The sequence below is a fragment of the Gymnoscopelus microlampas genome (assembly GCF_963454915.1).
Source record: "Gymnoscopelus microlampas genome assembly, chromosome: 14".
NCBI lineage: Eukaryota > Metazoa > Chordata > Actinopteri > Myctophiformes > Myctophidae > Gymnoscopelus > Gymnoscopelus microlampas.
This window is the reverse complement of record NC_139951.1, coordinates 17,783,913-17,906,846: the sequence shown is the minus strand read 5'-3', so window position 1 is coordinate 17,906,846 and position 122,934 is coordinate 17,783,913. Positions and strand designations below refer to the sequence as shown.

At 41.6% G+C, this 122,934-nt stretch overlaps 11 protein-coding genes across 13 annotated transcripts; 5 read left to right on the top strand and 6 right to left on the bottom strand.

The window, feature by feature from the left end:
- Positions 1-7,342: 7,342 nt before the first annotated feature.
- Positions 7,343-11,553, top strand: cabp5a (calcium binding protein 5a; the record flags this gene model as incomplete). The annotated part of the gene is made up of 6 exons (XM_084078214.1): positions 7,343-7,390; positions 7,968-7,998; positions 8,821-8,964; positions 9,157-9,266; positions 10,722-10,869; positions 11,528-11,553. 6 exons carry the CDS (start codon positions 7,343-7,345, stop codon positions 11,551-11,553), a joined length of 507 nt encoding a protein of 168 aa, XP_083934340.1.
- Positions 11,554-16,096: 4,543 nt separating this feature from the next.
- On the top strand, positions 16,097-21,037 carry nif3l1 (NIF3 NGG1 interacting factor 3-like 1). Of its 2 annotated transcripts, none has more exons than XM_084078456.1 (7): positions 16,097-16,205; positions 17,492-17,850; positions 18,067-18,223; positions 18,312-18,435; positions 18,991-19,129; positions 19,521-19,604; positions 19,755-21,037. In XM_084078456.1, the coding sequence occupies exons 2-7, from the start codon at positions 17,496-17,498 to the stop codon at positions 19,937-19,939; spliced, it is 1,044 nt and encodes a 347-aa protein (XP_083934582.1). In that variant the 5' UTR covers positions 16,097-16,205; positions 17,492-17,495; the 3' UTR covers positions 19,940-21,037. The 2 variants fall into 2 exon arrangements, with proteins under 2 accessions (XP_083934582.1, XP_083934581.1); XM_084078455.1 differs by having other exon boundaries at positions 16,143-16,205; positions 17,243-17,850.
- A 3,151-nt stretch (positions 21,038-24,188) lies between these two features.
- tbx6 (T-box transcription factor 6) lies at positions 24,189-28,576 on the top strand (the record flags this gene model as incomplete). The annotated part of the gene is made up of 8 exons (XM_084078213.1): positions 24,189-24,258; positions 24,929-25,139; positions 25,529-25,796; positions 25,956-26,099; positions 26,218-26,288; positions 26,405-26,463; positions 26,730-27,012; positions 27,229-28,576. 8 exons carry the CDS (start codon positions 24,189-24,191, stop codon positions 28,574-28,576), a joined length of 2,454 nt encoding a protein of 817 aa, XP_083934339.1.
- Positions 28,577-31,280: 2,704 nt separating this feature from the next.
- On the top strand, positions 31,281-37,075 carry prodh2 (proline dehydrogenase 2; the record flags this gene model as incomplete). Its single annotated transcript, XM_084077469.1, has 10 exons — positions 31,281-31,547; positions 32,409-32,599; positions 33,465-33,591; positions 34,823-34,894; positions 35,023-35,103; positions 35,247-35,390; positions 35,586-35,752; positions 36,288-36,398; positions 36,676-36,764; positions 36,894-37,075. The coding sequence occupies 10 exons, from the start codon at positions 31,281-31,283 to the stop codon at positions 37,073-37,075; spliced, it is 1,431 nt and encodes a 476-aa protein (XP_083933595.1).
- Positions 37,076-39,609: 2,534 nt separating this feature from the next.
- eif3c (eukaryotic translation initiation factor 3, subunit C) lies at positions 39,610-54,788 on the bottom strand. Its single transcript, XM_084077468.1, has 25 exons — positions 54,650-54,788; positions 52,373-52,490; positions 52,229-52,294; positions 51,798-51,987; positions 51,262-51,387; positions 50,819-50,870; positions 50,301-50,419; positions 50,063-50,187; positions 49,109-49,256; positions 47,765-47,868; positions 47,208-47,349; positions 46,659-46,784; positions 46,460-46,553; positions 46,114-46,301; positions 45,157-45,381; positions 44,672-44,863; positions 44,299-44,470; positions 43,662-43,821; positions 43,065-43,130; positions 42,143-42,230; positions 41,787-41,952; positions 41,463-41,522; positions 40,898-40,942; positions 40,583-40,624; positions 39,610-40,152 (listed from the first exon to the last, which is right to left on the bottom strand). The coding sequence occupies exons 2-25, from the start codon at positions 52,468-52,470 to the stop codon at positions 39,986-39,988; spliced, it is 2,961 nt and encodes a 986-aa protein (XP_083933594.1). The 5' UTR covers positions 52,471-52,490; positions 54,650-54,788; the 3' UTR covers positions 39,610-39,985.
- Positions 54,789-65,235: 10,447 nt separating this feature from the next.
- LOC311060943 (uncharacterized protein) lies at positions 65,236-77,532 on the bottom strand. 2 transcript variants are annotated; one of them, XM_084079351.1, is made up of 8 exons: positions 68,472-77,532; positions 68,171-68,369; positions 67,820-67,896; positions 67,474-67,722; positions 67,175-67,373; positions 66,978-67,054; positions 66,786-66,880; positions 65,240-66,668 (listed from the first exon to the last, which is right to left on the bottom strand). In XM_084079351.1, the coding sequence occupies exons 1-8, from the start codon at positions 77,439-77,441 to the stop codon at positions 66,608-66,610; spliced, it is 9,927 nt and encodes a 3,308-aa protein (XP_083935477.1). In that variant the 5' UTR covers positions 77,442-77,532; the 3' UTR covers positions 65,240-66,607. The 2 variants fall into 2 exon arrangements, with proteins under 2 accessions (XP_083935478.1, XP_083935477.1); XM_084079352.1 differs by lacking the exons at positions 67,175-67,373; positions 67,474-67,722; positions 67,820-67,896 and having other exon boundaries at positions 65,236-66,668.
- A 6-nt stretch (positions 77,533-77,538) lies between these two features.
- LOC311060088 (uncharacterized protein) lies at positions 77,539-82,055 on the bottom strand (the record flags this gene model as incomplete). The annotated part of the gene is made up of 3 exons (XM_084078212.1): positions 81,750-82,055; positions 77,600-81,236; positions 77,539-77,549 (listed from the first exon to the last, which is right to left on the bottom strand). Exons 1-3 carry the CDS (start codon positions 81,816-81,818, stop codon positions 77,539-77,541), a joined length of 3,717 nt encoding a protein of 1,238 aa, XP_083934338.1. The 5' UTR covers positions 81,819-82,055.
- Positions 82,056-83,322: 1,267 nt separating this feature from the next.
- Positions 83,323-97,941, bottom strand: LOC311060087 (uncharacterized protein; the record flags this gene model as incomplete). Its single annotated transcript, XM_084078211.1, has 14 exons — positions 83,323-83,879; positions 85,149-85,430; positions 85,719-85,991; positions 86,501-86,848; positions 88,442-88,696; positions 88,851-88,901; positions 89,303-89,533; positions 90,287-90,448; positions 91,840-91,950; positions 92,753-93,058; positions 93,653-93,946; positions 94,263-94,574; positions 97,433-97,546; positions 97,938-97,941. The coding sequence occupies 14 exons, from the start codon at positions 97,939-97,941 to the stop codon at positions 83,848-83,850; spliced, it is 2,775 nt and encodes a 924-aa protein (XP_083934337.1). The 3' UTR covers positions 83,323-83,847.
- A 3,046-nt stretch (positions 97,942-100,987) lies between these two features.
- Positions 100,988-108,631, top strand: LOC311060334 (chymotrypsin-like protease CTRL-1). Its single transcript, XM_084078476.1, has 6 exons — positions 100,988-101,054; positions 102,046-102,060; positions 102,697-102,871; positions 103,269-103,537; positions 104,744-104,895; positions 106,777-108,631. The coding sequence occupies exons 1-6, from the start codon at positions 101,000-101,002 to the stop codon at positions 107,077-107,079; spliced, it is 969 nt and encodes a 322-aa protein (XP_083934602.1). The 5' UTR covers positions 100,988-100,999; the 3' UTR covers positions 107,080-108,631.
- A 1,950-nt stretch (positions 108,632-110,581) lies between these two features.
- On the bottom strand, positions 110,582-112,099 carry LOC311060086 (inosine-5'-monophosphate dehydrogenase 1b-like; the record flags this gene model as incomplete). Its single annotated transcript, XM_084078210.1, has 1 exon — positions 110,582-112,099. One exon carries the CDS (start codon positions 112,097-112,099, stop codon positions 110,582-110,584), a length of 1,518 nt encoding a protein of 505 aa, XP_083934336.1.
- A 3,249-nt stretch (positions 112,100-115,348) lies between these two features.
- Positions 115,349-120,287, bottom strand: aldoab (aldolase a, fructose-bisphosphate, b). Its single transcript, XM_084077528.1, has 7 exons — positions 120,189-120,287; positions 118,347-118,465; positions 117,805-118,071; positions 117,473-117,633; positions 116,706-116,964; positions 116,125-116,324; positions 115,349-115,822 (listed from the first exon to the last, which is right to left on the bottom strand). Exons 2-7 carry the CDS (start codon positions 118,456-118,458, stop codon positions 115,730-115,732), a joined length of 1,092 nt encoding a protein of 363 aa, XP_083933654.1. The 5' UTR covers positions 118,459-118,465; positions 120,189-120,287; the 3' UTR covers positions 115,349-115,729.
- Positions 120,288-122,934: the final 2,647 nt, after the last annotated feature.

Sequence of the window (122,934 nt, the reverse complement as noted above, 5' to 3'; positions counted from 1 at the left end):
ACACACACACACACACACACACACACACACAGCTTAATCAGGAAGTGTAATTATTATGTAATCATCACTGAGAGATAAGGGTTCTGCTGATATGTTTTCATCATTGTAGAGTCTTTGCAAAGGAAATATTCGCACTTGCCTCAGATGCAGTATCAAAGGACCATACATGAAGAAAAATCCCACACCCTGCTCTCATCAAGTTTATTCAAACACTGGGCAAGAGCAGTGTGTGGGATCCTTCTTCATTTATGGTCATCTTTGACCATTACAAGTATTAAAAGTATATATAACAGCATCAGCATTGCAATTTGAAATAATTCATTTTGACCAATTTTACAATATAATAATAGATTCTGTTAAAAGTCTACCAAGAACACTGAGTGACAGCATACCAGGAAAATGATCAACATGAAATGTCATATCCATATCCATATCCACACACACACACACACACACACACACACACACACACACACACACACACACACACACACACACACACACACACACACACACACACACACACACACACACACACACACACACACACACACACACACACACACACACACACACTGGGGACTCCATGTGTGTGATCATGTGACCAAGTCGCTTCTTTTGGGCTTGGTTCCGTAGTAGACCTGGCCGCTTGTTTCTCTCACAAAATCTGGCAACAACATCAATGACCTTTCATGTTCCATGACAAGATGTCTGTGCATCATCATTGACTGATACTATATGCACAAACGTTATCTCATACACACAAGCACACACACACACACACACACACACACACACACACACACACACACACACACACACACACACACACACACACACACACACACACACACACACACACACACACACACACACACACACACACACACAAACACACATATGGCTGCTTGCCCTTGCCTTTGCTCTTATAATCCATTCAGTATAATCTCTGTTGTGCAATGCTAGCCGCAAAACTATAAAAATACACACACTTATGTAAATACACTGAAAAGATGACATAACTCTAGACTAGATACCGCTACATTTAATTTTCTGTTTTCATTGACTTAGTCCAGATGTCAATATAATGCACAACCAAATTCCATGGTTTCCACAGAAGGTTACTTGGCCTTTCTTTCCCTGTCCATTTCTTTCAGTGATTAAATCATAGCCTGGGACAAAGGATGATTAAAATATTTTTCTTCCCTTTAAGAAGTGGTATCCTTCATAATGTTATTATTTGAGTTTGGGTCCCAACACATTTTAAAAACAAATACAAAATAATCTTAATAAACCAGCACTGCTGCTACATAGATTTTGGAGTGTAACCATTGACCCAAATGGACCTGATTTTGATGCTATATTAACTCATTTTGCTGGGGACCCCCTCGAACCCCCGAAAGACCCCTGGGGGTCCACAGACCCCACTGTGAGAACCACTGCTGTAAAACAACAACCCAAATCTGAACTCAGGAAGTAGAGTGGCCCAGTTCGCTCCTCTTGGCTTTGTGTCAAAGTGTCCTTGAGCAAGACACAGAAGAACCCCTAACTGCTCCTGATTGGTGCCTTGCATGGTTGCCTGGTTTAATATGGGTGAATGTAACACACATAAAGACTTCTATAACTATTTGCACACATGTGAAATGGGGCCACATCCTTTCATCTTTTTTCATAGCTCCCTCATCCACTCCCATGCCTCCACTCTCCCACATTCATTTATAATTTTTCTCCCTTCGGGCTGTCCCAATTAACATTCACATTCTCTTCCTCCAACCCTCAAATACTCCATTTTCAATATAAGGCAGTGGTGGGAAATAACTAAGTACATTTAAAATTTACGCTGATCCCTAATACTATTAGTTATAACTTTTTGTTTTGGGTAGTTCTTGAGACTTGCAATCAATGGCAGGGAGGAGACACTGGGGTTCACACTGGCCCTGAGGAAGTCTAGGCGAGTAGTACATCCCATCACAATTACCAACCTCGACAACACAGATGACATTGCCCTAGTCTCAGATACAGCAGAGAAAGGAAGAGAACTACTACTGGTAGTAGAAATAGAGTGCAGGAAGAACGGTCTCAAGCGCAACTTAAGTATTGGCATTTAACACGGAGGACAAAAACATTGTCACTGCCGATGGGACGGTGCTCGAGGTAGTCGAGGACCTCAAATATCTCAGGGCCTGCTGCTTCAACGGAACAGTATCTGATGGTCCGGAGGGCACTTGCCTGGAATGCCATGCATGGTATGAGGAGAGTGTGGAAATTTGACATGGAAGAAGGCCTTGGATGGCGTATACACGATTCAGGGGTCCTGAGTTGGTGTTGGCTAGTCCACACTTTTGCATCGCAAGTACTTCTAATCCACTACATCTCAGAGGAAAATATTGTACTTTTTACTTCAATATAATTATTTGACAGCTTTAGGTACTAGTTACTTTGCATATTTAGATAGGTAGGGTAAGTGATTTTCTCTGGTTAAAATAAGTGTTAAATAGCTCTATATTGTGATAGTACTCAATCATTGCTATAGAGTGTTTGTTCAGTAACAGGAGTCTCCATGTCTCTCCAGCGCTTTATTAAACAGAAAATGCATTTTCAAGTCAGGATACCACTTTTCTACAATCAGGATGGAGAACTCAGTCAGGAACTCAGGATGCAGATTAAACAAGTGAAATTGGAAGTGATGACACAAATAAATTAGCAGACAGGATTGTAACTGGAACACTATAAAATGAAGCTGATAAATGGGTACTCTCTCCTGATTGGCTGACATTTTGTCACCTACCTGAACATGTGTTTTCTGTTTATTAAAGATCTAGAGAGACAGGGAGACCCCTGTTACTGGACAAACACTCTATAGCAATGATTACTATCAGAATATAGAGCTTTAACCTTTTAATAAAAAACGTTTTGTTTTAACCAAATAAATAAATATCACTTGATGATGAATTATTATAGGTTAAGCTGCACAGCAGCACGAAAAGTTATACAAATCAGCCCCACCTTTACTAGCTGCAGCCTGCAACATTAAAAGAGTAGTTCACCCAAAAAAAGTGACTTATTTATTTTCTATCAATTACACACCCCATGAAGCCTTGAATTCATGGAGATTTTTTGTCGCATTCCTAAGCCAATAATTTGTTAATCATCTCCAACTTGTCCAATGTACTGTACTGCAGCTAGGGTTCTTACAAGAACTATAACAAATTACCACATTTCCCCTGTTCTTTACTTACTCGTGGCATTCTGAATTGGTTTCAATTGTATTGTTTGTTTTTAAATCACTTAAACAGCCTTGCATCTGCTTACATACCTGACCTTCTGACCCCTGACAACCCTTCCTGTAATCTTAGATCTGCAGACAAGCTGTTACTCTTGGTCCCCTGGGACAAGGCTTGTAACTGAAGGAAATAGGGCATTTGCCATAAAGGCCCCATCCATACTTGTGGAAGAAACTTCCACTGGAAGGCTACCTCAGTGTCTACTTTATAACTCTTTTAAAACATTTGATAAAATGGCTTTTAACTAGAGGAATGGACTAGACTAGACTACGCTTTTATTCCTCTTTTTTGCTTTATTGTCCCTTCTTTGTTCGTATTTCTTAATTGAACTGCATTTCCCCCCACCCTTTTTACTTTTTTGCTGCTACGTGCTTACTTGTACTATACAAATAAAGTTTACTCAAACACAATTTGGAATACAGGACTTTTACTTGTATTTCTATATAGTAATATAAGATATTGAATACTTTGTCCACCACTGCCAAAAGGAAAGTCTTGTTCTTTTTCTATCTCAGCCATCTCTCCACCCAATCACCTTCATATGTAGCAATCTAACACATTGCTTTTACCCTCTAGTCAACATCCTTTTATGACATGGAGCTTACATAATGCTTTCCCCAGTGGAATCACCAAAAAATGTTTAATGAAAATTGTTATAAATTCCTGATGTTGGCGCAAAGCCCCTAGGGGATTATACGATTTATGCAAACAGATTTTTGATCAATTTACATAACAGGGAGACTGGCAGAGGTGAAAGGGTCAAACGGGAAGGAAATATTCTATCCGAACCTTGGTCTGATACGCTTTAGCTTAGCCAGTTAACACAAAACCTATAGTTATTATACCATGGTTTTAAGAAGGAAAGACTGACCGCATGAACCCTAATCCCGGCAAATTTCAGAGCAGAATTAATCCTTTATGTCAGCAAATGTCATAAATACCCATAGATTAGTTAACTGTAATTGGTCACGGTCTGCCTACATCTGATTCTTTTTAATTGTCATTTGCATGAAAGAAATGGGCAGATAATCCAAATGGGCTTCTAATAAGAAGGTCTTTCAATGTCAACTATAGCTTTCTGTGATTCAAATAAACTGGTTGTAAGATGTCCTTCATCTGGGATGTCTGGTAAAACAAATACAGTAAAAAGAAAAAGAAAAAACAACTACCGTAACAGTATACAATTCTGTACAATCACATTATAGAAAATATTACATTTGTATAAACCAGGTCAGTCAGGTCCTATATCTTTAGTTAATGGTGATGATACAATTATGGAGAATATAGGAGAGAATATTATTTTCTTCAAAATTCTATTCGCAGCCTGACACCCACGTTATGTGACATACAGTAAAGTATGTCATTATGGCCTATGGGTAGAATAAAAAAGTGAATTAATAAATGAATTAATGATTAAATCACTGACTAACTAATTTAAAGAATATTTTAAATTACTCAGTTTTATTTAAGGATGATAATTGTCCGGTAAAGTAATATTTTCAGCTTCTGACCTAGGCTATCTGTTAACTTCTAATCCCTTCTTTATTATTGTTTACACTGACTGCAATCTGGGATCCCAAGTCAAATAAAAAGGAAAAACAGTGCCCTGAATCTGTTCTTGAGAGATTACACTGACTGTGATGCTTGACTGTTGGAGTAACATATTATAATATTTACATCTGTATGCTGCTGAATAGACTAATCCTATCCTATAATGTTCTTTCCAGATGTGGTCTAAACATAAACAAATGCATTTATATTCAGTGCTCAATTGTGATGTAACTTATAAACAGGGAAATGTCAAACAAATGATTTGTTTGAAAGTTCAGGAGCCAGAATGAGTAGGAGGCGGAGCGCTTTTACACTGTATTGTGTTTTGCACTGTATCATATTGAATATAGATATACTGTAGATAAAGAAATTGCAGTGTGTTGTTTGACCACATGGCACTATGTTCACATGACTACATTAACAACTTTCAAACAGGCGTCCCCATTTTGGGCATGTTATTCGTTTTCTAAATCTTTCAACAGTTTGCTAAATCTTTCAAGAAAAATTCAAAATGGCAAAAATAGCCTACATGCTGTCACAGATTTCTTAGTTTTGGCTTAAAATTAAAGTGCATTGTATAGGATGTGATTAAAGTTTAGCTATTTTAATACAGAACAGAGAAAAGGTAATTGATTGTGCAGATCAGTTTAAAAAATAGGCTTATCAAATTGACCTGAAAATTGGAACACAAAACAAGCTTAAACGTAACGCATTTTTTGACAATCATTTGGATTTTAGAACATTTCAAAACCATCATAATTTATCCCCCCCAAAAATGCAAACATTTAAAGGCCAGCTTTCAATGTCAGTTAAAAAAGGCTTAGGGTTTAAGTCTAATTGTGCAGATCTGACCTGAAAGCCACAGAGCAGAAAAGTTAATAAAAAACAAAGTAAACAAGCAATTCTACCCTCCAAACTGTAAGTTGATATCTGTAAGTATTCCGTTCATTTTCCTAGCAGGGGTATCATGTAGCTTAAAACGAACCCCAAGCGCTCTCCCATTAAATCATGCATGACCTGCCCTCCTCCAGTCCCAGGGATAACTCCTCCCTCCAGCAGCATACAACTCCACACACAGCCACACCTCGCTCCATTCATTCAGCATCCCTGCATCCCAACAGGTCGGCCAGGCTGGCTCGCTGCACACACACAGGCAGGGCTGTCCTGTAGGAGGCTTGACAACTGATACGGAGCAAGAAGAGGACTTCCTCCTGTGTTCTACGGACAAAACCACTGGCTGTAGGACCATCACCATCTACTTTAAAGTTGTGTTTATACATGAATGCCGATACATTGCCGGGAAATAAATTAAGATAGATTTTAAGCCTTTTGCAGCTGAAATTCTAAACAGAGAGGACGGTGAGTGGAATACTTTTATTTCTATTGTGTCTTGAAACTTTGGGAAAAATGTATCATTCATTTTCATATTTATCTAACGTGATATCATGTCATGACAGATTCAGATTCATTTTATTTGTCATAATCCGTGTGTATTTGCATCCAATAAATCAATTTAAAAAATCCCCAAGCTATACAATCAAGTACCATTAAAACTAAATAGAAGCACTGTGTGTAAAAGGTATAAGTTTTATTTTTGGTTACAACAAAACTTTTTTTGTTGTTGTTTGTTTTTGTTAAAAAGTTTATGCTTTATATTCTGATAGAAACCATTGTTATAGAGTGTTTGTTCAATAACAGAGGCCACCCCATCTCTCCAGCTTTTAAAAAAACTGAAAATAAATTTCCAGGTGGGTTGCCAATTTCAGCCAGTCCGGAGAGAGTACCCATTTATCAGCTTCAATTTTATAGTGTTCCTGTATCCATTTTGTCTGCTCGCTTCTTTGTGTCATCACTTCCAATTTCACTGTTTATCCAGTCTCCCGTGTGAGGTTTCTCTCCTGATTGGATAAAATTGGTATCCTGACCTGAAAATGCATTTTCTGTTTACTAAAGAGCTGGAGTGACAGGGTCTGAAAAAACACTCTATAGCAACAATTGCTATCAGAATATAGTTATTTAACACTTAACAAAACAAAAATCACTATCCTGCACCTTTACAACATAGATAGTGCAAGGTCAATGTATTTTTATATATATGAGATATATGCCAGTGAAGTAGATTTGGTATCCTTTACATTTTACGTTTGTTTTATGTTGTTTTATGCTTGTTGCCTTTCATGATTATTCGTAATAATTGCATACAACACACACACACCCACCCTCTCTCTCTCTCTCTCTCTCTCTCTCTCTCTCTCTCTCTCTCTCTCTCTCTCTCTCTCTCTCTCTCTCTCTCTCTCTCTCTCTCCCTCTCTCTCTCTCTCTCTCTCTTCCCCCCCCCCCCTCTCTCTTTCTCTACTCAAGCTCATTCTCTTAATCCTGGCTCTCTGGCACCAGGGAACACTAGACAACTCTGTACGCACAGTCAAATCTGCAGTGTTAATTTAACTCTGTGGAAAGTGTATCTTTTCATTCATAACTTACAATTATTATTATGACCTTGTACAGGTATGAGCTTCGGAGCAGCATGCATTTTCCTGCGAGGAGGAAAGAATTCTGTAAGTATAGAAGATTAATTGCCAGTTTTTTATGTGAGGGAACTTGTATAGTACTTGTACTTGTATTTGTAACAGATGCATAACAGGACAAAAGCCAGAGGTAAAGCTTATCATTTTCCATGATAGCAATATTGGCACAGTTGAAGAGATAATGACAAAGGAGCATCCCGGGCAATCTGCTACGAACGTTTTTAAGTTAAGGTAAATGCACGCGTGTCACAGAACAGTATGCATCTTCCAAAAAATAAATGAAATAAAACAAATACATCTGCTAGTCAGTATTGTTGGGCGTGCTTTTCAGGTTCTCCACAGTTGAACAGCTCCATACAAAACATGGGTGTTATCTGCCCCGGATGCAAGAAGGTGCTGTTTAATCTCTTCACAACAATGGCATTTCATCTTAAATGAAATGAAAAGTGTACAAAAGTACACTATGTGCAGTGTGGTGTATGCTAGATGTGTAGCTAGCCTTTTAGGTATGGAGCATTTTGAATTTGCTATAACAGCACCACTCTTGCCAACAGCTGTTTTGCTTTTAACTAAATGTAAATTGGCCAAATGTTTTTCTTGTTTGCAGCAGAGAGAATTGGCCGAAGAAGAGATTGAGGGTAAATAGAACAACTATTCTCATTGTTTCCTCTTATTGTGAAGTTATTGTACATACAATGTTAAAGAGTTCAAGTACCTTCCATCTTTATATTGTGTTAGATATACACCTATTATACCTATTATATGATTTGTCCATTAATCGTGATCAATTGCTTTACATCTTTACATCAATTCTTAGTTAGATTTCAAGATTAACATTGCACTTAGGGAAACGCACCAATAACCACGTGAACCCTAGCATCCCTTTCCTGGAGCAAACATTCAGCATAAATAGTTGATCTACAACGCAACATGTGTGCTTGTAGACCGGCAGTTTTCGGTGAAGAGATTTGGTGTAGAGGAGGAAAAAAAGGAGAAGGCCTGGTACAGACCCCTTGGGGATTTGGGTAAATAGGGTATAACACTTAAACCCTATATACCCGAATCTCCCAGGGGTCTACGTGGTTAATTGATGTGTTATATTAACAAACCACTTAAACTTTAAGTGGTTAATGCATATTAACATGTTAATTTGCTAGAAGATGCTACAGCATAAATAGTTGATCTACAACGCAACATGTGTGCTTGTAGACCGGCAGTTTTCGGTGAAGAGATTTGGTGTAGAGGAGGAAAAAAAGGAGAAGGCCTGGTACAGACCCCTTGGGGATTTGGGTAAATAGGGTATAACACTTAAACCCTATATACCCGAATCTCCCAGGGGTCTACGTGGTTAATTGATGTGTTATATTAACAAACCACTTAAACTTTAAGTGGTTAATGCATATTAACATGTTAATTTGCTAGAAGATGCTATGTGACCTTTTTCTTTGTTGTAATTGCAGAACTAAGGGAGGCGTTCAATGAGTTTGACAAGGACAAAGATGGGTTGATCTCCTGTAAGGACCTGGGTAACCTGATGAGGACCATGGGATACATGCCCACGGAGATGGAGTTAATTGAATTGAGCCAAAACATCAACATGAACCGTGAGTGGTAATTTATATGACATTGTTCGGCCGACGGTGTCGTTTGCCCATAAAAGCTGATTTTGAATCAGTTCTTGTCGTACTGCGGACAATACATTTGTCTTAACGAGTACACACTGACCGATCATGATATACAGTATATGGCTGTTTTCATGCACTGTGTCGTTCCTGACGGTCTCACCTTCTCTCCAGTTGGTGGCATGGTCGACTTTGAGGACTTCGTAGAGCTGATGACCCCCAAACTCCTGGCAGAAACTGCGGGAATGATTGGCATGAAAGAGCTGAAAGATGCATTCAAAGAGGTGAGATAGAAATACCCATCATTAACAAAAACAAAAGTTTTATAGTATTCACATATATTTTTGTATGTAGGCGACATCTACATTTGGTGTAAATGTATCCATTTGTAACTCTGAGAGTTACGGGTCCATTTGCTACTCAGTTTGTACATATTAACATGAACTACATGTAGAAAGGTGCGCTCCTTGGAGCGCAGATCTCCGCCAGGCAAACGGTATGGAGTAGAAAAAGTGTTTGACGGTCATTGTCACATGAGATTCTCCACAGTTGAACAGTTCATTACAAAACATGGTTGTAATCAGCCCTGCGTTATTTAGAGGTCCCTCAATGTGTGATTCAAATTCGGGGTAGATCGGGCACTGTATTCATGATTTGTAGCATTTCTTGCAAAACAGGCCCCTCCGACAAGTTTTGGAAGCAAATTGTAGCCAATCTGAATGAATATGAAAAATATGACTAATAAATCTTGATCACATGACTCCAAAGATAATTTTTACAGATTTGTGTGAGCTTTGGACAAAATCTATAGGAGTAGTAGCAAAAAGTTATTTTTGAATTGCTAAATGCTAAATGGCGGAAAATGTTGTCAGAAGGAAATGGGCGTGAGTGACGTGATGATATATATATGGGAACATGTTTTTTGATCATACAGCCTACGGTTAGAAAGGTGAAGCGGCCTGTTAGAGCGTCACCATGAGGCCGATTTGAAAAAGTCTGGGGTGGAGGTTCTTACTTGGCCTACTGGGAGTGTGCATGCAAAGTTGCTCTCCAATCGGCACAGTGGTGCCCGATATTATCTGTACACAGACAAACAGACAGATAGACACACATACACACACACACAGTTTACAGTTTACAGTTTAGGTATTTAGCAGACGCTCTTAATCCAGAGCGATTTACAGAAAGCAAGGACACAAGATAATACATCATAATACATCAATAAAACATCAAATGCATAGAAATAGTAATCTAAGAATAAAGTAATACATTAGTAAACCAATAATCTAATAATAACTAATACATACATAAACCAAAATCATCAGTCTACATTGAAACTATACACACACTATAGGATGCCAGGTCAACAATGACATGGCATCTGTCTACATAACATGCTATCTAAGTTACATTTTAGCCGTTGCATAATCCTGCAAGGTCGTCAAGGTGCGCACGCACGCACGCACGCACGCACGCACGCACGCACGCACGCACGCACGCACGCACGCACGCACGCACGCACGCACGCACACACACACACACACACACACACACACACACACACACACACACACACACACACACACACACACACACACACACACACACACACACACACACACACACACACACACATACAGGACAGGGGCAAAAACAATGTCCCACCCTCGGCCGTTCCGGCCTGGCGGAGATAGTAATCAAATAATTGTGTTTGACATGAAACTGTTCCCCCTGGTTAGTTTGACGTAGATGGAGACGGAGCGATCACAACAGAAGAGCTCCGGTCAGCCATGATTAAGCTGCTGGGAAAACAAGTTAACCCACAAGAGATTGACGCCATAGTAAAAGAAGCAGACAACGATGGTGATGGCACTGTAGATTTTGAAGGTAAGTATTCTAACTGTTTAACAAACAAATGTAAATAACTGTATACAAGCAGGGTTTGATTTGCTGGGGGGGCTCGTGGGGATAGGATTTTATGGTTGTTGGGGATATGTTTTATCCCTGCTTCTGGGCAGACTGAATTAAATACATGCATTTCTTTTGGGAAATGTAGACTGTCTGATAAGTTTGATATAGATGTTGACCAGGGTCCACACACTCAGCAAGAAATGACAAAATGGTGAAGGGAGTACACCATTTTAGCACAGTAAAATCCTCAGTGTTAATTTATCAATTTGTCACTCAGAGAGTGTACAAATGTAATCAAATTCCAAATGGAGTTAGTACTTGTATAGTCTTTACTCCTCGCATGAGAACTGATTAAGAACTCACTTGCTAAGATGGCTGGTAATGTGTGGACATTATCAACGTTGTCATTCACGTTCTTGACAACTTGTGGTCACTTGAAGACTGGTCGTTCCTTGCAGGGACTCTCTGTATCTCTGTGTCCACTGGCCAATAATGTCATACTTATACCCAGTCTCACCCAACCTCACTCAAGTATATTCCACACGCTTGCGTGCGAGATATATAAAGGATACAAAGTATTACAACATCATATGATCAACTTGTTTATACTGTTCTTTTCCTCGATTCTCTACAGAGTTTGTCAAAATGATGTCCGTCTGAGCCAAGGAAGATTTCACATCAGAAAATAATACTTCTGCTGACAATGTCCCTGTCACTCAAATGGCTACAGAGACAGACACACATGGACAAACACATGTAATATAATGGACACTCAAAACATATCAGTTCACAAGTATATCAACAACTATGAAAAGACTGACAATATTGTTCTCCGCTGCCCCTCTTTCTTTTTCTTTTTGTGAAATGTAGAAAGTTTTTAAACAAATTAAACATTTTGTTTCATTATATGATTTGTAAGTTTGGATAATGGGACATTTTGAAATGTATTTATTCCTTGATGAATGTATTTATTCTTCATTAAATGATTCTAGTAAAACTCTGTTGTTATTATAACTGGAGAAAAATTACTACAAACACAAATGAGTCTGCATAATTTGGCATAACGTCTAGGATGAAAATCAATCAAATCAATGATTTATGAATGGAACAAAACTCTGATAATAGACATTTTCTTAAATCTGTATTTCCTTGAAAAAAGCAAAGTCAAATTCAAGAAAACAAGGAGTTTTCGTTAAACAGATGGGCAGAGTAGATAGGTCAGGAAAATCTGCCAGAAAGGTTTGAATCCTACTCATCTGGAATTAGAAATAGGATTTCGTGGCTAGGTGGAGCGGAAGGAATTACTGAAAATGTAATCAAAGTCCTATAAACTACAACATACAAACGCTTTCATCCCAACACAACAAACAAAAAATAACAAAAAACAATATAAATATATGCAGCAAATTCTGCAATATATTTTCATATTGATATAGTTTGCATAATAAATCTGCAATTAAGCCGTAGGATCTTTACTGATTACACTGTGCCATTTGAATGAAGGATTGAACAACAATTTGACCTAATGGAAGACAGTAACATTAAAAGCAAATCTGTCACCAAAAATGGATGTGGGACAGTGATTTAACAGAACAGCTCTCAGCTCTCATCAGCTCTCATCTGAAAAACGTTGACGTCATGTAGAAACACAAGATTAAGAGCTGTTTAATGCATTTATAAATGAGATAAAATTCCATCCCCTCTGCAACAAAAACTAGGACTACCTCTGGGAGAAATAAGTTGGTACCCCTTTCTGAATTTAGCATCTATTTTGGGGTGTCTAAGTCTAAACACCATGGGAATATGTTAACTATTTGTACAAGGAGCTTTTAATAATAAAAAAAAGTCTCTCCTCATTTTGTTTCACACTCCAACAACAACACTAGACATACCACTTAAACAGTATTCAATTTCACATGAAACTACTTCACAAATTGTACCCAGAACAAAATCAGTGTGGGTTACTTAAAACACTTCAGTGACACAAAATTGTGTGAGATGTTGAATAATAGTACTGTACCCACAATTAAATCAAATATTATTGAGCTTATCGTGAATTCACATTGAATACAGCCTTCACTGTCATCATTGTTTACCCTCATTGACAACAGGATCAAAGCAAATACACTGGAAATGAAACGACAAATATCTGAGAGTGACATAACATGTATTCTGCAGAGGTCACAGTCCTGGCCAGACAATCATTCAGTACTCCATGACAAAAAGTAGCAAGTATTTAAAATTGACAGACAGCTGGGACACCAAGGCTTATAGTACCAATTTCCAAACATGAACCCAACCATTCCCTCTACAAACCGCTGAGCAGACCCAATAACTCAGTGCACATCTGTCAGACTGGCACACTATGGCTTGGATACAGCTGTTGCAAAGTGCACAGATGTAGTCAATACAACACCACATTTGAGCATTATGTAACACATTTTATTGGTCTTTTTCCATACACAAAATATCTATATTGTTTGTCTTCTGGCCAATTAAAAAAGCAGGAGGAATGAGTGAGAGGGACATAGCAACAAAAAGAGAGATTTTACATTTTCTCTCTGCTTCTATTACACTCCTGTCAATAAAAGGACAAACAGTTATGTGCCAGGAAAACAATAATTCTTTAAAGAAACAGTGTGTGTGCGCATGTGTATGTATGTGGTTACAGGTATGTGGACAACAGATTTATTCACTCAAAGAGCTCACAGTGAAATTCTTAGTGTTCATTTAACTCTGAGGGTGTACTAATGTGGGTCCGTTTGGTTACATGTGTACGCTCTCTGAGTTACACATTTATAAACTCACACCGAGAATTTTAGAGATAAAGGAGACATTTAAATGATGTAATGCTCTGGCATGACCTTAGACACGAATCAGCCCTGATCCTTCTAATGTCCGGTGCATGCTTACTGTTCATTAATCCAAAATAATCTCTCTCTCTCTCTCTCTCTCTCTCTCAATCCCATTGCAGCCACAGTGCAAAGCAGCTCATTGCATCAGCAATGCACTTTCGGGTGACTGTGGTATTAACAGTTTGATCTCATCGTATGCATATTCAACGCCCTGGCCTCTCCCTCTCGTTGTGCCTGCGTCCGGACCGGATTTCCTTGAAGTCTTCCTATTGTATTAAAGAGAAAATCCCTGCTAATCCTTCTGGGAAGAGAACCTATCTACCTATATCTGGTGCCTGTTGCATACAGTAGGACCATCTCAGAGCTCCTTAACCTTTCTGTCGTTTCCTGTTCATCTCAACTCAGCTCAAAGTTATTTTACACCCGTATAGGGCCATCCTCACCAAAAATGATAACTATTAAGATACATTAACTGTAATGATAATGATGTGAGCATCCACACTTATGAACATAATGTTACGTAAACAACAATATTGAACATGATACCCTGTATATTCTGATGGATTTTGATTGGATGTCAGTTCTATCGTTCATCAAATTGCTCTGAAAGTAATCCCAAAGATATCGTTTATCAATGTCGTTGCGGTGTGGATTCCGCCATCCACTTAAATTAGAACGATTTTTTTATTTGAGCTTTCGTTCTATCAGACCTTCACCAGAGCATCAAATACTGTGCACACAGCTGATAAAGTGACCCCACCCGGGAAACTTTTGTTAAAATCAATGACCCGACCCTGACCCCTGCCTGGTTGACTGATCCAACCCGGTTGACCCAGCCACCAAAACCTGCGATAATTGCATCAGAAGGTGAACCCCGACCTGCGGGTCAACCCGCACATCACTAACATGCAGGGAATCCAAATAGGAAGGTAAATGCACTAAAAGGTCCATAGATTTAGGTAGGCTACCCACTATCATGTTCTTACGTAGTCTACTCATACATTGCCTTCGTTGGAAGACATTTTTATTCCGTTTAAGGTTGAGAACACAATTAGATCATGAGAAATAAAGGCAACCTACAGTAGGGACGGATTAAGCCCCTGGGCCAGTTATTTTTTTCCCAACCCTGACCCCACACCACCCAGGCCAGAACGAGCAATTGGGTGGGCACGCAAAAACACTACTCGAGTTGTAAGGCATGTGTGGATCAAGACTTGTACACATTTTATGATATTCAGAATGTAAAGTCTATAACTTACAGTATTTACATATGTATTTGCATGTAAAAAACAAACAAAAGAGAGAATAAATAAAACATTTTTCAAAATACTTGCCAGGTCTGTTAGTCAGACGTAGTCCTGTTAGTATAGATGGTTATATACTGTACTGTAGGAGGGGACTTGTACTCATGTACACTTGCACAAGCAAGAGAAAGTAGAATACAATCTTCCAAAGATAATGATAATATACGATACAAAGAAAATAACAAATCAACAGAGAACAGTTGTGGCAGATGTTCTGAGCCTCAGATCCGGACAGGAGACATTTTACATTAACAGAAAAAGAACAACAACAACAATCTGTAGCTGCTTGTACTCATACTTACTTTTAGCTAAATTGTTGATGGGTCTCATAGGCTACAGGGCCCCCAAGGGCCCCTCACTGACCGCATTGGCCCAGTTCATAATCCACCCATGGCTGACATGAGTACAAGTTCCCACAGTTAAGAGTGTCTTCTTCATTTACTCTCCGAGTAGATTGAGTTACAGACAGTTGTTGTTGTGTAGAGGCTGCATACATTGACATACATTGAGCAAGCAGCTCGACGTAATGACTGACTGACTGTCTGATGCCCTACTCTGTTCCCTGGCACTGCCAGGGAACAGAGTAGGGCATCAGACAGTCAGATCTGCCAGGCTGGCAGATCTGACTAGGATGCATGATCCTAATTCATTTATGTGTTCAACTTTTGTCATCATGATTACTTACCTGCAACTTGCAGGCTAACAGCATTTTTACATAGAATGCCAGCAATGCACCATCAATTTGGTAAATCTGAAGGAAAATAGAAAATTATCTCAGCTTTGAGTTGCAAAGCGAGCTCGATAAGTGCAATTCAGTTTGGACATACACAAGAAGTAATTAAACATAATTGAGATAGGCAGTGCAAACATTGTATGAAATAGTTAGGACTTGTAAAAGTACTGATTTTACTTAAGTACAGTACTTGAGTATATGTACTTTACACCACTGGAAATAAATTAATTTAAATAAAACATTTAAAATGTACGTCCCAAATATCCTCTATGCAAATGTAGAATCAAATGCGTGACGTGAGAATCGGAACCCGGAAGTGTGTCGCAGTGTTGTGTCGTCCCCAGCACAACGTGCACTCACTGCTTCATTCACACTGACTGAGACATTCATTTAATAACGTTAAGTCCTTGAAAGTAAAAGGTATGGTGACATATAGTAACTCTATGACGTTGCTGTGTAATAGAAACAGTATATATATGACTGTGTAATGTTTTGCATGCATGCATATAGCGTTAGCATGTAGCTCTGTCTGCAGCATAGCTCAGCTGTCCGCCTGTTACATTGACAGCACAGCTGCTTGTTGATATTGGTGGTAAAAGTACTCAGATGTTTTACTTAAATAAAATTATCAATACTGCAATGTATGTAGAAATACTCCGGAATTCAAAATTGACTTGAGTAAAAGGACAAAAGTATTGGCGTCAAAATATACTTAAGTACTAAAAGTAAAAGTACTCATGCACAAGTTTCCTAATGTATAAACAGCCTTTGAAAATAGCAGATCTACAAGCTCTTTGTGAGCTTGTAGATCGGCTATTTTCAAATAGCCATGCTGAAGTGGTTAATGTATGTTTTACAAAGTAACTAGTAACTTAACGTTTTCAAATAATTGTAGTGGAGTAAAAGTACAAATTTGCGCCTCTGAGATGTAGTGGAGTAGAAGTAAAAGTAAAATTTTGAAATACTCCTATAAAGTAAAAATACCTCATAATTGTACTTAAGTAAATGTACTTACTTTACACCACTGATTTTGACAGCACAGCTGCTTGACAGTAGTCGTGTATCCGACACAGTTATGACCAAATTGAGAAGTTCATATAAGTTACACAAATGATTCTAAAAGACTAAAGATAGCACATGGTCAAAATATATATTATTAAACTGATTGTAAAATATATAATTATCACCTAGGCAACCGATGTTGGAGAAATGTATGTTGAGTGTGTGTGGATGAGAGGTTTGTTATGGTTTTTTGAGGTCAGTGGTGCCAGTTCAGAGTAATTGAGAGCAATTATCAAGGAGTTGTGTGTCAACCACACTCATTAGTAATGAGTGTGCTTGTCATCTGAGGTCTTGTTAACTTAAGTGAACTCCCCATGAGTACTCTCCCATCCTTTAGTTTAAATAACTTGGTTATCTCTTAACTCATTCTGAAATGTTTGCTTTTGTGTGCGCAGGTTTACACAAATGTTGACTGGATGTAAAAATATCTCCTGGAGATTTTTGTCATTGATTCCTAGAAGAGTTTGTAACAGAAGAAATTTGGCATCTGGTTCTCGATCTCCTTGCTCTCTCTCGGCTACTTCTCTAACTCCCACTCACGGCTGCTTCAGAATCAGGAGTCAACATATTTCTGTTGCTCTCCGTCCTTCTCTTCACCTCGCTTCTCTCACTCGCTCCCTATCTCATTCTGCTCATCTTACCAGCACAATGGACCTTAAGGAAGTTCTTCAGGTGCTCGAGCAGCTTGCTCCCCTGTCACTGGCCGAGTCGTGGGACAATGTCGGCCTATTGGTGGAGCCGAGCAAAGCTCGCCCTATCAAAACCATCCTGCTGACCAATGATCTCACAGAGTCTGTCATGGAGGAGGCAGAGACCATGGGCTGTGACCTCATCATCTCATATCACCCTCCGTTGTTCCAGTCAATCAAGCGGTTGGTTCAGAAAAACTGGAAGCAGCGATTGGCTATCCGTGCTGTGGAGGCGGGCATGGCGGTCTTCTCCCCTCACACTTCGTGGGACAGCGTTAAAGGGGGGGTGAATGACTGGCTTGTCGGGGGACTCGGTAAGAGGTCACCTTCAAGTGGAAAATGTGTCATGCATGCCAACAGTATGTGCATATTTAATGAAGCTAGTACAGACTAATCACCTTTGACACCTGACACTGGCTCAAGTAGTTTGTACAAGTGCCTTCCATCTGATCCTCTGTATCTATTTTTCCATCACTGGTGTCTCTCTTTCTTTCTCATTGTTTCTCTCTCTGTGTTTCTTTATCTCTCAGGTAGTGGCCAGGTGTCAGTGCTGAGTCAAGCCTTTTGTAGTGCCCCACAGAGTCACAAGCTGGAATTCACTCTGAGGAGTGCAGTGGAACTGAATACTATCACTGAAGAACTAAAGGCTGTTGACAGTGGAACCGTGATACAGCATTCATTAACAAGGTGTGTGTTTGCACTTCAAACTTCATCAGGTTTTGATAATTTTTTGGGTGTTGGCGAATAGTATTTCATGTCTTCCATTCAACCCTAGTTCAGACAGCAGCAGTGTCCATGTCCGTGCTACATGCTGTGACTCAGCATTGACTCCCAGTGTACAGACTCTGCTACGACACAATGGCCCCAGCCAGTCCCTCAGCATTCTACAAATACAGAAGGTAATCACTGCTGTCGGATAAAAAAAACTTGCATCCACTTTTTGGGATAATGTTTTTGTTCCAGGTCTTAACCCATTTACACTTGTGGCCGATTTTGAAATCGCCTTCTAAATCCTAACCTAAGTTTTCAGGAAATCTTCTATAATCTATTTAAAAAGATTGAAAACATTCCTGTTGCTATATACATAGCAACAGCTATGTTGCTATATACATAGCAACATCTAAAATGACACAGATGCTTTCCCGGTTTTCAAAGTATAGCAACAGGAATGTTTTCCAATTTTTTTAATACAACATTTTTGTTTTTCTGAAAGCTTAGGTTAGGATTTGGAAGGCGTTTTTAAAATTGGCCTCAGGTCTAAATGGGTTAAATAACACTGGATTTTTATCAGCCCCATGGTCATGAAATGTCAGACCCCTTAAGGGCCATATAAACTTGAAATCCACAATTGGGGTTGAGACAACCCAGACATGGAATGTTTAGATTGTATTTTAGGCATTAGATGGCCTTTCACCATTGTCTGTGTGGATCCTCATGTATGTCACGTCCTACAGCCGCCTCTGCCAGGCCATGGACAAGGACGACTCAGCATTTTGGATCAGCCAGTAACTGTGGCAACAGCCATTGAGAAAATGAAGTCTCATTTGGGGATGAAACATCTCCGCCTGGCTCTCGGTGTGAAGCAGACACTAGGTAAGGAAGACGAAGCACACAGACATAGTGTTTAAACATACTTGAACATTATGCAGGCTGGTTGAAATAGGATATGGGTTAGAAACATCACATTGATTTTGAAAACCTCCAAAACTGTCAATTGTTTTGACCTGATGATCTCAAGCTAAACTGTTTCTACACTTTTTTTTATTGTAGATGGACAGTTCACAGTAAAACCTCCAGTGTTCATTTATCCATTTGTAACTCTGGAAGTGGAACCAAATGGATCCTTACAGGTCCATTTGGTTCCATTTGTTTACTGTCAGAGTTAATTTAACGCCAGAATTATACAGTGTAGGCAACCAGGGTCATGTGATGCAAATGCGTTTGTGTTTGTGTGTGTCTGAAACATTCTGTTTACATTTTACAGAGTCCACTGTGTCAACCGCGGCTGTGTGCGCTGGGTCAGGGGCCTCAGTGCTAAACGGTGTCAGAGCAGACCTCTACATCACAGGTAGGCAGTAGTCAGCTGCCCACGTTCTTTTATCGACATTGGAAGTTCAATGACAAATCGTAATCTTCGTACAAATGCTGCATGTATTCTGCTGCATCGACTACGCAGGCATCAGTGGCATGAATCCTTAACAGCATGTCTTTCTGTCAGGTGAGATGTCCCACCACGAAGTGCTGGATGCCGTTGCTAAAGGAACCAGCGTCATCCTCAGTGACCATAGCAACAGCGAGCGGGGATTCCTGGCTGTGTTCCGGGAGAGGCTCGCAGTGCGCCTGCCCGACTCTGTGACCGTGGCGGTGTCAAAAACTGACAGAGACCCACTGCAGGTGGTGTGACTGGGGCTCCACGAGGAAGTTTTGCCTGTCAAATATTGAGGGATGTGAAGCTGACCCTAGATCAGTGTCTGGGGCAACTTCCTAGGTTGCAATCACTTGATTGACATCATCTCATATGGCGATAGACACCCATATAATTGATGGTTTGATGCAGGGCTTTGCTGTCAAGCAACAGTAATGTAACAGTTATGAGACAATGACAGTGTTTCTCAAAATGTCAAATCCTAGTACATATTTTGATGTAAAGTGCTTCCTTATTATACAATGTACTACTGATAAGTCCTTAATAATAAAAAATAAATGCATCAAGAAAAGTAATTTCTGGTATTTTAGGCTAGAAAACATACAGCATCCTTGCACCCACAAATGCACAACGATGGCCTAAGCCAAAGCATGTAATCTGCAATCCTAAGCATGCGGTTCATGTATGCTGGGGATTTATTCATGGCTAACACTTAGTATGTTTTTTAATCCTGATATCTGGTGACATTTAGTGTGCCCTCAGCCTTAGCCTCGGTGTGTACTTTGATGCAACGTATAAATGATTAAAAATAATGGGACACTTACGCTGTCGCGCATCAGTGGTGTATCTTAACACTTCCACAGCCATTCTCCTCAATTGGAATTTGTTCAATTTGTACATTCTGTCGCAGGGTCACACTCTTACAGTACACGTCATTACCGCTGCAAAGTTTTCACTTGTATTATACCTTGCATTATACATTTTATTATCTTGTTTTTAGTTTTTATTATGTTAGCACAGTTTGACCCGCCACACCAACATTTCACACACACACACACATATACTTATAAGCGTAACAAATAAAGCTCTTGAATCTTTTATGTAAAAAAAAATACCCACTATTATGCAGGAGCTGTTGCAAAGACTTAAGAAAAGATGCCAGATTGAAAATGCAAATTAAGAATGTATTCTGAAATATACAGACCATGCTTTAATTTCATGACTTAAAGGTAGGGCAAGTGATATTGTTTTTGTTAAAATACCTTAAATAGCCCCTAGCCCAAGAGTGTTTGTTCAGTAACAGGAGTTTCCTTCTCTCTCCAGCACTTTGGTAAACAGAAAACACTTTAAGGTCGGCATACAAATTGTATCCAATCAGGAGAGAGAACTCACACAGGATACAGGAAATGACACAACGAAATGAGTAGACAAAATTGGAACTGTAACTATAAAATGTAAGCTAATAAATGGGTACTCCTGATTGGCTGAACATTTGCAACCCACCAGAATTAGTTTTCCTGTTTATTAAAGAGCTGGAGAGACAGGGAGACCCCTGTTACTAAATAAACACTATAACATTGATTACTATCAGAATATAGTGCTTTAACCTTTCAACAAAAAAACATTGTTTTCACCAAAAAAGATCACTTACTCCAACTTTAAAACAGGAAAACTGTCACACATTTGTTAGTAATTTCAAGACTTACAACATTTGAACCGGTGTCCCTGTGCTGGGGTGAACATTCAGCAAACATAGATCTACATGCTCGCAACGCAACAAGTTGTGAGCTTGTAGTCGGCTATTTTCAGCAAAGAGATTTGGTGTTGAGGGAAAAAAGGAGAAGACCTAGTATAGAGCCCTGGGGGACTGCAGCCAACTACGGTTTCAGTGGTTAACATTTTTAAGATGTAAGTGTGGTTTGCAATAATAAAAAGACCTGATACACCACCACAATGAGTAAACATACAAACATCAGTCAATAAGACCAGACAGGGAGTCATTGCTTTCTAAAGTTCAATAAAGCCCCTTTTAGGGCAAAAGACAATTTCATGAAATGTCTAGACTTCTGTTCTCAGCCACCCGACCTTGGAGCTCTGCAGTCAAACCACATGTAAACACAAGCAATTAGCATATTATGTCAATGAGCGGACTCGTGGTAATACATTAAACACACACCGTGCCAACACACAATACCTGTCCCTCCCTGTTCTACCAATAAATAAATAAAAATTAACAAGAGAAATGGCCTTAATCACCAGTCATAATGGAGTCTGGCAGCCATAGTGCCTACAACACACCTGTCAGCCCGTAAAAGCATTAAGAGACATCACACCCGCTGCATGCTGCTCCCCTGCAGCATAATCGAGGTAATGACCTCTCCCCTCCTCCCTCTCCCTTCTCTACTGGGAGAGACCGGTGTGACGTTCACACCTCCACTTCCCCTCTATCGCACCGGCTGCCTTTCATCCCTCATTCCAACCACCCACAAATGGGGAAGGAAAACAACAACTACCACAACATTAGACTTTCCTTCACTCATCTGAACTCGCACCAGCTGTCGTTGCGTTGTCAGGAATGCCTAATGGCAGGTAGATTTGCTTCTTCAGGCCTTGTTTGTCACAGACAGGATATTATTTCTCATTCCGTTTATATTCTGAGGCCAAGATGTGTTACTTAACCATGCCACATTAACCATGCACATGAAACCGTGATTTCATACCTGCTGCTATTTGATCTGATCTTACAGCCAATGATCTGTTTTTCATTTCTTTAACCATTTCACTTTATTCATTCAAGCACATGAAACTGCGATTTTTTTTATACCTGCTATCTTTATATGCTGGATATGTTTTCCACCTGCACAAGAAGCATTTCTGCCTTCCGTGCCTATCCATTGCACATTTTTAATCATGCAACTTATTATTGGACATGCATCTAACATGACTGTGCCTTCCTGTTATTTGACTTCTGTTCTGTTTTCTTCTCTATTCTCGCTTTCCCTATTCTAACTCTTCCTGTGACCGCAGTGTTGAGAGCTTGGCACAGAAAAGAAAATCTCTTTTACACCTGTAATTGTGTGATGTGACAATAAAGTTGTTTCTGATGACTTGATATGAAGATAAGAACATTTTTGAAAGTAGTAATATACCTTATATTTGTTGTTACCTTTAATTGCAAGTTGTTATTGAAATGTTGTAAAAGGTGTTCTTGTTGTCTGTCCGTATCAAATATTTTAACCGCTTAAAACATACTTGTTGACCGGGGTGCCCCAGGGCTCTATACGAGATCCTCTCTAGCATTTCCCTCTACACCTTATCTCTTTGCGGAAAATAGCCGATCCACAAGCTCACAACGTTTTCCGCTGTGACGTGTTGTGAGCTTGTAGATTTGTTACTTTCACCGAATGTTCGCCCCAGAACAGGGACTCTAGGGTTCATGGGGTTAAAATACCTCCTGACCCCTGGGATTACCTTTGATCCCAGTTTTGCAAATGAAAGAACCAATGTTAATTTTTTTGGGGAAACCTGTCCCACCTCTAAACTAAAAACCAAACAAACATCAAAACACTTGATGTCCTCTAATGCAAAGCTCCTAGAACTACATGTTTGTGTAGTGACCAAATTGCAGCCACAGGCCAAACTGTCTCCCTCTTCCACCTGCATACGAGCCCTGGTTCCCTGCTGAGAGGCAGAGCCCAGAGAGGAAGACACATGCTATCAAATAGCCACAGGGGACCTGCCAGTAGCCCCCATTATCTAGGATTATATTTGTGTGTGTAATACAAATGGATACAGACTGGTTTTCTGACGCACTGGTTCCTTAGAATTATTCTGTTGAAAAGCATAAAGATGGCACATGCATCTACAATCAAATGTAAGATATTCTCTGTCTAAGCAAATCCACAAAATGAAAAATATTGCAGTAGCAGGTAAACGATTAATAAAGATAACTGGTTGGATTATTTGAGGATGTATGTCCTTGTCCTAACATGAAACAACATGAATGACAAACAGCTTGGGGCTGGGAATGTGGGGGGGTTGACTGTCAACATTTCATCACTTAAAAGTCTATATGTCCCCAGAAAGACCTTGATATCCTTGATGTTGTTTATGTTTGTTTGTCGTGTATTTTGATTCCAGGCAGGGGAGAGGGGGATACAGAAAGAGGAGAGAACGTAGTAAGACTGTAGGTTGGTGGAAGAGGCTAATAAAGGAACGTGTGAAAATGGAGCCATTTGGCCCTATGTGTGAAGCCCTACACACCTATATAACAGCACAAGCTACCAAGTGTAAGCATTTGATGAGAGGAGCAACAGAGGGATAGCAAGACAACATCCCAGTGCAGCACTGGGCAGGAATCACTGCAACAAGACGGAAAGGACATACACCTAAATGTAAAAGACATTTGATGGAAACAATCAAGAAGAAAACGTGATACAGTGGACTAAAAGGTTACTGCGGAGGAGGTGAAGTAAAGCAAGTAGACGGAAGAAAAGAAAAAGAATAATGTTGAGCGTGGATATGTACCCCAGTTTGGCCTTGGGGCCGCAAAGAATAGGAGACTGTTTCTACAGAGGTGAGTAACAGAGAGAGAGCGAGAGAGCGAGAGAGAGAGAGAGAGTGTGTGTGTATGTGTGTTATGTGTGTTATGTGTGTGTGTGTGTGTGTGTGTGTGTGTGTGTGTGTGTGTGTGTGTGTGTGTGTGTGTGTGTGTGTGAGAGTGTGTGAGAGTGCGTGTGCGTTCACCAGATGTTCACCATGTTGTAGTCCATCTAGAAAGGACTGTCATTGCTTGTGATGTTTTGAAATAGTATAAATATCAGTTTCTCAAATTTCTTACGTAGGGACAACCAACAATTATGCTAACTGTTGATAAGCAACAATTAATAAACATAGGATAATTGGCAAGATAATAAATGCTGGCGTAAGTGCTGGTGGAGTACTTTACCAGGACAACTACTAATTTTGTCTGGTGCATGACACCCTAGACTGATTTTGTAGTTTGTACACAGAGCCATGGGTTTGCCACTATAAGGTCAGCCATATGCAGCCTACCATGTTTTTAATCTGCTGTTTTTAATCTGCTGTAGTTTTTGACCTGAACCGGAAAACAAGGCACAATAACCCTATTTTTATTCCGCCTTTAATGTCTGCTACCATATTTAACCATATGCAATTCATGATCGATTACAATTGTTCAATCCAAGAACTCTGCTTAGATTGTGGTGATTTCTCTCCCTCCACAGAGCGTGAAGCCCCGCCCCACATGCCCATGTACCCATCTTCCTGTGACATGGCCGCCAGGGCCCTGCCCCCGAGGCTGTTGGCCCCGCCCCCTGTCCCCAGCGAGCCGACCGCCAAGCCTCAGGATAATGTCAAGATGGAGCTGGAGAACTCATCTCTGTGGAAACAGTTCAGCACAGTTGGCACAGAGATGATCATCACGAAAAAGGGCAGGTGAGTTAAGGCCACATAGTTTGTCACTATCACTTTTCGCTCACCAAAAACAAGCATTTTCAACTGAAAAATGTCATTCGTCCTTTTCAGTTGAAAATATTCCAAGATCGCAACTTGTTGCAATCTTGTAGATAGGCAATTTTCACCAAATGTGCACCCCAACAAAATAGGGACGCTAGAGTTCATTAATCACTTCAACCCCAGAATCCAAATTCTGGGGAAAACATTCGCAGAACTTTCCGCAGATCTGCAAGCTTGCAGATCGGCTATTTTTAGCGAAGATATTTAGTGTAGAATGAAAACAGAAGAGTCACTAGTATATACCTCTAGGGACTCTTGGTCAACCAAGACAAATCTTGAGCTTCTTCTCCTCCCTCTGCTCTCCCCAGACGCATGTTCCCCGGGCTGAGTGTCAAAGTGTCGGGCCTGAACCCGGCCCTCCGCTACATCCTCCTGCTGGACATCGTACCGCAGGACAACTCCCGCTACCGCTTCCAGGGGGACGCCTGGCAGGCGGTGGGCAGCGCTGAGGCGCGGCTGCCGGACAGAGTGTTCATCCACCCGGATTCCCCCGCCACCGGGGCACACTGGCAGAGCCGCAGCATCTCGTTCCACCGCGCCAAGCTTACCAACAACACACTGGACATGCAGGGATATGTGAGTACTTGGGCACCAGTTTTACACCTGTACAGTGTATAAAATATAAATGAAAACATCTCATATAAAGTATAATATCGAGATTACACAAAACTCAGAGTGACAATTCTTATCTTGCCATTAATGATGTCCTCTTTGTCTTTTTTTGCTGCTCTGCAGATCATTCTCCACTCACTGCACCGCTACCAGCCCAGGGTCCATGTGATCGAGGCCAGGGACGTGCTGAGGTGGGGAGGGGGGCAACATTCATTTGTCTTTCCCGAGACCCAGTTTCTCACTGTCACTGCCTACCAGAACGGCAAAGTAAGTATATACATTAGTCTCAGAGGGAGAGAGAGAGAGAATATCGTTTTTTTTGCATTTTATATCACAGTAAAGTCTCTTTAAAACCTGTTTTAATTTGTGTTGCCATTTTTTTTAGATCACAGAATTGAAGATCAATGCCAACCCCTTTGCTAAGGGCTTCAGAGAGGATGGCAGGAACAACAAAAAGTAATGCACGCATGCACGCACGCACACACACACACACACACACGCACGCGCACACACACACACACAGTACAAATGTTCTGGAGAACACACAGTAATGTCTTTGTTTTTCCCTGCAGACAGAGAAATGCAAGACAGAAGCGTAAGATTTCAGACGTCACAGAAACCTTGGATATCGGTAAGGAATGGGCTAAAAATAAACTACACCTCTCAAATACACAGTAAAATCCCACGTTAATTTACCTCTGAGTGTACAAATGGAACAAAATGGACCCGTAAGGTTCCATTTCTACTCTCAGAGTTAAATTAACACGGAGGATTTTACTGTGTACCAACAGCACCATCAATTCAAATCCTTACTTTAGACAATTCCTTTAAATATTGCCGGTAAGCTTTTGGTCATTGCATCTCAAACATCTAATTTTCCCTTTCTCTCTCTCTCAGAGAGCTGTGATCCATGTGACTCCAGTGAGGTTTTGGCCCAGTCCACCACCAGCACCGCAGACCTCCATGCCCTGGCTCTGGCCTCCCTGCCCCAGCTCCCTGACCCCTCCTGTGGGTACACAGGCGAGGGCCCCCCCTACCAGGAGACCCCGGTCCCAGAGCAGCAGCTTGATCTGGTGGGCCAAGCATTCATGGCCTCCCAGATACCTGACATCACTGTCAATTTGGCCAATGGGATGCAGCACACACCAGGAAGTGAGGTGACGAGCGCTATGATTGACAGGTGGGTGTTCTCTTTTGTGCCTAATCTGCCTATAATGCTGAAATTAACCAATGTTCCAAAACGTAAATGTTGATTATTATTCAGGTGAATGCATGTGATAACTGATGCATGATCAGGGTGAAAAAATGTTGCAAAAATGTCAAATGTTTTCAAATGTACACGCGTCGCTGCTGTGCCAGTAAACTGATACGAGCATGTCACTTTTTCCCTCCACAGATCTGACAACATGGATCTCCCACCTTACTCCTCCACCTACCCTGCCGCTCCACTCGGCTCCTCCTCCTTCCCCTCAGCTCCTCTTCCTCAGCCTTCATCGTGCTATCCTTCCCTCCCTGTCCCCGACTGCTCGGACACCTCCGTCCCACAGATGTCCGGCGACACCCAGCTGTCTCCTGCTCCCGGCTACGCCCCCGTCCTCCCCGCGACCGACTACCCCACCATTCTCTCCTCCTCCCCGACCCTCCCGTCCTCCACCACCACGTCTCCGTTGATGCAGCACACCTCCTTCACCTATCCCACGCTGACTCCGCCCTCCTCCACCGCTTCCTCCCCGCTGCCCCTCCTCTCCTCCGACTCCGCCTATCACTCCATCTCTCCGTCCGGCCTGGAGCTGATCAGCCCCCACACGCCCGGGGAAAGCTCCTTTCCCGCCGCCGTGCCGCCTTCCGCCTGTCAGCCGGGCCTGGGGCCCCAAATGTCTGCCCACGGTATCATGACACCGCCCGGCCATCCCGGTCTACAAGACCAGCCTGTTGCCAGCCAGGATAATTCACCTCACATGCAAAGCTCCTCCGTGTTCACCTTCCCGGTTATGCCGTACACAAACCCAGAGCCTGGCCCGGTGCACGCCCCTCAATCCCTTCCCAGTCAAACCCAGATGTATGCGATGTCGCAACCCCCTCCCTCGGTGCAGTACTCCTCCTTACCCAACCACGGCGCTGCCGCCCCCTTCCCCGTCCTCCCTCTGCCTCCGTCCCTTCAGAATCGTTCGTTCCAAAACATGGCCCCCGGTTCCGCCCACCACGCTCTGCCCTTCCCAAATCTCGGTCAAACCCAAGCCCTCGCCCCGCAGTATGCGCACGCCTCTTTCACTCACGCGCCGTCCGCCCTTCCTCATCCCTCGTACCAAGCATCGTCTTGCTCAACTGGCCACTCTGGGTCCTATCCCTCTTTCCAGTCCTCTGTACCTTCTCATATCCCTCCTTCCTCTCTACCTAACCACTCCATCCCTCATCCCCAGAACCCCTCTGCCTACCCCCAGGTGACTCCAGCAGAAATGGGCACCTACGCTCAGTTCAACCCCAGTGGCCCCTATCGGCCAGATATGGTACTGCATCACCCTCCTCTTATACCTCAAATGGACCCCTCTCTTCCGTCCTGTCTTCCCTCCTCCGCTGCCCCCCCGGCTCTCTACCACACCTTCCAGTCTTACCCTCTACGCCTGCGCCAGGACCCACGGTCCTCCCTCTCCATTCCGCTCAGGCATCTGTACAGGCAACACCCGCATGGCCATACACACCCCCAGGGTCACTACTTCGATATGAATGCAAGAAGTGTGCTATGAGCATTGGGAGAGCCAATGATAGAGGCTAACAAAGGCTAACAAAAATAGCCGATCTACAAGGTCACAATGTGTCACAGCGTGACACATTGTTAGATTGGCTTTTTGGGTGCACGACAGCCATGCGCAACAAAGTATAACTCAGGCTATAGTTTAGTAGGATTAGGCTGAGAGGTAATGACAAAGCTGATGTCGTTGGTGACTTATTGCTGTTTTGAATTGGAAATAAGGGATGGTTTATTTGGTATATCAGTTATGATCGCAAAAGGATTTTTTAAATAGCGCTTTTAGCAATGTGTAGCTTCATGTAACCTACTGTATTCTTAGTTAAGACATATTTTTTAATGAATTTGATGTTATTCTTAAGAAAAGGACAAAATGCATTTGATCCAGACGTGTAAATAGTTGTTTAAGCTTGTTCTTTGCAAAGTCCATTCCAGTGTGAAAATAAAACTTTGAGGATTGTTGCATTTGGAACTCAATTGTCATCCATTTTCATATTTACATATCATATTTGGGGAAATTATGCATTCTGTTTGCTGGTATTTGATTTGGAACTTACACAGGAATTAACCACACTCTGGCTAGTTGAATAAACAGCCATGGGGACATAATGCCTTGTATACACAGAACTAGTATACAAGGGTTCGTTGTTTGATGTTGATGACCCTGGATTTCAGCTCAGAGAGGTTAATAATTCCCCTTTCTGAATACCTTGTTTCACTGATCCACTTACCCCTCAAAAGCCCCATAGTCTTGTCAAACACTTGCAACACTGTCTTGTATCTATCTGAATCACTAAGGGATCAGTGTTTTTCTTCATGCGTATATATGTGTATGTTAATATATGTATAGTGTGTGTTTACAATATGTTATATATCTCTGCTGCTGAGTTAGGAGGTTTTGTTCATCATTGATAAGAACAGCTGAATGGACCTCCAAGCTCACAATGAGGTTGGAGGTCAAAAGGGGGTGGAGCCTGGAGTCAGCAAAACCAGCAAACTCCAGTGGAGTTAGCTGGTTTTGCAGAAAGTTTGAGGATCCAATGGAGTTTGTTTTGTCAGAAGCGCTTTTTAATGCTTTTCATTGGCTCAATATTTGTTTTGCCAACACACAGACGTAAAGGGTGTTCAATGGCCCTGATTTATGGAAAGAAATGGAAAAGCGTCAAAATGGAGTTAGCTGGTTTCTGCCGGACAGCAACTTGTGCAATACACCTTACGTTTGGCCCAAATTCAGGCCATGCTTGTGTGCTGAAGCCAAGGGTCAATTTGATGTTTACTCAAAATGTGGACCGGTTACATATTAAGTAGCTATATCCATCCAAAAGATGACAAATTTGACACACCCACATATAGCTGGTATGTGTGGGCATACAAACATACGTTGTTACTTGGGACACAAGGTAAGAGGTTCTTATTTGTTAATTCATTGTTTTTATTACATTGTAATCCTGTGTGTTTTTGCGCTGCGTTGCGAGCTTGCAGATCTGCTATTTTCACTAGTTTGGGTCCCGGGAAAACGTCTAATTTCTCTTTTGGGTCTCGAGCTAAAAGGTTTGGGACCCACTGCTCTATATGCTCATATATCATTTATGTTACCACAATTAATAATTACAGAATATTAGCTTATGACTAACAATAATTAAATATTTCCTTTTATCTCATGTCCTGCTATAGCTTAAAATAGTCAAGATCAGTTCCATAATTGTCACTATGCAATACTATGACACTTAAAGGTAGGGTAAGTGATATTTTTTGGTATTTTGTTTTGATAAAAAGGTTAAAGTACTGTATTCTGATAGTAATCATTGTTACAGAGCGTTTGTTCGGTCACAGGGGTCTCTCCAGCTCTTTAGTAAACAGAATATAGTACATTTTCAGGTAGGTGACAACATTTAAGCCAATCAGGAGAGAGCACTGAAATTGCATTTTATGTTTAATAAAGAGCTGGAGAGACATGGGAGACTCCTTTTATCGAACAAACACTCTATAGCAATGAGTACTATCAGAATATGGAGCTATTTAACACTTATTTTAACCAAAGTAAATCACTTACCCTACCTTTAATATTAAGTGAGACGCTAACTATGGCATTATAACTACCATTCCATTTCCCTTGTAGCTTCCCATGTGAGAAGCTCATCACTTGTTTATTTGCAACTATTTGCAGCTCTGTTAAGATTGGAACAGATTTGGAAAACCAAATCGTACTTAGTTCCTTAATGTGTATACAGTATGTGCAATGTCCATGTAACATTGAATAAGAAGCCTCAACATCACACAGCCATGATCTAATGAGTAGCCTCCTCTTAAAACGTTCAACTAAGCATATATGGTGCAATGTGCACACAGCGAATAGCCCAAAGTCTGTAAATACTTTGAGTGCGCACATCCCTGGGAATGGACTAGTTAGTGAAAGTCAAATTATTGTTTGAATAAGAAGGCAAGACATATTCAATTGGACACAGTCTATATTATCAACAGCTGAATATACTTAAGGGTGGGAGAAACAGACATAACTAAATAGCTGGCTAGCATTGGGAGAGCTCTTGTCTTGTCTGTCTGCATGGATGTATCTTGTTGTATTGTTTGTGTATTGTATGCCCTGTTCATTTGTGCTAAGGACACCCTCGAAAATGAGACGATGCATCTCAAGGGGTTTATCCTTCTAATAAAGGTACTATATAAATAGCATATCAGCTGTCATGATGCTATCCCTTCGCCTTCGACCCTCGCTGCATCACTACTTGTCGTCGAGGCTACTGGGTACGGCTGCCCCGAGGACCCTGGCTGCAAATAGAGAAGGGATGGCAACACCTCTCGCCCAGGACGGTGCGGTCGACTCTCTCTCAGTGGCTTTGACATTTGAGGACCCCAGTGCCTTCCGGGTCAAGAGTCTTGGGGAGCTGCTCCGTGCCTTGGGGGTCTTTCAACTCTGCTCTTTCCCTGTGCTGGTTAACAACTGTGGGAAGGTGAGACTGATTGTCACCCTTATGGTAGATGCTACATGTACAGCCACATAAGACATGGTGGGCTAGTGGACTCACTAGCCCACTAGTAGTGAGTCATGTATGTACACACAAGATCCCAGCAGAGCAGCTGTGCAAGACTACTGAGCTCCCTACCTGCACATTCATTGTGACTCTCTCACTCTGGATGACTTTGACATCTTTATTGATAACAAAACATATGTAAAAATTACATACATTCATTTCAAACCATTATCAAAAGGATAGACGCAAAAAAAGCCAGCGGCTTATTTCCACTACGGTCCTTTCATATGTGCAAATTATGCTGTGTTGCATGATGTGATGTGTATAATTGCACTTAAGCCCACGCACCCAAAGGTGCCAAAAGTGTCCTAGTGCCTTGACTCTGAGAGTGTCAATGTATGGGGAATATTTCCCAAAATATGATATGTAAATATGTAAAGTACTTCAATCACATGAACCCTGACATCCCTATTCTGGGGTTGAAGATTTGTCAAAAATAGCAGATGCACAAGCTCAGCTATTTTCGGCGAAGAGATTTGGTGCAGAGGGAAAAAAGAGGGGACCAAGTATAGAGCCCTGGGGGACGCCAGGTTTAAGTGGTTAAGGGGATCTTAAAGATGAAGAATTGTATTTAAATGAGACGGGGAGTCAGAAGCATTGACAGCGGGGACGGGAACTGCACTGTATAGGAAAAAACAGGTAGAGACGGGGAGAAACAAAAGTAGGAGGACAGACTATGAAGGTTCCTCTCTTCATCACTCCTCCTCACTGACTCAGCATCTCCTTCACCTGCATCACCTTTTATTTTCCCTCTCCATTATATCCTCACTCAACTCTTAGTTGATGACCATGGCACGGAGCCTTCTAGGGAGGAGAGGCTTCTCCTTCTTCCTGCGTCCGTCTGTGTACGCCCAGTTTGTGGCCGGGGAGAACGAGAGTGAGATTGGCCAGTCCATGGAGAAGATGAGCTCTCTGGGACTGAGGCCAATGTTGGCGGTACCAATAGAGGAAGACCTGGGAGAGAGCGCTGGGTAATGACATCAGCACGAGTTAAACCATTCTCTCGTTAATTTGCGCCCGCTCAGTTCTTTCATGCAGAGTAGGCCAGTCTGATGAGATAAATCTTCGGAATCTAGTGTAATCCGAGGTAATGGCAATATTTTAAACTGGTCATTTCTTTTCCTTTTTAAATATTCATTTTAAGACAGGCCAGTGTAGAGAGACTGGAAAACAAGGTCAGAGAGAGAGAGAAAGAGAGAAGAGATGTGCGAGACGAGATGGGGGTTGGATTCAAATCCAGATCCTCATGATCTGTGCACTAATTGGGTGAGCCACCAGGCACACCATGTCATGTCATTCTGACGAGGAAAGTCATACCCTATGGCCCATAAGAACAGCTTATGTACTACTAATTTTAATCATCATGATGTAACCCTCACTCTGTGCGATATCACTTTCTTATAGTGGTAGATAGAAGAAGTATTCAGATTTTTTGGAATACCACAATGCAGAAATACTCAGTCACAAATAAAAGTCCCGTTTTCAATTAAAAGTATTGGCATCAAAATGTACTTACAGTATAAGTACTCATTATGCAGGATTGCACAACATCATATCATCGTATTGCAATTGCCTCTGAGATGTACTGGAGTAGAAGTATAAAGTATCAAGAAACAGAAATACTCAAGTAAAGTAAAAGTACTTGAGCTAATAAAACCACTGCTTTCTTGTGTGATGTCACTGGCATTAATCTAACAGGGACTTAAAGGATCCAAGTCTTCTGTAATTCTTATGCTACAGTGATTCCACACTGAAAGATCTCTAAAAACAAATCACTGTTCTGAATCAAAAAATCGAAATGTACAAAATCATGTTTTTTTTTGCTCTCACCACCAGCGAGCAGAGATATGATGAGAACATGGAGGCCATGTTGGAATGTGTACGAATGTCCCACAGCAACGCTTGGAGCAAAGACCCCATGATGCAGCTGAAGATCACCGCTCTGCTCAACCCAGAGCTGTGTGTGAGTCACAATGATCACTACAACAATGGTTCTCAACCTTTTCAGGCTACGAACCCCCCAAAATAATCATATTTGAACCCTGACAAGCGCTTGGAATTGTAGGAGTTGAGGCATTAAATTTAGTTTGACTCGGTTCTACAGATAAATATCGTGAAAATAGGTATTATCTACAAGCCTTGCGTCGCGAGGTGTTGTGAGCTTGTAGATCAACTATTTTCAAAATGTTTGCCTCTTTCTTATTATTTGGCCAATGTTTGACCAGTTTTTATAGTATAGTTTGTTGATTACTTTTGAAGCAGTAATGGTCTTTTTTCATTTAATTTCTTTTTGTTATATTTATTTAGGTATTAGTCCTTAAATTGTCACTTTACTGTCATTTGGGGACCCCCCACAAATCATGTGGGGGCCCCCTGGGGGTCCCAACCCACAGATTGAGAACCACTGCACTACAACTTTATTCATATAGTTAACATTTTAACAGTGATTATCAACTTTCTGTGGGCTGAGAGGATACTTCAAGTGGGCCCCCAAATAATTGGCAATTTTTTTTTTGAATGATAATATAAAATTAATATGAAATGAATTCATGTAAAACAAATGTCAAGGTATTTTTTTCTTTAAAATCTTGAGAAATTAGTTTTCATCGTTATACTGTTAAATGAGAACTTAAATTATACTACGGAACACAATCGATTGATTGATAATTAAAAATAAACATGGTCTGAAAATGCGCGCTGACCACTGAACACAACTTTTCAGAAAAGGTTGTGAACCACTGGTATAGAAAACGCTGGGAAACTACACAGTAAAGTTACGTGCAAAACGTGGAATGTTCCATTTAAATTAATATTTAAAAACTCAAGGTCAACATTACCAATTATCAATCAAAACTGCCAATGTGTAATGTTGGAGCACCTATAAGATAATTATGCTGCTTGAAGAAATATGTAAATATTTGGACTCATTTCAGAAAGCTCTTGGGAAATGCTTCTCTGGGAATAGATTTAGAAATAGCTTGAAAATACTATTTCTAAGAGATTTCTGGTGAATTCTGAGAAATAAATAATTAGAATAACTAAATCAAATAAAGTATTGCAGATTATTTTCTTGTGACTGAAAAACAAGTCATTAAATTCCCAGGTATTAAAGGCATCATAAATGGGAACAAAAATGACACCTTTTCCAGTTTGCTTTGTTTGATTGGACTGTTTGTATTTGTTGTCATTGCAAGGTAAAACTCACCACGCTACTCTCACAACAACCCTATGACCTGGATCTCCTGGTCAAAGCTCTGAATGGAGAGGTAAGTTCATAACATAAAAAAGGAATTTGACTTTTAGATGCCTACAGTATTTATGTACTACTGTATATCTGACAGTGATGCTGTTGAGATACTAGCCCTGACCTTTTACCCAAATCTACATCTCTCAGCCAATCACCATCCCTGGCTTGGAGGAGAGCGAGAATGCCCATTTCCTTTGTGGTCTGCAGAGACTAAACAAAATTGCTGAGGTATGGGTGTGTGAGGCATTGTGGGAAATTTGGATCATGTTTAGAATTTTGTTATACTGGAATGTGCTTTTTTAAATGATTTTCCAACTGAAATGTTGCATAGAGTGCACATAATCATTTTAATGGTCATTCATGGTTCTAAGGCCAGTGTAAACAAGGTCCGAGTTCTGGTTGATGCAGAGTACACCTACATGAACCCTGCTCTCTCCCTCGTCACCATGGCAATGATGAAGAAGTTTAACCAAGATGGTGCTTGGATCTGGAATACATACCAGTGCTATCTAAAGGTAGATGATATCTTTTATTTATTTTAAGAGGTTTCCGCCTGTCTTTAGCTTCCTCTGTGTCCCTAATTGATTCATAATAATTGCCAGTCCAAAGGCAGATTTATGAACCTAACACCCTATCTTAAACACTATAATTAGGCTAGGTTTGTAGCCAAACTGATAGAGCAAGTTCCTTTGTTTGTGTCCATCTCTCAGGAGTCAAGGTCTCTCTTACTAGAGGCCCTGCGTTTATCTGTCAGCGAGTCTTTCTGTCTGGGGGTCAAGCTGGTAAGAGGGGCCTACATGGATAAAGAGAGCAAGCTGGCTAATAAAGAAGGCCGTTCGGATCCCATCCATCAGTCCTGGGAGGACACCAACAACAGGTGGGTAAAGCCTCATTTATATTTTGTCACATGATGGAGATGCATTGTGTTTTTGTTTTTCTCTTTGACTTTTCGCAGAGCAACTCCGCCAGCTAACAAAGCATATAAGAGGCTTAATAGGGAATGATAATATTCAATAATGATAATGATGTTCACTATAGGTTAACATGCTCAACATCAGAGTACACACAAGCAGATATGGGGAGAATCTGTCCTGTACACCAAGAAATGATTGATTAACTTTAAAAGGTCATTCAGGTTTCCTGGGAATCAAAGTTAGTTGTTTGTTTAATACTTGAAATGCCTCATTCTAGACCTATACATGACGACTTAAACCCTAGGCTCTGTAAACTGGAACTGAGTTGGCTCCATACTTGGACCGCTTTTTTCCCCATCAACACCAAGCTCACAATGTGTCGTGTTGCGTTGTGAGCTTGTAGATCTGCTATTTTTGGATAATGGCCCTCTCCAGTATATGGATGCTGGGGTTCAAGTGGTTAAAACTTAAGTATTTTGCACTCTGTTGTATGTTCAGTTACAACGGCTCCCTGGATGTCATGCTGGAGGCCATCTCCCAGAACCCTCAGCGGTACCGGATCATAGTTGCCACACACAACGAGGAATCAGTCAGACGAGCTGCCAAACGGTTAGACCACTATCAATAACCGTATATCCTGAGATAAACATCATCATCAAGTATTATTATTATAACTATGCAGGACATTAAGCATTAGTAAGGTTTATACGTTTTTTACTCTGAAACTATAAAACATGGGCTACTAAAGGACCAAAATCCATAAATCTTAAAGCAAAGACCAGCAGTGACCTTGATGCTGACATTACATGGTTGCAGCTTTATTCATGTGATAAAGCTTGAATACTCATGGTGCAAAATGAATTCTCATCGTTTCTTTGAGCTACAGGATGGTAGAGTGGGGCGTAGACAAAGATGGCGGCTCAGTATGTTTTGGCCAGCTGCTGGGAATGTGTGACCATGTCTCCCTTACACTGGGTAAGAGTCCTCCTGCTGTCTACGTCTCTGATTATTAATTCAAATGTATGCCTTTTTCAATATAATTTCCTCATCATCAAGTCAACTATGTATTCAGATTTTCTCCCATATTCCTCTATGCCCCTCCAGCCCAGCAGGGCTATGCAGTGTACAAGTCAGTGCCGTACGGCTCAGTGGAGAACACACTTCCCTACCTGGTGCGTCGGGCCCAGGAGAATCGCACCGTGCTGCAGGGCATCCGCAAGGAGAGGGACCTGCTAAGGCAGGAGCTGCGTCGGAGGATGCACCTGGGGCCGAAGGGGGGCAACTAAAGACAATGAGGAGATAAAAGAAGAGGGAGAATATGTTGTCAGAACATTTATTTGAGGATTTGCTGTAGGAGAGGATGCACATTATAAGCAGACTGTGTGGAAGCATATCTGTTCATCCACGGTGTGATCATCATCATCATCATCAGTGTGATGATGTTAGTATTTGAAAGTCATCTTAGTATACTTTTCAATTGCTGACCTGGCATAACTTCCAAGACATGTTTAACTCCACAGCATCAATCAATCAGCACTATTCTGCACAATACAAATGTGTGTAATAATCACATGGATTCTTGAATGAACTTTTCTAATACACCTTCGACATAAACTTTACGTTTAAAATCCATATATGTGCAATACACCTTAAGTTTGTCCCAAATTTCATGGAAATTGCAAGCTGCGTTCATGATTTGAGGCATTTTGTTGAAAACGGACCAATCCTGCAAACTTTGGAAGCCAACCTTAGCCAATGAGGACGGAATATGGACAATCGGACAAATCCGTGTTGATCACATACCTATATAGATACTATGTACTGATTTGCATGACGTTTGGATAAAATCTGTAAGAGCAAATAGGTTTTGCACAAATCAGCCTCCTGGTAGCGCCCATGTGAAAAATTTGTAGCAGAGGTTCTGACTTGGCATCCAGGGAGTGTGTGTGCACAGTTTCAGAGCGACCGGGCTAACGGTGCCGGAGATTAGCTGCTCGCAGACAGACGGACACACGGACGGACAGACGGACGGACGGACACACACACACACACACACACGGACGGACAGGGGGTAAAACATACTCTCGACATTAACTATTTGAAAATATTTTATTCAGGTCTGACTATGAGGGATAGGCTGATTATAGTGCTCTGCATGACTGAAGGTCATGATAATGTCCAAACAGGAAGTGTTCATTGAGAAGCCAGTTTTGTAACTTGAAGTAAAGGGACATTTGAGAAGTGAATTATCTGGTGCAACATTTGAGCAATATTCAATACATTTCTTGCATCTCCTGAGTTACAGAACTTTGTTATCGATCTAAAATACTTATGTATGGTGCGAATTTAGCTGGTAGTTAAGGGATATTGGATGTACGGTATGTAATGCATGGAACACATTCAGAGAATGTTCCAGATGAAGTTACTGTCACCATATAAGTAGGGTATTGTATAATATAATGTTGTTACTAAATAAAAAACTAGAATGTCAAGATATCATTGTCTTAACCACCTTAGTTGTCCTTTTTATACCAATCATGTCAATGACAAAATAAACAGTCCACCAGTATTCCATGATGGAAGATTGGTTAGATTAATGGAATGAAGAATTTTCATTTAGTCAAGATATATAAACAGAAGAAAACAACCGTCAATTACACGTGATTCCCTTCCCTTCTTTTCAGTAACAATCAACACACTGTGTGGGTTTACACAATCTCTTTTGGTGGTCTAATACAGTGGTTTTCAACCAGTGGTCCGCGGACCACCAGTGGTCCTTGAGGGGGTTCCAGGGGGTCCCCAGCCAAATTAATAATCAGGAACCAAATTGACCCGTATGTCTGTAACAGAGTGTACAAATGGAACCAAATGGACCCGTTCCATTTGTACATTCTCAGTTAAATGAACACTGATGATACAGTGTAGATTGGAACCCCCAAGTAATCAAAATGGTTGAGTCCCTGGCATATCTTTTCAAATGGGGGTCCCTGGGCTAATACGTGTCAATTTGGGGGTCCTTGACGCAAAAAAGGTTGAAAATCTCTGGTCTAATAGGTACCAATATAAAGTGAGCTAACAGACTACGAAACAAATTCAAGCAATGGGCAAAAAAGTCAAAAGTAAGAAGAGATCATTAGTTATCTTTCACTTTCTCTCTATATACGTTACCTCATCCATGTTCCACAACCTCACACAGGGAAGGGGAAGCGAGGAAGGTCACGTGTTCATTCTTTCTGGATTGAAGAAAGAGGGCTCCTGGCTTCTCTACAGGGCAAACCAAGGGAATCAGCTTCAGGTTTCGATTATTTAATCTTTAGATAATACCAGCATATTATCAAAACAGAAATGAGTCCAGTATAGTGACGTCTTGTGTATTACTTTATAGTACCTCTTAAGTGGGTGAGCTGCTTGAAGTTCTTCAGAAGCATATCCATCGGATCCCCAATATTAAAGAAAATCTGTAAAACTATTATGTAATGTAAATAAGGGCAGGTCAGATCACTTGACTTGAGGCTGTAGCTTGAATGAAGTTCATTTATTGGAAGTGGTCATCTTAGTTAATAGCTTGAGACTCCATTAAGACTTAAATGTATCAACGGTTTCAAAACCACCAATTATAGACTACACAGGGGGTCGGGTTAGATTATGACATGACGCATTACAAACTCACATGGCCACTTTCAATAATCCATTTCCCCTGAAAATTGTACAAAAGGCTTACAATTCGCCCGACGCCCATCACTGGGAGAATACGTGGTATAATGATTGTAACATTACATAAAGTCAAATTAAAATACACAAATAAACATACCCAGACATATTAATAATTGAACAATGTTTTATTGAATAGGTTACCCGAAAAAAACAATCTGCTTGACCGATCTTTTACCTTAATGTACAGTCTCACTCCAGTATCACTGCAAATTAAATTAACCCAATAGCAATAACAACCTAGAAAGGTTATTTCCAGCTCAACAAATAAGAGTGGCCAGTTGTGAAATATCACACTATGCAGTTGTATCAGAGAGGACCGGACCGTGATTTCAATGCATTTCAGTTTTATGTTAAAATAGTTTAGCATCATTACCACTGAAAAGAGATACAGGTATTGTCAAGCAAGGTAACTCAAACACACTGTTATGGAATGAGGGCTATAGACGAAACGTCAAGATCGAGTTCTGCACACTTTCCCCAGCTCAATAGTTGCTTTGATTCTGGTTTCGGTAGCCATCTCGCTGGTAGCCTCCCTGGTAGCCGCCCTGGTAGCCACCCCCCTGGTAGCCACCTCCCTGGTAGCCACCTCCCTGGTAGCCTCCTCGCTGGTAGCCTCCCCTGTTCGATTGGTAGCCTCCTCTCTGACCTTCTGTGGGTGCAGGAGAAGAGTTATTGGTGGAGGTAAATATTAGTGAAGACACACAAGTCAGACACACAAGTCACGTACATACAAACAAAACTCCTACATGAGAACTGGAACAAGACTTAAGTTAAAAGAGTGTTTTCCGATGGTTAAAGTCTGATGCCCAAGGGGGTGAGAACGAGAAGTGCAAGTTTAAATATGCCACAACATGAAGCAGGATATATTATACAAACAAACACATAATGTATACATATATTTGTCTTTACAAAAAAACATCCTTTAAGAGGGAGCAAGAGGTGCAGTAAGGGAGGTGGACAAGGAAGATTGCAGCTCAACAATAATGGTTGTAACAAAACAGAACAATTGAAGACATCTATTAGAAAAGAACAAAACAATGTTAAGTGGTGAATGAAGGAATTAATTTGTTCATAAGCACCTCGTTGGAAACCACCTCGGTTCTGGTAACCACCTCTCCCTTCTGAAAACCGCACAGCGAGAACAGTTTAAACACCTTACCGCCACGCTTAACATTTATGCACACAACGTAACTCATTCAATCATCTCCATAGTCAGCTATCAATTCATCGCCATCAATAGCAATCTTACAGTAACAACCAGCATCAAAAACACAATGTTGTCTCCGCTGTGGATACAAGTCTAGACTGGCTGGAGAGTGTACGATGTGATCAGACAACATGCTAAAAACATTTCCTAAGTGTTCTAGGTGAAAGGCCCGGGTGGCCACACTTACCTCTCTGAAAGCCACCTTGTTTGTTCTGGTAACCACCTTTCTGATCTGAAAGACAAAGGGTCAACCATCAGCACCGTATAAACAAGTGATTTTCAACATTTCTAATTTCAAGGACCCCAGTTTGATATGCATTAGGTATTATTTGTACAAATGGAAGCAAACAGACCAGTACAGGACCATTATGCACTAGTTACAGACACATAAGGGTCCATTTGGGTCCTATAACAATCAATAATTTATCTGGGGACCCCCTAGAACGCCCTCAAGGACCCCAGAATCCCACATTGAGAACCAGCGATCTAAACATGTCTTCTTAAAAGTAGATGGGGCCATTAATATTTCTATGTAATCAGTTACATTTTACATATTTCAAATATCTTCGCAGTCTTGACTCTTGGCCAATGAAGAAGCTGGAGGCGACGGAGTAGAAATGTCTTATTTAGCATTTGAGCAAGAGTAGATGTGTTTGGGATATGCTGCTCATACCACGGATACCTTAGACTGTGATTATACAAAGTACAAGAGCAGTTAGAGAATTTGTGATAGGCTTTTAGTTCATAAGCACCTCCTCGTTGGTAGCCACCTTGGTAACCACCTTGCTTCTGTTGGTAACCACCTCTCTGCTCTGAAAACCGCAAGAACAAGTTTAAACACACACCCACCACACTTGACATTAACATTCATGCAGAAAACATAACACATTTAATTATCATTACCTCACAATTTGTCACACACAGAAAAGATGACATCTACATAGTACTAGATTTACTGCTCTGCCACTCCTTCACAGATTAGCGCTAAATTGAGATCACTCATGATATATCCCTCCGCGGCAGGCGGAGGGAGGCATCAACCGTGGTTACCTACTTAACCATTGTTCTGGACTTACCTCTGTTGAAATAGCCGCCATACACTCCCTGCTTAAGGTCAAAGACGCGCTCATTGTTCTCAACCAGGCCGCCTAGCTTCTCAGCCAATTGCAGTGCCATGTTCTGCAGAGAGGTGGGCTCTGTGCGGTGCATCACCACTGTCTGGGTGGGCTGGTCAAGGGACGCCTGTGGGCAACCATCACATACACACGCGGGTGTCAATGCTTTATTTGAACCAACAGTCTCAATAACAGCACCGGAGATAAATAGTATCATGTCACATGTACATTCTCCTCATCCATATTGTGTGCATGTATGTTACATACATTAAAACATTCAGTGCAGTGGTAGAGAAAAGAAAAATAATGTGGTTTACCATGAGCTCCTCATTAATGATCATCTTGCTGATGATGCTGTGGACCATGGGCAACTCCAGTTCAAACATCTCTGATAGAGTCCCCATGCTGGGGAACAGAAATAAATACAATTATTTCACATCTTTTAGATAGAATATAGAACATTCAAGACATAACTCACTGTAAACCTAAAAATGTTGATGTATTACCTACTAATAAAATATGGATATGATGGATGTTTATTTTGTATATAGTTTGTATTGTATCTTTCGTCTGTATACTGAAGATACAAAGGTGAAGTATCATCCAATGACGGTGTGACATGTACAGATCTGTTGACTGGTATACAGTATACTGCATATGCCACCTGGCTAGATTCTGTGTTTTATGGGTGATGAAGGCTTCAGTGGCTTGTAGTGATGTGCGGGTCGGGTTTTTTCATGACCCGCCCCGCCCCGCCACGGAACCCAACCCGCCTCAACCCGCCCCGTGAACCCATTTATAAATCTATGGCTCAACCCGCCCCGCGACCCGCGGTAAAAAAAAAAAAAAAATTGGTAAAATCATGAAGGAAAATAATCTTAAAGTATACACCCCAAGCGTATTCAAACTGTTTTATTGTTATTATTCTTATTCTTATTAGGAATAAAGACAAAACAAGAGCATGCGATTTTTATTTATTTTTTGCGCGTGAGAGCGGCTGACCCGCTCACCCGCGCAGCCCGCATAATTTCCTCTGAAATCCTGACTCGACCCACCCGCGCCGCGGGTTGACCCGCGGGTCCCGGGTCGACCCGCTCATCACTAGTGGCTTGAAATATATTTTTTTACTGCCTCTAAATAAAGATGATACCATAACAGAAAGTGTGCATGTTCTCTGCCCGAGAGTCTTAACCACTGACAGACTTGCCCCGTAAGCACTTCTCTGGGAAGAGTGCTCACCTGATGGAGTCGTATACACTGCTGTATGTGAACAGGTAGGTCCTCAGTGATTCCTCTTGGATCTTCCTACAGAAGGAAACAAATTCAAGATGATGCTTAAAATGTACTTAATTTTGAGTATTTGCTAGCAAGCACGCTACTGAAAGTAACATTTATAAGGAGTGTGTGAACAGTTTGTCTTCATTGTCTGTCTGTATGTCCCATGTATGATATCACAAAACACAACCTCCTCCGGCCATAAATGAATGTAGCTTGACCAGTCTGCACAACCACAAATGTTAGAAGTTGGATTGTAGTTCTAATTGATGCATGTCAAAATATCTATTTCAGTTAATCTCTTAGCTACACCAACATTGTTCTAGTGAAGCAGTTTTGTACTCTACTGTACTGTATACAAAGATTGCCATTTCCATTTGGCCAAATGAGGTGTAGACGACCACTACAGGAGACCATGCACACAAGCAGCCAGCCTGTATATTGTGGCTTCACCACTGAACACCGCATTGTGGCTTCGTTCATAAACTGCATGAGGGAAATGGCAACGAGCATTGTGATTAAATGATCTGTGAAAGTGTGATACAGGAGGTGCACGCTCACCTGACGAGCATCTCGCGTACTCGCGACGTCTCTGGGAACAGGTCCCAAACCTTGCTGTTCATCTTTTCATTGATGATGAAAGAATGGCAGGTGCGCCAGTCGCCCATCTTCATGGCCTTACTGGCTGCCACCACATGCTCCCTCATGCTCTCAGGTGGTCCTGGGGGAGACACACAACGTTCGGTTCAACCGTGTACTGGTACTGCAGTCCATGCTTTATGGCAGACTTAAAAGTTGGACCTGAAAATAACTGTTCCAAACAAAATGGCTCTTGGGTACTGTTTTCCAATAATGCTGAGTAGCACAGAAGTGTTCCAAATATTAGATTCCTCTACCATCTCACAAACTTAGGTCATCAAACCATGTGCCAACTTGGCATATGAAGACGCAAGGTGCATTTTAAAAACATGAGCCCCCGCGTCCCTTTTCTGGGGTAAATATTCGGCAGAAATAGCTATAACAACATGCTCACAATGCGCCGCGTGATGAATCTGTAGATCTGTATTTTCAGCGAATATATTTGGTGTAGAGGGGGGAAAAGTATAGACCCTAGTATAGATCCCTGGGGGACTCGGTCAACTAAACATATAGAGTTTAAGTGGATAATAAGAAGTTGCAGTGTGGTGCATTGGTGTACCCAGCAGTGGCTGCCTCTCTCCCACCCTCAGCTGGTGGTGGAACTGTTTGCTGATCATCCTACGGCGGGCATCAAACTCATGGGCAGCCATGTAGGGGATTTCCAGCAGCATGGCTGAAACCAGGTACACACACTCCAGCAGCTCCAGGTTAATGTGCATGTGGAATGGCACCTAATGGGGACAGACACAGTCACATTATGGCTTCTGCTACTGGGTTATACTTAGCTAAACATGCATGCAGTGTTCAAGTACTTATGATATTGCACTTTAGCAGGCAGCGTCTGCTAAATGCATGAACTGTAATTGTAATATAGGACCCACACAGTTACTGTTTGCAACACAAAGTCAGAAGCCTTGTGTCGAAGACCATACCTGTCTCCTCTTCTCGATCTTCTCCTGCTCGGCGTTCCTCTCCTGCATGTTCCTCATCAGCAGGCCCTGGCCCAGAAGCTCCTTGGCGCGACCTGATGACTGGATGTCCAGCAAGGCATTGTGGGCGTCCTTGATCATGCCTTGACGGAAGGCGCAGATGCCCAGTTGCACCATGGTTCTGTTATACAGGATCTGGATGAGAGAGAGAGAGAAGAAATTAACAAACAAGCTGCAGACATTCTAATTTGAAAATACAGTTTTATGTTTGCAGCTACACACGTGTCCCTAATTGTACCCGATTTCTATGTAACTTATGAAATTCTAATCAGTATCACGATTATTTCAAATTGCCTCGAATATAATTAATGATCGATTATAACAATAAAAAATACAAAACCAATGGATAAGAAAAACCTGGTTTCGATATATTTTTGGCTAATTGACCAGCTCTAGTTCGTAACACGTTCTGGTGTCTGCCTGCCTACCTGTACAGGTGGGTCGGCGTGCTGGATGTTATCCTGCAGGTGGCTCATGAGCATCAGGTCACGAGCCTGGTACCAGCGCGAGTGTAGGGCGTGGTGGTAGATGTGGCAGAGAATGGCGCACGTTCTAATGCGGTCTGTGCGATCCTTGGAGTAGATGAACTTGCAGAGTTTGTCCATGATCACAGCGCTGTCCTCGCCCTCGCTCTCCTCCTGGTCCTGCTCCGACTGAAATGGGTGGGTGTGTGCAGAGAAACCTGGCTCAATATGTGACCTACCACAAGTCATCGGAGTGACACAATCTGTAATTATACCAGTACTATAGTGATGCACAAAAAGGTTAATTCTGGTTCGAAAAGAAAAATAAGGAAACCCTTGCCTCAAGTACGAATACCAAACCTGTACCGTTGGTTTTTATTCCTTAATTTCCCCAATTTTTGTACCGTTGCCGTCATGGCTGTAACTCTGTTGTGCGCTTACTGACCTTGTCTCTCACCACTGTCTCCTCTTGCCCTCCCTAGTGTCCCTCCCTCATATTAATATTGCATAGAAAGTGATGCACTTGACTTAATGCAGGTAAACTATTGGGTCACTCTGTGGTCCAGTTTTAAAGGTAGAACCCGCAAACCATGCTAAGGAAAAAAAAACATCTTCATTATGTGCAAATAAAGACTTATTTTACCTTAGCTCAGTGTGCAGGTTCTACTAGCGTCATCTCAACATCCTGTTTCGGTATAATTATTAGTTTTTTTCAGTCATTCGGCTGAACACCAAAACTTCCTCCTAAATCAAATTATTTCAGTACCCAAAACTTTGGTGCATCCCTACAGTAATTCATCTGAAAGGCCCTTTTATTGCTTTGCGTTTTATGCTGTCAGACTGGAACCAAATTCCCCTTTTCCGTTTGTGAGACAATAGAATGAAAAGATTTGCTCTTCAATTAAGAAGAGTGTCGGTTACCTTGGTCTCCCCCTGGAGGCCGAGGCTGCGGCGGTGAGCCTTGTAGTCAAACTTGTAGTAGGTGTGCATGATGCGACGCAGGTAGACGCGACACACCTCCTCCGTGCTTCCCTTGTTCTCCAGGTAGTCCAGCAAGCGGTCAATGATGCCACAAACATGGCCCTCGTCCTTCAGGTTGTCCACGTACTCTGAGTTAGGAGGGAAGGAAGGGAGGGAGAGAGAGGAAACATCAGTTAGTATGGAACTAATCAGCGGCCATGACAAGTTTCTGGTTGAGATGACTGAAGGAGGATGTGTTTTTGTTTGTATACGTGTACATAGCTGGGCGTTGGTGGCGGGGCCTCACCTTGAGAGTGGGGGTCAGTATTCTGCATGATCTTGGTGAACTCCTCATCCATCCTCTCCACCAGGGTCAGAATACAGCCTCGCACCCTGAAGGGCTGACGGACACAAACAGAGAATGATGTCACAACTCATAGAGGCTATGGAGTGCTACGTACTGTACTTTTAGTGAAGACTGAGGAATGAAACAGAGGGTGAGCTACCTGTTCACCGGCGGCCAGGTTCTCGCTATCCTCTGCGATGTTCTCCCCAATGAAGATGTTGTTGTTTGCGAACAGGATGTCCAGCAGCTCGTCAATGCACTCCAGACACTTCTTCCACATGTCCGGCTAGAGTGACATATACAGTATATAAATATCTGAGCTACCAAACTGAGCAAAGGGCACCTCTCCTCATTGTTGTCGCTGAAAATGTCTTGTACTTTGTAACAGAGCTTTAAGCTAGGAGGCCATTAGCGTAAGGTACTGAAAATGTACAGGGCTACATGCTTTTCCAGACTCAACTCCATAATATCTCTACATTGTAATTTCTTATTTGAACACACTGTAGTCAAGATACAACCAGACAATCAATTGGGCCATATCATAGTGAGAGATTACTCCACATACTGAATAATATATAAAACTATCTATATAATATCTGCAACATGCAGTCATTAGGTGTATTGTGATTGAACAATATTTCCATATTCCAGGACTTATATGAACACCTGTGTAAGAATGTTTAATTTACTAAATGCCAGCATGTCCTACCTTCATGAAGGCAGCTAGGTTGGGGTTGTAGTCATAAAGGGAGGCGACAATGTTGAACTTGATCTTGACCAGGATGCCCTCGCCCAGGTTGTGCTCATTGGAGATGGCTGCCAGGGCATGGAACAGTTCAATCTGGGCAGCTCTGCCAGAGGAGGAGGAGGGGGGGGCAATGGAGAAGAAAAATGGGGAAAAGTAAGTTGAAGAACAAAGTGAAAAGATGAAGATTACATGGACCATTATTTGTATTGTCCTTCTGCTGAGGATGTTCAATCATTGACACACTTGCACCATACAATTGAGGACCGCACATCTTTTTCACCAGACAATTATGGGTTTGAGGGAGAGAAAAGGTGTGCTAATGCTTAGCATTTGTTCTAAAAAAAAGTGTATTATTAAAAGGTATACTCTGAATGGTTCAAGCAAGGAATTCTACAGAGTATCACAAAAACACTTTGCGTCAGATACCATTTGGAACACATCTTGCTCCAAGAACCTAGATTTATTTTAAATTTTGCAGCCATACTTGTGCTTAGTGTAGCTGTATTCGTGCTCGTTACCTGTCTGTGCCCTTCTTGCCTCTGGCTTGTAGGATCTCATTCAGCTTCTTCACCACAACTACTGTGTTGATCTCTGTGCCCTTAGCAAACATCTTGGGCTTCTCCTGTAGGGTGGAAGATGATAATAAAGATGATAATAAACAAGTAACATTTGTCGATGTGATTCTTATTGTAGAGTAACATTACACCATTATTCCAGGGCAAAGAGTCAATCTGGATTTCTGAAATGATGCCGATCTGAAAATGCATGTATGTTACGATTAACCAACGCCTAGTCACTTTCAGCAACAGATAGGGATGCACGATATATCGGTCATCGGTGTTGACTATATCAGCCTTAAAAAGGCGATATTGGTATCGAACCGAGATTAAAATAATATATTTGTTTTAGACGATATTATGTTTTATTATAACTTGTGGATGGATCCCTAGTGTTGGAATAAAGTGTTTAAGTCAGATTCATCGTTTACATGCTCTTCAGAATGAGCACAATTTTAACTTGCTTTTAGACAGATAAAAATCAGCATCTGTAAATATCTGCTATCGACCATAACAGCAATGTTATTCAGGGTCCCCACACATTTTTAGCAATGAATTTCCAAAACTTTTCCAAAACTTTTCCAGAATATTTAGCCCAATTTCCAGGCCTATATAACAATCATTCAGCGCAATAATGTGTCTCTTACTCCTATGTACAATGCCCAAAGATAGGCAGTGTAGCAAAATAAATAAATAAAAAACAATAAAAAGTGTTTGGGGGTGGGCACAGCCGCGAAACCTCGCTGAAATAGAGCCTGCGAGCAAAAATAGGAGGGGTGGACGACGTCGTTGCACGGTTCATTGTCACTTGCGGTAGGTCAGGACGGTCTCATTCAAAAACATGTATTTTAATGAGATTTCATCGCCCGCTCGCGTCACGTCGCATCGCTGGCAGTGCGGATGGGGTGTTACACAGCCTGTTCGGCGAAAAACTACTTATGTTACATATTTCGTGTAATGTTATACATGTTTATGAAAAGGTTTTGTATTAAAAGAAATCAATAGCCAAAAACAATGCATAGCCAAATATTTTTCCAGGACCCTTGATAAATTCCAGGACCTTTGATGAAGTTTGATCAATTCCAAAACTTTTCCAGTACTGGATTATTATTTTTTTAATTTCAAAATATTTCCAGGAATTTCATGACCGTGGGGACCCTGTATATTACTATATATCGGTATCACATCGGCACATCCCTAGTAACAGATCATTAACACAGACACATGGACGTTCTAAATGCCTAAATTATAAATTGTCGTGGATACATGAGTCAACCGGTTGTTTTACGGACATGTCCTCCTCACCTTGACCAGGGGAACACCTCCTTTCACCTGCTCCCAGCCTCCTTCTCCCTCTCCCTCTGGTCCCTCCTCCTCAGCCTCCTCCTCCAGCCTCTCCTTCTTCTTGTTCTTCTTCCTCACTTCTTTCTTCTTCTCAGACTTCTCACTAGTGCTGCACAATTAAGTGAAAAATGACATTAAATCATGACTTTACGTTTCAGTTATGAAATTGTGAAACTTGGCAGTAACAACCCATCTCCATCCATCGGGCTAACAGAGGTCATTACATACAACTTGACCAAAGATTTGACACCAATAACCACAATGAGCAACAAAGGCATTAAGAAAGTGATGCGAACATCCTTTTCCACCAAAAGCCACAATCACCAGTAATTGTGATTAATAATCATGATTACAATATTAAGCAAAAATACTCAGGATTATCATTTTAGCCATACTCATGCAGGCCTAATTCTTGCCCTCCTGGGTCATGGAGGATGGAGAGTAGAGGATATGAATGCAATCCAGGCTGACTTAATTTAACACTTAATTGAGCCATTTGACAAATAGCGAAAATAGCCGATCTACAAATTCACAATGCGTTATGAGCTTGCAGCTATTTTAGTAAAGAAAAAGAAAAAAGGAGAGAAACAATTTGAAAATGTGCCCAAATAGGGATGCCAGGGTTAATGTGGTTAAAAAACTAACTTGGCAATACAATTAAGACTCATTCAATGGATTTATCTCCTGCTCTTGCATTCTCTGATTTTCATTTCGTTTCACTCCATTATTCAGTCTGAAAGCCCTCTCAGTGCAGCAGTTTTCTGAGATGGGGGCGTGGCCAAAGTGGGACTCTTTGATGATTGGTTCATACTGGATTATTCAGGGGCGGGAGGCAGGCTAGCATTCTCATGCAATGTTTCCTCAGTACTTTTTTACTGTTTGTTAATTTGCCAAGCAGACATAGAAGGGACTCACTTCTTGAGGAAGTTCAAGGCTAAGGAAGCCGTCCCTCCCTCCCCGTCATCGGAGCTCTCGCTGCCACTGCCTGAGGTGTCCGAGCCCCACTCTTCATCATCATCACTACTAGAGGATGACTCATCCTGTCACAGAGGGGAAAACATAGAGGGTTAGACAGTACAGTCTTGGTTGCCAGGGGCTGTTGAAGGGAAAGGTATACATGTGTTTTGACTGATCAACATGAAGCGCCTCATACCCCGGAGCCTTTGGCGGTCTTGAGGAACTGGCTGGCATCTGGGGTGGGCTCTGCTGGAGGCTTCTTCTTCAAGAACGATTCGGCTTTTTCATCATCATCATCACTGTCTGAAGATGAACCTGAAGAAAAAATAAAACAAAATCAAATGTATGAATGCTTTTTTAAACAGCAGGCTACACCATGATTACAGCCACTTCACAATTGATTTACCATTAAAAGGATAACTCCACCGTTTTTCAAACTTTTATCTATGTCTTCTGTAATAATCAATACATGGGCTGTGAGCAAAACACTCCCTACTCACTACATAGAGATTACACCATTTTGTAGTGGTGTCCAAATGCATAGTGATAATTATTATGTCCTATGAAATGTAATCATCTTATCTGCTGAAAGAAAAATACAGATGGAAAATAAAGACAGTGTTTTAACTCTGGCAGTCAATGGGTTAAGGTCTCTCATGTATATTAGGCACGTATATACTGTATATTTAAAAAAAGACAAAAAGGCAAGCTAACCGGACTCCTCTGGCTCCTTCTCCTCCTCCTCATCTGCAGACTCTTGTGGGTTCTGAGAAAGAGGGAGAATTTGTAAAGACATTATTGATTCACACCGAAACTAGAGTGAGTATGACCCTGTTATGAAGAGTGATGAAGGCCCTCACAGTTTAATCTTCTGTGTTAAATTGATCTATTTGTATAGAGCAGGGGTTCTCAAACCTTTTTATACCACGACCCCATATTATGAGGGATTTTTTTGGGCGACCACATCACTCAAACATTTCTTGATAAAAAAAAAAAAGTCTTATTTTTTGGGTTGCCAGTGCGCGACCCCAACGGCATCTTCCCGCAACCCCACTTTGGGTCGCGACCCATAGTTTGAGAACCGCTGGTATAGAGTGTACACATTTAACTAAAAAGGCCCTGTAAGGGTCAATTAGGTTAAATAAGCTGTGCAGTACCTCCTTGTAAGAAGCAATCTCCGTCTCATAGTCTCTGTTGTACTTGCGGATCTTCTGGCGGAGCGTGCTGAGCGCTTTGGCGTTGTTCTTGTTCATCTTTTTCTTTCCTTCTTTGTCCTCCCAAATCTGGAAGAGAGAAATTATACAACAAAATGTCAATTTGATAGTGTTTGTGATTCAGTAGTTACACTTTATAACAACATTCATGGAGCTTCAATAGTATTACAACTAATTCAGCCTAATTCAAAATCTGCAGTGCAAGTACTTTTTTATTTATTTCTTAATGGGGTGCATTTTTATTAGGCCACTTTCTTGCATTTCTGTTTACAACACACTAATAATAAATTGTACAAAATATCATTATGTTATTACTCAAACATACTGTGTAAACACAGTCTTGTTTTGAAGGCCATAAATAAAGCATCAACTGTCCCAAGACACTTGGGATCTACTTTGACATACTGTAGTGATCACCTTGACTATAAAAGGTGCTGAGGGAAACCCTGTAATGATGTGGTGCAATCTAACATTCTAACCTGGTTGAGATAGTCTTCCAAGTCGGCCAGAAGACGGATATAGAAGGGGGGAACCCCCTCTTTGTCCACTATCGTCTTGCTTTTGAGGAAGGCTCGACATAGCGACTCAAACTCCTCCAAACATTTGGCCATGTCCCGGATCTTCATGGCGTTGCGGATGGTCTTGATGGTGTTGGTGAGCTCCTCAAACCTGAGATGATTAAATAAGGTAGTTTGACTCAAAAAGAGCTGAAGCAAGAAAGGCACTCAGAGATGCTACACCTACAGTCATTCTAAACACGAACAATGTAAATGTATGAGCATAGGGCTAAACTTTGACCTTGCAAACTACAATACACCTGCTCCACTGGGGCTCGTGTAATGAAAAATGTTGGGATCTACTTTGATGCACAGTAACCGTCGCTTGGGTTTCTCCAAACAGTAACACTTACCTTTTATCTTTGGCGCTGCGTACGACCCTCTTTGTGTCCTCTTCATCGTCACTAAGCAGCAGCGACCTATGGAATACAATTATGTTAATACAAAATAAAGAATGTATTGTGAAGATGTGCTGTGGAAAACTGTCTGGTGCTTACTGCTTGTAAGTAGTTCCGGGTGCTTTAGGGGTGATCTCATCCGCAGATGAGGACTCCTCTGACTCGCTGTCAGACCCGGTGGCAAAGAAACGCGACATTGCCGATGGAAGTTGTCAATCTGCAGAGAAGGAGCAATGACAAGTTGACAACATGTGACAGTTTCCGAAGGAGAAAGGCAGATTTTGATTTAATCATTCCAAATAATCATGTGTGTGATGTTCATGTCTGAAATTATTTTTCGGTGGTCACTTTTCTGGTGATGACAGACGGTACGTAATGGAATGGTAATGCAGCCATTTACTGAAGGCAATATGCTTATACGTTCCTGCTTTAAATGCTTTAAATGAGAACTCTAAACTGTTCAACTAATGTCAATTTGTTCAACTCATTTCAGCTCAAAATGATGAGCATTTTATATGCCTACAATATATTATGATAATAGACTTGACCTATTGAATTGAGGCCAACCATATGTCTCAAATAACTTGAGACGAGACTAAATGCAAATGCTTGCCCACGATCAATTAATAAAGTTGTATTATATTTCTAATTCCCAGGTGAAAAACTTGGGACCCCCAGTCCTGGGGTGTGAGAAGGGTCTCCAGACCTGGCCCTTTGACCATCTCAATCCGGCCCGCCGAGTCCTCAAAGAAACACTAAATGACCCCCAAATAATGCACATTCTAAATGGCTGCCGTATGTTAAGGTTTTGAGAAAACATTTTTTAACTGGACTCCAATTAGTAATTCATATTTACTATTTGAGTACTATCTGCATTCCTCCATCCACATGTACTCAAATGTTTTTATGTTTATAATGTAACCGTGAAACAGTCAACCTTGATTCCATATTTATAAGATAATGCAATGTGTTTGATCAGTGACCTATGGAGTGGTGCATATAGTAAGATAAGATACTGTATAAATGTATAGGCTAATTTAAAAGTTGATATGGCATTGACGTGGATTGTTCTATGCAAGTGATCTTTTTATTGTGATAAATCTAAGGCATATCAAACTGGGGGTCCTTTAAATTAAAAGAGTTGAGAACCACTGTACAAGAGAACTGTGTGGTTCAAGCTGACATAGCGCTGGCAACATATATCAAGGATGAGCCAGTGACGTAACAAACTATCAGAAGTGTGTGTGTGTGTGTGTGTGTGTGTGTGTGTGTGTGTGTGTGTGTGTGTGTGTGTGTGTGTGTGTGTGTGTGTGTGTGTGTGTGTAGCCTGTCATGCTGCACGCACCTCCTCAATGTGTCTGTTGCTCGACAACAATGACATGTTTTTCAAACTAACAAAACTCGAATGCATTTTTATCAAAAGAAAAGCTGCGTGGTTTAACCAGTGATGTAAAGAAACTAAGTACATTTACTCAAGTATTGTACTTGTACTATTTTTTACTTTACCTGAGTTTCCAATTTTCTGTACTTTTACTCCATTATCTCTCAGAGGTCAATATTGTACTTTTACGCCACTACAATTATTTGAAAACTAGTTACTTTATAGATTTTGATATTATTGCAAAACATACATTAACCACTTCACTTCACTTCGGCCATTTGAAAATCGCCGATCTACAAGCTCACAATGTGCATTGTGGACTTTTAAAAGATTTCTTTACATTTCAAAACTTGTGAAATGGGACATTCTGCATAATGAGTACTTTCTACTTTTGGTGCTTTAAGTACATTTTGATACCAATGCTTATTGCTTTTGTACTTTTACTCAAGTACGTTTTTAATTCCGGACTTTCACTTGTAACAGTATTTCTACATTGCAGTATTGATACTTTTACTTAAGCAAAAAAAGTACTTCTTCCACCACTGGGTTTAAGGTTCAACCTTATTTTGAACTCTATGGGTTTAACCCGTTCGAGCACATCCACTAGATGGCGCTGTTTCAGACTTTAGAATTATGACGTCTCTAACTCATCCTGGTATCTTTATTCAGGACTGAGCTAACGACGTTAGCCACTTTAGCCGTGTGACAGCTGCTTATCTAAGACATTGGCTGCATGGTTTCAAACGGTCCCTCTATCGGAACATCACATCAACAGCAAGTGTACACAACCGGTTAACAGTTAACAGAACGTTTTCTCCTTATACAACCGACGACACACATGCGACACTAATAATATGGCGCGGCGTTCTTCCTATGCTAACGCTATGCTAACGATGCTAATGCTCGCGTGGCTGGCTTGCTAGCGGCAAAAAAATGACTTCGCATGGAACGGTAAAACATGCTAAATAAAAGTGCGACATTTCCCACGAACTCACCTAAGTCCTTGTTACAATGGTCTCGTGCTGTGTCGGTACAATTTGGGCTGTTTTATAATCCAGTTTGGCGAATTAGTGCGACCACAAGGAGAGAAACGTGCTGCGTGCAGAATGCTACCCGGCTCAGACACACTTCCGGTAGGAAAGGAAGTCAGTGGGAAATCCACACAGCATGTGTGTGTGTGTGTGTGTGTGTGTAGCAGAGTGTCAGCAGCTCATTGACAGTGGTCTGCTTTATTAATACTGCAATGTAGAAATACTCTGTTACAAGTAAAAGTACGGTATTCCAAATTTACTTGAGTAAAAGTACAAAAGTATTGTTATCAAAATGTACTTAAAGTACCAAAAGTAGAAAGTATACTCATTATGCAGAATGTCCCATATCAGATATCAATGTTTTCAAATGTATAAAGTGTATTAAAAATAACTTTTGAAAATGGCATTCTCTATCTATTTTCAAATGGTGAAGTGGGTAATGTATGTTTTGTAATTGCTGTAATAACAATCAAAAGAAACTGGTAACTAAAGTTTTCAAATAATTGTAGTGGAGTAAAAGTACCATATTTGCCTCTGAGATGTAGTCAAGTAAAAAAAAAATGGAAATACTCCAGTAAAGTAAAAAATACCTTAAAAAGTACAGTGCTTGAGTAAATGTACTTAGTTACTTTACACCACTGCTTATTGATCTGTATCAGTGATTCTCAAACATTTTCCCCAAATGGATATATATGTCCATGGATCTGAAAATATTTTGTGCCAGTGCCCCCTAAAGAGAAGATAATTTTATGTTGTGTTAAAAATTGCAAACACATTCCAACTTTTCCCACAATTATTCAATATTTTCCCAAAGTTTTCGAAAATAGCTAGTTTAAAATAGGGTTAAAGTGGTTGAACTGAATGTGATGCATGATGCTATATTAGCTCATTTAGCTGGGGACCCCCTGGAATCCCCTCAGGGTCCCTGGACCCCACTTTGAGAACCACTGGTCTAGTACAGCAATGTGTAAACAGCTGATCTACTGTATATGCTGCCACCACCAGGATGAAAAGACTGCACTGTGAAATCCTGTGTACACTCCTGCAATACATAACTTATATTAATGAATAAAACATTTTAACCAATCTGTATGGTATGGAGTAGAGTATGCTAATTATATAAACTATTTGGAGGTCGTCTCCCTACTCTAGGAATAAGATCCTATGTACCTGGTGTCAGGTACAGTAGGACACCTGGTTGACAGGTACAGCCTGAAGGTCTTAAAGGAGTTCATCCAAATAATGACTTATTTTCTATCAATTACACACCACATGAGCACTGAATTCATAGTTTGTGTCGCATTCCAAAGCCAATAATTTGATTACAGCGGAAAGATGCTAATGTATCCGGTAGGAGACTCAAAGTAGACTCTTTTGAGTCTCCTACCGGAAATACACACAGTCACCAAATTGTGTCAAAAACAAACAATCTCCATGAATTCAATGCTTCATGGGGTGTGTGATTGATAGAAAATCATTTTTTTGGGTTAACTATTCCTTTAAGTGCAATATCTCCCCTGGCAAAGCTATAGTGGGTTCCTACAGAGCCGGAGACTGCCGTTTCAGGCAGGTTGGGGGTTAACCGAGTGCAGCTTTAACAGAACTTTACTGTGCAAGATATTAAAAAAAACAAAAACTACATTTTCAACAGGAATGAATTAAGCATTGCTGTTAGTGATGAATATGTCAGGATGCTTTATGAATACGTTATAAGTGTAAACCCACATCACTCTCACAGTGAGGTGATGACCCCAGCATGGGGCCTTTCTGTGTAGTTTGCCTGTTCTCCCTCCCTGTGTTTGTATAGGTTTCCTTGAGGAACACTGGTTTCCTACAACACAAAAAGACAGGTATGCTAGGTACAGACTCCTGCAGTTGCCCTACTGGCATTACTTTGTAATGGAAAAACATTTTTACACTCTGGTTAAGGTGTCATACAACATTTTCAATATAGCCTTATTGTTTTGGCATGGCCAGACTAATATCACTGAATAGATTTTAAATATATAAATACTAATCTGCTGAGAGCACTTTTTTTTTTCAATGGCAGAGTCGTCTGGAACCAGGCTAGCCTTATTGTGGTTAAAATGACACACCATTGCATCTGAATGACATGTGTAGGATTGCCCATTACCAAAAACATGAAACATGGTTGGTCTATTGACTTTATTAATTTAAAAAGAAAACATGATCTTTCGCCAATAATAATACATACATAATATTTAAAACAATGCTGATGACAATACTGCAGTGATGGCATGTTGTGTCCATTAACAGAATGGCCCAGAAACATGGTGCTTAATGTTGTCCTCTCCAGTCAGCCTTTTCCTCCGTCAACTTTCGCAGTTCTGAAAGAAAGAGCAATTAATCATGAATATATAATACTATTGACATTCAAACATTTACATATGGAGAAGAATTAAAATACCTGGAAAATGCATTTTAAGGTAAACATACTGCTTTGTACATCAAATAGTGAAAATAGGAGATCTATAGGCTCTAAATTGTAACTATGGCTGCAACTATCGATTATTTTCTTCACGATTATTCTATCAATTACTTTTTTGATTAATCAAAAAGTGTGTTTTTGAAAATATATATAGTTAACATTTTCATGTTGCCATATTTGGTAACTTTTTTTTAAAAGCAATAACTCACTCCAGGACAATCCCCTTATATATTAGCTGTGATGTAATGACAATATACTGTACCATGGCCCGTCATGAGTTAGAATTAGCTTAAATGAAATCATGCCATTCTTCTATGTCAGAGGTTGGCATACATTTTACTAGATACTACTGTACTCAAAACACTTAACTGCCATATAATTTATGGTGAGACATCAGGACAAAGAACACAGAATAAGCAGTCAAACTGGTCTTGTGCTGAGGGTGGCAAAACCGATTCTAATATTAACTCGTTAATTTAATTAACCCTTTATGACCACGGCCTCAGACCCCTCAGGGCTCTGAGACTTTAAAACCAATTACCTGTGAATATTATGGAAACAAACTGACTATACTCTTAATTATTACAATAAACCATACCCTCTTGTAGACGTCCGTTTTTTTGTTGACATGCGACCAGTTGCTGTATGAATATGGATGTTGGGGTTAAGCTCACATGGTCCACAAGAATAATCTATGATATAATGGCTGTTTTGTGTGCAAACTTCAAGATAGCTTTAATAGAAGCACTAAGATGCTTGAGGCATGAGGTGGAAGGGTGTTCAATGCCATAACTAAACCTTTAAACACAAACACTTTCACTTACCCATCTTTATCCTTTTTGCTCCTGCCGAAGCCTCCCTACTGGTCATTATGGGCTTCTTAGAATGATTAGGTGCTCGGCCAGTCCTCACTGCAGGGGCAGTAGTGGCTGTGTGTGTTTGAACTGAAGACAGAAAAAAGCAAATTACATACACTCTACTGGATAGAGATAGAGATGACAACACTTATTTAAGTGTGTGTGTGTGTGTGTGTGTGTGTGTGTCTATCCCAGGGGTAACTTGGGAAGCGTCTCGGCATGTGTGTCTCATATGACCCAGCAGAATTTGTTCGGACCAACAGTTTCAGAGAACCAAAAAAAATAAAATCGAAAGTCTTCAAGTGGCAGGAATGTTTGGATAAATGAATGTCATCTGCGTGAGATTAGTTTGAATTGAGGACGACACAATGATGATATTCTGTGAATTGATAAGTGTGAACCTTTGGATTAGCCCCCAAATGTGTGCACCAACTTGCTCTAAGGGCATGTACAGTATTTAAAACTGTAGCTAGATGCAATTATACAACAGTGTGCATTACAGTATTGTTCTATTGTAAAAGCAACAACATAAGACAGGAAATGTGTGTACCTGTGGTTCCAGTGGACGTATTTGCTGCCATTGCCCTTTTCAAAGGAGGTCTGAGATGTGCCATTTCTGAAGGTAGTCCACATGGTCTCCTAAAACCGGCACCAGGAATCTTGGACCGTGCAGACACAACTGGAAAGATGTTGTAATATAGATGGATCATTTGACTGAGGCTGCGTCTGATTGTTTGGCATGTCAAATTAGTATGAGACTTTTTGCATGTTTGAAAGCTTAGTAGCTATTCAAAAGGACATGAAATGCAAACTAAATTTGGATAATACTGTAATGAATATTATAGTATGCAATACTGGCACTGTACAATGTGGTACTTGACTAACTGTACAATGTGGTACTTGACTAACATACCAAAATTCAGCTCAAATACACTAAAGTAAGCAATTAAACACATTTCTTTGTTAAAACCGAGGACGTGTCAAACTAGAAACAGTGCTCCTCGGAGCACAGGTCTCCACCACGTCAGGTAGGTTATTGTGGGCCAGGTTATTATTTTGTAGCAAGGTTTTCACAGCTCTAGTTTGGGTATGTTATGACACCAATAAAATCTAACTGTTCACATACTATACAAGTAGATACCAGACCTACTGCCATGGTCTGTCTGAAACACTACAATTTTAATGATAGAAAATAAATCTTTATGTGTAAAATTACAACACATTTTGTTTTATAATGCAATTTCCGACTTTTTTTTAACTAATACTTACCTGTATCTGCACTAGGTGTCATGATAGACCTGGGGATTCCTGTAGCCTGAGAGAGTCAAAGCAAATATAGAGACAAAAGCACACATTATTTTACATTCATGCATAAGGGTCATTTTGTTTTTAATCATATATAAAATTGATAATTGTATTTCACTCACCTTCTTGGGGGTAGCAGCGGTATTTCCAGGGGCTTCCACTTGGGCTCTCCTCCTCATCATAAGTAGGCCAAAGTGAGGTTGCTTTCTTTGAATATCCAGGAATCGCTGAGGCTGCGTTGCATTTCAATAACTTTGATGGAGTGCATGAAGGAGGCAGCAGGGGCTTTGCACTGGGGATGGTCAGGAATGTCTTTCGGTTATCAACAACGTTTGTTGGTGGAGCCAAGCGAGTGTCTGGTTCATTCAGCTTTTTCGGCACTACGGAGGATTTTTCCATCTCTTGTTCACTGATCAACTTGTTTACTTGGGAGCAAGGCATGGGCGTAGATGCTGCGCAAAGCGCCACTTCCCCAAAATCGACAGTTTCATTCAAATAACATGCCCAGTTATTCTGTACAGCCAGGCTTTGATGAGAGAGGCTGTCAGAGAATCCTTCTGGATTTAGTGTGCTTGAGTGCGTTTTATCACTACAGTCGCTGCTTCCAGATTCAGTAACCGTTACTACAACAGGCTCGGCATCAAAGGCTGCCTCTACATCAGATCCAGCTCTGGCTTCAGAGACCGTCACTATATTAGGTTCAGCTCTGGCTTCAGAGACGTCACTATATTAGGTTCAGCTCTGGCTTCAGATACTGCCACTACGACAGGCTCAGCATCAAAGGCTGGCACTACTTCAGATCCAGCTCTGGCTTCAGAGACCGTCACTATATTAGGTTCAGCTCTTGCTTCAGATACTGCCGCTACAACAGGCTCAGCATCAAAAGTGTTAAGCAAGTGAGCCATTTTTGCATCAGGCTGTGCGTCAGCTGTTGCATTGTTACACTTTGAGGGGCAAGGTTGGTGGACATCAAATGTGTCGTTTTTAGGGCTAGTGGTCTGGTTAATGATGTTAGCCGGACTGTCCATGTCAAATGTTTTCTGGAGGTTAACACTTGTGCTGCTTGCAGACAAAGTATTTGTACTACTGAGAGTAGTCAGAGAGTTAGTTTGCAACACCACTTGGCAGAAATGCATGAAGACCTGTCAGCCCTGCTACAGAAAATGTCACTCCAAGGCTTCTAACTCTAGTGCACATCTGTACCAAACTACCTGTGAGACTAAACTGTGACTCTCTCCCTCTCTCTCTCTCTCTCTCTCTCTCTCTCTCTCTCTCTCTCTCTCTCTCTCTCTCTCTCTCTCTCTCTCTCTCTCTCTCTCTCTCTCTCTCTCTCTCTCTCTCTCTCTCTCTCTCTCTCTCTCTCTCTCTCTCTCTCTCTCTCTCTCTCTCTCTCTCTCTCTCTCTCTCTCTCTCTCTCTCTCTCTCTCTCTCTCTCTCTCTCTCTCTCAACAATCTAAATCTACAAAGTCATTTAACTATGGTCTTTTGAAAAGACCACATTGCAACGCTTAGTGAGCTAAAAAAAACTAAAGTTTTCAATTGATTGCAATGTAGTAAAAAGTTAACAAGAACATTTCCCATATCTGTTCATTTGTGTCAGATCCTATCTAGGTGAGACATGACCTTTGACACGATCCAAATGTTTCAATAGAAGAGCAGGGAGACAACATTCAACCACCCCAATGGTATAAGTTATATTGTATGAACATACTCTACCATACAGATTGGTTAAAAAAAGTGACATGTGCCGCTTTAAGTCAAAGCATATCTGTATACTCCTGGTCAAATCCACACTAAATCTGTGGCAAAAATAGCCAGTGTTCAAGATCACAATTAACGCATTGCATTGCAAAACTATGTTCTTATACAGCTGCTATTTGTGTAAAAGGTTCACCCCATAGGGTTCATGTGGTTATTGTGTGTGGATAACATGTGTGGTTATATACATTTTAGGAGGGTAGCCGCCTTTGCCTGTGTGTCACGCTTGGGCCCTGGGCCAGACTTTGGACATGTCTGCTTTATGTGCTGCTTCGGGTATTTTACCTACTGTACACTGTTACAACCTGGCTCGTAGGCCATAACAAAAAGGAGGAAGACACACGGCTGGTTTAAAAGTGTATACAATAATATTATATATTTAACTTGAATATAACCAGTGTTGTGTTCTAGTTTTTTTCTGAAGGTATACGCTACGATACGATGCGCATGGTCGTGGGTATACGCTCTCGCGTTTTCAATGGATGAAACAGTTTTTGAAGGTATACGGTAGCGACGAAAAAAAATCTCAAGGTATACGCCGTACACAGCATCTGACGGTAGAACACACCACTGAATATAACAAAGAATTGCATGGAGTAGTCTGTAGAATCAGTAAGTGCGTGGAAGTGTGTAAACCAAAGACTAAACTGAAGAAGACCAAATTAGTTGTTGCAATATCGCTGTTGTCGGAAAGAAACCTCTTATCTCCATATTCAAACTTATGTTTTTTATTAGATAAACGCCCTACTTCTTCATACTACAGCGTCACACAAAAGCATCAAATGCTACTTTTGTTAGAATCCTGAAAACTAACTGTTTTGGACACAAGTTTTTCAGAAAAACCCTAATGCCCAGCCTGCAGGACCTGTGGGAAGAAACTCAAAGACAGACAGGGGAGTAGGCTAAGCGAGCTTTCTTGAGGTGTGAAGGGGGATGGTGTGTGTGTGTGTGTGTGTGTGTGTGTGTGTGTGTGTGTGTGTGTGTGTGTGACAGAGAGAGAGACGGTGATCATTTAGAAAGTCGAATATTTACAGCAGCACAGGTTATGTTGAGAAAGGCTGGTGATGTTTGCTTTTATGCATTTTTACACACTTAACTTAAGACAGGCAAGCCCATTGTATTTAGTATTCAGTTAGTATTTTATTGTTATTTATTTATCGTTTATTTGGTCAGGCATTTCTCAGGACAGCTAAAGGTACTTATTTGGGCCCTTCCAGGACCCCATTGAGTCCCTTGGTTCACCAAATTCAAATCAGGAAAGGAGCCAAGCAGAGAAGAGTGAAAACTAAGAAAGTAAGTGGATTTACATGCTGTAGGCTACAGATCTCTTTAAATTGTAGATTATTGTGCATTCCTCTGTTTGATTTTGATTGAATACTTTATTAGCAGTTTGCTAAAAAAAGAAAAGTAGCCTACAGTTCAATACAATGTCTGCTAAGAGGATTTTAAACCCAAAAAAGCCTATGGCTTGTTTACGTCAAGCTAAACACAAGCTAAACTTTAATTTCATGCTGTTATGCTGCTCAGTTTGGGTATTCTTCTTGCTTGTCTTGGTTGAATTATTATAGTATGCTAGCTAAGCTATTAGATGAAACTTTTACATGTGCTACAACATATTTATTGATTTGTTTTTAGAGGCTTTGAACTGGTCTGGGGTGGGGTGGAGGCGTCTGCACTCTGAAAATGGCTTCTCTGGAATCAATTAACATATACTGCTTTTCTATTTTCAGTATCAATTCTCCACATCTTGCAGTGATGACCCATGTTGGATCAGGTCGGGATTGCGTAGTCGTTATAACGGGTAAGAAAATATATATATTTAATTAAAAAAGATACACATGTGATCAGTGGTGTAAAGTAACTAAGTACCTTGACTCAAGTACTGTACTTCAGTAAAATGTTGAGGTATTTTTACTTTACTGGAGTAGTTCCAATTTTCAATACTTACTTCTAACCCACTACATCTCAGAGGCAAATATTGTACTTTAACTCTACTATTATTTGAAAACTTACTATAAACTCTACTATAAATGATTACATTATAAAACATACATTAACCACTTTAGCCCTATTTTACACATAGGCTATTTTAAAATAGCAGATCTACAAGCTCACAACGCGGATGTTTTTTTTGTTTTACATTATGTGTTCCTGTAATAATGGTAATTTAATACATAATTTAATTGCTATTCTATATTTTACAGTTGATGACCACCAGGACTGCATGTCTGGAGACTGATGGAGAAAGGGCAGTGTGGCAGCATGAACTAATGTCAGATGAAGAGGACGGCATCGTAGATGGACAGGCGGTGTGGATTGTTTCACCTCCACCCGAGAGAGATGAGGAGCTTTCTGCTTTATTCCAGGTGCTTCAGGAGAGGAAAGACAACCGAAGAAACCCACGTTCCCTTCATCACCACCGCGTGCAGCGAGACACACTGGGACAGAACGGCTCCTTTTTAGCTCTCTTACACAGTAGTATTGCTTTGAGACCCAGCTTCAGATACTGCCGCTACACCAGGCTCAGCATCAAAAGTGTTATGCAGGTGAGCCATTTTGGCATCAGGTTCTGCATCAGCTGTTGCATTGTTACACTTTGAGGGGGAAGGTTGGTGATCAAATGTGTAGTTAGACAGACTTTCAACTTCAAAGGTGTTCTGGTTACTCCTACTGCTTTCAAACAAAATATTTGTGCTGCCGAACACAGACTGAGATTTAGTTTCAAAGGTACTGCTGAGAGGGGAAGTAAAAGTTTTGTACTGGAGATCATTGCATGAATCTTCTGGAGCAGACCCATCTTGGTCAACAACAGGGCCAACATCAGTCTCATTTACACCGCTACAAGATTTAACGTTTGTCGCACCCGTGTATGGTAAAATGGCAGCTACAGGAGAGTTGGGTGCGACACGAATATAAGAAACAGAGCTGGAATTTATTCCGGTCATGAAGGAGCTATCAAATGTACATCCATGTGGCATAATCTCATCCACTATGAAACTCACAGGAGAAGGCATAGTCTCATCCCCTATGAAACGCAGGAGAAACGGTAGGAGTGCTACTTGCGATAGAAGACTGTATAGATGTAATTCCATCACCGTATACAGGGGAGATAGGAACTTCTAAATTACTCAAAGGCCCCGTAGATTGAAATGTCAGTCTTCTATCTCTCATAAATAAGTATTTTGAAACTGGGGTGCAGTTGAGTGGCAAACAGCGGGCCAGTGACTTTGAGTTGATTGCACCATCTAGACTTCAGATCCCAGCATCATGGTGTGGAGAGGCACATTCTGCAATATCTCTTACTTGGCCTGTGAGCTTAGAAGTGCCTTTTAAATCACAGACACAGGATGGAGGAATGTTTTCACGGCCTTTATCCATCATATAAATGCATTGGCTAACTATACTTGTTTGAGACTCTTTCGTATGGATATTCCTGCTGCTTCTGGTCTTTGGCCTCTTCAACAACAGAAAAATAACCTTCAGTCCTCACATTCTGCAGTCTTCATCTGCAGCCTGTGAATGTACATTCAATTATTATTCACAAAGCCTCAGACGGTTTCTTCTTTACAGATACGATCAAGATAATCAAGGGCTTCTGTTGCCATGCAAGAAAGATCATTATCAGACTTAATTGTATCCTTGTTTATGCCCCACAATGAGATAGAGTAGCAATTGTAGAAATATCAGACCTTAATTGTCGAATGTTTAAGCATGCTCTAATCATGTATACTTTACTTCAAAATATTTATAATATTTTATTAAAGAATTGCCAATTTAACGCCGAGGTGCCCAGCTCTGCCTGCCCACCTATCCTGTTACCTACAGTACACACCTATGGACACTGTAGTGAAGGTTTGGTTCAGGCGCAGTAGCCAACAATATGGGATGTCATTTACACGGTTGTCATTAAGTTCCTAGGGTTTTTACTTTAGAAATGCACAGGCACAATTACAGGGTTTGGTCAGTGTGTGATTCTACATAACATAAATAACATAAAACAGACAGACAATCAATATCAATACAGTATTTGGCAAACTTAAACAGTACACATGTGTCATCAATAATACAACATAAGTCAACTGTGGAATATACTTCAACCAAACTCCAATAAACATAATAAACCATGAATCTCTACTCACATGTGGTTACAGATGTGCACATTCTCTGGAACCCTGAGCTGTACTGAGCTCATACACGCTTTAAGTAACACCTGTGCTGACATTATCAATAAATTAAAGACACCTGGTGCTTGTTGGTGATTGACTCATGGGGAGGTCACTGCCCTGTGAATTACTACTTGAGCCATTTGCTTTGTAGCTAGAACAGAATGAAAACCACGTGTACCAGACTATTACTTGTAGTATTTATACATTGCTGTATTGATACTTTTACTGAAGTAAAACATTTTAGTACTCTTTCCACCACTGATGATCACCCTAAACGCCCTCTACTAACACCAACCTGTCCTTAACCACATTAACTCATGCCAAACTTAGCCTTAGAATAATAGCCTACTTGGAGAAATGTATTTATTTATTAATTAACTGTTAAAACAAAATGATTTGGTATTTGGTAAAAAAAAAATGTAAAGCTATAATTGAGTGTTTGTTCAGTAAGGGGTCTCGTCTCTTCAGCTCTTTGGTAAACAGAAAATACATTTTCAGGTGGGTCCGACATTTGGTTTGTGTTCCAGTTCCAATACAGTGCGGCTCATTTATTTGGTTGATAACTTTCAATTTCACTTTGATATCTAATAACGTATTCTGTATGAGTTTTCTCTCCTGATTGGATGAAATTGGTATCCCGACCTGAAAATGTTTTTTTTGTTTAACCTGGCTATCTCGTGACAACCTCAGCACCACATAGCATTTATGCAAGGTGATATCGCCATCTACTGATATAACATGTGAACTGACACATTAAACAGCAATTTCAGCAGCCTATATCTGCGTCTGTTCTCTCATTCTGCCTGCTGAGATAATATAACATTTGTGAATAATCCCTGTCCTGTGTTGAGTTCAGGAAGTGACATTTACCTTCTATACTTGCAAATGAATCGTGTTTATATATTGACAAGATGAGAGGAAAGTCACACAAATGGCTAAGAGAAAAACAGTTGAGTTCAAAGTCAAATTTATTGATTTATTAAATTCCAGTTCATGACAGGCTGACAGTTGATGGATTAAGGCTGTAATTTTTATTCCTGAGCGAGATAGCCTTTGTGGGTAAATTGCAACTAGGCCTGGCTGTATAACACTACTTTTGTTTGTGAACTGTGAAAGGAAAAATAAAACATACATTACCCTGTGCAAAATCTGTCAACTCTCAAAACATACTTATGCATTGCGAACATTATGAAAAAACCTGATATTTCTATTTTGCACATATACTATAAAAACAGTGAGTTCATTACACAAAATATTTATAGACAGAACACATTATAAGCATTAAACAAAGAATTGATTGAAAACTACATAAAAAAAATTAAACACTAAGTAGTATTGTCAAGAAATAAACATAAGGTAGGCTATTGCAAATAAATAAATAGTCTTCTCATTCTTTTGCTGTCTTCTTCAATTTATTCTTTAGCTCAGACATCAGTGGATTTCCAAACCTGTTGAAACAGTGCAAAAACATTTAAGAACGATTAAGTGCCAAATTAATAAATAAACAAATAATATCATAGTGATATAAATAATTTGGAAAACAGTGTGTCAAACAAAAGTTATACCCTGGCTGTCTTGGGGGCATCCATTTAGGTTTGTGTTCGGCCACGTCTTGCCTAGGAGAGCCATCATTCACTTCTAGCTTTGTCTCAGTCACTTTCTGTTGAGCAATGGACAAGTACATATATAATTCAATACAAAACATGCCATTGAAATGCTTTCTTCTGCTCCCCATGCAATATGAAATGTTACTGTACCTGTGGGCAGTCTTCTGTGAGATTTTCCTCTCTCGACACATTTGTCTTTTTTAAAACAGGGAAACCAGCTCCAAATCCTGAAACACAAAGTGGCACTGGATCATGTATTGATAATAAATAAACATTTGGCATAGTAGAATCAAAGAATGCACACACACAACAGGTAGTTCATGAGCCCTTTCCTACAACTGACTTACCAGGCAGTTTTATTCCAATGCCCAAGCCTGCCATGGGCACACCTGCAAGGCGTTTCATAGGAAGACGTCCAGAGGGTTTTGAAGGAGTGGGTTCCGCAGAGGGCATCTGTAGAAGAGCACGGGGGTCCTTTGGTGGTCTTACATGAGGATTCTTAATTGCAATTCTTGTCTTTTGGGGAGTGAAGTCCAACGTGTTAAACTGCAATGGAAACAGAAATAAAAAACATTATGTTTATTGTGGAAATGCATTCTCTAATACATGTATGATTGAATACATCTGTTTAATAGAGTAATGGTACCTCAAGCTGGTCACCGGGTGTTGGTAGAGGCGTGGCCAGTTCCTCTGCATCGTCTGCTGTGCTCAACTCAACAGGTGAAGATGCTGCTTTCCTCCCAGAATGTGCTTTGTCCAGAACATCACGCAGTTGATCCTGACCTTCTAAACATGTCTTCTTGTGCAAATCAGATTCTCTCGAAATCCTTCCCTCCAACACCACCACCGGCTCAGGAGAGCCATCATTCACTTCTGGCTTTGTCTCTGTCTCTTTCTGTTGAGCAATGGACAAGTACATATATAATTCAATACAAAACATGCCATTGAAATGCTTTCTTCTGCTCCCCATGCAATATGAAATGTTACTGTACCTGTGAGCAGTCTTCTGTGAGATTTTCCTCTCTCGACACATTTGTCTTTTTTAAAACAGGGAAACCAGCTCCAAATCCTGAAACACAAAGTGGCACGGGATCATTTATAGATTATGAATTACATTTTGGCACAGCAGAATCAAAGAATTCACACACACACACACACACACACACACACCACACACACACACACACACACACACACACACACACACACACACACACACACACACACACACACACACACACACACACACACACACACACACACACACACACACACACACACACACACACACACACACACACACACACACGTAGTTCATGACCCCTTTCCTACAACTGACTTACCGGGCAGTTTTATTCCAATGCCCAAGCCTCCCATGGATACAGCTGTAAGGCCTTTCATTGGAAGACGTCCAGAGGGTTTTGGAGGAGTGGGTTCCACAGAGGGCATCTGTAGAAGGGCACGGGGGTCCTTTGGTGGTCTTACATAAGGATTCTTAATGGCAATTCTTGTCTTTTGGGGAGTGAAGTCCAACATGTTAAACTGCAATGGCAACATAAATAAAAACATTATGTTTATTGTGGAAATGCATTCTCTATACATGTATGATTGATTGAAAACATCTGTTTAATAGAGTAATGGTACCTCAAGCTGGTCACCGGGTGTTGGTAGAGGCGTGGCCAATTCCTCTGCATCGTCTGTTGTGCTCAACTCAACAGGTGAAGATGCTGCTTTCCTCCCAGAAAGTGCTTCCAGAACATCACACAGTTGATCCTGGCCTTCTAAACATGTCTTCTTGTGCAAATCAGATTCTGTCAAAATCCTTCCCTCTAACACCACTAATGGCTCACTTCTTTGGCCAAGAACCTCAGACTCTGCTTCCTGTGATTTGTATGTTTTTCCTGAATTAACCTCTTTCATTTTGTCTGTAATGTTCAGCGCAATTGCCCCAAAAAGTTTGTCTTCAGTGTTTACAGCCTCACCTTGAAAAAGAGCACATGTCGTTGTCTGTGATTTCTCCTCCATTCCTTTAGATATCTCCCAGTTAGTTTTCTCTTGTAGGTCAGAGTCTGATATCTCGGGATCAATAACCTGTAGTCCAGTTTCGGTCCCCATAAGTTCGACAATGTCCGTCTCTTTGTTTTCTTGAGATTGATATGACAATTCATCCTCCCTGGCCTCAGACAAAACAGTTGTTGCATCATATGTATTATTTAGAAATCCAGTATGCATGTGTATTGCATGTGTGGATGGGTCCTCTTGAACACATGAGTCTTGTGTCTCATCAGCTCCCTTCATATCTCCATCCTCAATTTCAGATGATTTGACAGACAGAGCAGAGATGGCAAATTCTGACATGCTGTCTGCTGTCTCATGTATGGCTTGAAATACTTCAGCACCACTTAATTTCAGTATTGCAGTCTCATTTTCTGCTGAGGCCCCTTCACATGGGAATTGTCCAACAGCCGTATATCCTGACAATACCAGTGGTGAAGTCTCCAATATTTCTGTCTCACCCCCTAATGCAAGTTCAGTCTCAGGTTCCTCATTGTTTATTGACACCCGTTGTGGCTCTTTCTCTGTGAGTTTTGACATCTCTTCATCCGGTCCTGATCCTGTCTCTTCATCCTCTGTCTCTTCTGGTTCCCTCTTAGTTGGTTTTCTTATAATTTGGGGTTCTGCGTTATCTGTATCCTTACATAATACAGTCTCTATCCACATGTCAAGTATTTCATCATCTGTCTCATGTGGCCCACCCATTCCTCTCACATCGCCTCCCACTAACTCTGTCACTTTGTCAGCTTTTCCATGTCTTGTAATTTCTGTTTCCTTTGATGTTATAAGTTCTGGTTCTGACTTAATGTCCAAAGATTCATTATAGAATCCAACAGCCACAGCCTTTTCCATTCGAGTGCAATGTTGTTTGTTAAACATTTCATGGTTTATTTCTATTGACTCAAGCAGTTGCTCTGTGTTAATATCTATGTCTGTTTCAAACAAAGCATTTTCCTCACCATCTGTTGTCTTGGATGTAGCTGTTGTTTCTATTTTTTGCAGATTTATAATTTCAGAGGAATTTTCTTTTTCTGCTGTTGTCTTCTTAATTCCAGGGCCTGCAATTTCTTGCATATTTAATCCTGCATCTTGTACATCCATTGCCATAAACTGTACCTCTTTTTCCTCATTTAATATAGGCCACGTTGCACTTGGTTGCTCCATCATTCTAGTTTCAACAATGCTCTCTGCTAGACTAATGGTCTGGCTGATATTCTCCTCTAACACTGTGGGATCAATTGGTTCATAAACAAATCCTGTCACTTTCACCTTATTTAATTCAGCTTCAGGGAATTCCATCGTTTCTGCTGATAAGTCATCCACATTCTCTTCTATTGTCGTATTATTTTGTGTGTCCATGACAGGTCCATTTTTTAAGTCTGGTTCATTGTTCATTTCAGCCAGCAGCTCCGCAGTCTGAGCTGACGGTTCTGCGTCTGTCCCTCGAGTCTCATCTTGTGAGCTGGCATCTGTCTCAGACACATGCTCTGAATGTCTGGCCCCGGTCGTCAGTGATGCATCCACTGGTCCGAACTCAGCTGTAGATATGTATAATGACACTTGAGCTGGTGTTTCATCCATTGGTTCAGTGGATGGTTCCTCCTTTTCCCTTGGCAGTTCAGTATCTGTGAGGCACAGTGTCCCAGTATGCCCCTCTGCAACCATGTCAAACATGTTCTCAATTTGCAGAGCGTTTTCCAGTTTGGAGCCCTGTTCTTCTCCGTGTATAAATGAATGTCCAGCCTCACCGCTACCAAAAGTTTTTATGAAGCTTTCTAAGTCTTTGCTTCCCACCTCTTCTGGTAACTGGGTGGACTGAATTTCTTCATAATCCCCTACTTCCAGGATCCTTTGTGTTGTATCCTCATATAGCTCATGCCTATTGTTGTCATACTGAGGAACTCCCTCTTGAGTTTCCTCACATACTACACTGTTTAGCTTCAGAGGCACAACAACAAGCCTGTCAGATATCTCTGGGGAGGTACTTCGGAGCACTCCCATTATTTCCCCTCCATTGTTGCTTTCAGTTTTTACTGCAATGGGTGTAAGTGCAGATTCATTTTTATTTATTATGTCTTCCTCTGAATCATTTTCTTCTGGTCTGGTCTTCTCCTCATCACCTGGAAAATGTAGGTCTGTCAAATGTGCTTTCCCGTCAGTCACTGTCAGGTAGCCGATTCCTGACAGCTCTGTACTTTGGTTTTCAACAGCAACGGTTGTTTGAGTTACCGTTCCCTGCAGCAGAGCTGCGACAGCATCTTGGTTCCCACCTTCATATTGAGCTCTATTAAGTTGTGTTTCCATGTTCTCTGTCATGGGCTCACCGACTTGAATATGTTCAGTTCTCATGTCATCTTCTGTACCGCTCTCTGCGTCAAAGCGGCAATCTAATATAATGCCCTTTGTAATTTCTTTCCCCTTGTCATCAATTTGTGAGTCAATCTCAACACTCTGCTCCCTCTCTACTGCTATGCTCCCGTCCTCTGTTGAGTTCAGGTCATTTGTATCCTTGTTTTCAGTTTTTAGAAGCGTTTCATCCATCACTTGTGCACCAACAGTTATGTCATGACCTGATGCAGCTGCTCTCTTGTTGTAGGTCATTTGTAGTTCAGCGTCTTGAGCAACATCTGAAGCAGTAACATCGCTGTTCTCATCACATATTTCTTTACAGAGAAGCATTGCTTGCTGGACGTCTGCCCCACCGTGCTCCACCAATCCCTCATCAGATGTGAGGTCGTTTTCATCCTCAGTGTCTGACAAAGTGCTGGCCTGCTCTGACACGCTTGTATGTCTCTCTGTTTCTTTTCTCATAGCCGTTTCATGTTCCATTCCTGTACCTTCCTCTTCCTCCTGTCTCAACAGTGCCACGTCCTCTCTGTAAATGTTACCGTCCTTCTCTGGACTCACTGACATGTACAACTGGCCTGAGTTTTCTTCTGACCCTGAGCGAAGGACAGAACATACATCTTTCAAACTTTGTGTTTCGTCTTCAAAGAGCACTTCCTCTCCCTCATTCCCATCCTTCACCTGGACATCTACATTTTGCCTTTCATCATGTGCCATCATTGCGCCAATCTCCTCCTCAAGGCCAATATTTCTATTAGTTTCCTCCATGTTGTCACTCAACGTCACATGTGTAAGATTTCCAGTTGTTTCCCCTCCATTGTTGCTTTCATTTTTTACTGCAATTGGTGTAACTGCAGATTCCTTTTTATGTACTATATCTTCCTCTGAACTTGAGACCTTATCTTCATCTGGTCTGGGCTTCTCCTCATCAACTGGAATGTTTATCTCTGTCAACTGGGCTTTCCCGTCAGTGACTGTCGGGTGGTCGATGTGCTCAGTCATTACTGAAGGCTCCATGCTTTGGTTTTCCACAGCAACATTTTCAGTTGTTTGGGTTACCGTTCCCAGCAGAGCTGCGATACAGTCTTGATTTCCACCTTCATACTGAGCTCTATTAAGTTGTATTTCCATGTTCTCTGTGATGGGCTCACTGACTTGAATATGTTCAGTGCCCATGTCATCTTCTGCAATGACCTCTGCTTCAAAGCCAAAATCTAATATATTGCTCTTTGTAATTTCTTTCTCCTTGTCATCAATTTGTGCTTTAATCTCAACCTCCTGCTCCCTCTCTACTGCTATGCTCCCGTCCTCTGTTGCGTTCAGGTCATTTGCATCATTGTTTTCTCTCTTGTTGTAGGTCATTTGTAGTTCAGCGTCTTGAGCAGCCTCTGAAGCAGTAACATCGCTGTTCTCATCTAATATTTCTTGACAGAGGAGCATTGCTTCCTGGGCATCTCTCCCGCCGTGCTCCACCAAGCCCTCATCAGATGTGAGGTCGTTTTCATCCTCAGAGTCTGACAAAGTGCTGGCCTGCTCTGATACGCTTGTATGTCTCTCTGTTTCTTTTCTCATTGCCGCTTCATGTTCCATTCCTCTACCTTCCTCTTCCTCCTGTCTCAACAGTGCCACGTCCTCTTTGTAAATGTTACCGTCATTCTCTGGACTCACTGACATGTACAACTGGCCTGAGTTTTCTTCTGACCCTGAGCGAAGGACAGAACATACATCTTTCAAACTTTGTGTTTCGTATTCAAAGAGCACTTCCTCTCCCTCATTCCCATCCTTCACCTGGACATCTACATTTTGCCTTTCATCATGTGCCATCATCGTGCCAATCTCCTCCTCAAGACCAATATTTCTGTTAGTTTCCTCCATGTTGTCACTCAACGTCACATGTGTAAGATTTCCAGTTCCTTCACCTCCATTGTTGCTTTCAATTTTTACTGCAATTGGTGTAAATGCATATTCTTTTGTATGTACTATATCTTCATCTGAACTTGAGACCTTATCTTCATCTGGTCTGGGCTTCTCCTCATCAACTGGAATGTTTATCTCTGTCAACTGGGCTTTCCCGCCAGTGACTGTCAGGTGGTCGATGTGCTCAGACATTACTGAAGGCTCCATGCTTTGGTTTTCCACAGCAACATTTTCAGTTGTTTGAGTTACCGTTTCCAGCAGAGCTGCGATACAGTCTTGATTTCCACCTTCATACTGAGCTCTATTAAGTTGTATTTCCATGTTCTCTGTGATGGGCTCACTTACTTGAATATGTTCAGTGCCCATGTCATCTTCTGCAATGACCTCTGCTTCAAAGCCAAAATCTAATATATTGCTATTTGTCATTTCTTTCTCCTTGTCATCAATTTGTGCTTTAATCTCAACCTCCTGCTCCCTCTCTACTGCTATGCTCCCGTCCTCTGTTGCGTTCAGGTCATTTGCATCATTGTTTTCTCTCTTGTTGTAGGTCATTTGTAGTTGAATGTCTTGAGCAGCCTCTGAAGCAGTAACATCGCTGTTCTCATCTAATATTTCTTCACAGAGAAGCATTGCCTCCTGGACGTCTGCCCCACCGTGCTCCACCAAGCCCTCATCAGATGTGAGGTCGTTTTCATCCTCAGTGTCTGACAAAGTGCTGGCCTGCTCTGACACGCTTGTACCTCTCTCTGTTTCTTTTCTCATATCCGTTTCATGTTCCATTCCTGTACCTTTCTCTTCCTCCTGTCTCAACAGTGCCACGTCCTCTCTGTAAATGTTACCGTCCTTCTCTGGACTCACTGACATGTACAACTGGCCTGAGTTTTCTTCTGACCCTGAGCGAAGGACAGTACATGTATCTTTCAAACTTTGTGTTTCCTCTTCAAAGAGCACTTCCTCTCCCTCATTCCCATCCTTCACCTGGACATCTACATTTTGCCTTTCATCATGTGCCATCATCGTGGCAATCTCCTCCTCAAGGCCAATATTTCTGTTAGTTTCCTCCATGTTGTCACTCAACGTCACATGTGTAAAATGGCCAGTTCCTTCACCTCCATTGTGGCTTTCAGCTTCTTGTGCTATATCTTCCTCTGAACTTGAGACCTTTTCTTCATCTGGTCTGGTCTTCTCCTCATCAACTGGACTGTTTATCTCTGTCAACTGGGCTTTCCCGTCAGTCCCTGTCAGGTGGTCGATGTGCTCAGACATTACTGAAGGCTCCATGCTTTGGTTTTCCACAGCAACATTTTCAGTTGTTTGAGTTACCGTTCCCAGCAGAGCTGCGATACAGTCTTGATTTCCACCTTCATACTGAGCTCTATTAAGTTGTATTTCCATGTTCTCTGTGATGGGCTCACTGACTTGAATATGTTCAGTGCCCATGTCATCTTCTGCAATGACCTCTGCTTCAAAGCCAAAATCTAATATATTGCTATTTGTCATTTCTTTCTCCTTGTCATCAATTTGTGCTTTAATCTCAACCTCCTGCTCCCTCTCTACTGCTATGCTCCCGTCCTCTGTTGCGTTCAGGTCATTTGCACCATTGTTTTCTCTCTTGTTGTAGGTCATTTGTAGTTGAATGTCTTGAGCAGCCTCTGAAGCAGTAACATCGCTATTCTCATCAAATATTTCTTCACGGAGAAGCATTGTTTCTTGGACGTCTGCCCCGCCGTGCTCCACCAATTCCTCATCAGATGTGAGGTCGTTTTCATTGTCAGAGTCTGACAAAGTGCTGGCCTGCTCTGACACGCTTGTACATCTCTCTGTGTCCTTTCTCATAGCTGCTTCATGTTCCATTCCTGTACCTTCCTCTTCCTCCTGTGTCAACAGTGCCACTTCCTCTCTGTAAATGTTACTGTCCTTCTCTGGACTCACTGACATGTACAACTGGCCTGAGTTTTCTTCTGATTCTGAGTGAAGGACAGTACATACATCTTTCAAACTTTGTGTTTCCTCTTCAAAGAGAACTTCTTCTCCCTCATTCCCATCCTTCACCTGGACATCTACATTTTTCCTTTCATCATGTGCCATCATCGTGCCAATCTCCTCCTCAAGGCCAATATTTCTGTTAGTTTCCACCACGTTGTCACTCAACGTCACATGTGTAAGATTTCCAGTTCCTTCAGCTCCATTGTTGCTTTCATTTTTTACTGCAATTGGTGTAAATGCAGATTCTTTTGTATGTACTATATCTTCCTCTGAACTTGAGACCTTATCTTCATCTGGTCTGGTCTTCTCCTCATCAACTTGAATGTTTATCTCTGTCAACTGGGCTTTCCCGTCAGTCACTGTCAGGTGGTCGATGTGCTGAGACATTACTGAAGGCTCCATGCTTTGGTTTTCCACAGCAACATTTTCAGTTGTTTGAGTTATCGTTTCCAGCAGAGCTGCGATACAGTCTTGATTTCCACCTTCATACTGAGCTCTATTAAGTTGTATTTCCATGTTCTCTGTGATGGGCCCACTGACTTGAATACGTTCAGTGCCCATGTCATCTTCTGCAATGACCTCTGCTTCAAAGCCAAAATCTAATATATTGCTCTTTGTAATTTCTTTCTCCTTGTCATCAATTTGTGCTTTAATCTCAACCTCCTGCTCCCTCTCTACTGCTATGCTCCCGCCCTCTGTCGCGTTCAGGTCATTTGCATCATTGTTTTCAGTTTTTGGAAGCCTCTCACCCATCATCTGCGCTTGTACACTAACAGTTAGGTCATAATCTGATGCAGCTGCTCTCTTGTTGCAAGTCATTTGTAGTTGAGTGTCTTGAGCAGCCTCTGAAGCAGTAACATCGCTGTTCTCATCTAATATTTCTTCACGGAGAAGCATTGTTTCTTGGACGTCTGCCCCGCCGTGCTCCACCAATTCCTCATCAGATGTGAGGTCGTTTTCATTGTCAGAGTCTGACAAAGTGCTGGCCTGCTCTGACACGCTTGTATGTCTCTCTGTGTCCTTTCTCATAGCTGCTTCATGTTCCATTCCTGTACCTTCCTCTTCCTCCTGTCTCAACAGTGCCACGTCCTCTCTGTAAATGTTACCGTCCTTCTCTGGACTCACTGACATGTACAACTGGCCTGAGTTTTCTTCTGACCCTGAGCGAAGGACAGAACATACATCTTTCAAACTTTGTGTTTCGTCTTCAAAGAGCACTTCCTCTCCCTCATTCCCATCCTTCACCTGGACATCTACATTTTGCCTTTCATCATGTGCCATTATCGCGCCAATCTCCTCCTCAAGACCACTATTTCTGTTAGTTTCCTCCATGTTGTCACTCAACGTCACATGTGTAAAATGGCCAGTTCCTTCACCTCCATTGTTGCTTTCATTTTTTACTGCAATTGGTGTAACTGCAGATTCTTGTGTATGTACTATATCTTCCTCTGAACTTGAGACCTTATCTTCATCTGGTCTGGGCTTCTCCTCATCAACTGGACTGCTTATCTCTGTCAACTGGGCTTTCCCGTCAGTGACTGTCAGGTGGTCGATGTGCTCAGACATTACTGAAGGCTCCATGCTTTGGTTTTCCACAGCAACATTTTCAGTTGTTTGGGTTACCGTTCCCAGCAGAGCTGCGATACAGTCTTGATTTCCACCTTCATACTGAGCTCTATTAAGTTGTATTTCCATGTTCTCTGTGATGGGCCCACTGACTTGAATATGTTCAGTGCCCATGTCATCTTCTGCAATGTCCTCTGCTTCAAAGCCAAAATCTAATATATTGCTCTTTGTAATTTCTTTCTCCTTGTCATCAATTTGTGCTTTAATCTCAACCTCCTGCTCCCTCTCTACTGCTATGTTCCCGCCCTCTGTCGCGTTCAGGTCATTTGCATCATTGTTTTCAGTTTTTGGAAGCCTCTCACCCATCATCTGCGCTTGTACACTAACAGTTAGGTCATAATCTGATGCAGCTGCTCTCTTGTTGTAAGTCATTTGTAGTTGAGTGTCTTGAGCAGCCTCTGAAGCAGTAACATCGCTGTTCTCATCTAATATTTCTTCACGGAGAAGCATTGTTTCTTGGACGTCTGCCCCGCCGTGCTCCACCAATTCCTCATCAGATGTGAGGTCGTTTTCATTGTCAGAGTCTGACAAAGTGCTGGCCTGCTCTGACACGCTTGTATGTCTCTCTGTGTCCTTTCTCATAGCTGCTTCATGTTCCATTCCTGTACCTTCCTCTTCCTCCTGTCTCAACAGTGCCACGTCCTCTCTGTAAATGTTACCGTCCTTCTCTGGACTCACTGACATGTACAACTGGCCTGAGTTTTCTTCTGACCCTGAGCGAAGGACAGAACATACATCTTTCAAACTTTGTGTTTCGTCTTCAAAGAGAACTTCCTCTCCCTCATTCCCATCCTTCACCTGGACATCTACATTTTGCCTTTCATCATGTGCCATTATCGCGCCAATCTCCTCCTCAAGACCACTATTTCTGTTAGTTTCCTCCATGTTGTCACTCAACGTCACATGTGTAAAATGGCCAGTTCCTTCACCTCCATTGTTGCTTTCATTTTTTACTGCAATTGGTGTAACTGCAGATTCTTGTGTATGTACTATATCTTCCTCTGAACTTGAGACCTTATCTTCATCTGGTCTGGGCTTCTCCTCATCAACTGGACTGCTTATCTCTGTCAACTGGGCTTTCCCGTCAGTGACTGTCAGGTGGTCGATGTGCTCAGACATTACTGAAGGCTCCATGCTTTGGTTTTCCACAGCAACATTTTCAGTTGTTTGGGTTACCGTTCCCAGCAGAGCTGCGATACAGTCTTGATTTCCACCTTCATATTGAGCTCTATTAAGTTGTATTTCCATGTTCTCTGTGATGGGCTCACTGACTTGAATATGTTCAGTGTCCATGTCATCTTCTGCAATGACCTCTGCTTCAAAGCCAAACTCTAATATATTGCTCTTTGTCATTTCTTTCTCCTTGTCATCAATTTGTGCTTTAATCTCAACCTCCTGCTCCCTCTCTACTGCTATGCTCCCGTCCTCTGTTGCGTTCAGGCCATTTGCATCATTGTTTTCAGTTTTTGGAAGCCTCTCACCCATCATCTGCACTTGTACACAAACAGTTATGTCATGACCTGATGCAGCTGCTCTCTTGTTGTAGGTCATTTGTAGTTGAGTGTCTTGAGTAGCCTCTGAAGCAGTAATGTCGCTGTTCTCATCTAATATTTCTTCACAGAGAAGCATTGTTTCTTGGACGTCTGCCCTGCCGTGCTCCACCAATCCCTCATCAGATGTGAGGTTGTTTTCATTGTCAGAGTCTGACAAAGTGCTGGCCTGCTCTGACACGCTTGTACATCTCTCTGTGTCCTTTCTCATAGCTGCTTCATGTTCCATTCCTGTACCTTCCTCTTCCTCCTGTGTCAACAGTGCCACTTCCTCTCTGTAAATGTTACCGTCCTTCTCTGGACTCACTGACATGTACAACTGGCCTGAGTTTTCTTCTGACCCTGAGCGAAGGACAGTACATACATCTTTCAAACGTTGTGTTTCGTCTTCAAAGAGCACTTCCTCTCCCTCATTCCCATCCTTCACCTGGATATCTACATTTTGCCTTTCATCATGTGCCATCATCGTGCCAATCTCCTCCTCAAGGCCAATATTTCTGTTAGTTTCCTCCATGTTTTCACTCAACATCACATGTGTAAGATTTCCAGTTCCTTCACCTCCATTGTTGCTTTCATTTTTTACTGCAATTGGTGTAAATGCAGATTCTTTTGCATGTACTATATCTTCCTCTGAACTTGAGACCTTATCTTCATCTGGTCTGGGCTTCTCCTCATCAACTGGACTGTTTATCTCTGTCAACTGGGCTTTCCCGTCAGTCACTGTCAGGTGGTCGATGTGCTCAGACATTACTGAAGGCTCCATGCTTTGGTTTTCCACAGCAACATTTTCAGCTGCGATACAGTCTTGATTTCCACCTTCATACTGAGCTCTATTAAGTTGTATTTCCATGTTCTCTGTGATGGGCTCACTGACCTGAATATGTTTAGTTCCAATATACTCTTCTGCATTGTCCTCTGCTTCAAAACCACAATCTAAAATATTGCTCTTTGTAATTTCTTTCCCCTTGTCATCAATTTGTGCTTTAATCTCAACATCCTTCTCCCTCTCTACTGCTATGCTCCCGTCCTCTGTCACTTCCGGGTCATTTGCATCATTTTCATTTTTTAGAAGTGTCTCACCCATCACTTGTGCGGCAACAGTTATGTCATGATCTGACGCAGTTCTCTTGTTGTAGGTAATTTTTAGTTGAGCGTCTTGAGCAACCTCTGAAGTAGTAACATCGGTGTTTTCATCACATATTTCTTCACAGAGAAGCATTGCTTCCTGGACGTCTGCCCCGCCGTGCTCCACCAAGCCCTCATCAGATGTGAGGTCGTTTTCATCCTCAGAGTCTGACAAAGTGCTGGCCTGCTCTGACACGCTTGTATGTCTCTCTGTTTCCTTTCTGACAACTGCTTCATGTTCCATTCGGTTACCTTCCTCTTCCTCCTGTCTCACCAATGCCACATCCTCCCTGTAAATGCTATTGTCCTGACTCACTGACGTACACAACTGGCCTGAGTTTTCTTCTGACCCCGAGCGACGGACAGTGCATGCATCTTTCAAACTTTGTGCTTCGTCTTCAGTGAGCACTTCCTCTCCCTCATTCCCATCCTTCACCTGGACATTTCTAAAAGTTTCATCTACTTTCTCCCTTTCATCATGTGCCATTATCTCGCCAATCTCCTCCTCAAGACCACTATTTCTTTTAGTTTCCTCCATGTCGTCACTCAACGTCACATGTGTAAGATTTCCAGTTATTTCCCCTCCATTGTTGCTTTCAATTTTTACTTCAATGGGTGCAGTTTCTTTTTTATTTACCATGTCTGCCTCTGAACTTGAGACCTTTCCTTCATCTGGTCTGGTCTTTTCCTCATCAACTGGAATGTTTATCCCTGTCAACTGGGCTTTCCCATCAGTTACTGTCAGATGGTCGATGTGCTCAGATTTTCCTGAAAGCTCTGTATTTTTGTTTTCCACAGCACCCGTTGTTTGTAGTTGAGCATCTTGAGCAACCTCTGAAGCAGTAACATCGCTGTTCTCATGTAATATTTCTTCACAGAGGAGCACTGCTTCCTCGACCCCTGCTCCGCCGTGCTCCGCCGATCCCTCGTCAGATGTGAGGTCGTTTTCATCCTCTGAGTCGGACAAAGCGCTGGCCTGCTCTGACACACTTGTATGTCTCTCTGTTTCTTTTCTCATATCCGCTTCATGTTCCATTCCTCTACCTTCCTCTTGTCTCGCCAATGCCAAGTCCTCTCTGTAAATGCTACTGTCCTTCTCCGGACTCACTGATGTACACAATTGGCCTGCGTAATCTTCGGACCCTGAGCAACGTGCAGTGCATGCATCTTTCAAATCTTGTGGTTCGTCTTCAATGAGGACTTCCTCTCCCTCGTTCCAATCCTTCACCTGGACATTTCTCAAGGTTTCATCTACATTCTGCCTTTCTTCGTGTGCCATTATCCCACCAATTTCCTCAAGACCGCTATTTCTGTTAGTTTCCTCCATGTTGTCACTCAACGTCACATGTGTAAGATTTGAAGATCCAAAATAATCAAGTTCTTCATTCTCATCAGTTTTGAGAGTCCTGGACACTTTTACAATTAAGTGCTGTTTACCATCATCCTCTACTTCCTCTTCTTCTGTTGCCATCTCTTTGGCAACATGCGGTCCAATGTCTGCAATCTGTTCCTCTATCTCACCCTCATCATTTTCTAATGTGTGTCCATCGCTCCCTCTAGTGAACTGCACTGTGTATTGTACATTTTCTTTGGCTGGTCCTACGCCATTGTTGCTGTCACACTCTTCCCAGGTAACAGTTGACTGAGGTCTGTTCTCCACAGAGCTGGTTGTAGGATCTGTCTGTGTCTCCTCTGCTCCCTCAACTCTGACATTAATCTCGGCATTACTCTCTTCAGGCTCCTGGCCATCATTATCAATAACTTCTGGCCTCAAGAACCTTCCCACAGCTTCTGCTACGTAGTACTGTGTGTGTGTGTGTGTGAGAGAGAGAGAGAGAGAGAGAGAGAGAGAGAGAGAGGGGGGGGGGGGGGGGGGCGGGGGAGAGAGAGAGAGAGAGAGAGAGGGGGGGGGGGGGGGGGGGAGAGAGAGAGAGAGAAATAGAACAGTTATTTTACATCCTGCATAATTTAAAATGATCATGACACACGTCACACATGGCAGTCAGTAATACCAGATACAGGATAGGTGGGCACTAGGGACACGCACATCATTATCAGACTTAAATGTATCCTTCAACTTCATTTTTATGCCCTAAAATGACTGGATATACAGGTTTTGTGGCAATTTGTAGAAATTGTGCTTTACCTAAAAACATTTTCCAAATATATATTTTTTTAACATTTTGGAAAAAATAGCCAATTTAACAACGAGGTGCCCACTCTCCCTTGACCCTTGGTGCCCACATATCCTGTTACCGTAATACCCCATGCAGTAATAGGATATCCCATGAGAAACTAAGTTAAAGTAAAAACTCACCCAAACCGACCAGATCGTTCTCCCAGCTCTAGCAAACTGACTCGGAGGAGAGGGGTCCAATGGGTCCATCTTTCACTTGGATACTCTTGATGCAATACCTTTGGTGCAGCTGTCTTATTAGATGTGTTGATTTGCATAATTTGCATAAGTAAACAATACCTTAACAACGAAGCGCAACGACGTTTGAAGTAAACGAACGTTTACTGACAGTTGTGTGAACTGTCATGGTGCAATGTCCGGTATACATGTGTATATTCAATATGAGGAAGAATGATCAGCTGCAGCACAGCTGAGCTGCAGCTCTAGCAAACTTGCGGTGGGTGTGGTGGTCGTTACTTTCACCTAGTCAGGCCAGGAAGTTGTCATTGTTTGCAGTGGTGTAAAGTAAATAAGTGCACTCAAGTACCGTACTTAGGTACACTTTTGAGATATTTTTCACTTTACTGAGTATTTCCAATTTTCGGTACTTTTACTTCTACTTCACTACATCTCGGAGGCAAATATTCTAATTTTACGCCACTATAATTATTTGAAAACTTTAGTAACTTTGTTGATTTTTATTATACAAAACATACATTAACCCTATAAACATTTTGGCCATTTGAAAATAGCCGATCTACAAGCTCACAATGCTTCGCCATGCAAGGCATTGTGAGCTTGCAGATCTGCTATTTTCAACAAAAATATACATTTTACACATTTGAACATTTGTGAAATGGGGATATTCTGCAAAATGAGCACTTTCTACTTTGGTACTTTAAGTACATTTTCATATCAATACTTTTGTACTTTTACTCAAGTACTTTTTTAATACCGGCCTTCTAATTGTACCAGAGTATTTATAAACAGCAGTATTGATACTTTTAGTAAATAAAAAAAATGAGTAGCCTACTTTTTCCACCACTGATAGTTTGTTTTCTTGTTTTAGCTTTTTTTTTTTTAAGCTTGCGACCCGAAATTAAGCATTATAGATAGGCCATGTCACATCAATTTTCTAAATGCGAAGAATATAGCCAGGCCTACAAATATTTTCGGGTTCAAGAATTAAAACATGTTTTGAGGAAAAAATTCAATTGGACATATCCTATCTGATAATATTTAATGTACATAAATCAATATAGCCTAAGCCTACAACTTAACACTTTATCTGCAGTAAGACAGCGGTTTCATGGGTTTTTAGCTTACTTATTAAAGGTGTGAATTTTGGACTTCCCTCACTAAAAACCTGTTTTCATTACATACAAATGAAGATTTCTATTGAGTTTAATAGAAATGCCTATAATTGTCTTTCAAATACAGATGTAGATATCCATAGACTATATCTCTTCAAGTTGAATTGTCATAATCAAAGTCACATAAAATGTGAAATGAATGTGAATTCAGAGAACAGCACTCATAGTGCAAAGAAAAAACTAAATGTCTTTCTTTTTCTTAATAGATCCATTAAGAAAAAAACGTATCAACAGCTGAACAACTTAAAAGTAAAAACCATAGACCATTACAAACATTATTTTAAAACTCACAAAAGGGGAAATCCCACGTAAAAAATTAATCAATATTTTATTTTCAAAATACAGGTATTTGAATAATTGCAACATTCTTTGTACAAAAACATGAACAAATGTTAGAAAAAAGAAAATCAAAGATTTGGAAGAGAGAACAAGGATGATGTAGCCTATTAGGAACATGAACATGAGGAATGCAAATGCATTAATCTTGGACCAGGGGTTCTCAAAATGGGGTCTGGGGACCCCCAGGGGTCCTCGATGGGGGTAACAGGGGGTCCCCAGTACGTTAATATAGCATCAAAATCTGTTTAACCCTATATACATCGGCTTTAGCCGAACTACAAGCTCACAACGTGTCGCATTGTGATGTGGCGTGTTGTGAGCTTAATTGTATGTCTGCTATTTTCAAAAGAATCGTTTGAAAAAAATATTTTTAAAACATTTTTACAACGCAAATCTTGTTTGGGGTCCCTGGCACAAATACATATTAATTTCGGGGTCCTTGACATGACAAAGTGTGAGAACCACTTCTGTAGAGGACATATAGGCTAGTATGACAGACGCAGGCCTCTTTGCACTGGATGTGGTTATCATGCAGAAGACACCTCCTCCTCGTGTGGTTCTGAAAAAGATCGTGCGAGTCATGTCAGTATGGAGAAGTAGCTACACGTTATCAAACTTCCTTAATCTAGGCTACTTCCAGTCTTAGAAATGTGGTCTTCATAATGTGCACGTTCGTTTTAGTTCCCAGCGGTAGGATATAAAGGGCAGAGGGTTTTAGGTCAGTTTAAATGCAATTAGATTTGTCTGAAATAATTTGTTTATTTATTTATCTGTGATGTATTTATGACTTTTATGTATTGTTTTGTCAAAGCTTTGACTTGAATTGTTCACACATGTTTTAAAACAGTGGTTTAAAACATCTACAAGCTCACAACATACCGTGCAACACCTTTGGCTCAAGTGGTTAATATGACACCCATTGCACAAGTCCTGTGCATTTGTATTGCATCCACCACTGTGATCATTCTGTCTTGCACAGGAAAACCACATTAGCGCACAGCAACAAGCTTTTGTTTTGTTAGTTCACTATTATTTTCTCCCTCCACAGACTGAAAAAGAGAGCAAAACTTTTGTCCAAACAGTTCCCCCTGGGAAATTTAACTCAGAGTGTACAAATGAAAGCAGACGACTGGGCACCGATAGCTGAGTGGTTACGGTGCGTACCACTTAGGCCCTAATACTTGACAACGAGTCCTGGCCGGGTTCAATTCCTGGGCCCGGTGGACTTTTGCTGCATGTCACTGTCACACCACGACTCTCTCTCCCTGTTTCCTGTCTCTCTACACTGTCTGTGGACTATCAATGAAGGCAAGAAAAGCCCCCCAAAAAGAACTAACCAAAACAAATGTAACCAGTAAGCGTCCATTTCCTTCCTTTGTTTCAGAGTTAAAAATGTAATAAATTAACAGTGAGTGTTTTTCACTATACACCAGTGTTTCTCAAAGTGGGGTACGAGGACCCCCAGGGGTCCTTGAGGGGATTCCAGCAAACTTAGTTGATATAGTATGAAAATCAGTTTAACCACTTTAACCATACAGTATATACATCTACTATTTGAAAATAGCAGATGTACGATGCGATGCGACACGTTAGTGGGCTTGTATATCTGCCATTTCCCCAAAAACCTTGAAAAGAATGTGAAACATTTGCAACATTTTAACAATGTGGGGGGGTCACTGGGGTCACTTTCAGATTGGGGGTCTGTTAATATGTATGTGAAATACATATTAATTTGGGGGTCGTTGACATGAAAAAGTTTGAGAACCACTGGTTTACACCAAACATACGCAGTAGTGACTTTGTGGCATGTGCTCATATCATAACGTACCTGTCCATATCCGGTAGACAGGCAGCTGGAGTGCTGGGTGTGTGATCTCCACACACACTCTCAGCCGCTCTCTCTCATCCGCCCTCAGGCCCTTCTTCAAGTTCACTCCGTTAATGTGCAGTGCACCTGGCTGCTGCTCCACGTCCTCCTCCTCCTCGCTCTCATCTTCCTCCTCTGACTTCATCACGTCCTCCTTGTCAATGTTGTTGTTCTCGCCTTCCACCTTCTCGTCAATATATGCGATTCCTTCTATGTCAAAGTCTGTGACTGCAGCTTGTGTCTCTGCAGAGAAAACACAAATTCAGGAGAAAAACTAACATTTAGTAAATAAGAGTAAATATACATACAGCAGATTCACATATTGCCTAGTTTACACAAGGTCATTAAAATGTGGGAATTTGATTTCATGCAGTAACTACACATCATCATCATTGTACATTTGCATTTCCAAGAGGTCAGAATGCACAGGTCAACGCCGTGACCCCAGGGAATTATTATTTAGTTTCCGCTCCATCCATCCATCCTCCTTGGCCAATAAAGCGGTCAAATACACAAACTCGTCATACGTACTCGGTGCATGTCCGTTCCTCCTTCTCTCCGGCTGCTTAGCCGCGTGGCTCGGCCGCTGGCTGCTCCTCTCCAGGGCACACACGCTCTTCAGTTCCCGCTGTCCGTCATCTGCTATGTCCTCCGTCTCGGCGGACGCCAGAGGTGTGAGTGTGGCTCCACCGGCTGACCAGATTAACGTGGCCCTGGGGTGGCCTCCCTTCAGGAGGAGGGAGAACACGCCGACCCCCTCGCTGCTCCAGCACACAGAGATGGATGACGGGATGGAGGGAGGCGCTGGAAGGGAAAAGAGCTATTTTAGTTACACTGTTATTTTTGTTCCATTCTATATAATGCTTTTAGGATATGTCCTTTTGCACAGCGACAGGTGCGTCGGAGTATGAATTCTGAATATGGAAGAGAAAGTGAAGACAGTGTGCGGGATTCCCTCTCCCTTCTCCCTTTCTCTTCCATTCAGCATTCTATATAATGCAACATACAGTATGCACAGGTATGCACAACTAATTTAAAACATAATAATATTAATAATAATAATAATAATAACAAAAATAGCAGAAATAGCATGTGATGCGACATGCTGTGAGCTTGTAGATTGGCTGTTTTCACTATTTTCAAAATCTTTTGAAGAAATAAAAAAAATATATTATATAGGCCAACACAGGAACATGGGCTCCTTAAGATTATGCTGCCACAACACAACTGACACACGAACATTTTGCTCTTACTTCAGCAGAATGGTCACTGTGTGTACAGTATATTCTCAAAGTGCTTGTGAACATACATACCAACATCATCGCTCCTCCAGCATCTCTCTATAGGCTCGTCTAGTGAACAGTGCTCCACTCTGCACATGATCCCTCCTCCTCGAACCCGTTTGTCCTCCTTCGTTAGCCCTGTTTTGAGAGTGGCCGTGGCCCGGTACAGCATGGGAGACGTCTGTACGGGGCCCCAGACATCTCCTCCCTCTATGACGTCATCCTCTTGGTCATCCTGCTCTCCTGCCCTCAGCTTCAGCCAGGTGACCGAGATGTCGGGAGGGTAGAACCCTGTGATGTCACAGCCCAACGTCAACGGTTGATCTGGGGAGTAGGTGCAGCTCACAATCTCCGACACACATGGTCTCTTCATGAAACCTGGCAGGAATAGGGCAGAGAATTAACATTAAAGGTCCTGTAAGTTATATTTTTAGCGGCACCGATCCTGCTCTATACCTGACTTTGACCGTGTTCACCGTCAACGCTCTGATTGGTCAGACCCGTCAACGCTCTGATTGGTCAGACCCGTCAACGCTCTGATTGGTCAGACCCGTCAACGCTCTGATTGGTCAAACCCGTCAACGCTCTGATTGGTCAGACCCGTCAACGCTCTGATTGGTCAGACCCGTCAACAAAGTGATTGGTCAGACCCGTCAACACTCTGATTGGTCAGACCCGTCAACGCTCTGATTGGTCAGACCCGTCAACAAAGTGATTGGTCAAGCTTTACGTGACACGTGGCTATAAACACATTATAAACACATATCGATGACAAAATGTATCAAAGGCGCCGCTACCTTCACACAGGGTGTGATTTTTTGGGTTATAACATGTTTTTGTTAAAAGGATCCCTGGCTAATAAGCCAAATATGCCTCAATATACATTATAATTGTCTACAACTAAAATGTAAAATTATAAAAATACCTAGAAAAACACACTTTCTTATTATATATACATATATAGAAATAGCTCATCTTTCACTCAATAGGGGCAATTGTGGTCTAGCCCTATGGAATTTATGGAATGCATGTGAAAATAAAACTTAATACTTCCTAAGGTTAATATGAGCAACAAATCAATATTTTAAATATGTTTTTTTTTGCACATGCATTCTATACATTCCATAGGGCTAGACCACACATGGACAAATGACATCATCAACTTGTGACGGGCATTGCCCCTCTTGAGTAAAAGATGAACTGTTTCTAAAATATAATATTTAAGGTGTTTTCATTTTTTTAATTTTAGTTATAGAGGGCAATTATAATGTATTAAGGCATATTTGGCTTATTACCCAGGGATCCTTTAATTGACTGCCTAGATCGAATTAATTCGATATTAGCTTATCATCACTTGCCTGCCAAGATCGAATTAATTCGATTTTAGCAAAAAAAATAATTTTTCAAAAAAAAATCATTTTTTTTTTTTTTTTTTTTTTTTGACCCAAAGACCAAGTATATATGAATTTTCGAAGATCTTTACTCTCATCCACTTCCTTGTTAACTTAAAACTTTAAAATTTTGTATCTCGGCTCCTGAGTACTTTTTTTTTTCCCATTGAAAAATCTCTGGCATGAATAACAATAGGCAGTGAAAATAATTCAGGCAGTCAATGTGTTAAACAAAGCTCTAGATTCTGAATCATTGCTGTACCGTGTTTATTCAGTAACAGGGGTCTTGCTGTCTCTCCAGCTCTTTAATAAACAGAAAAAAAACAAAAAATTGCCTGCTCATTCTTTAGTTTAATTACTTCCAATTTCACTTGTTTATCCTGTATCCTGTATGAGTTCTCTCTCCTGGTTGGGTGAAATCGGTGTCCCGACCAGAAAATGTATTTTGTTTACAAAAGAGCTAGAGAGATGGGGAGATTCCTGTTACCGAGAAAACACACTATAGCAATGATTACTATACCAAAAAAATCACTTGCAGCACCTTTAAGTATCATTTTCCTTTCTTTCTTTCCAGACTCACCTCTAGTCTCTCGGGTGACGGGCTGTTTCAGGGCGATGTGGTGCACACTGACCCACACCTTGGTGCCCCCGGCCTCCAGCTCGCTGCGGGGGAGCTTGCACTGGCTGGAGGCCGAGAAGAAGCCCTGGGCATCGGGCCGAGGGGACGTCAGGGCCTGGGACGCCACGGGGCTCAGCTCGCCCCCTTGGCAGAACCAGCGGAATGTGATGATATCCGGGTGGAAATGGGAGGCCTGGACTGTCATGGTGATAACATCTGGATGAGACAAATTAGAAGGGAACAGCTTAAGTCTGGTTTTGCAGGAAGATCACAGCCAGCATTAAATGACTGAGAAACCCAGTGCACAGAACCAACAGTAGGGCAAACACTTTTTTACTGACTCATGACCAAAACTTTTATACTACTTTACTTGAGTCATCCGCTGCCTCTGCCAGTTGGATTTCGGAGACCTCTGGGGCAGCTGAAAGAGGACGTTCAGAGACATTATGATTTGACAGTGGTACTGTAGACGTGATGATCCTTGTCACAGTTTCTTCAGCCATTAGAGCAGAGTTTCTCAAACCTTTTCATGTCAAGGACCCCCAAATTGACACTTATTATTAGCCCACGGACCCCCATTTGAAAACATATGCCAGGGACCAGCATAAGAGAAGATTTTTACGGAAGATTTTTACGGAACCAAATTTCCATTTGTACACTCTCAGAGTTACAGACCCATAAGGGTCAATTTGGTTCCGAACTATCTATCATTTAGCTGGGGACCTTCTGGAACTCCCTCAAGGACCCCTTTGGGGGTCGCCGGACCCCACTTTGAGAACCAATGCATTAGAGAACACAAGACAAGACGTATCTTTCCCTTACCTAGTACGGAAAACTTCTCCGACACCTTCTCCACCACCACCTTGTCCTTGCCCACGTAAGACACCTGGCACTTGAACACCGCCCCCTTGTGGACAGAGATCTGAGGGATGAAGGTTAGTGAGGAGAGCAGCTGCTGTGTGCTGCCAGTCCCCGAGTGCAGCGGCCCCTGGGTGTGCAGCTTGTAGTATCCCATCTCTCCTTTGGAGGGCAGCAGAGGACCCTTCTCTGACACTGGGGACGTGAGAGTGAGACCGTAGGGCAGATGGATGGTGGTTAGGGGGTTATAGAGGCAGTTAAAGTTAGTTTTGGCCTTTAAGGGTCCTTGATGTGTTAAGGTATCATTTGTTAGCGGCATTAAAAAAGTGTAAAAGGGAGAACAAAAAAACAAACAAACAATGAGGTTGGAAAAATCAGGCAGTGTGCAGGGCAATATCATGTCATTATTCACTTGTCACTATACCCAGATTATAATGTTATATAGATCCGTGGTTCTCAAACTTTTTCGTGCCAAGGACCCCCAAATTGATATGTATTTGGCCACGGACCCCCACCTGAAGATATGTTGTGCCAGGGACCCCCAGAAACAAAGATTTGAGTTAAAAATGTTTGCCTTAAAAGCTCATATTGCGGCACCGAGTGCCACGCTATGAGCTATTTTTGAATAGCCAAAGTATAAAATATGGATAAAGTGGTTAAAATGATTGTGATGCTTTATTAACTAATTTTGCTGGGGACCCCCTGGTACCCCCACCCCCCCAAGGACCCCTGACCCCACTTTGAGAACCAATGATATAGATAATATAATAATAATAGTAATAATAAAGCTTTATTTATATAACACCTTTCGAAACAAAGTTACAAAGTGCTTCACAGAGATAAAATAAACCATACAGTAGAAGAGCACAAATATTGAAATACAAAATCACTCAATCACTCAACCGTCAGCCAAACCATGAATATCTCTACAGAGGCCCGCCCTCCTACCTGTGAGTGAGGTGTCAGTGATCGCGGTGTCATTGAGGAACCATTTGGTCTGTACTCGGTCCACCCTCCTGCCTTCGATGCTTACTGTCACCCTGCCCTTGTGACCTACTATGACCCGCGGAGGCAGGATGATCCCTGACACGGCCAGAGACTTCTGCTTTTCTGAGTCCCAGGAATGGAAATAGATGGAGAGAGAGAGAGTGAAGAACAGAGATATAGTCAATGAGAGGGGGAAGAAAGCAGTGGTGGAAAAATTACTCAGATATACTTAAGTAAAAGTAGCAATACCACAATATACGCCGTTACAAGTAAAAGGCATGTGTTCAAAATAGCAGATCTACAATCTCACAACGCATCGCATTGTGAGCTTGCAGATCGGCTATTTTCAAATAGCCTATGTATAAAATAGGGCTAAAGTGGTTAATGTATGTTTTATAATATAATAATTTACATCTGCATAGTAACTAGTAAAGTTTTCATAATATTGTAGTGGAGTAAGTACAATATTTGCCTCTGAGATGCAGTGGAGTAGAAGTAAAAGTATTGAAAATTGGAAATACTCCTGTATAGTAAAAATACCTCAAAATTGTACTTGAGTACAGTACTTGAGTAAATGTACTTAGTTGCTTTACACCACTGGAAGAAAGGGAGGGGAGAGGAGGGGAGTGGGGCAGGGGGGTCAGCCATTGTGCAATATTTGCAGAGGTTTCTCAAGCCCAGCAGTTGCCTTGCAAGGAGTGTGGTATATGTTACTTTGCAGTACACAGGACCCAGGCTCACAATGCCTTGTACGCTGTTGAATTCCATTGTCCCATATTTAAAAGTTTAAGAGTTTTAGAGTACACATTTTCGAGTAAATATTTCTGAAACAGTTTAAAGGCATAGCATGTAACCTTGCCCCGTGTTTACATGACAAAACAATATTAAAAAAATGTTTACCCATCATTTCCCTCTATACCAACAGTTATCAGCCACTGTAGTAGTGTGGTGGTGTTTACATGCAGAAACACATTGCCCTCTCTCGCTGTGTTTTGTTGTTTTTACTGTTTGTTTTGGTAGACGGGAAGTTTTTGGTCAAACAAAATATGGTACGGTATAGAGGTAAATGATTGGTAAAAACACTGGGCAAAGCTACATACTATGCCTTTAAGGTGTCTTGCATAGCCAGATGACCAGACTCCATAGATCTCTGCCTACTATGATACATCTATATATATATAAATATATAAAAAATCAATATGGGGTTGAACAGCACAAACCTATGCCCACTGCTTTGAAAACCAATCCCGATACCATCCACCATGAACGAACTCCCTAAGTCTTTTATTCTGTGATGCTGTGATGCTGCCCCCCCCCCCCCCAGTAGACTGAGATCTTTGATCGTCTGGCTACAGTACGCAAGACAAAAAAACATACTTAGATAGTTCTTCAGATTTCAGAACGCCACTCACTTTGATCACAGCCGATCATTATGGTATAAAATTACATAATACTGTATTAGACGACACATAGGAGATGCAGTGCATTGATGTATTGCTTGTGCTGTGATTTACCATCTCTTCTCCTCCACGAAAACCCAAAGCAGAGCAAGAACACCAGAACCAGAGAAATACACATCAGAGCCACAGACGCTTTGGCCGACTTGTTCAGAACCGGATCCTTTTCTGGGAAGACATAGAGAAGGGAGATGTCACTGTATGTCCCTTAACCACTGAAACCTATACTATATTGACGGGGGTTCCCCCCCGGTTCTATTTGGTCCCCTCCTTTTTCCCCCTCTACACCAAATCTCTTCATCTAAAATTGCCGATCTACGAATTCCCATCGCGCCGCTTTGTGCCGCTTTGTGCCGCTTTGTGACGCTTTGTGAGCTTGTAGATCTGCTATTTTCACAGACTGTTCACCTATTTTCGCCAAATGTCCCCCATATTATGACAAGTCCAGGACAGTGAAGCTATAGGATTCATGTGATTAAAGCTGTAATCCAGAATTATTTTAATGAATAAACACTGTATTTAGTTTTTTTCAATCAATTTGTATGATAGAATATGTTAATACAATATAACTAGCACATCTGCAGTGGTTGGAGTTGGTCCCAAGTTAGAAATTTTAGACCCTGGTGTCAGGTGGAACACTCATTGGTTGACAAGTGGTACTGCCTGAAGCTAAATATCTCCCCTGGCCAAAAGAGGGCATTCTGCCTTAGCTCAACAGTAGAAATTTTGATTTTTGTGGGAGACCAGGCTTCAAATCCTAGGCAGGACAAAATTAGTGTAGTAACAGTATATCCTTAGTGGTACAAAATTAATAATCTAACACTGAGCATTTTACTGGGTTGTTCTGTTCTACTGAATCTACTCTATAATATTCAAACAATAAAAAAAAATAAAAAATTGTGCTTCACAAAAACACAACAGTGAGCTGGTCTTTACTAGCAGTCGAATCAATGAAATTAAAGTGTTATACCTGGGGGATCCAGTTCTTCCAGGGAGGCCGAGACTTGGGCTGGGTTTATGACACCAGGCTGGTTGACTACACACTCCACATTCCCAGCCTGCTCCCTCTGCTCCGGGCTCAGGTTATAGTAGCGCCTGGTACTGTACGTTCCATCTGGGCTCTGCTCGCTGACTGGGGGCTCGGGCATAACCGAGCCATTGTGAAGCCAGGTCACAGACACCTGCTCCGGGTAGAACCGCTCCACGTCACAGAACAGCGTCAAGGGGGTGTCGCGGGATGTCGGCGGCACAACAGACAGCCTGACCGTAGGAAGGTCTGACAAGAGAGAGGAGGACATGCATTAATGCATTAAAGTAAAGGGAAAGGGGAGTATTTTCTAGTCCCTGGGGGAAGGGGGAAATTACTTTTACTGCTTCACCCAGCAGATGTCTGCTCAGTGCTCAGATGGCTCAGATGAGTGCAGAGGCAGGAGCTGTTAGCTGGGCTCTTGCTCAGGGACACTTTGACACTTTGACTGGGCAAGCCAGGGTTGAACCGGCAACCTTCCGATTCCCAGATGGCCTCTCTACCCACTCAGCTATGGCCACCTAAGACTGAATTAATATCAGTAGTGAATGATAGTAATTGATGTATTAATAACTGTGTAGCATTGTGCAAACACATCATTACAGAGGTGACTACTCCTGTACTAAATCAGCCTCACAAAAAAGCATAAGTGTGGGGATTTCAATAGATACATTTGTGGTCATCGTACAGTAATCAGATGGACCACAAGCGACTAAATTACAGCCAAACGATGATGAAAACTGAAATATTGCAAAAGTAGAACATGTCTTAGCTTTGGATCCCTTTTAGATAAGGCTGTATATACTGAACACAAAAACAAAGGTCCAGATTCCTATCACTCACAGGTGATGTTGAGCTGGAATGGCAGGACATGATTGACCCCAACGTGAGTGACCTGACAGCCGAAGGTCACATTCTGGTCCTCCTGAGAAGGGTAGAACGTCAGGTTGCCCACCGCCCAGTAATACCCATCCAGACCCTGTTCAGCTTCAACCTCGTGGAGGGGTTTAATCTCGCTCCCATCTCTGGTCCAGGAGAAGTAAATGGGAGGAGGGTAGAAACCCTCTGCACGACACTCCAGCTGGCTCTCTCTCTCCAGCACCACCCACTGGGACGGGATCGAAAGAGTGGGGGGAGCTAAATGAGGATAAGGAATAGACAAACATACAGATAAACAATCAAGTCAATATTTTGGCACAGAATTACACTACTACTTGTACGTCAGTCAAGATCTACATTTTAAGGATTGTCTGGGGAGCTTTAAACTTTCAAACAAACACCTTTGCTGATCCAGAGGAACATTCTATTGTCATAGCAGCACTGAAAGTGATTAGATCAGATTAGACCAAGGAGCATTGTTGATGTAATGCTTCTTCAAACTATCATTGTTGATTATAGCACAGTTAGGTCTATAACTGGAAAGCAGCAAACTTCGAGGAATGCAAAGAGTTACCTTGAATACTCAATGTGACATTCACGGTGTCCTGCTGAGTGGAATTGTAGGTGACTGTGCACTCAAACAGCCCCTGCGACGCGAGGCTAGCGTTAAGGACCACCAGCCCGAACGTTCCATTGGGAAACTGACTGGTGTCCCAGCTGAATCCGTCGTCTATGTGCTGCGTTGCGTTTCCGAATGAGGCGATTTCAGAGCCATTGGTTACCCAGCTGACCTGAAGCAGGGGTTCTTGTGCTTCATGAGGCAAGGTGGCAGAGCAGGGAAGGAGTGCATCTGTGTAAGGGCTGGCCGTCACCTCATTTGGAGAAGCTGTGAGCAGCAGGGAAAAAAACAGTTTTAAGCCGCGTGTCGCTTGCTGCGAATAACTGAATTCAATGAGGGACACTGTCGCACAACAAAGTTTAAATTAAGCCTTTGATGGACATGAATGAAAGGGTCTTTGGAGAGAGTATGTTACTGAGGCCTGTTGTCCAATATCCACACTACCAGAAAGGAGACTGTACAACTTTACATTACATTGAGATTGTATGAACTGTTTAGAATGATCTTTAAATATAAGGATGTTGACTGGGTCTGAACTGTCTGTTACTGATTCCCTGTTGAAGATTAAAACTTAACGTATGTTTTACCTAAAAGGGAGTGAAAATTGAACTATTTCTCCATTATCATCCAATTCAAACACCACTGAAAGAGATTTTGTTTTTACAGTATATGGTCAATAGACTCTATGTAAGCTTGATCAATCAATAGACTATGTAAGAGACAACTATTCCCCACCAGATAAAGCTGGTTACACTTAGCCTTAAAATGCATCTTAAGTAAAGAGATAGCTCCTGGAATGCGTCTAATCACATATAAATCTAAGCGTAAACACACCAAAGAGGCATTGTATACGTCTTGAAATCAGATTGCTGCATCAAACCATATCTCAGCTATCTGATTAAGACACATTCTAGTGTAAACAGGGTGTCTCTCGGTACAGTATGTGGTCAGCAGGAGTTTTCTTTTTCTTTTAGATAGTAAACGATTTGCCATTAGAACAATAAATGTTACATCAGTCAGAGGGATCAAAAGAAATGCTCCAGTAAGCCATAAAAAAATAGAACACATTGTACAATAAAATTCTAACAATTCCCATTCCAAATGACCTGAACAATAATCAACTATACCTTATGCTGAAAAACAGACAAAATGCAGAACATGATTTTCCATCACAAATTCCTTACATTTCATAATTGAACATGACTCAAGATTGTCAATACACCTTGTAGATTTTTTGCCATAGTGTAAACAAAAGGTCTTTTTGTCTCGTTAGGTCCACAGAGATGGGCAATGGAAAACTTTCCCCCTGAAGTGTTTACTTGTAGCACTTCTTAAGAGTGACAGATAGACACATATTGACACGACGTCTCACCAGTGTTGAAATACTCATGGCCATTAAGTGTCTAAGTGTGTTTACTCACTCTAAGTGTGTATTGTTCACTACAATTGAATACATACAACGATAGCAAACAGAACCAATCAAGAAACTGTTATGCCACACTTTTGTTTAGATTCATTTTCACATTAAGATTTATTCAGGTCATGTCAACCCAGAGCAAATGCTTAATCAGTTTCTGATGTTAAATCATTTAGACTCATTTTTAAATGATTCATTACAAACAAAAAGGTGAAGACCTGGTCGTAAGTGTGGAATGAGATATTCATACAGATGACAAAGCTACTGACTTACAGTATTTGAATCATCAACATTCTATGAAGGTTTACAATGCTGACACTACACAGTTTTGTCGGGCCAAACAGTAACTCATACGTCATTATCTTCACTATATATAGCACTAAGCTTGTATCTGCTAGTATTGCGTTGTATACATTAAACTCCAAACAGAAGCATTGCTGTATTTGATTTACAGTTTCAAGTTGACTTGAAATTACACAACAATCATGGGAACCTTTCAAGATTATGGTCAGGTATGAGTTGACACAAATATGACCTAACCTGACTCAGACATGTCTGATCAACATAGGCACCATAAGATCCACTTCCTACATTTTCATTCCATTGATTTGTACTGTGATTGTCACAAAACGTAATTTCTGCAACACTCCAAGTTGGAGTCCACCTGAGATAGCTGAGTGTGTGCACAATGCACTGAATTCAAACGGTCAGCTCAACTAACTGCGAAAGCAGGGTATTAGCAAAAGAAAACAATGCTTTTTGTCATATCTGCAAGGCCGGTGGCACAATACTCACCATGCTTTATGAGTGACAGCAGGTAGACATGAAAGAGGACTTTAAACCGCATGGCCAGGCTTGTATTGAGACTGAAGTTCTTATCACAAGTTCCTCACACACTCTTATATAGAGCTATGAGGGGACAGTGGGCGGGCTTGTCTTGCCATTGGGGGAATAAGAAATATTGTCCTTAGGCCCCACAGGACTGAAAGGAGGCCCTTGATATGTGTATGTCCGACTAAATAAATGAGCCCTAGATGACCAATAGAGTGAGAAGCAGAGTAAGAAAGAGGGAGTGAAAAGTCCAAAGACACGCGATTGGCGACACTGGTCACTTAAAATTCAGATGGGCCTTTGGCCAAGGTTTGGGGGCTACTTTACATTGGTGCTGTGTTGCCATGAACAAACAGTGTGGGTGATCCCGCTGTGGGCAAACCTTGGCTGTCCCTTTTTTCTATTGGGAGGCAAGTTACTGTAGCGGTGCATTTTAGAATGAGAGAAGAGAGAGAACAGTTCACACCTTGTTGTTTTTCTCCACTCTGTGCTTGTGTGTAGTACGCTGCTATGCTCAGTCCCCTGATTGTGGTTAAATATTATCCAGATGTACCATTTGAAGTTTGGACAATAAAATGTTTATTGCCTCCCCCTTTCAAAATATTCATTAACTTTATTAGCAACTCTTAATTGTCCATGGAACACTTGAGTCACTAAATGTGGGTTAATCCTTGTTTGGAGAACATATGAGATAACGTGTTTCTCAAGTGCATTGGAAATGTATTCCTGTCACACATTACTTTCTGTGGCTCCCTCTCTATCACACTCTGCTTGAAGTTGAAACAAAAGCAAGGCTTGGGGATTAAATAAGGGTGGATAAACATGCTCTATTTCCCTGCATTCGTTTGTCTTTTGGTGGTTTGTGTTTGAGGTTCACACATGACCCTCTTTGCTTCGACCTCTTGTTTTCCCTTCTTTCTTTCTCTGACACGGTTGTGCCTTTCATCTGGGCATAAGATGGAGCACACTCCAGGAGACTCAGACAAGAGGACTGAAGGGAAACAAGTGTTTGACGGAGGGCAAGCCAAAGGAGGGAAAGTTAACATGCTGTTAACGTGAATGTGGTTAACATGCTTTATAATTCATGGTGCTGTGGATCAAGGAAACTTTATGGATTTGTAGAATCACAGAAGTGACAAAGAAGATGTATTTCAGATACACAGTAAAAATCCTCATTGTTAATTTAACCATTTTCAACTCTGACAGTGTTCATATGTAACCATATGGACCCGTACTTTTGCATACTCTTTGTTTTTTTGTTTACAGTGTACCATAATGGGATGTGCGGGGTATATTGAAAGTACTTACCTGCTAACACCAGGCCTACACAGAGCACAAAGACCTACTGTACAGCAGTGCTTCTCAAATCATGGTACTAGTACCCATTGGGGTATTTTGGGGTAATCCTAGGGGTACTCAGGAAGTGTCTAATCAGTTAAATCTGGAAACGATTATGTATTAACCCATTTAGACCTGAGGCCGATTCTAATAACTTGTATGTTGTTATATAGGGTACTGTACATAGCAACAGGAACCCCAAAAGGGGTTCCCATCCTGAAAGGTATAGTTACAAATAGGGGTTCCCGCCCTAAATGGGTTAAGAAATAACATGTTTGAAAAATATATTATATGCCATATATTCTCAGTACAACCAAATGCGAATATACAAAATAGCTAGCTTGCTGCCTCATTTCTGGACTTGGCCTGAGGAAGTTTTGAATATTAAAAGGCAGACGAAATAACTCCCGCACACTAATGTTTCAATCCGAAAGCTTTCATCAGGTTATCGTGACAACATAGAGATAGAACAGTGGTTCTCTTTGGTTCTGTGTATTGTTGTTGTTGTTCTTTTACTTGCATCTTGTTTCTTTTAAGTCTTGTAAGACTCTTGTCCTTTGTGTTTTCATTTGGGGGGGAAAAACTAACTAAGTGTTCATGTAACTCTTTCTTATTTGGGCTATGTATGAGGCAATGCAATGTTATATGTTGTTGATATACAGGTCTGTAACGCTGAGTGTACAAATGTATTTGTACACTCTGGAGTTATGGGGGTCCTAATGCATACCAAACTGGGGGTCCTTGAAATTAAAACTTTGAGAACCACTGACCTAGAGCACACAGAGGATTTAGGGGAGCGTAGGGGAGTGTTTGTGTTGGAGCGCCTCAGTGCGGCTGCAGAGTTCATGTGCAACCTCTTGCATGCGATGTTTCGCGGGGGTCCAAAAGGGTCCGCGATGTTTGGCGGGGGTCCCGAAACTCCCAGGGGACCCGGGGGTCCCCCATATTGAATATCAGTGTTGCCACATTTGCGCCAGAAACAAGCAAACACCTTCATGAAAAAAAAAAAAACAGCCGAAGGGGTCCGCCATGTTCCCCCGGGGTCCGCGGGGGCCCCAACACTCCCAGGGGGTTCGTGGACCCCCAGGGGGTCTGGGGACCCACAGAAAAAAAAAAAAAAAAAAAAAAAAAACTTTTCTTTTGGAAATTGTTTTGCACGATTTTGGTACCCCGTGCGCGGGGCCCCGTGTGCGGCTAGCGGCCCGGCCGCCCTATCGTCTAGTTTACTACAATTCCAATACACAGCAGATAACACAAAAAGAAACAGGGGCAGAGAGGCAGCAAGGGCTACAGATAATGATAAAAGAAAGAAAAACACTACCAAACCTGGAGGTTGGAATGTTCTCTTATCAATGTATCTACAACAACCCGTCTTCAGCTGAAAAAAAGAAAAGCTGCAATTAAACGCATTGTGAAGTTTTTGTTTTGTCATTTCTTTACTCAAATGATTTCTCAGTGTTCAGAGCAAATAAAAGTGGTGAAAAAAGACAATCTCTAAACAACATTCTGCCCCAGATCAAGGAAGCAGACTAGACAGATTATAGTTGGTGTACTGTGGTGAAAAGGTATCCAGAAATACCTGTCTGTTTGCATGCCAACAATGATTCCAGTCAAGGTTACCAAAGTTCGGGGTGGTTCATTTCAATGGAATATTTCCTGATACATTCCACAAAACAGGCTGAAGAGTTTCTGTTCCGTTACCTTTTATTCATGAAGTCAACTAAAAGCAACAAATAATGGAATACCAACTCACTTTACTTTGTAACAGTTTTGATATGACAACCTTTTCATGACAAGGAGTGTAAAACCCTACTCACTTTCAAAACTGCCCTAAAGAAACACCTTCATGAGGCTGCAATTCCAAACTGGCCCCTGTCAAAGTCTTAACCTAGCCCCCCCACTAACCCCCCCACTCTCCCCAAACTTGTACATATTTCTTATGTTTCATACCAGTAGCCTGTAAGCTGATCGTATGACGTTCTGTGTAGTAGTGTATATCTATCTGTCTGTCTCTTATATGTCATCATGATTTGTGTGCGTGGGAACTCTTTTTAAACAAGCTTAGTGCTTTTATGAGTTATCCAGTTTAACAGACCTTGTATTGTGAATTGTACTTCCATGTACTGTTTCTGATGTTTTACTAAATAAAGTACATCAATCAATCACAACATTTTCCCTATGTCCCTATTGGCATGTAAATAGGCAAAACTTATATCAAAAATATTTCAAAATAGCAACAATAGCAGATATACAAGCTCATTACACATTGCATTGCGAAATGTGTTGAGCTTGTAGATCTAGAAGTATTTTAGGGCTTAAAGAACCATTTCACCCATCTTCATATAATTGGTCCTCACTTATATTATTATTATATACATAACATTATAATTTAGTACCATTTTGTTTTACTCTGTCTGTGTCTCCAGTCATTTCAAACCATTTCTTTTTTTCTTTTTTAGAACAATGGCTATTGTAGCATGCTAACTTTCCAGGAAGATAAAGACTGCAGTTTCTATTACCTTGGATTCCCCCATGTCACTGGTAGGCGGGTTTCTGAACTGTCCACACAGCCCTGACACAGACTGAGTAGGGAAAACAATTGTACCATTATCATAATGAGCATTAGTGAGGACCAATTGTATGAGGAGAGGTTGAAAATAGGTGAAGTGGCCCAGGTTAACCTATTTGTTTTTTTTAGTTAAAAGGATCTGTGTCATGTGCTGGTGAGGTGAGAAGAGACACATGAACATAAACATCTCAAACACACTAAAACAGGTGACAAAAGACAAGAGTCAACAATGACTGACAGGGGAATGCACATGAGGGGGGTGATTACAAATGAGATACAGCTGGAGCAAACGGAAACACAAATACAAGACCTAGACACTACTATCAATTACACCAAAGTATGTGACATTCTGGGCTCATAAATCATAACACCATAAGCTTTGCTAGTACCTATGTAAAACAAGTATGTACAAAAACAAGTTTTATGGTTGTGGGTGTGACACCTGCTGATGTACAGTCATGTACAGTACAGTAGCCTACTATTAATAGATGGGACATTATCTATTCTTTGTCTTCCTCAAAGGAGCACCCAGCAGTCATGTTGTCTTGGAAGGCATGGATACTTACGCTGCATATCATTCTCAATACGGAAGGTACAGCATGTTTTTATATATTTATTTGAAGGATCCTGTAGGATTATGTAAACTGTAAATGAGTGACTTCAATAATAATTGCACTGTAAATGTGTGTATAAAAAGGACACTTGTCCTCATTAAATGCTCATTATAAGATGGCATCATTTCTGTCTACTCGCTCTGTGTCTCAGCCAGGAGGGCTGTGGACACTGGAAAAATCTGCCTACCTGTGACATCACTGATAAGCAGATTTGGTCATTTCAAACAATAAAATAAATAGAATATAATAATAAATAAAATATCATAATAAATAATAATAATAAAAATACTAATAAGGGTAATAATAATAATGATGATAATAATAATAATAATAATAATAATAACAATAATAATAATAATAATACTACAAGAACAATGATTTCAGCATGCTAACTTTCCAGGAAGAGAAAGGCTGTAGATTCTTTTAGCTTGGAATCCCCATCAATGATGTCGGCAGGATTCTGAACTGTCCATAGCCCACCAATGAGACACAGAGTGGGTAGACAGAAATTGTGCCATCTTATAATAAGCATGGATGGACCAATTATATGAACATAAGGTTGAAAATGGGTGAAGTGCTCCTTTAAGGCTACCGTGAAACTGTACCTGAAAACAGCGGAGACGTGTGTGGGACTCTCATTGTTGGGTAATGACAGCCCTTCGTTGCCAACGCATTAACATTACAAATCAATCCAGCAGGTGATCAAATTTCCAGGTAAGTATGCAAACTGTCAAATGTCTGACATGCCATCAATTTAGAAATGTCATCGTTTGAGGATATGTCCTTTTGCACACCTACGAACGGACAGGTGCGTCGGAGTATGAATACTGAATGTGGAAGAAAAAGGGAGGAGGGAGAGGGAGTCCCGCACACTATCTTCACTTATAAAATAATGTATTTATTTAAGATGCAACGTGTTTTGTACTTCCTTACTTGTAATATAATTTCTTCATCCTTTCTTTTCTCCAGGGTCAAATGCTCAAGGCAAGTATTTGCAGGTTATCCTCTCAAAAACACTGTAAGAGATAAAGTCTCAACATAACAAAATATAGTTTGTTATTTGCAATATATGATGCAATGTATTATGAAATCTATTAAGTTGTAGCTTAATATGTGTTTGGGACATACATGTTATGACACAAATGATTAATTAGGCTACATTTCACACTGTATAATGTACTCAATATGAAAATAAATATGGAGGCAACAAAGAGGTAATTTTTATACTCTGCGGCATTTACAACAACAGCACAACAGCCACCAATGGCTTATAACTTAGGGGTGAACAATGAGAACCAATAGTCTTCCTACTAGCCTACTTCTTAAAACATCTACTTTTAAAATCACTCCACATTCTACCAACCCTGTGTTAAATAATCATAAATATGATGTAAGTAATCAAACATCCCATATAGTAATGTATGAACCATAAATATTAGATATTGGTCTGACGCATAGAAAGTTGAATATTTAAATATTTACTTAAAACACAGCACTGGAATGAGGTCATGTGAATTTTCCATGCCTGTATGTAATAGTATGGTTAAAAAGAAAATACTATACTTTTCCAAACCCATGTCTGATTTTCGTGTGTTTGTTTTACACTTTCATAAACCCCAGACTGTGGGGTGGCCCCTCTGAATACCAGGATTGTTGGGGGTGCAGATGCTACCGCTGGGGCCTGGCCCTGGCAGGTCAGTTTGCACGTCAAAGTACAGCTGACCACTGTTCATATATGTGGAGGGACCCTCATCAACAGCCAATGGGTGCTTACTGCAGCTCACTGCGTGTCAAAGTAAGACAATGCTATATTATTATTACTGACTAAACTCCATATCATTATGAGTCTTTACCGTACAGGGTCATACATTGTTATAGTGGGTTTACTATCTAGGATTATTGCACCAGATGAAAATAACTGTTTAAATCAGGGCAGCTTAAATAAGCTACAGGGCAGTACATGGATTCCACTTTCAAAATAAAAGCTTGTGTATTTCCATTTTGGCCAAACCAGTGTTGCCTTTTAAAGGTAGTTCCTAAAATTGTGACTCAAATAAATAAATAAAATTATAAACAAACAAACAAACAAACAAACAAACAAACAAACAAACAAATAAGCAAAGCCCACTCACCTAAGCTCAGCTATACTTAATTTAAAATGAATTAAACTAAGCAAAACCCTTTTCACTTAGTTCAAAGCCGAGTAACTGGACTCTGTTCCTGGGGAAACTGAGTCAGTCAGGATCCAACCCAAACGAGGTGAGCCGCTCTGTGTCTGAAATCATCATCCACCCTGGATACCGCAACACCACCATGGGCCAGGACATTGCCCTCCTGAAGCTCAGCAGTCCTGTCACCCTTAGCACCTACATAAGACCCATCTGCCTGGCGGGCAAATCAAGCCTCTTCCATAATGCCACGCCCTGCTGGACCACTGGCTGGGGACGTGTTGAAAAGGATGGTGAGTATTCACTATACCAAACAGTTTTCCCAAACAGTGGGTCAGGACTGCACACACGCACGCACGCACGCACACACACACACACACACACACACACACACACACACACACACACACACACACACACACACACACACACACACACACACACACAAACACAAACACACAAACACACACACACACACACACACACACACACACACACACATACACACACACGTAACATGCAGACCTGCGAGACGCTCCGTTGCAACACATGCGCCACTTAAAGACATGCACACACACAATCCAGCACTGCACACGTGCAAGCCCGGACTGCACACATACACACACACACGCACACACACACACACACACACACACACACACACACACACACACACACACACACACACACACACACACACACACACACACACACACGTAAAATGCTGACCTGCGAGCCAGGACTGTCCACGTGCACACGCACACACACACACACACACACACACACACACACACACACACACACACACACACACACACACACACACACACACACGTAAAATGCTGACCTGCGAGGCGCACTGTTGCAACACATGCACCACTTAAAGACATGCACACACACAAGCCAGCACTGCACACGTGCGTGCGCGCACACACACACACACACACACACACACACACACACACACACACACACACACACACACACACACACACACACACATAGTATACGTACTGTAACATGCGGACCTGCGAGGCGCAGCGCAGCTCCGATCCGCACCAAAATTGCCAGGGGTCGGCCATCACAATAGTCACACCAGGGACCACGTGTGACAAATATAAGTTTAGCTCCATTTGCCTTCTCTCTGGCTTCATCACTCACTCCCTGTAATGATTCTTTTCTTTATTATTATTATTTTTTTTTTTCCTTGTTTTATTATGTACTGTAGCACTTTGAGGTTTGTTTCAAATGTAAAGTGCAATACAAATAACATTTATTATTATTATTATTATGATGCCTGGATGTCCTGAAGTACCTCTGCAATGAAACAAAACAGAAATTGTTATATACTTGAATTGTTTGTTAGATTAAACCGTTTAGGCTATGCAAACCTAATATGTAGGTTATCTGAATTATGCAAAGGTATGATGTCTGTCAGCCAAAAAATAAAGGAATTATTAAGGTTTCAAAACAAATAAATAATTTGAGAACTCCCACAGTCAGCTTGGCCGCTCCTCAGACACTTCAGGAAGTGGCAGTTCCTGTGGTTGGTAATAAGCAGTGCACTTGCCAGTACACTGGACAAATACCTGGCAGTGCTTCCACTGATACCATGATCTGTGCCGGGAAAGAAAACAAGGGAGCATGTCAGGTGAGATTATTGCACAAGAAATGTATGATCATTGCTTTCATTCACACCCCTCTTACAGCCACAATTTCAATAGAATATGTGTATAGGGTTTGGATACATTAAGAAAATATGCTCTGTTGCAAACAAAGGCTTATGATAGTATCCACACCAAGATTGATAACTATAAATATAACAACAGTGATGTGAGCATGATCATCCACACTGATGGGGAACAAAAATGATCTGTTAACATGTGAGTGATGATGTGTTCAACAACATGATGTGTTCAACATGTGTGGATTGACACGATGGATTTCCATTTGATATCGGGTTTATCATCAGAGCCGGCCCAGCCAATAGGCAGAGTAGGCAATTGCCTAGGGCGCCATTAGGCTGGGGCCAATTTACCAATTGGCCCCACCAAGCCAATTTAAGTTTTCTGTTTTTTTAGAATAGAAAAATGCCTAAATGCCTAAATAAAGTGACTAAATGGGTGTTTTTTTCCCGATGAGCTCAAACGGACGTGCATATACCAACCGGCGTGTAAATCACTGATACGTGTGTATCACCGGTCTTCCCCATTTTTGTCTGAAAGTCAGAGGCGCGTTCACGCGGAGAATCATTTGCATTGCTCCACGCCCTATTTAAGACCATAAAAGGCAACCGTAAACTGACGGTACGTCACTACTTTTCAAAAGGGACAGATCTACAAGCTGACAAAGCGCGCGACGCACCGCATGACAAATTGTAGATCAGCGCAAGCGAGTCCCTCACACGATTAAACGTTTATAAAGTAAATAGCCGACTGTAATGGATATTATATTGTTACGTCCCTGTCTAGGGGAAAAAGAGATGCAACATAAAGTGGGAGTGAAACCCGTTTTTATTTAGAACTTAATACTGTATATATTTACATGAACTTAAATTGACTTTAACGTGCGTGTGCGGCCGATGGCCTCCATAAGATGAAACTTTATGAACTACATTTAAAAACGTCAGAGGCTTGATATGTTTACAAATGACAAATCCGTTTCAATATGCAAATAACTCAACCTGTATTGTTAGAAGGATGCATTCCAGAGAATCCAGGTAAAATCCTGCCTGGGGCACCAGATTCCTCAGGGCCAAATTATTACCAACAATATCATTCACCACTGTTATTGTTAGCCTATTTGTGGTGTGGACTCCGCCATCCGCTTGAGTTAGATTTTTTTTAAATGATAGCCTATTCATAGTTAGCATTATAGCTATATTTCTTAGAGTGAAATATGTGGACAGCCCTGCATAAATCGAGAACCCTGAGCTAAAAAAAGAAATGTGTTGACGGAACCCATTGCTAACTTGCTAAAACATCTGGGTTTTAGGACTATAAACCGCAGTACTCTATCACAATTTTATTATGGTAACTTGTTTTTTTAACGACAACTATTAAACATATATACATTTTAGCGCTTGTCTATTGTTCGGTCACAATACAAAACCATTAGTGGATTATCATGTGGCCTCCTGATTGACTATAAAAGATGACATGCGACATGCTACATCTTTGCATGACAGCCCAACTATGCTGTATGCAATGCTTGTATGCAATGCATGTATTAAAAGGCTTTGCATCTGCTACCGATAATTTGTATTTAACATGAACTTAACCACTTAAGCCTTCATCATACGACGAATAGCAGATCTACAAGGTCACCATGTCTCGCATCGTAAGGTGTTGTGAGCTTGCAGATCTGGTATTTTTTGCAATTTTTGACCCAAAATATCTTTGCCTATGATGACCTGCCCAAAATGGTGAAAGTGGTTGAACAAAAATACCCTCACTTACTGTTGGTTACATCCGGACTCACATGCAAACTGAGCTGTTAATCACCAATTACACGCTTGCTCTATCTCTCTCAGGGGGACTCCGGTGGTCCTTTACAGTGTAAGCAGGGCTTGGTTTGGATCCAAGCGGGCATCACCAGTTTTGGGGTTCCCTGTGCTCTTGGCAATTTCCCTGAAGTCTTCGCACGAGTGTCTCAATTTGAGGCATGGATCAGAGATAATGTGGCTGGGATGAGTGTGAGCTTTGTAACCTTCAGCTCCAGTGGTAATGACACAGACAGCTCTGATTGTCCCAGCTCTGGTGTGAGCTGTGCACAGCGTAAACTGTTTGTACTCATGCTAAGTGTGTTGCTTTCTGTGAGGCAACTGTTGATGTGATCCATAAACAGCACTGATCTGGGAAGGTAGCCGCTACCACGTAGGATGCAATGTTGAAAATCTGATAGTACGGCTGTCCCAAAAGAGAGATGTTTGGATACACTAAATAAATAGCATGCAGCCACTGGCACTTAAAAGGATTGTAGCTCAAATCCCTGATTCCTTCTAACTTTTTTAATTTGAGGCCTTATGTGCATAATGTCATTATTATAGTAGCCTAAGTAGCAGGGAAAAAAATAGAAACTAGTTTCACTCAGGATTAGACATTATATCAATCCAAATATTTCTGTTTTTTCTGTTACTGGGGTTAATTGGGATTAGCTAAACAGGGAGATTGCTGACATCAGCAAAGTTCATAATCTAATAAACCAATAAAAAAAGCTCACATCAGTTGTCCCACATGCTCAATGTTAGCCTTTCATCTACTCTGTCTGGTTATGGTAACAGATCATATAGCTGTAATGAAGATTGCATTCTGTTTTAAATATGTTTAATGTATGTATTGAACTTTACTATAAGATCTGGATAACAACTTGCCATGCTAAATTGCCTGCCCTGCAATAAAAAACTATGGACAATTGTCACTCAGGGAGCCAAATCTCTCTGGATGATAAATGTTACTTTTGTTTGTACAGGTATATTACAATTTCAGATCCTGCATGCTGAAGATTCTGAAAGGTTTATTACTCTAGCAATCCTATATTAAAATGGCTTCAGAGGCTGGCGGACCTCTGATGTCATGCTCATGTCACCATGACTCAGCCATAAGGAGTTCTGACCTCATTGTGGTCGTCATGGCATCCAACTCTTTGATTGAATAAATATATTTATTGAGCATAAATATTTAAGCATATTTGGCGTCACAGCTCTGTCTCATTTAATTTGTTCCCTGTAATATTATAATAATAAATGATTTGCCAATTAGATTTTACAGGGAATGGAATGAAATAGACCCCCATAAGGGAATCATAGAAACAGAGCCCACAGGTGGATGCTGGGGTGGTGGTGGGAGCACAAAACAGAGCACAAAGCAGCAGCATAGCAGAGCAGCAAGATGGCAGAGCAGCAGCAATGAGAATAAGTGAGCTGTGAGCAGGGAGGTTAAATAGCCCTCCCCAATCAGATGGAGTGAGCATGTGACTGATCAACTGATCAGGAATTGGCGCTCCTTGAGTTGTCTGCCTGAACTACAGTAGCAGGCTTCGCATCATTAAAAGATATTGACAACAACGCAGGCACCCATGTCAGATATGCGCCTGAGCTTAGAGTTAGCTGAGTGAGTTCATGCATGTGGCTAGTGGTGCAAAGCCCACTTCTTATGACTCTGAGCCGTCCAAAAAAAAAACATATTGTAAGTGTTTAGATTATCAGACATGTATGTCAGAGTCAGTATTATTCTCAAGCAGTGAAGATCCCTGAGAGAGAAAATGAGCAGTGTACTTGCCAATACATAACAGGAGTGGGTGCTAATGTCACTGAAACCATGATATGTGCTGGCAAATGTATTTTATTAAAAGCAATGGTAATGGAAATGGTGATGATAAACTGCTTTTACCCCTGTTATTACCTATCATAACTCTGTTAATTTCTTCACAGATTTTCTTTATTTATTTCCGTTTGTCTCAATTTTTAATTAATGATACTAGACTGGTCCTGGTCTAGTCTTTTAAAAGGGAGACCTGGCTTATATCATCAAGATAAAAAAGAAAAGCAATACAAAAACAGAAAAAGTTACTCGCAGTGATACAAAATAGAAACAAAATGTAAAACAAAGTTGCAAACCAATCAATACAGAACACCACCAACAACAACAAATGACTTAATAGGTAGTTTCTATCTGTGTTGGTGTTGCAAACTATGGGTCAAAACATAATCGCAAGAGAATTCCATTTTTTGTGCAGCCAGTGAATACACCCGGACATGGCGGGTTCTCTGTCAAATGCGCACTCAGCACCATAGACAGCCCAAGGGTCAGGGATTCTAGACCAACGATTCCCAAGTTAAACTGTGGGCCAGGGCCCACTGGTTGCTCACACAACTAACGTTTGTACTACTTTTACTTATATATTTTGATACCAATACAGGACTTTAATTTGTAACAGAGTATTTTTATACTGTAGTGGCATTGCAACGTTTACTTATAAAGAGTCTGACCACCACTACTCTTTTCCCAGACTGGCACACAGCACCAACACTGGATGATGCAGTAGTATAACAGCAGACCTGGATGGTACTTTCTCTACTTTACTCTCTCCCCCAGTCATTGCAGGAGCTCCATTAGTTGCATTTGACACTACAGCCTTGAGGTTTGATTCCTCTTTCATTCACCATCTTATTAAGTCCTCTACCCTATTATGGCTGTTGACAGTTTTATCTAGTATGATATGGTGGAGTGATTCTAAACCTTTTTTAATTTCAAGGCATCCAATTTGATATGCATTAGGCCACAAACCACCATTTAATAATGTTTATTTAATATATATAGATTACCCATCAATCATTTAATAGGGGACCCCCCCTGAACGCCTCAAGTACCCCTGGAGGTCCCCAGCCCCCATATTGAGAACAACTGTATTGTGTATATACTGGGTCACCCATTAACAAAGGCATTCTGAGATTTACATAGTATTTTCATTGGCCGCCCTTTGAAAGTAATCTGGTGCCATCTTCTGGCAGAACTGAGAACAACAAGGGAAGAATGCATGTCACACGAAGGGACATTGAAATCTGATGGGGACATTGAAAATGGCACATACATAATCACACTCGCCTCTACCGTGCTGTGAGCTTTCAGAAACATTATAAGGCTAAAGTCCGGTGTCCTTCCCATATATTGTTACTTTCTCTACAGCTTGCTGGTGCTAAGCACCATATAAGGGGAAGGCATAGGTCATCTCCAATCTTCACAGATGCCAAGGAGTCCACTAATGTCTATAAGCTTCCATATGGATCCCTGACATTACGTGGAAAGTCTATACAGGATCTATGATCTATGACTCCATATCTGTGCAAGGTTTACAGCCCAATCCAACTACCATTGACGTCCATTATTAATTAATATAAAATGAAAGTTAAATAAAAATAGAAATATAAATCGTATGTGAACCAGACAGGGTCTAATAATGGTGTGGCTCCAATGTGGATCTTGGACTAATTACACAAAAAGGCCTTGACTGATGATCAGTCATCTATAATGTACCTATGACACATGACTTCCATTATATAAAATTAAAGTTACTTGGGAGCAATATAAATCGGGGATCAATGCAAGTTGGGAATCCATGACCCACCAGTTCATGCAATACCCATTGTACCCGTTGTTAGACCTTCCAGTGCGGTACCTGTACTTTTCATATCACACACCATGCACTCCTGTAACCTTCACAAGCAAAAAATAATTATTATTATTATTTTATTGTATATATATAGGCTATTTTCAAAATCTATTACTTTATTCAAATCTATGATTTGTTTATAGTCGATATCGCTCCACTTTCTTTGCTCAGAAAAGCCGCTTCTCATATGAATGCAGCCCGTGAACACCACCTTCCACCTGTGCAGACATGGTCCTCTTCTCAAACTTCAACTCTCCAGAGTACATCATGACATGGAGGAGATAGAGGCTCTTAGCTCCAATGTCCTGGCAGCCATGCTGAATGCCGGATATCAGGTAGGGGACAAAGTTGAGGATGGATCCCTTGTCCTGGACAGAGCCGGACACCCCTTGGGCGACCTTCACCTTATCACCCTCACTGAAGTAGCGTTTCTGGCTGCTGGTAGTCTTTTCCATGGCATCCAGAGAGCCCATACCACGGTACTTCTTCACCCGCACGCCGTCCGAGAAAAAGTACTCCCCTGGGGCCTCTGTGCTTCCTGCTAGCAACGAGCCCATCATCACTGTTGATGCCCCGAGGGAAAGTGCCTTCAGTATGTGTCCGACGGTCTGAATGCCACCATCGGCGATGACTGGCACACCAAAACGTCTGGCGTACTCTGCCAATTTATACACAGAGGTACCCTGGGGCCGCCCGCATGCTATGACGTCCTGCGTGATGCAGATTGAACCACTGCCCATGCCCACCCTGAGAGCATCCACTCCAGCATCAATCAGGTTCTTGGCCTGGGCTAATGTAACCACATTCCCTCCCACCACTTGCAGTGTTGGGTATTTCTGTTTAATGTAACGGATCATGTTGATCTGATAAACGGAGTTGCCTTGTGAAGAGTCGAGTACAACCACGTCCACTCCGCCTTGAACCAGCAGGTCCAGCCTGAACCTGTCGTCCTCTCTGGTTCCGATGGCGGCACCACAGAGCAGCTGTTTGCGAGAGTCTTTGGACGCCAGTGGGTAGTCTCTGTTCTTCTTCAGGTCTGTCCTGGCGATGATGGCCACCAACTCGTCACTGTCATTCACAATGGGCAGCTTGCCTTTTTTACTGCGTTGCAGGATGCCATTGGCTTCTTTTAGTGTTACACCAGCCGGAGCGACTACCAGCTCCTCTCTCTTGGTCATGGCCTCCTCCAGAGGTCTGCTGTGGTCTTTCTCAGACAGGAAGTCAATATCTCTGGAGGTGATGATGCCAACCAGCTTGCTGCCCATCTTTCCGGTCTCGGTGATGGGGATGCCAGAGAATCCATGTTGAATCTTGGCTTCAAACACATGTCCGATAGTATGGCGTGGACTCATCACAAGTGGATCTGTGATAAAGCCCTGCTCGAACCTCTTGACTTTGCGGACTTCATTGGCTTGGAATTCTGGTGTACAGTTATGGTGGATGATACCAATGCCTCCCATCAGCGCCATGGCGATGGCCATGGCTGACTCTGTGACCGTGTCCATGGGCGATGAGACGAGAGGGGTCTTCAGGGTGGTTTTCCTGGTCAGGGCGGATGTCAGGTCCACTTCGTCGGATATGAAGTCAATGAAGCCAGGCAGAATCAGGAAGTCATTGTAAGTGAGTCCATCTCCGGTGGAGAACAGCTGCTTGGCTGAGAGTCCATCGTCCAAGTAATCTGCCATGCTCTTGTAGCTGATGGTGCACGCTTCCACGTTACCAGAAAAGTCAACTTGAAGAACCTCGCTCTCTCGCTCTCACATTAGGCAACTCCTCTATGGCAACTGTATTTGTCCTCCCAACAAACTTAATTCATGGTTCTGTATATGAATCCCTTTATCCGCTTATTATGCCGACCAGAGCTCTGTTCCGATGTCACACACAATACAAACTGTTACTGTTGTTACATGCCTAACAATGCCGATTTATGCAGGCATTCTTATCTGCGCACATTTCTCTCTTAAATTCCAATGCCACTTTCCAGACAAAAGAGACCTGGAATGTTCCTGCTGTTCACTTCCATTGAGATAAAAGGAGTTTGGATTCATTAATCCAACATTAAGCAGGCCAGATGCGTGCACAATATAAGTTATGTGTGTTCTGCAGCAGACCAGACCTACTTCACATGCTGGAATTAATGGCCTTGACATGGTTATTGATGATGTGATATCATTGATTTGGCTGCATAGTCACTTTGTCCAGACGACAAGCATCTTACACTCAGGAGTAAAAAGGAGCCTTTATTTATTAAAAGGTAACAGCAGTTGCGTTTTAATAAATAAAGGCTGTTCCTTCTTTTTACTCCTTAAAATGTAAATACATAAATAAATTGTACCTGTTATGATATATTGCTGTATTTGAATTAAGGCGTGGTGTGGGGGGAAAAGTTTGACATAGAATAATGACTGTTAAGGGCTTGAAATAATGTGTTGCACAAGACTTCCCCTTCTTGAGATTCTAACTTCCTTTTCTGTGGAACTTCTTGACCTCTAATTTCTCAGTAAATGACAACATTGACGTGTCATCTTAGGTCACTAGGTCATTTAGTGCACTGTTTCTCAACTAGTGGTCCATGGCAGAATTACAGGTGGTCCATTTCTGTCTCTTCTTGGCTATACTGTAGTGGTGGACAGGGACAGAGACTAATGCCATTCTCTGGCTCCAACCTTGGCCTGTACACATTTTTCAGGTGTGCCAGTGTGGAAATACCACTCTCACAATGCTATACAAAAGGTATTTTTTTTTTTTTTGCTGAGAATTCTGTCTGACAACTCATCCAAACTTCACAAATGTTTCATATAATTTACCTCTTGACAGAGTCTGTGGACATATTATAAGCCTAACCTTTTCACCCTGTCAGAAAGTAAAACAATGTATTGGGAAATATCTCAAAAGTTTAATATTCTTTTAATAAATATTGACCCCTATAAATGAACTGTTTCTTTCAGTCATATTGAGTGTTCTATCAGCATATAATGAAGAGATGTTGTAATCTGTCATGGCAAAGCACAAAAGAAACTGGTGGCTGTAGGCCTACTCTGCCATTTAATAATTGTCCCTATTATAGCTACCCATGTACAAGTAGTAATCCTAACTATGTCAGGCTTTGGCCACTAGAGGGCAGAAGTGCCCTGGAATTCACAGTTTCTTCCATCACTCTGTTCCAGCTTTCAGAGCCTCCTCTGAGAATGAAAGAGCACTTCCTACCCTCTTCGTTTTCATAGATATGTTGTACATAGCAATAGATTTCCAGCACCAAATATAAAACAATAACTTGTCTCTGAAGCTGGTCCAAACAAGTGGCAGGCATGCTTTTGCAGGCAGGGTCTTCAACGTTTTTCAGTCCAAGGACCCTTTAGGTGAGAGAGATGAAGCAGGGACCCCCCCCCCCACGTATTGTATAACATTGTGTTGCAGATTCAACTTTCCTAGATAGCTTCATAGACTTGTTTAACAGCACTGTCAAGCGTTGTGTTGGATTCATGTTAATATGTATTTTAAGATTAACTTTCAGTTAATTGTTTTTACTCTATCACTAATGTCGGGTGAAAATCACCCAGTCACCCAAAAAACAGGGATGGGGGCAGGGAAACAAGCCTACCTTCGACGATGTCACTGAGCAGCCAGAAGGTACCGAAGGACCCACCCACCTCAGACATCACAATGAAAATTAAACCCTTAATACTTGTACTTTGTCTGCTCTTTTTTCCCCCTACACCAAAACTTTTAGCCAAAAATAGCTGATCTACAAGCTCACAACGCCTCGCAGCGCTGTGATCAGCTATTTTCGGCTAATGTTCTCCTCAATAGGGATGCCAGGGTTCAAGTGGTTGATGTACACAAAAAAGTTCCTATCACCACAAAGATTTGGTGGCCCCCCTTTAGTAACTCTGAGGACCCCCTGTTGAAGACCCATGCTATAGAGTGTCATGGTGTCAAGATGCACCTTGTCACAGATCTATAATCAGACCAATCAATAGTCTGACTTTCAACTTCTGACAACAGATCTGATCCTGTATCAGTGATAAGCTGACTATCAAATCCGTCACTCATTCATTGGCCTCTCCCCACAGCATCTCCTTCATCCTTCTCAAACCCCGGAGGTGGTGTAGAGAGAACGCAGTCTGGCCTCCAGCTCTTTCACAGGTGAGTCTGCCCTGCCGTGGGCCAGAGGGGTTCTGGGTAGAACCCTGTACAGCCCCTAGTCAGGTTCCTGAAACCCTATTTCTCCAGCAGAGCAGGCATGTGCAACAGGAAGTATGAATGAGCTCAGTTCCACTGAACTGTGGGCCTCTGGGCGGAAGAGCAGAAAATACCATTCAATACTTGTACCACACTGTGGTCAGTTGTTTCTGAATAAAGCCTGATTTAGCTATACTTTGTTGTGCGTAAATAGCTGATCTATAAGCTTGACAGAGAGGGTTGAGATCAGTATGTACTGTATATATCAGAGGGATCACTGAATTTCAATAGTGGTGTGTGATAAGCTTGTTTCGACACAACTGGTATTGTGTCAGTAGCAGAAACTACAGGAAGGAAGTAGTCGAGGCCATCTGGCAGACAAGATAGGGTTTCAGGGTTGTGAAAAGCTGTCGCTTGTTATGGGTGTCACAAATGTCAGCTGTGCTTAGAGCAACGCATCCATAAAAAACTTTGAAAAGAGGTTCAATAATATAATAGATTGAACTTGAAAAGATTTACCTGACCAAACCTTATTGTACCATTTCCATCAAGTTTACAAGCATTTAGTGCCAAGTTGACCCAGGTAAATGTCCACCAGACACAAGGTCAGGTTAACTATCAACAATATTTGTAAATAATTCTAAACGCACTCTAATTTCCTTCCAGTTCATATCCTATTTCATGTATTGCTATTGGAACAATGCAATCTGAATGATCACTTACACCCAATAATGAAGAGGAGGAAAAACAAGTTGTGAGACTTTAGTATTTTATTCCATGGCACCAGTATAAACATATATACCAGACTTGGTGGAAACAGTCCAAGGAACAAAACAACATGTGTGAAAACATCATGTGGAAATCTTTTCACCTGAAAAAAGATGCTTTACAAATACACGGTGTGGGAATGGAGGCAGAATGTTTTGCAGAATCTTCTCCCCTTCGGCAACAACCTAAAGAAGAGGCTTTTGCACCTTTCTCTCTCACTTCTCACAGACAGGCTGCAAAAAGTTCTGTTGTCAAGAGACAGAGAAAGAGAGAGATCTTCATAGGCAGAACCTAGAAAGGCGTGGTCGTTTCTGTGGTGCTGGGATGGTGAAGATCGTAGAAAGAGAACTGGCCAGTGTCCATGCTTAATAAGCGTGGTTAGCCACGAACAGTGAGTCTGCGCCGGCGGCGCTGGCTCCAGCAGCAGCATATTTGCCGACGCAGGCCAGGCTGTTAGCCTGAAGAGAACAATAGATCAATATTAGACAATGTACCCCGATATTAGCAATGTACCATCAATATGACATAATGTACCATCAACATTAGACAATGAACCCTCAATATTAGATCATGGATGTCATTAGTAGACAATGGAACATCAATGTCATCCCATCGGTATTAATCAATGGATCATTGGTATAAGACCAAGGACCATCAATACTAAGACATGTACAGCACAATGTCATACATTCCCATATAGCTCAATGCTTTCTCTAATATCATGTGTGACAGCAGCATACAGTGTTGTATTGTCACATACCTGAGCTCTCTTCAGGAACTCCTCCTGGCAGGCTTTGCCATTCTCCTTCTTGCCACCCCATGCTTTGAGGGCAGAGGCCTGCAGGGCACGGCCATAGGAGAAAGTAATGGCCCATGGCCTGTGCAGAGGGCACTTGTTCATGGCGTTCAGGTTGATGGACGCATCCTCCTCACTCTGGCCACCAGACAGGAAGGTGATGCCTGGTGTGATATGGAGGAAAGAGAGATGAGAAAAGCATGTTATGGACATAATGTGTGGACAAAATCCTCAGTGTTAATTTAACTCACTGAGGATACAAATGTAACCAAAGGTAACCAAATGGACCTTTATGGGTTCATTCAGAGTTACAAAGGGATAAAAGGACACTGAGGATTTTACGGACCAGTGTGGACATGTGAGAGGATCTATAGGAATAGGTGAGGACATAGTATGCATCAGCATTTTCATGCTTTTGTGGAAGTATGCGTGTGTGTACAGTATACGTATGTGTGTTCACATTTTGTGTTCTGAGTCTGTGTTTGGGTGTGTGTGTGTGTGTGTGTGTGGGGAAAAAAGAAAGCGCGTGCGGCCGTCCAGCTCACCGGGGACTGCGGGGGGCACGGTGCGGCGCAGGGCAGTGACGGTTGCCATGGCGATCTCCTCGTGGGTGTACTTGTGAGAGCAGGAGTGTCCGGCGGTGACCATGTTGGGCTTGAGCAGGGTTCCCTCCAGGTAGACGTGGTGGTCAGAGAGGGCCTTGTACATAGCGGCCAGGACAACCTCAGTCACATATTGGGTGCGCTTCAGGTCGTGGTCACCGTCGGGGAGGATCTCAGGCTCAACAATGGGGACAATGCCGTGCTGCGGGGGAGGGAAGAGACGTTTAGCCACTTTAAAGCCCTGTAGTCTTAGAGAACTGTGACACATTGCGGTCATGTAGATGTGCTATTTTTGTGGTTAATTGCAAATGTGTGGCTACTAGAGACGGTATGATATTTAAAACTTTTCACATCTAACATTTCACAAAGTGCAACAGAGATGCAAAGGTATAACCGGTGTTAAAAGTCTAATGCAGCATGTGAGACATCTGCTGTATGATATTGCAGATTTGTTTACTTCATACTGAAGCATGATGAAGCTTAGTTTATCGAGCTCAATCTGAGCCTACATTCAGTTGGGAAGTAGCTGGAAGTAGCTGATAAGAATGATTTTACTTCCCTCAATATGAAAAGGAAGTAAGCGTTTATGCATGTTTACAGTGGCATTTGCGCTGCGCATTTTATTTTCATAGAGACTTTTTCTGAACTGAAACCATTAAAAACCATTAAAAACCATTAAGAGTTCAACAACTCTCTGTTGTGTGTCTTACCATCTGGCAGATGCTGGCATAGCGGGCCAGGACGTTGGCGTTCTCAATAATGGCCAGATGGGAGGGGGTGGTGGGGGTGATCTTCAGCACACAGCGCCACTTGGCGAAATCTGCACCGTCCTTCTTGTACTGGGCCATACGCTCATACAGGCCATCAAGACCTAGGAAGAGGAGAGAGGATAAAGGTCTAATGGTTAACACAGAGAAGGATCAGGAAATAGCAATAATGGGTGAAAGTCAGCCTAATATTGAGGCATGTATTTGTTTTTGTGCAGATACTTGTTGGGGGAAGGGGCGTGTAAGAGATATGCTAGCGACAGATGTTGGCTCACCCTGGGTGGTGGTCTCGCCGTTGGTTCCGGCAAGGGGAACGACACCTTTGTCAACCTTGATTCCAACAACCATGCCTCTCTTCTTCAGGAACTCGGGGAAGAGCACACCATCGTCGGTCTTCTGGTACATGGTCTCGTGGAAGAAGATGACACCACCAATGCAGGGCTCCATGCGCTCATCAGCGGTGAAGAGCAGCTGACGGTACAGCCTCCTGTTCTCCTCAGTGTTCTCAGCATTGATGCTCTGGAAGCGCTTGGCAACGCTGCCTGCAGGGTTGGAAGGGAGAAACAAGGGTTAGCTTGGGTCTCTTTTCATCCTCAGTCATTTTACTTCTGAAGACAGATGTTGTGGTTTTAAAGCCGTGAGTGAAGGGTCTAGAGGAAAGTCACCGGTGAGATTACAAAGGCAGGCCGTACTGACCACTATGCTCTATTAGCACCAAGTTAAAAAGGGACTAATTGTACTGTATGGTTCAGAGGGACAGGGCGAGGGAAAGGACAGTATTTGAAAGCAGTGCAATGTTTTAAAGGTGCTCTTTTACCGGTAGACTCATCTGCGGCGAGGATTCCCTTGCCGGGAGCGACGATCTTGTGAGCAATGTCACTGAGCTCCTTCTTCTGCTCAGGAGTGAGGAAAGGGTATGCGTGAGGCATCCTGACTCTGGAAGACAAGAAGAGGGGGAAGAATGTGAGGGAACATTGGGGTATACTGTATATAAGCTGAGGACATCAAGAGGCTAATGTTGCACACAAGCACTTAAGTTGTAGGAAGTCCAGACCTAGCACATATTGTTGGGGCCTGGTTTGAGGAACAGTACTGTGTGTGCAACAGTTGCAGAGGTAGGTTATGCAATGAAACAGCCCATTCTAAGCCCAGCTATACAACTTAAAAGGATATATTTGCAAAATATGCTATTATCTTTTGGGCGTTTATCTCACAAGCTACTTGATTATGAAATTAGTAATTTTGCTCTACTTCTGACGAAGGGAATGACATTAAAGCGAAGGAGGAAGTACTGTATACATGTTCTCCTTTATCTGAGTGCCTCAGTTTGTTCCCCCTATGTCTGCCTGTGTGATTTCGAAACATGCAAAACAGTTGCAACCACAGCTGTTGCAGCCTGGCTTTATGCATATGCTATGGTAACACCCTGGCATGTTCCCCCTGTACCCAAACACCCACCCCCCCTGCTAACACCATGTACAACCCCACTTTGCTCCTGCACTCCACTCCCTGCCATGACAGGCATGTGGGTGACCTTTTTCTAGTCTCTCTTATCCCTGACCTTTCCTTTCCCCTTGAACCCCCCACCCTTCCTCATTCCTCAGCCCTGCTCTTCTATCGCACACTCCTCCTTTACCCACTCCCTAGCTCTCTCCCATTCCTGTCTGCTGCCACTATCAACTGGTTGGACTAAATATAAACACTGTAACTGCCTCAGTGGTATAAAGTGCTATGGCTCAGCCAGAGGGAGTTACGTAAAAGAGACTTGAGCCATGCACTGTGATGATGAACATGTACAAATGGGAGCAAGGTCTTGGTCAATGTTGTGATGCACCAGCATGACTACAGAACATCATTGCAATGGAAAGTCTTGCAACAGCGTTTGCAGCAGTAAGGCTGGCCAGTGACCACAAAGGAAGCAATGATAACAAAAAAATGATGGTGTCAGATCACTAGTAATGTAGGTGTCATTGTTGAGCTTGAATGTATAAACTGACAATTATCAAGTAAATAAGTCATGCATACAGTGTCAGTAGCCTATGCATTTTCAGGACCAGTATGCACTTTCAGAATTAGGAGGGAATACCAGTTACGTTTAACTGTTCAGGCCAATTTTATATATTTTAAATATTATAATGATATTACATTATAATATAAATATTGTATTGTCTGTAGTTATAGAGGCAAATGAGATTAGTTCTTCATGCCACCTCAACTCTTGCTACGTTTACATATACGTATGTATAGCTCCAAAGAGAATACATTGAAAGGATGTCAAATGAGACTAGTTAACTCACTTACAAATTAGCTGAATTCATTGCTCCAGGTTACACATCATTTCATCACAGGTTAGTATCTTAGTTTTCTGGTCTATAGCAATTAGCTGTCTGTTATTCCTTACTAAAGGCTGGTATTCCCATTAATGTCCGTGCTTAAGAAAGTTCTACCAATGCACTGCTGTTCATCATATCAACATTGGTCGCGAAGGCAACCAATGTTGAATAAATAGATTCAACGATTATTATTGAAAGAAAATCGAACCAGAGATTGTTCCTCCACACAGAAAAAGTGTTAATTAAACTGTTAGAGTTCGACAAATTTTGCAGCGCACATCCAATTCTTCAAGTCAAGAGGGTCTTCCTAATAACAGTTCATTTACCTTTGAGGTTTAGGAGAGCTGGGAGAAGCTGGAGGAGGTGAAGATCCGGTTCTAGTCCGCGACAACTCTTAGGCCTGCAGACCCTTGTATTTATCCTCCCATTGTGACCCCTCACATTTCAGCCGCCCGGCTAAAAAAAGAACAGGACGCAACCAGAGCTGGCTTGTGACATTCAAAAAAACTGTGCTGGAGTAGCGGGCCGGCGGACAGCCATCAAAAGGGCAAATAGTGTTCCAATGAACCACAGATGCAACAGCGGGAGAGACAGAGAGATTTGGGATGGGAAGGAGGATGTGGGGGATTGCTGCAAAGAGGTAAAATAGGTATAAAATAATGGAAACAATGTACAGACAGGTAGGTGTAAAGAGAATAGAGCTTGAAGGTAGTCTAGGACTCAGAAAGCATGGTAAAGGATGGCCTCACAATGACTGGCGGGTGTCCGACATACACAAAAGAAAGATTTTCTCCCAAGGGTCCAGCTTTTTTCTTTCTTTCTTTTTGTGCCAGATTTCTCTTTTTGTACAGTATGGGCATATATAATTCTGAAATTAAACATATAGCATACTTTCATGGCACATAATAGTATGTGTGCAACTAAGTAAAATAAATGAATTAAGTGCATTTATTTGGCTGAATGTAGTATTGAAAATAAAATATAACCAAAATTGTAGGTTCAGCTAAGTAGGTATTATCATGCTGATTCAGTATGCAAGGATTCCATGAAGAGCATCTCAGTACCCAGAGGCCTAATCAACAGATAACAACACACACACATGCACACACACACACACACACACACACACACACACACACACACACACACACACACACACACACACACACACACACACACACACACACACACACACACACACACACACACACACACACACACACACACACACACACACACACACACAAGCATGCGTGCATGCACACATACAGTACACACACACACACACACACACACACACACACACACACACACACACACACACACACACACACACACACACACACACACACACACACACACACACACACACACACACACACACACACACACACACACACACACACACACACACACACACACACAGATGCCTGGACAGCATGTGACAATATTGCTAACCTGCCCTTAGAAATCCTATCCAGCACACAGTGTGTGCTGATCCTTGACCTTTTCGTGACCTTCTTCATTAGGATAACTGGCACTATGAAGTGGCCAAGGGGTCTTGGTAAAGGTTGCACATGGACAAAGTTAGCATGTGTCACTGTAAACTTGTTACATTTCTTTCTCTTTGAATTTGCCAAGCACTTTCCTTGAACCATTTTTAATCTGGCATCCATATTTTGGCATGTCATTATAGGCTAAAATTATAAAAAAAAAGAAATTCAAAAACAATTGAAAATACCAGCTACAAGCTCCCAATGCGTCGCATTGCAACATGTTGTGAGCTTGTTGCTTGTTTTTTTGTTTTTTTTACACTTTGAAAGTATAAAATGGGTTTAAAGGGGAATTTTGTTGTTTGTTTTCCAGTCAGGTTAAAAACTACAGCAGGGTAAAACAGGGCAGGCTGCAAGACTGATCTTCTAGTACACTGTGAGTGTGATGTAAGCAACACAGCAGCCAATCAAATTCACAACGGGTGTGTTAGATTTAGGTGTGTCAATACTGTATGCTTGCACACTGGCACACAAAGTAGAAAAATGTGAGCATCAACTCAGTCACAAGTGATCAACTATTTACCAGGTGCAGGGCTCACTGTCTAGTGACCTGACATCTGCTACAACTGAACACGAAAGTGTCCTAAAGGTACTTTTATTTTTTTAATAAAAGTACCATATGCTGATATTGGACATTGGCACACCCATAACTCTCATTGTATTAGCTGCAGCTGTGTTGCCTATAGCTTGTCATGTTTTTTTATATGCCGTAGCTTTTAACCTGAATTGGAAAACAAACTACAAAATCAGCTCAGGGTTTCATGCCTCTTAAGTGGTTAAAACAGTTGGGTTTACATTACAGTCCAATGTCCTAGCTCATTGTACAAGTGTCTGTGTTTGAGTTTGTTGTGTGGCTGCACATCTGTAAATGTGTCACTTTCAACAGTGGTTCTCAAACATTTTCATGTCAAGGACCCCCAAACTGCTATGTATTTGTTCACAGGCCCCCATCTGTAAAGGGTTTGTGCCAGGTAACCCCCAAGGACCAGGGGTCCTTGGGGGCGTTCCAGCAAAATGTGTTATAAGTAACACATTTTGCTGGAACGCCCCCAAGGACCCCTGGTGGTCCCCGGGCCCCTCATTAGCTGACTGCTATAGGCCTATTGGTGATAGGATAAGATAGGTCAATGGAAAGAGCGAGTCATAAACATACCAGGAAATGATACATTGCCCAACTGTATATCAAAAGTCATGGCCTTTTCTCACTGTTACCATGAACATGCCAAGAAGTGATCAGCCTGACATTCTATCGGGGTGTGCTACGGGTTACGACCTCACATCCTGAATGGAGACTGTTGGTTGAATGAGTCAGCTTTTAACAACTTAAGCCCTATTAAACATAGAGTCAATAGCTGATCTATAAGCTCACAGTGCGTTGCATTATGACACCAGGGTGAAAGTCGTAAAAGATGTGATGATATCAAAATGAATTCGTATTATCGTTGCTGGCGTGCAGAAACCTCTTATCTCCATATTTTAACTTTTTGTGTTTTTTCGTAAATGAATCATACACTACTTG

What these genes read in the sequence shown, in the direction of transcription:
- nif3l1 (XM_084078455.1), top strand. Translation starts at nt 17,253, where the DNA reads ATGTTGACTGGATGTAAAAATATCTCCTGGAGATTTTTGTCATTGATT. An exon ending in ATACAGCATTCATTAACAAG is followed by an intron (nt 18,224 to 18,311) that starts GTGTGTGTTTGC and finishes ATTCAACCCTAG; the next exon opens with TTCAGACAGCAGCAGTGTCC. An exon ending in AGCAGACCTCTACATCACAG is followed by an intron (nt 19,605 to 19,754) that starts GTAGGCAGTAGT and finishes TCTTTCTGTCAG; the next exon opens with GTGAGATGTCCCACCACGAA.
- eif3c (XM_084077468.1), bottom strand. Translation starts at nt 52,470, where the DNA reads ATGTCGCGTTTCTTTGCCACCGGGTCTGACAGCGAGTCAGAGGAGTCC. An exon ending in GAAGGAGCCAGAGGAGTCCG is followed by an intron (nt 50,420 to 50,818) that starts GTTAGCTTGCCT and finishes TTTTTTCTTCAG; the next exon opens with GTTCATCTTCAGACAGTGAT. An exon ending in AGATCGAGAAGAGGAGACAG is followed by an intron (nt 44,471 to 44,671) that starts GTATGGTCTTCG and finishes TGTCCCCATTAG; the next exon opens with GTGCCATTCCACATGCACAT.
- LOC311060943 (XM_084079351.1), bottom strand. Translation starts at nt 77,441, where the DNA reads ATGTCAGTGAGTCCAGAGAAGGACGGTAACATTTACAGAGAGGACGTG. An exon ending in CATTGGAATAAAACTGCCCG is followed by an intron (nt 67,897 to 68,170) that starts GTAAGTCAGTTG and finishes TTTGTGTTTCAG; the next exon opens with GATTTGGAGCTGGTTTCCCT. An exon ending in ATGCCCCCAAGACAGCCAGG is followed by an intron (nt 66,669 to 66,785) that starts GTATAACTTTTG and finishes CTGTTTCAACAG; the next exon opens with GTTTGGAAATCCACTGATGT.
- LOC311060334 (XM_084078476.1), top strand. Translation starts at nt 101,000, where the DNA reads ATGTTGTCTTGGAAGGCATGGATACTTACGCTGCATATCATTCTCAAT. An exon ending in GCAGCTCACTGCGTGTCAAA is followed by an intron (nt 102,872 to 103,268) that starts GTAAGACAATGC and finishes CTTTTCACTTAG; the next exon opens with TTCAAAGCCGAGTAACTGGA. An exon ending in AAAACAAGGGAGCATGTCAG is followed by an intron (nt 104,896 to 106,776) that starts GTGAGATTATTG and finishes TATCTCTCTCAG; the next exon opens with GGGGACTCCGGTGGTCCTTT.
- aldoab (XM_084077528.1), bottom strand. Translation starts at nt 118,458, where the DNA reads ATGCCTCACGCATACCCTTTCCTCACTCCTGAGCAGAAGAAGGAGCTC. An exon ending in ATGCCAGCATCTGCCAGATG is followed by an intron (nt 116,965 to 117,472) that starts GTAAGACACACA and finishes CCTCCCCCGCAG; the next exon opens with CACGGCATTGTCCCCATTGT. An exon ending in AGTTCCTGAAGAGAGCTCAG is followed by an intron (nt 115,823 to 116,124) that starts GTATGTGACAAT and finishes TGTTCTCTTCAG; the next exon opens with GCTAACAGCCTGGCCTGCGT.